Here is a 115,921-nt window from a genome sequence, read left to right as displayed (position 1 = left end):
CTCCTGATTGATATACAGTAAAAGACTGTGGCTGCTGGGACTGTTACGTGAACCTTTCGGCATACATCAACAAGCAGCCTCATCACCAGTTTCAACAATGTTAGAGGAGTTTTCTCCTGCGCATTCAAAGTTGAATGTAGGCATTTTACTTCAGACACTCATGACTTTTGTAATGTCACGCTGGCCTTGCCAGCAAGGATACTTACTGTTTGTGGTTACTGAGCACAGAATAAAACATTGTCACTTAAAGACTTTAAAGCTATATTTGCCAACACAGCCAGCCTGAAGTAATCTGTGTGTTGAAATGTGTCTAAACAGGACTTGAAAAGTCCTGATTTTTGCCTAGCATAAACAGTGAGGTCAAAGCCTTCCCATATTAGCACAGTAACTGCCATAAATTCTCAGAAAATTAATAACGGGAACCACTTATGTACTATAATATCTCATCAATCGCTAAATGAAATAAACATAGATTTAGGTGTAGTGAGAGGTCAAGGCCAGCTTGTGATGGCTGGACATTACTCAGCTGCTGAGCCGTTAATAGACGCAGAGATATGAAAACTGCAGAGGATATGCAGAAGATATGAAAAGACATGTCAAGCCTCAATTAAAGAAGAAGAAGGGGAGGGGGGAAAAGGAATGTGATATATGGCCTTCTTGCGACCCCCTGCAAGTCCTAAATGGGAAACAGTTTAAAGTGAGAGAGAGAGAGCGCATGTACACAAGGATGAGGGCTTTCTGTGGGGTACATCTGACCCATTTCCATCCATTCCGTTGTTAGTGCATTATTTAAATAATAGTTCATTACTCTCCCAAAACTTTGTGCTTCTATGACAGTGAGCTTTGGGCATTTCCATTTATTTATTGTACTTTGAGTTACTGCGTCTCCTAAGTTAAAACTAACAACTGTTAGAAATTGCACTTAGTTAAAAGATGCTATATTCAGTATCCAATATGTTTTTTAAAAAGTTGCCCAAATCCATGCACTAAGTTCACAGCATCACAAATTTTCAGTCAGTCATGCACTTAATTTTACTCTCCAAGGCAGCACGGTTTTTTACTTAAATTTTACTTAAATGAGTGTATGCTATTCTTTCTTACTCAACCCAATCAAGGTGCAAAAGGAAAGAAATCTGTGTGAACCTGCTGTACTGGCCCATTAAGCGGAGTGCTCAGGCAAGGTGACAGTGGCCTAAGGGTAAACCTTGCTTGGGGGTAATACTTACATACTTAATACGTCCTGGGACAAAACATTCATTGTTGCAACCGCTACTTCCCTTTTGTGACTGTGGCCTTGCAGTAATAGTGCTCCTGCTCACTTTCTAATGAAGTAGTCATGTTGTTCAAAAACATGTTACAATAATTGATATAATGGCAATTAATAATGTATTTTCACTCCTGGGCTAAAAAAGAAATGCAGATGTCTTTCCACTTAGACTGATAGAAAGAAAAGTTTTGTTTTCTTAATGGCTGAAAAGGTACTTGCCAGAAGAAAAGTATTTGGCACAGCTCCATCTAAATAAAATGCACATGTATAGCTTAGCACAGATTCTAGGATACACACTGTGCAAAGCACCTTCCTTTTTAGTGTGTGGTAAACAAACTGTATCTGCTAAAAGTCAGTGATACTGAAAGAAGGAAGGCTTACAGCTTTGCAAACTTGTAACAAGTGAGCATCTAAAGAGGAACAGATTCAACAGTCAACAAGGCCAGAAGGGAAAATAGTCTCATCTACGTAGAACTGCATTTCCCAGCTGATAAGGTCTGACAATATGAGAGGTGAGGTGTGGAGGCAACAATAGCGCTACCAGACACAGCTCTGGTTAAAAAGAAAACTAGGGACATGGGGAGGAGTGGAACTATGCTGCCAGGTGGATTTTGCCTAACTCTTCAGATCCAGAGCGCTGTTAGTTTAGGGAAGAAAGTGAATGCTGCAGGTCAGTGCGGGGCTGGAAGGTTGACAAGGTGGGTATCAAGTGAAGGTGGCGATGGGAAGATAAAGATGCACATGGAAAGAGAGCTCTAGAGAAGAAGTAGCAATAAGGCTGGGCGCCATTGTCAGCTGCCAAAACATCACCTATAAATCCTGTGTAGGCCAAGAGCATTTGATTGAGGTAGAACATTTCATATTAGAAAGCATTTTGTTATAATTTATCTGTTTCAAGTGAGTTGAAACCTCCCGTGCTCTCCAAAATAAGAGTTTAGAGTTACAAGAGAGCTAAAGGGATTATTACTTCTCCTCATCAGCCTTGCTTGGTGACTCAAGTACACTCCTACGCAGGTGATGCAGTAGCTGCCTTAAAGCTATGTAGCTGTTCCCTTCGTGTTACCTTCATCTACAGCTGATGTAAGATTATGGCTTGTGTGACCTGGCATGAGTAGTGACGTGCTGAAAGGTGCAAGCCATTGCTTCTACCTGGAGCATGCAGCACTCTGGATATAAAGTGCTGCCAATGAAAAATCATCATTCTTTCTTAAAAAAAAAAAAAAAAAAAATTGTTTTGCAGCTATGGGCTCAGCTACAAAGTATCGGAGGAAGCACTTAAAAGGGACCTATGCTTCTAGGCTTTAGTTTTAGGGACTCTGTGGCTTTAGGGACTCATTTTCTGAGTTTTAGTTATGGGCTATATATTGTTGGATCTGGATCAAGTTATGGGTAACATAAAAACAAAAAACAAAAACCACTTTCAGTATCCCAGCTTCAGGCAGTTATAGTCTTCTTGCATTCCTGCTGCAAGGGGAGGGAGAGGAGACACCTTAAATCATTTCATCAAAGTAATGCAAGAGAATCTCAGGAATGCTGTGAAAATGTTTTGCGAATTGGACTTTTTTCTTGATTTTCAAGTTTATGTTCAAATAAGCTTTACTTAAAAGTTTTAGCTGTTTACATTGAGCAACCCTTACATAGCTTTTAAGAGGATAAATATTACAGAGGAAATAAAAAAGCAAAGCTCCCTGGGAAGAGGGCTTCATCTTTACATGGGTTTAATGGGTTGACCAGAACTGCAGATAATTAATTCCTTGAGTAAAGCAACATGCTTCTATGGCCCAGGATTTTATCTTTGACGACAATGCTGACAAAATGTCTGCCCTTCCCTGCTATTGCTACTGACCCAGAATAATGATAAATGTACTAAGTCTGCCAAAGTCAGGCACACAATTAAACTGAAACAGAGTAATAATCAGCCAGTCTGCTGAAAAAGAGGCAAAAATTTATTTTGTAAACCCTCCCTTTCATAATTTTTCCTTGTCCTATGTTCTGCTTTATCTATATGCTTTAATTTGAAGTGGGAAACTCTGTTAGTGACTTCTCTTCCCCCCTCCCCCACCTCCCAAATATTTAAGATAGTCACAATCTAACATCATATTCCTCACTCCAGCTCTGTGGAAGAGCAGAATGGTTTTACTTTCAGTTTATAAACAGGAGCAGTTTCCCATCAGAGTTTATTTGATCTTGTCCCCTTTTCATAAGTTACTGTGCTTTACTTGCCTTGGTGGTTTGGGAGCTGTCTGTAAAGCAAAGCAATAAAAATGACTTCAGTTAAAGAAAGGTGGTGGGGAGGGGTTGACATTCTTGCTAAGAAATCTTACGACAACTACAAGCTAATATATTTAAGGCTATAAAACATGCAAGGTGCTCAATCTACTCACTACTTTCTTGTGCTGAGGCCAACCAAAGATAGAAGAGTATCACTTTCTCCTTCTCTGTGTCACTGCTGGTGACCCATGGATAAGATGCAAGCAGATTACAAGACTCCTCCTTTCCTGGCTCCTTTCTCCTCCTCCCCTTTGGGTTCATAGGAGAGGTTCTTGTTCTAGAACCATAAGAACAGCTAACCTAGGTGAGAAGGAATGCCCTGCTAGGCTATATCCAATCATAACTAACAGGAAAAACCTTGAGAAGAATGTAAGAGGGCAGACATACACTGACATGTCCCTACCAGAGACAAAGGTGCTATTTTTAAGAGTCCTGGATGGACTTTTTTTTCTGAATAAACCTAATCTTTCTTTTTTCAAGCAAGTTAAAACTTTGGTCTACAAAACATCCTATGGTAAGTAGTTCCCAAGTTGCCCTGTGCTTTCTGTGATTAAGTATTTGATTAAGTTTCTTTTATGTCCTCCTAGTTCTTCCATTACATGCTCACTTTCCTTGTACCACCTACAATTTTAGACCTTTTTCGTATAGTTTAACAAACTGAGTATTTCTACTTCAGTGGTTCCCAGTGGTTCTGGGAAAGCTGGTTCCTACCCTTGAGCAGCCATGCTGACCTTCTCTATCCCATTCTAACTCTACCTAAATCCCTTCTGGAGTGGGGGAGGCCAGAACTGCACAGTTTCTCACTAGTGGTAGCAATCAGAGATCATCACTGCGTACATAAAGTTAGGATTATGTATCATAGGTGCCTCACTATATATATTGGCATTGAACGTCACGTATGCATTGCCCATATCACCAAATATTATGAGGTATTTCTGCAGCCTTTCACAGCGCTATCATCCTGAGGAAATTAAGACGATAAACAGAAGTCATCACCTCATTCACCAGCTTTTTCTGAAGATTATTTGTGCAAAGGCCAGACACAAGTCCTTGGTCCCTGTGGGATTTAATTTCTTTTTGTGAAACTAGACCATTTAGTCCAGCTCTTTGTTTCCTGTCTTTTGACCCATGATCTATCCGCTACGGAAGATTCCCTCTGATCTGATGGCAGCTCAGTTTCCCAGGGAGTTCTCGGTGAGAGACCTTGACAAAAGCCTTTTGGAAATCCAGGCAGCCTACTTCATCGATGGGGGCGATGGGGCTGGGGGTGGGCACCGCAGGGCTGGGGGCCGGCGGGGCGGGGGGGGCGGCGGGGCCGGGGGTGGCCGAGCGGGGGCCGGCGGGGTTGTGGGGGCGGCGGGGCCGGGTGGAGCCGAGCGGGGGCCCGGCGGGGCCGGGGGTGGCCGAGCGGGGGGCCGGCGGGGCTGTGGGGGCGGTGGCCGAGCGGGGGGCCGGCGGGGCGGGGGGGGCGGTGGCCGAGCCGGGGGCCGGCGGGGCCGGGTGGAGCCGCTGCGCGGCCGGGGCTGGCGGCGCCAGGAGAGCTGCCACGGGGCTGTGGGGAGCCGCCGCCGCCCCGGCGCTGAGGAGCCGGCGGGACCCGCGCGGCGCGTCGCGAGCCGCGGCACGTGGCGGGCGGCGCGCGGGCGGCGCTGATTGGCGGCGGCGGCCCTCGCGCGGCGGCCGTTGGGGCGCGAGCGGCGGCGGCCCCCGCCCGTCGCCATGGAGGAGCCGCTGCTGGCCGCCCCCATCAACCCCAACAACTTCCCGGCCAAGCTGTGGCGGCTGGTGAACAGCCCGCGGTTCCGCTCCATCCGCTGGGACGCCCGCGGCGAGGGGCTCCTCATCGACCAGCCGCTCTTCGAGTCCGAGCTGCTGGGCGCGGCGCCGGCCCACGGCGCGGGGCCGGGCGGCGACGGGGCGGCGGCGGGCGGCGCCGCCGAGCTCTTCAAGACCACCAACTTCACCAGCTTCATCCGGCAGCTCAACCTCTACGGCTTCCGCAAGGTGGTGCCGGGGCCGGCGGGCGGGCCCGGGCCGGCGGGCGGCGGGGGCGGCGGCGCCGCGGCCGCCGGGCCCCTGCACCACTTCCACAGCCCCCACTTCCGCCGCGACCGGCCCGACCTCCTCGTGCACCTCAAGCGCCTCACGAGCGCCAACAAGGCGAAGCTGGCGGCCGGCCTGGAGGTGGCCAGCCGCCCGCCCAACCGCTTCCAGCGGCTGCTCAGCACTTCGCTGCACGGGGACCCGCTGCTGCCGCCCTCCGCGCCCGGCAAGGCCGACAAGCCCGGTGAGGCGGGCCGGGGCCGGGGCCGCGGTGGGTTTGGTAAGCGCTGGGTGGTGTGTGGCCCTCCTCTGAGGGAAGAGGGTTACCTGGCTGTGCTGGTGGGCCCTGAATCCAACCTGTGTTGGAAACCGTGTGTTCTTCCTGCGGGTGGGTCTTATCTTGGAGGTAGCTTTAGTCACGTCTACTTTTCAATCTCCATGTCGTGTAAGACTACCCTAAGAACACACTTGTCTCATCCCTGTGGAGCCAGTTCAGCTCTGCCAGTGGAACGTCATTCCTCCTTGCCCATTGGCAAGGATGCTTAAAGAGTTCTCATTAGGTCAGTGTGAACCAATGGGTTATGTTAAGTGACAACTGGAGCATTCTGGAAGGTTTGTGCAAAGGAGAAAAGACCTGGTAGTAAGACTTTTGACAGCTGCCTCCTGAGAAAGAATTGCATGCTAGATAGGTTTTTAAAGAGGATTGGATGAATAGATGGAAGCTAGATGGTTAAATATGGTTAAATATGGTTAAAAGCCTCAGAACATGCTTTATTTCTTTCTAACTCTCCTTGAGAGATTCTTAGTTTTCTGAAACAAGTCTGAGCTCTCAGTAGGTTATTCCATAAGTTCCACGTAAATATGAGAATTGTATTTGATGCTGTATAAAGAAGATGTGAATATCTTGTTTCATGATGCTCTTAGTTTGAGCCAACTGTGGGCTGCTACCAAAAACGTAGTCCTACTCTATATTCCCTTGGTTGCGTGTTCTCATCGTCTTCCTTGCAGCAGGTGTAGCAATTGTGTTGCTTCAGCACAATGATCCGAAGAGAGGACTGAGCTGCCTTTTCATGGTGGGCTCTCTGGCCAAGAGAGTACCACACAGTTTTGGTACTGTTAAAGTCAGTGCAAAAAAAGTGGTAGGAGTGTGCCACCAGGAGAATGGGAGAGGCAGATAGTACTGCTTCTTGCAGTATCAGCCCTTACTTAAGGCTAAGTAAGAACAGATTAAGGCTATCATGAGTTTATTCTTGGCTACTGTTTCATTGCAGAAACTGTGTTCTAATTCATCTGATGTCGTCTGTTATGTGTGTAGGATTACGCCTGTAATACCAAGAAAACAAAATGAAATATTTGATAAGGGCAGGAGCTTATTTATTTCAATGTTGAGGCTAGAAAACGTTTAAGATTTTATTTAAACCTTTTTAAGGCTAAGATGGGTTGTGTGAGATTTCTTCAAAAAAATCTGGTCTGTCTAGCATAATGCAGACCATTGTTACTGTAAATCCTATGAAAAAATCAGCCTTTCAATTTCTTGGCTTTATTTTTATGGATGCAGTTTTAGAGAGCTTTTGCTCCCGGAGTTTGAGGCTCTAGAAAGACCTACAGAATGAACAAAGAAAACATAGGAGTTCTCATACGCAATGAAGTCTGACAACTTAACTGTGCACTGTGTTCTGTACTGGCTGTTTAGGGGCATGCTTTACTCTGCTGTGCATGTGAGGTCATTGACAGTACTCTTGCGAGGCGGCAGTCTGTTCCAAATGCCTTGCGTCATGTAACTCTGTGTTAAATGTCCATGGACAAGTCCTGTGAAGCAATAGGTGCATAATAACTTGGCCTCTTATGGTAACTTGTTCATGAATTAAAACTAAATAATATTAATTTCCATACCCAAAGGTAAAATATAAACAAAGTAATTAGGATACTTCTGTTCATTCTCTGTTTTTATTTATAGTAACAATATTGAACAGGAAATAAACAGACCTGTATATTAAATCTTAATAATATTTGTAGTGCCAAGTGATATTTATTTAGCTAAAATCTTTTATTTAAGGATTTAATATGAACTTGCTGAATAATGACTGATGCACTACCTATTTCCTAAAGTAGTCCTCATCGTAAGAGTGACAGAAGTAAATGTGAGGCTAATTTTTTAAAAAGTTCCTTAGTGTGGGTTTGGGGAACTACAAGTTTGAGAAAGCTTGACTTCCAAGCAAGGCCAATCAATGCAAGTTGTCATGAAAGTTATAATTAGCAGGATGCATAGCTCTATATAATACACTTTGGAAAAGTCATATAAATTCTTTTAGGAATTTGGTGAGCGGAGGCGCTCTGGTCAATGTTTCAAGAATGCCACTAAAACTCTAAAAGAAAGCAAGCTGTCATGGTATAAGAGTGAATATCATTGCATGGAATAACTAACTAAATGAGGAAACTAAGAGAGGAATAAAAAGAATAGCTAGGAAAAAACAAAATGGCAAAATTGTTTGGGATGTTTTAAACTAAAGTAGTTGAAGTGGTTGTAAAAGCTTGAGTGATAAAAATGGCGAGTGGACTTTAGTAGTGATAAAAGCAAAGCTGTCCGTTTGACAGGATATTTTTCTGTAAACATGCACAATAAGGAATTCCAAATGAGTTACTAAAATTATAGCATTCTTGCTCATTCTCCTTCTTGAAAAAGACTTACTGATTCTTGCAGAAATGCCAAATCAGTCTGGGGTAGAATCTGGGTATGAAAATTATCTATCTGAAACTTAACACTTGATAAAGTTATAAAACCCAAAGTCTTATTGAAAAAGTAGGAAATTAACTGTAAGCATTGTTGCTGGCTCTTGCTCTAAATGCATTATTTTTTCTTTTGTAGGTTACCTTTAACACTTGTTCTCTTCATTACTATTATTAGCTTGCTCTGTAACTTAGATAGTAGAAGCTGAGCGATATGTCATTCTGTCTTCTTCCAGGGCTAATTTAGAGTTCTGCCCTTTCATGCTAGGGAGCACAAGGCTAGTACCAAGAACGAAGGTTGGGAGGAAACAGTGGCTTTTATATCCTTGCCTACTGCTCTTTCTGTTGTTCAGAATTAAGGATAAACATTTCCATCTTTGGATTTTTTCTTCTCAAATTAAATGACTTGTCATAAAGCATTTGGGCTAGGATTTCAAAGCTACTTTAAGGATTTTGACATTATCTTTCCCTTAACTGTCTTTGAGCTTTCCACTTTGGAGTTTGGTACAGTCCTGCTTTATGACTTCCTGTTTGTTTTTTTTTTTTATTTGTTTGTTTTTCCATACTGTTTGACTTACCACACAATACTTTCTAAATAACTTTAGTTTGGTTTACTAATTTACTATGCATTGTGACTTACAGCATATTTATAAATACTGATATCTTGCACTGTTTCAGGGCATGAAATGCTACATAGGTAACTTTGTATTAATACTGTACTACTAAGCTACTGTAGCTGTTACTTTGTTTCTGTGGAAGAATGCAGTCTATTTCTGGATGAAGTACATTGGAGTAAAGATAAGCTCCCCATATAATGTTGTGGCTCCTCACGTTAGTGCCTGTGATAGCTCTTTTCATTAATGCTTGTTTTACTTTATTTTGTAACCAATGCAGGACCACTGACTGTAGGACAGTTTCATCGGTCTTATCATCGAGACAATTTATCTCCCTACTCCTATGTGTCAGCCTCACCCCAGAGCCACAGCACTTTGTCATCAAAAAGTTCAGATCGGACTCCCGTCCCTTCCAGAACATGGCAGAACTCTCTTGGGTTGGTTCCAGGGCATATGGAGGCTTCCTCAACATTTTCAGATAAAGGAGTTGCCTTTCCTGTGCTCCAAAGGTTTCCAACAGAGGTCACGTACACGCTCCAGCCCAGTGCCTCTCCTGTGCATGTTCAGCAGGGGTCTCAAACAGCGGCCACTTCCCCTCCAAAATACAGCAGCTACACATCTTCAGTGCAGTACTCACAAGCCTACTATCCAACAGGTAGGAACAATTTTTTGCACTTATCTTTCAAAAAAGGATATTTAAAAGCGATACTTAATTTTTTTCTACAATGGTCTTTAATATATGCATATTTCAAGTGAGAATTAGATAGAGAGTGTAAAGCCTAAATGGAGGAGAGAACTCGACAACAAAAATATTTAGTTTGATATTCCCATCCTCCCTCCAGATTTTGAAGGTGCTACGTCCCCTGCTGATTTTCTAGAAAGCCACACTGATAAGGTTAAAGGGTGAGAAAGAAAACATTTGTCCAAAACTACTTGGTGCTAGCCTACCTTTCACTTTTTTTTTTTTGTTTTTTTCCCTATTAAGGAACATTGAGAGGGACATTGCTAAAGTACTGAGAACTGGTTGAAAATAAGTGTAGAAGTCCTTAGTCTCATGGTTGCCCAAGTTAACTTTTTAAAGTTAAATATCAATCAGGAATGTCCTGTAGAATATTTCCTTCTGCTTGAAAACCTATGCCACTCTTTTTGTATATTCTTAATATTTTTCTTGCTTATCTTCTTTTTGTTGTAATCTTTATGTACAAAAGATGGGAGAGTGACAGAAGTTTTGTCTAAGAAACGAATTTTGTCTACTTTCTAATTTTGTCTAAAAAAATTTCTATTAAAATTTTCAGTGTCACTTCAGACAAGTTATTCCCTCCCTCCCCAGAAAAGCTGTTGAAACAAATTATTGTTCTGTTCTTCTTCCTTGCCTTGAATTGGAAAAATGTTATGTTTTTTTTTTTTTTCCTTCCCTTGAACTTCTGAAACATAGAACATAGTGACTCTTCCCCTGAACAAACTGAAACTCAGTTATTATTCTTACCTTCTGCCTGTTCCTCCCTTGGCAGCTGCACCCTCACTGAGTCAGATGTCCCTGTTTAGAAATCCCAAAAGTGGTGGCTGCTGTCTTTCTGCCAGAAGCAGTACACAGTGAAATCTTCACATGTCTTCTGTGCTCATCTTTTAACAGCTCTGCTGAGAATGTTAGCCCATGTTTCAACCAGTGGTCGCTATAGTCTCCTTAACATGTTTCTTGTCAAGGAAGGATTCTGGAGAGTCGTATATCTCCTGTGGACGCTCAAAATGGTTTAAGAGACGGGTGACTTTTGCCAGATATACCTTGCCTATGCTACCTACAGACATTGCTGAGGTAGCTGGTGGCTGCACTGCAAGTTGCAAACTATTAAGTCTCCTCCCAGGAGCAGAGTACCCTGACAGTAGCTGCTTCAGTTGGGAGATGGTCTCTGCTTCATGTGTCTATCATTTTACAAAGCATAGTTTGGAGGTCGTCTTCATACTGAATTTTCGATATCTTTGAGCTAGTCCCTTAAATTATAGTAAAGGAAGAGAAATGGCCTCTCTAGAGTGTGGTTCATGTAGCTTGTTTTAAACTTTGTCTTAGGATGAGATCATTCATGTCCTGGAAGTGCCTGTTTTGCAGTATTAGCTCTGGAGGAGCTGAGGGTGACTAGCTTAGATTTGGACACGAAAGTGTAGATCTATAAACTGGATGACTCTAATCTCTCCCATTGGGATTATAAGAACTTAAAGAAGAAATCAGCTGTGTTGCTGAAGAATCTTTTCCTCTCCTTTGCAACACTATGGAAAAAGTAGATGCAGAACCTTCAAAAACAAACAAACAAACAAACATGAAAACATATCAAAAGTACAAAAATTAAGGCCTAATTCAAACACAAATAGGAAAAGTTATAGAATCTGAGGCTTTTGGGAGGCCCAAAGAATTCATTAGTACTTCTGAGAAGAAAAGTTTGCCATTTCACTAAAGGATATTATAAATCTTTTCATTTTCAGAGAGCCTTAGGACTGTTTCAGTGTTTTAATTTCTGTTCTTGTATATCTCTTACTCTATGCATTATCCTTTTTTCTGTATATTCTAAGATACAGAAAGCTTATTCTATCATATGTCTGCATGAAAAAGTCTTCTTCCCTTCATCTGGAGAGCACAGAACACTTTATATAAAGATTAGTTTATTTGGAAAGTGATAGTTAATGATAAAACATGTATTTCATAAGTGAGCAGACTGAAGAATATATGTTCAATCTTACAACTGATGTTTTTCATTTCATTTAGAGTGAACATGAGGTTTGTGATATCCCATTAAATTAAATCAGAGTAGAACTTATACATAAAGATAACTCTTTTGATTATTTAACTTGTTTGTTTAACTTCAGTGACAGAAAGATTTTCTTAGTTTTCATTATGGTTCTCACTGGAAGGGCAATAGAGCAGAAGAAGTCAATGTGGATTTTTTTTTTTTTTTGCTTGCACTAGAGTGTAATTGTTTCAAAGATTTGGTCCTATTTGCTTTCAGCTGTATGCAAAACCTTTGATAGTAGTAGGATTGCATCAAAGAACTGTATTGAAGCTTTATTGTCGTGAAGAATCCTAATAATGAAAAAATAGTCAATGAGAGCATGTTGGAAACATCAGTTACTGGTCCCACCTGACATGGCAAGTCTAACTATGCCTTTTGAAGACATCTATAGCTGTGGACTTCGTTTAAATATGATAAGCTATCCTTCACCAGAAATGTTAGGAGTAGCCATTTTATTCCAAATGATACACCCTCTCCTATGATAAATATATTTCTTTGTGTATAAAGCTTAAAATTTGCATATGTGTCAGTCAGAATGGGATTCTTAAAATAAATAAGCAGCTAAGAAATAGTAATTGTTTTAACACTGCATAAATAGCACCATATTTTCCCTTGAGAAAAGCAGACTGAATGTGTTAGTAATGCACTTGTAAAACTAGTAGTAGGATTAATCTTGCTTAAGATTCATCTGAGTGTATAATAGTTACTTGTGTATGTCTGGGCTTGTCATCTACATTACACATATAGTCCATAGAGAGAAACAGACACCTCCCAGAGGTTGAGTCACTCTAGCTTTCTTAGACATATGCCTTTAGAAAACAATTCATCCCTTCCTGATGAGGCTATTTCTTCGTTAACTGTGTAGGGAATGCAGATGACTAGTTTTGACAGCTGCTAGACATTTGAGCCCAATAGTAATGAGATTAATCCCACCTGCATGCCTAAGCTATTTCAAGTGATATTGTCATTCTCACACCTCCTTATTGAAAAGACCTTAGCTATCATCCTCTTTTTCATCAGTCTTTCGTTTGGTACAGGACTAGAGCTTGCATATTTCTTGTATTCAGGTGCATTACTCAGGTCCATTCAGGTTTATTGATCTGAGAGGAGTAGGCACAGTTGTGTTTCATAATTTCCTGGACAGCTTTGGGTACTGTTGACCCAGTCGTCTGATGAGGAATTAGCTTCCTTTAGGCATAACTTTCGAACCTGACATGATAAGTTCTCACTGAAAAAATGGTCTCCAAGTCCCTCCTTGGTATTTTGCATGTAGCACATGCTGTAGTGGAATGGAAGAAGCTGGTTAGTGTCCGTTTCACTCATTTTGGCACAGAGCTGATGATAACGTTCCTTAACATCCGTTACAATCTTAAATACATAGAGACAGTATGTGAAGTTTTGCCATTTCCAACAGATCTTTGGAGAACATTACCAAGCTTGAATAACTGTGGTAAAGGTCTGTTGCTAATCATATTCCTTCTGTATAAATTGTGGGGCTTTCAGCTTTCTTGGGCTTGGGTGAAGCGTGGCAACCCAGAAAAAGCACACAGGCCAATCGGAATTTGTATACATCAAACTGTAAGAGCAGCACTTTTTTTTTTGATGTTTTCAGATTGTGTTTACATCTGAGTTCTAACTTCCAGTTACATTTGGCAAGATACATCTTTGCTGAAATTATGACTGTCTAGCTGTGTCTATGCTAGTGTATTAAACTGTACTCAGGCAAGTTCCTGGTTGCAGGATCTTGGTTGTCCATATCATTAGATGGTCAGCCTGGTTACCACACTCTCCCCTAAAAGTCCTGTGCTTGATTCAGGGGTTGGCATGGGCTGGGGACCATTCCCAGCAGGCTATTTGCATGTGGCTGTTCTATCTTAGAAGAGTAAGAAAGTTAACGCTATGAACAGACTCTGTGCTGGAGAATGAATCTAAATCTTAATTTACTGATATAGCTGTTTCTTCCATATTTCTACTACGTATTCATTATTTGTCTGGGTTTTTGTGTGTAAACTTGTCTCTATCCATATCCACCTCACTCCACCCTTCATGACTTTAAAGACTTCTGTCATGTTCCCCTTAATTGCATTTTCTTCTACATTCAAGAGTCCTAGCCCACTTAGCTGTTCCTTCAAGGAAATATTCTATACCTTAGATCATCCATGTTGCCCTCCTTGTAACCTTTTACAATTCTGTTATACTCTTCTTCCGGGATGTAAAGTCTAAAAAATATGCATGGTAGTCAAGGTGTGGGTGAACCATGGATTTATATAGAGAAATAATGTTCCTCTCTCATCCTCCATTCCTTTTCTACTAGTTCCTAACAATCTGATTGTTTTGTTCATGATTTTGGGGGGGTCTCCCTGGCAGCTGCTGAGTATTAAACTGATGGCTCCCTGGAACTGTTTACTATGATACAAAGATGTAGTTCCTGATTAATGATGGTCAGTTAAGAACCCATCATTTAATGTATGAAATCCAGTTTATTTTTCTTTCATGCAGAGCTTTGTCCACATCAAACTTAATGTGATGGGTGGGGTGCTTTTGTGTGTGTGTGTGTGCGCGCGCGTGTTGGTGATGGTGACAGTGGTTTTTGTTTGTTTTGCTTTAACCTAGTCACTCAATTCCACAAGATTTTTTTCAGGTTTTCATAGCTGCTGCTTTTTTTTTTTTTACCCTGAATAACCTGATGTTATCAGCAAACATCACCTCAATGCTCACTCACCCCCTTTTAAAAGTAATCTATTAAAATGATGAACAACATTAGTCCTAGAACAGACTCATGGGGAGCTCCACTGGTGACCTCAATCAGTTGTGAAAACTGACTCCTTATTTCTATCTTGTGTGTCCTATCTCTAAAACAGATTTTTTTTTTTTTTTTTAATGAACAACCTTCCCTCTTATGGTGTTGCTCAGTTTTCTTAATTTTTTGATGGCAACTTTGTCAAAAGCTTTTTGGAAATCCAAATGTCATATATCAACATCATTACATTAATGCAGTTATTTTATAAGAGCGGATGATGCTTTAGCTGATTATTTCCTCTGTGTATGACTACATTAACTATATCTTGGACAAAAGAGCTTAGAAATTTCTTCTCTCCAATTAACATTGTAGGATGAAAGCATGTGATTGAAGCTGATATATCTATTGAATTTTGATTCAGTTTGAAGACCCGAGGTATTCGAAATGAATTGACACTTTCTTCTTTGATAACACCATCTATCAGTAGATGTGTTCTACACAAATGGCTTGAACATCTCTTGCTTTTGATGTGGCTATTTCCAATACTTTCTTCAGTACTACACTATTCAAAAGTTGTCTGGGTATAGACTGAATCTCCTGTTGTGACTATGGCTGATGAGTAATACTTATCTAAAATTGGTCTCCATCTTATGGTGGATCTGCTTCGTAACTGACTCTTTCTGTTCCTGCCTTCTGTGATACTTCCAAAGATGCAGTTGCTCTTGCTGTTAAATCAGTCACTGCTATAACCTGTGTGGACAAATAAGATTTTGTTGTGAATGCAAACTATTCTGTTTATGCAATATTCTCCATTTCAGAAACATTCAGAATCTGTCATCAGTTTCTGGTCTTCTACACAATTATTTTTATTCTCTTACCTTGGTTTACAAATACAACAGTTTGTTTGATTAATGAGTTGCTGTTGCCACAAGCTCTACTACTGTGACAAGTGTCCTGTCATTTATCTTCTCCTTGTAGCATTTTGTGCTTATGATATGCATGCAATGTCTTGCACTTTCCTAGTATTTCACAAGCACGTCTTCCCATCAGGTCCTTGCTTTTCTTTCATCAGAAAATAACTTTTTTCTAATATGTTTTTGATTTTTCCTTAGAGTCACTGTAGCAGGTTCCAAGAAATTTCTCCTTTGTAGGTCCTTGTGCTCTTGCCTTATTTTTTACAATAGCCCTTCAAAAGCTTTTTTTCATTGCTTTTTTTTCTTATTTTTTTATAACATACGGCAGAGTGTCCAGTGAGTGAAATATTACTGAGCTCGTATATCATTTCAGTTTTTAGCAATATCCAGAATAAGAATGTCTTCCCAGGTCATAAAGTAAACTCCTGGAAGATGTCCAGATTTCATCATGAAGTGGCACATTGGCTTTTTAAGTTATATATATTATACATATATCATACGCTTATTTAGAAGGATGCCCATTAGCTCTTTCTTTGCTGTTTAGCTCCCATGTTTATTGCTCTAAACTGCACAAAAATTATGCAACATCATATAAAAAAGGGCAGTGGGAGTAGATATAAAAATATATATATTTGGCTGTTGTAGCAACTGTCTCAAGTGAAATCTCATGTAGATATCAAACATTGCAAATAAATTTGATCTATGTTTGCCACCTCAAGTTATACCTATTACTGTCTGGTTTATGTGATACCTTTCTGTTGTGAACATTGGATTAACTGTGGTTTCATCAAGGAATAATCTCTCTCTCAGAATGAAGACTAAATTTGAAGATGATCTGTCTTGAAAATAATGCCTTTACTTTTAATATCTTTGCTTGTCATCAAAAATAATACTTGTAGAACACTGCCTCATCTACAAAGTTACTCTTCAGAATAAAATCACTCTTTAATTTCCATGTGTGTATGTGAACTTCTAAGCTCTTTCCATGTGAATCAGCTTCCTATGTTATGTTCTGATGAAAAAGCTGGGTGGCGTTTTAAGGTCCTCTTCTAGCTAAGCTAGTTCAAAAAGGTGATGTTAATACACAAAAAGCTGTGATTATGAAGTTTCTAAGTGTGTGCATACTATTTTAGAATATATACGTGTTACAATACATATTTTTAGATAAAGAAATTGGTCTTCAAATCATTTGGGAAGTAATAATACATTTCTGCAGTTTAATTTACAATATGATTATTGAAATGCTTAATCAAAGAAAGTAGTAGAAATCTGTACACCAGACACAAGGTCTGAAAGTCTGATAACTGTGTGTGGATTCTTTCTAGCTGTACTGCAATGTTGCTCACCAACTACCCACATAGATCCTCTGTCTGGCTGTGCTAGTCCTACAGGCTCAGCCTACACCCACTGCAACTTTTTCCAGGTGAGTGTAGCATACTGAAACCAGGTGAAAGTAGAGGGAACTATATGACTGAGGGCTAGGTTTATGAACTTCTGGGGTGAAGGATATCCAAGTGAAAATTGAGGAACTTGAGTAAGTTAAAAGTAATGTGCTTACAATATCTATTTCCAGGAACTATGGAGTATTAAATAGATAGTTAAGTGATTTTTCGTTTTCAGGTTAGTATCATAGTGGATATCCTCATCAGTGAAGCATTGACAGTGGAGTGTTGACTTCACCAGAATTTATTTTGGTGAATGAGTCTAAGTTTAAATTTTAGAAGTGTCCTTGGCTGGACAAAATGATATTTTGATATTATGCAAATACTGAGAAACAGCTCCCCTTCTTGTCCCAGACAGCTTTTTGCAGTCCTGAGGCTCATCTGATGAATGAGAAAAGCAAAGATGTCTTTTGGAATTGGCTCCACCTCAGAGATGTCCTATCAAAAATAGCTACAGTACTTACTGCAAATACTTTATATAATTCCAGTGGAAATGTACCTGTTTTGGAGGGTCTGGCTTATCAAATATTGAAAGGTTTGAAGTAGAAATGCAAGGGCTTCCTTTTGCATTATGGCATAATGCATGTGCATGTCTCCTCATGGAGGACAAGCAACGCAAGTTATGCTTGTGTGTGTTGAAAAAGGGTTGTCTTGCCCAAGCTTGATTATCCAGTTCTCTGTCTTGCAAATATCAACCTTAGTCTTTTTTTCAAGATCTTTTATGTAGGTTTATCCAGGATGGGCAGGATAATGTGCTGATACAAAGATATAAATAGTCACTGTCCAGTCATCCCCTGGATACAGTAATATGCATTTTTACACAGTTTGTCTTTGTCCTCTCACTTCAATCATGAGATTGTGTTTAAAAAAAAAAAATATATATATATATATATATATGCACACCAGAACATGGGCAGGTGAGCCCATTGGGAGGCTGTGGGTGATGGGAAGTTAGAATCAAGTAGTTTCTGATCTCAGAAGGCTTAGGTCAATGACTGGGATAGCAAATCATTCAAAGGGAGTAGTCAGGGATGCTATCAGGGCTAGAGTGAAAGCAATAGTGCTAGAGTAACTGACCTAATTTAAATACACTGTTCAAAGCATCTAGTGAAAATGAGTAGTTTGAAGAAGCAAGTCCATGGGCAGTGTGCGGAATCAAGATTTAGGCCATTTACCAGTGGCTGATCAGATAATAAAGCTCTAACAAAGGAATTCCCAGTCAAAAGCTGTTGGTACATCTGGACAAGAGACCACTAGGAGGTCTCTGTGTGAACAGCTCTAAGGTAAGCAGTGACGTCCATCAGTTCTACCTGATCAGTAACTGGATGTGTCTGAGCAGGATGATGCAAATAAATAGAATGGATCAATAAGGTTTCTCAGGACTGTTGAGTCTCTTCGTGCAGCATAGATCGTTTCTCCTGGGGCATGGTGACAGGAGCTATACAGATAGTACATAAGCCAAAAGTTTATCTGAAGATCTCACTGAGTTCTGGAGAACAGTCAATTTATCTGTTATGGACTCTAGTGTAGGTACTTCCCCAGGCTTCTGCTGAGGGATATGGCCAGCTACAATACTGACCATCCTGTCCTACTTTTGTGTTGATCGTCAGTCACTGTGCACACAAATCTTCAAAGCGATAAAACTAAAGGAGGAAACCAACCCAGGCTTGGTTGATTTTTATCTAATGATTTTTATCTTTTAAGGTTTATGAAAAATAGAGTTTGCATATTGCGTTGTTTCACTTGTATCTTCCACCAGTTGCTGCAATTCCGTGCAAAATTAGAAACTATGCTCTTGAAGAATGGCTTGCAGCGTATTTTAGGCTGTTTCATCTCACTGTGGCCTGTTAGATACCCCTAGCATAGTCTATACAAAACTGCCAGAGTTAGTTAACAAGTGACTGAACCTATCCAGAAGAGAGGGACCCCTGCCAGCACATTGGCAGTCAGCATGTTGATCATCAGCCCTGTTTCAGTTGGATCAGGACAGTACTTTGTCATTTCAGAAGTAAAAACAAGAAGTGTTGGCCAAGAAAGATAACCTTGTGCCAGTCCTTCCTGAGTCTTTCAGAGAGCATTATTGCAAATTCAGGAGACATTAGGACAGGTTAGTTTCTGGTGGCTGGGAGGCCGGCTGCTGGGCTTGTAGAATACACACCTTAGCTGCTCAGGTGATTCTGAGTGGGACATGGGAAGATAAGGCCAGTAAGAAATGTCTCTCTGCCCACAATCGCTTCCCAAGACAAGCTACAGGGAATTACAGCTGCAAAGGTATATGGGTGGTGATACTCAGACATAGTAACTGCTTAGAGTACACCACTGATGAGGTTTCTAAATCAGTCTTCAGCTTCATAAATTTATATTACACTCTTTCCACTATTGGTTACAAAATCGGGAGTTCAAGTACGGCTTCACATTCTTTTTAACTGATTTCTCCAGAGGAGTAGGGTGTGCATCAATGTGATGAGTCAGTATCCTTGGATGGGAGTAAGAGTCTTTGGAGAGGAAAGTCTGGCTATTTCCTGCAACAGATGTTCTGGCACATTACAACTACTAGTACATTTTTTTTCACTGCTCCTTTATCATAGCCATGAACTCAGGCTCCATATTAGAATTTATTTATTTATTTTTATTAATAGCCTTGCTATTTGATTGCTGTTAGTGTTTTATTAACTGCCAGCATTTTCCCGTAGAACCGAAGTAAGAAGCAACTGGCAATAGAAGTAATAAATATGAGTGAAGAGAGAAGATAGGAAACTTCCCTGCCATTAGAGGAAATCTTATGTTATTTGCTTTTATTTGTAATAAGAATGACCGACAGCCTTATTATTTAAAAATGAAGTTTACCCTGGACGACTACTGAGTGACTGCCCAAGCTCTATAGACAGATACTTTTAATCCTAACGGTCCCTGTAGAGTTGCACTTGTGCTTACCCTTCCTCTGCATGCTCTGTGTGTCCTACAATGAATGAAGTGCCCATCTTCCCTTTCATTGAACCGAATCATTTTTCCTCCTGAGCTTAGATAAGCAGCAACATAGTCTTTTGATTCCTGATTTCTCAGTCTCTGTCACTTTTCTTTCTGTTTCATTGCTGCCTCCCCTCGGGCCCTGTCTGTGATATCCTCTCTAGATAAACTAAAATGATTTGTATCTTTGTAAGGGCACTTTCCCTTACTGGAAAGGCATACCAGATCCTATATTATATTCAATAAGATAATATGCTCAGGCAGTACTATAATAGCTTCAGCCTGAGGTCTGCTAGGAAGAGGTAGGAGAAGCTGCAGGTGGTTTTGCTTGCTTGTTTGTTTGTTTTAAAAAAAATCTATCAGGGATTATCTCTTCCTTCGGTGGTTGACTTTTTAAACCAGATCTTACTTAAAGTCTTAGCAGCATAAGACAGTAAGTAAATAATGTAACAAAAGTGAAAAACTTTTTTTTTAATATTTAAAAAAGCACAATTGGAAAAAATTTTAAATGGAAGTAACTGAATTTAAATCTTTATCCCAAAAAATATTGGGGTGGCTTACTTTTAATGAAGCATTAAAAGAAGAGATTTTTACCTGACCTAAACTAAGTTTCTGCAGTTCAAGTTTTATCTTTTTTTTTTTTCTCCTCCCTAAAAGTTTGTGACAATCTGCAGACCAGCACACTTACATAAAAAGGAATCTAGTACAGAACTTGGCTTCATACACCCTCAAGAAGACATTTCAATATCCTCTCACCTCTCTGTGATACTTTCCTCAGGGACTTCTGATGGTCTTGCTGCTGCTGAGAGACCAAGTCCTTCCATGGCATTTGACCTGATATGACTTTCCTAGTAGGTGATCCTGTGGCTTCCTGTTCTCTAATTTATTCATATGTGAAAGTAGCTTTTTATTAGCCATTACCTCAGCTAGAAGGTCTGGGGACAATCAGGCACTAGTGACTAATTCTTTATACTAGATCTTTTTCCAAATAAGATTGTACTTCAGACACAACTGAGTTTCTGTTCAACATCGTTATATGACTTCTATTTGTCAGAAGGCATTACCCTTCTAGTGTCTTTTAAATCTGACTCATCTCTAGAAGAAGTAACAGCCAGTGCTATTGCTGCTGCAATGTGATTTATCATTTCATTTGGGTAGGATTTTGCTGCTGTTTTTGAAGACTCTTCATTATTTTCTTTCTGCTTTGAAAGATCTTTGATTTATGTGAATACTGCTAAAAAGATTATCGTCAGATTGCTGACTGTGTCCTGACATGTTGTGATATTTCAAAATGAAATATTTTTATAGTGTTCAAACCTGCTCTTTGAGGGCAAAGGAAGCCTCTACAGATTCTTTAAGAAGTGTTTCTGACCTGAAGATCTATGGGTTTTTAACATAGATCTGCGTAGACTTCTAGTCATGCATTTGTTGGACACCGTGCTTTGATGGGAGTGTCCAGGTGGGAGGCCATGATAGATAGGGCAGTACTACAGTATCTGTTTCTGTAGGCATCTGAACTTTCCTTCATTCTGGGACTGGAGCATGCCTGGAAATCACTCATTGTGTGAATGAATGTATGGCAATCACTTGAATTAAAAAAAAAAAGGTGGTATCGGTAAGTAACTGGTGTTTCTCAAGTCGTGTTGTCTGTACGCACATTTACAGCATACATACTTTTTTCTCTTGCTCAGAGACCTTGTGTTTTATGTGCTTATGTTTTAACAGGAATGCTTGAGTTTTAGAAGAATTGAAGGCAGGTACATGTGCTCTATCATTTCCTGTCATCTAAGTGGCATGTGAAGGGGTTGAACCTAATGCACCCCACACATTCTACTAAGACTAGAAGTCTCTGGTTTGGATACTTGGGTATATGTATACCTGCAGTACAAAGGGCATGCAGATAATGCATCTGGAAGAGTATCCATCTACTGATAAGTAATCTTCCTTTCTCTCCAGGATAGACAGTCAATAGAAGAAAGAGGGCTTGCAATAAGTAAGGTGGTTGATGAAAAACAAGACAAAGGAGAAGTAGCCCCCTTTTATTAAACCTGCTGATGTAGCTGAAAATAGCAGACAAACTTTTGAATATATGAGCACTTGAGTTGATGGCCCAGATTCCCTTACAGTCTCTTCAGTACACGTACTGTCATTGTAACATTTTCATATTAAAGTTCACTGTATTTTGTTTCTTCAGAATCCTCCAATGCAGTCATCTTACACAGTTGAATTTCTGCCCTCTAACTGGCCATGTAATACATCTGATGAAAACAAGAAGACAGAAGTAAATCTTGAAGCTGTGTTTCAGATTGTTGATGAAATGCATTCATCACCCAAAGTTGAAATGGTAAAGGTGGAACCTGTGGAGAACCAGTGTTCAACCCCTCAGTCTAACAGAGGTCAACAACTGCTAGTTAATACCGAGAACAGTGATCCACCTTCTTCAACTGAGGCTAGCCAACTGGAGCCTCTTACACCTGTAGGTTCAGACATTACATCATTTGTGATGGGAGCAGATCAAGCGATAACTTGTTCTCTGTCGCAGCCTTCTGATTTTCTTTATGCTATCCATACCACTGAGTCTGTAGACAGTGCTGCTGCTCAAGTAGTGCAAGAATCTGTGACCACACAGGAAGCACATGCAGAACTGAAAGAACAACTGGAGCATCCCCCAAACCAGTCTTCAATAATATTTGTTCAGGAAGGACAGCCATTCAGTGCACAGCAGGTAAGGGATAACGGGCAGTACTGAAGGAAAAGAGCACTAGATATTTTTTGAGATAATTATATTCTGTGGTACTGCTAGCGTCTGGACTGAACTTTTAAGAATTCTTGCATACTTAAGAAACTACAGAGTTCACTAACAGACAGTGAGTGGAGGATTTGTTTGGGAAAGCAAGTTAAAGGGAGAATAAAAAGGAGAAGTATCCTGCATTAATTAGTATGTTAGCCTGTGATGTCCAAGTTGTACCATGCATTGAGATGGGGGAAAAAAATAAATACATCATGCAGATGTATTCATGGTGTTGAAGCAGAAGCTTTCTTAGATCATAACATCCTATGTTTACTCCTCACTTAAGAAGAGTGTTTTGAGAATTGTCACTGAAGGCAAAGGTTTCTGTTTACAACTTAGATAAATGGTCAGATTGTTTGATTAACAGTTCAGTTATTTAAAATTTTAATTGTTTAGTCAATAAATTGTGTCTTCCATGGGAAATAAACACGTAATGATGTAAAGTATTTTCATTTGTTTATACTTTGTGGTGTCTGCCAGGTTTTAACTGTAGTTTGTTTTTCCCGTGCTCTAGTCTACTCTAAAGACAAAGCTGTAAATCTCACATGTGGTTAGATTCTGGAATTGAATTTGTTTTAATATTGTATTTTATTTGGATAATTTTGCATTCTCAGTTTTCCAGTACTAATGCTTCTTCTTTTGGTGGCTAATCAGAAACTCCTCATTTCAGACGAAGGTTCCCTTTCACATACCATCTGGCCAATCCCTGTAGTGACGGGCATTCTAAATGTTACTTTGTTAAGGTAGCAGACGCATGCTCTATTAGTTTTGAAAAGGAACTTAAAGCAAGCACAGATTTCACTAACATGATTAAGGAAATACACAAGTTCAAAAATAGTTGCCTGCAGTATTCATATGGAAGAGCAGCAGAGGGCTCCAAAAAGCAAGGAACAACATAAAAATTTAATGTCTTAACAGTGGGACATGTGAGATCTCCTACCAGAGATGTGCAGCTTGCGTACGTAGTTTTGTGTCGCACAGCTCTGTCAAGTTGTTTCAGTCAAATCTGTCACTTAGTAATACAGGTGTTGGCAACAGTGAACGCAGCTGGAATTATTGTAGTTAAGTTCTCTTAGCTCTTTTGATGACTGAGGGAAAGGTTTGGGCTGTGAGGACACATATCTTAACTCTGTGTATCCTGATTTTGTGCTTTCATGTTTTGCTTAATATGGTGTTTTGTAAGGGCTTGAGTTATAATTTGTCAATCTGCATAAGTGTTTTAAACTCAGAATTAAGTTGGACAAACTATTGCATAAGCCATCTAGGCAGTGTTCAACATTTGTTAATATCCTTTGGAGTGGATAAAAAATAGTTATTACTTAGTTCCCTAAAGTGATTACGAGAAAGTATTGAGTGGTCTTTGGTTTGCTTTCTTTTGTTTTGCTTTTTTTAAGGTGGATCCCAGTGTTAAATGTCCATCCAGTATGTCAGACACACGGGTCTCTTCAGAGCAGACAGGTTTCCTCACTTCAGGAACTGGGCCTGTGAACAAATCTGTAAAAGACACAGTTTCATCTGTACAAGCTAGATGCAGGGAGAGAAGAAGCAATTCACAGAAGGGCAAGTCCCCTGGTAAGAAAATATTCTAAGTTTTTTCTAGAGTTTACCCAGACAGGCTACGTGGAAGCGGATCATTACAGAAAGAGGGAGTAAGAACAGTTTAAGTCATTGTCTGTGGTGTAAGTACTTCAGTATTCCTTCAGTTAAAATACACTTCTACAACTTGTTAGTGTACTTACCGATACACTTGTACAGAAATCTTTACACTACTTACTTTTATGTGGAAGAGGGAATAAATTATATCAGTAAATAAAATCTGAAATTTTGAGGGTCGTGTCAGAAACCTGGATGTTATAGCATTGAGATGAAGTCCGTAGATATGTGTACTGGAGCATGACAGTGGTATGAAGGAAGCATTGAGTAATGAGGTGGCTGTTTAAAGTAGCAAAAAAACCCCATTGTTTTGATGAAGGAAGTGTAGAAGGCCAAATTTTTTTGTCACAGATCATTAAATACATTTTGTCTCACACTGGCAATACCTATGCTGAAATGCATGGAAAATAAAGTAGTAGGACATCTGAGGCCAAACGGTTCACAAATCTAGTAACTAAAGGAAAACTTAAGGGTCTACAGATTAGAGAGACATCACAGGACACTAAGAGCTCTTTGGATTCATTCTAGAGGAAAAGTTGGTGTGGCCTGCAAGTTTTGTAAGCAGCGAATTCCCTCACTGCTGATCGTCAAAGAATGAAAGCCTGAACATAAAGCTTGAATAGCTGTTGCTCACTTCAAAGGGTAGGGTATATGTTGCAGTTAACAATGCTAGCTAATAATTCAGCTTCTATGCCCATCAGTTTCAAACATTTGAGTGAGGAATAAAGGTCCTTCTGTCAGGAAGCTGAGAGAAGTTGGATGCCGTCTTGAAAGATGACAGACTTTTGTTTAAAACACAAAATTGAGGATTCTGGTTCACTTTCTTCCTGTTACCATGGACAGTTAGCAAAATATCTGTTTTCCTATCTACAGCAAAACCTTTGCTTAATATGTCATTGTGAAGTTATGAATGGCAACATTTTGGAAAGCGTTTCTATGGGGCTGTTCCACAGAAATGAAGTACTGCTATGTGTTAGCAATAATTAGCATAGAGTCAATTCTCTGGGAAATGGGATAGTCATCCAGGTCTGCATTTCTACCATTGTGCCTCTTAGGGTCGGTGTACATATGAAGTTTAGAGACAGACGGCACACCTGAGCCAAGTACAGTCAGGCTCAAGTTGGCTCAAAATAAATTCACCATGTGATACAAGCCCCAAAGCTGGCATAGCCATCGTTTCAGCTGTAAGCCTGAAACAAATAGGTTTTAATATAAGCTGACCTCTGTTGCTCTGACTGTGTTTGTCTGTCAGCACCTCCTTTGCTCTATGAGTCTTTGGAAACAACTTCTTCCTTAATCTTTCTGTGCTAGAATGGTACGTGATGACAATTTTCAAATGTTTCTTCCCACGTTATTCTTTAAATGTGATCGAGTCCTGTCCTTTCCCTCTTTTCCTTTGGGCACCCATTTGCAAGTTTTCCAAGCCTGCACTTTGATATACAACCTGCTAGAGAAAAAACTCTTTTGTTTCATCTATTCCAGCAGGCTTCTGACATTATTTACTTTCTTGTTATGTGGTGATGCCAAGTTCTAGCTAGCATACGACAAGAGTCAACGTAATGTGATTTAAAAGGCCATTGCAATGAAGATGGAAGTAAAAGTCACTCCTGTGACTGGAAGCAATTCTAGGCCAAAATCAAGGCCATACAGATAAGCCAAGAACCACAACCTTCATTGTGGAGAAAGCATTATCTTCCTTTGAAGAAACTGGACTGAATTTCATTGCCGTTAGCAACCATCCTGTGGCAAGAGAGACATCTGTTACCCCACCAAAATGCTATCCCTACAATTTCCTTCCAAATCTGCCAGCCCACCTCTGCATCGTCATAAATCAATGAAATTGTTTTCTTCAAATCAAAAAAGACATACTTACCCAACTTGCTTAGCTAAATTCTAGTTTACCTGTCTACGAACATCCTGACAAACAGGATCAGATGAAATGTCTCTCCAGCCCACTGTCCCATCTCCAACAGTATCTTTGGCATTTTTGTAATAGACCTATTGTGGGCTAATAGACCACAATAAACTTTTCTTCCATGAATTTGTCTAGTCAGTTGTGGAAGGCATATATACTTTTAGCATCCATAGTGTTCTATGCAAATTAATGTAATTAGCATAGGTAATTATACAGTGTGTGAAGAACCCTCTTTTTTGTTTTGAAATTGATAATGATAACATTGTTTTTGCTCTTTCTGGAGAAGTGAATTTCTTGTTCAAATGCCCTAATATTAAGACTCCAGCAGTAATTTCAGTCCTCAATTTGACATTTTGATTTTAGGCACCAAAGGCAATCATTTTTGAATTGAGGAAGCTTATTCTAACTGTTTCTTCAGAGCCTTACTCCAGTTTTCAGTTTTTGTTTTAAACATTTTCAAGGTACATTTAATCTCATTTTTCAAGTTTTATTTCTGGTCATACTGACAATTTTTTTTTAAAAGACTTATTTGGAACTTATTTTGATGTTAGTACTGGTGGTAAAATGTCAGTAATAGTGTTATTTTTCTCATATTTAGTGTTAATTTAGCTGGCTTGTTAAAGAGCCTAGTCTTTTTTCAGCTCCCTCGTTAATCAGTTGTGAGTGAGGGTCACTCAGTTCCTGCTCTGAAGTACCTTTTGGAGATGTCTGTCTCCCTGTTTACTAGAGGAGGAGCCTATTTACACAAAGTTCCCCAACATAGTCAGCGAAGGTAGGTGCCTTAAACTTCATAATGTCAAATGAAGCCTTAAGCTGCATTTCAGTACATGCAAATGAAAGTATTCCCTGCATAATGTTGGTATGGCTGTGTTTACAGTAAAGAATTTTTTTTTAAATCTCTTTGCACTGTTTTATATTGAGCTATTACTGTACTGTTCACTGGAGGAGTTGTAATGGAAATAGTACTTCCAGATCCATAGTCTTTTTTCTTTTTTCTTTTTTTTTTTTTTGAACTATTGCAGCATTTACATTCAGTCTCTCAAAGTCATGGCCATTTCTTGAGCGGAGATAGTTGTTCAAGATAGTTGTTTGTCTGTAATTTGATTTTTTTTTTTTTTTCCTTGTAGTAGTGTATCAGAGCAAATACTAAATGACATTTTTTTTAGAAGTTGCTATGTATTTTAGGTGCCTGACCTGAGATACCTTGGAATCTTTTCTGTAGTCGCTAAGCACTTACAATGGTAATTGACTTTAATTTTGGCTGTACTTGGAAATCTAGAATCATACAGAATCAATGGATATGTTTGACTTTGGTTGTTTATGTTGTGTGCGATCATTAAAGTTTTATTAGTCTAATGAAGCCCTTGTTTCTTCATGTCAGAATTTCTACATTAATTGAAACTTTTAAAACAACAGTTCTGGTGTGAAGTTAAGTAATATGCCTTTATCTTATCCTTCCTCTTTCCCGAAAGCATAAAGAAAAATAACTTCAGGCCAATGGATCCTGGATTCAATGGTGAATGATATCCCATCCCAATCCTGTCTATATCCACCCATTCCCTCTTCAAAAATGCTTTTCACAAGAGATTTTTGGAGCTGCAACTAAACGCAACTTGAAGATATGGAAGAAGTATCCAGTGAACTTGGAGCATATGGCTTCTATTCTGAAGAGAATATCTAGCTTGAAAACGAAAATGGCCTGAAAAGTTATCATCAGTAATCAATATGACTGAAGTGTATGACCCACACAGATTCTGTTGTTGCAGTACAAGTTTCTTGTCTGTGCAGGATCACCTTTCTTAATATAAGTGTCGTCTTTAACCATATCTTCACTCCTCATGTGCTGATTGTATGCCCCTCGCAGTTTGTCAGAAGGAGCCCGTTTCCTTTGGCAGCACCAAGAAAAGAAGAAATACTTGCTGGCTCTTCCTCAGAGAGTCAGAGGATGCAACAGAGAATCCAAAACTTAATTCAACACTAAATTCAGCACTAAGGTGTATCATTCTGAATGAGTATAGTCTATGCCATCTGTTCCCTTCCTACTCTTTTCCTTAAGAGATATTGGGTATGGCTCTCCAGTTCTTGGATTGGTTATCACATTGAGGTGTGAAGAATAGTTCACGCCTTTCAGGGATTGCTTTTTTCAGCCTCACAGTGTTTCTTAGGATGTAGATCTGAAGATGCTGAGGAATATTTCTTTCTCCACTACTTTATAGTCAAGATCATCTATAAAATGGGATTTTCGGAATGAATCTGTGTGGCTATGTTGGCAGCATCCACACCTGCAATAGGAGTCCTTTTGGGCTTCACAAATGACTAATAGGAACTCTGTATGTTCTTCACATACCACCCCCCTCAGCTCCTCTGCATCGTTCTGCATGGGTACACTCAGCTAGTGAATATAGCTGTAGTGAAGCTAGTATCCACGTTTTTTGTTTCATCATCTAAAAGAGGAGATGAGAAGGACCATGTTCTGATTAGGGAGATTTTTATTTGCAGTCCTTCTTTTTGGAAGCTGTGATCTTGGAATGGAGCAGATAGAATTTTTTACTTCTAAATTTAAGCATTCTAAGCATACTCACACATTAAGGAAAAACTTCTCTTCCTGAATGGCTGTCTGTATATTTTTTGTGAATAATCTGATCTTTTTCTGCAAATAATCTGGCAATGTTCTCAAATTTTGCAACAGGAACAAGACATAATTTTGAGATGCTACTGGCTCAGATCAACCCTTCATCTTTATCGCTGTGCAAGCTACCCTAGATACTTACCACCCACTCCCTTGCTACTACAGTTGTGTCAGAATGCATCCCCTCTCTTTCACTGCTAGGTGGATAGATTTATAAGTGGAATTGTTGAGGGCACATCTTCATTCAGGTGAGGACTCCCATGCTACCTTTTCATTTGAAGCATTTCCTGCACCTTCCAGACAAGAATCATTTTAGTGTTCATCTAGCGTCTTTAGTAGGTCGCAGTGATCACCTACAAAGGGGACAGGCCCTGGCCATGAACTCTTCAACATCTCCTATGTTTCTGGTTAGAGATTAAAATTCAATTGGATCATGTTTGTGCTGGTAGTGCTGTCAGTTTAGAAGGTAACTTGTTCACAGTCTTGACCTACAAGTTGCTAAATTCCACGTTTTGATCTGGCCATATGTTGGAAGTGTTTTCATTTTGCCATGGATCAAGATTATTTTCAGTAAAGGAGACTGTTGTTTGGCTTGTCTATGCACCATGAGCTTTCTCTAGAGTCTTGGCACCGGTCATTTCAATCTTTGAGGCAATTGTCCCTTTTATGGATAAATGAAAGTGTACGTAGGAAGTAGAATACGCACTCCTGAGGATACTGCTGAGGTTAAAAAGTTAACAGCAATTGGTCTTGCCTGTTGGTACCTGTTGTAGTGAATGCATATATAAATAATGTATCTGGAAGAGTGGGTGCACACACCAACTTCTCTTTAAGGATTTTTTGTTTTTAGATTTAAAACTATGCAAAATTAGAGTAATCACTATTGTTAAACGGTAGGCCACAAACTATGAAATTATGATCTGCCTTCCAGGCCATATTTTATATTAACTGATAGAAGTGCAATTTCTGTGTATGCTGCTAAGTGAGATGTATACAAAGACTAATATTGACTCAGTATTCTGTTTTCTTCCTAGATCTCCATCTGCTGGTAGATGTAGCTTGCAAGCAGGAGCACTTTCCAAAGGAAGAAATAAGAGAGTGAGAAGTGGGTGACAAGTATGTGAAAATGTGCAGAAGCTGCCAGCTGGGTTCTCTTGTCAGACTCTAGGGGCAGTGCTTTGCGCACAACAGGCACTTTGGATCATTTCAGCTGTGTTTTAAAAAAAACTCCATTTTTTTTTACTTTCATTTTAAGTCTGTGGGGAACTAGTCATTCCGTTATTTACACCTCTTTCATTAAATTTTCCACCTGATAAGTAATAAAACATCTAGAGATCACAATATTTAATATAAAGTAATAACTTAGCTGCTCATATTCTTTAGAAATGTGAAGTTTGAGCTTTCTGAAAACAAGAGACCTTAAAAGCTTCCTCAAAACTTTCTTGCCAGGAAGCGGGTTGTTTTCAGTCCTCCATTTGGAATCTTTTCATTTAACATTGTTGGAAGCTACAGTATATTCAGCATAAATGCTGTTTGGTGCTCTCACTGTCTCTTGTTGAAGTCATACTGTGGCCCTTTAATGGGAATTGTGTATAAAACAGAAGCATAGGGAAGTCACAAGATTCTAGGTCTGAATGGGTCAGGGATTTCAGGAGAGCAGCTATAGGAAAAGATGAGCTAATTTTCTAAGTGATTAACCAGGAAATGCTCTTCCTTCCTAAATGCAATGCGCTCTTTCAGCAGCAAGTGTCTCCTTTCTGGTGGGTATCCATTACCTGTGAAAGCTGTGAAATTTTTTACATTAATGGAGAATTCTCCTGTTTTAATAATTTCCTTGTCATTCTAGTGATATCTGTAATGGTAAGTTCTCTCTTGTTTTAATACTTTATTTTAAATAGGTCTTCACAATATATTTTTAACTTATTAAATATAATTGTATTTATATTGACAGTAGATCTAAGGTTTTTAATAGCTATATTTTGTATCTATGTTGACATATTGTTTATAGGATAAAGGATGTACATTCAGTATTTATGTTGTGTTAGAGTAATATGTGGGAAACAGCACTTAAAACATAAATTTCATTGCTTCATGCCTGTTCATACTTATTTTATAATCAGTTAGAGCCAGTCCTGTATAAATGAGCAAAATGCACAAGAAAGAAACAAAGAGATTTTTCTCAGGACCACCTCAGGTATACCCTCTAGGTCTTTCTGTAGTTTACAGCTGTGTTCAGGATATCCTAAGTGAACACCAAGTGGCAGGATAAATTGAAGTGGAACCTTTAAATACTCACCAGCACTCCAAACTAGTCAAATGCAAACTGACAATACTTTCAGGTCATGACTAGTGGAAGCGTTACTAGACTGATTGTCCTCAGATTGTCATTCTGTATCATTTATTACATATGTGCGGTACACATTCAGTTGACCTGAATAATAAAAGGCTAGGTGCTTATGTTCAAGTCCTCATTCTCAAATGAAAATATAAGGAGACCATCTCTAAATGAAGGAGAATAGTCTGGTAACTAAAAGGAAAAGATGTTCAATAATATAGATGCAGCTTTGTGATCTGAGTTTAGTTTTGTGCTCCCCAGCTGATACGGCTTGAAACTGCTGCATAGCACGCTGTGGAAATAGTGGAAGATCTATATGCTGTAGTAATTTGTGCCATTAATAGTAACAGGATTTGAGAGCATCAGGTTAGACTTCTTGGATTCAGGGTGTAAGGAGTTGGAGACCTCAGGAGTTCAGCCTTATCAAACTGAAGTTGCTACCTCTTTGACTCAAATAAAATACAAAGAGAACTTCTTAGCTTACCTTTCTTGTTCCTATTTGCCACCAAAAGATTTGATGCTTTTGGAGATTTAAGGTAGGGGAGTCTTAGATAATGCTGTATCCTTGTAAAGACAAATTACGAAATCCTGGTATTAGAATTTTTAATATGCTAATTTTAAAACAGCCATGGAGCTGGATCTCCTGCCATGCATCACTTGCAAAGTACACATGCACGTAAGCTCTCTTTGTCCTTAACCAACTCTCTGACACAACTATGAGAGAGCAAAGGAGAAAGGGTACTTGCTACTTTTAGGAGATTAGTATAATACTGCACAAGGCCTCACAAGTCTTGGTTAACCCTCTCAGTTGAACGTCTCAGCATTTCAGCACCTTAATATGAATGTAGCTCAGTCAGTAAATAATAAAAAGTGACTTCTGTAACAAGACATGTTTTTAACTGTTTTCTTGTTAATGGGAACACAGTGGAATTTGGTTTACCTCAAAGATGTTCTATTACATCCCTGCTTAGATGACATGGTTGCAGCAATCTGCAATAAATTAAACTTTTAAACTTAAATGGATATTGCATGTATATTTTCTGTGTGTGTTAAATTACAAATGACAGATTATCATAGTTGAAAGTAAATATTTCACACTTCAGTAGTTCCTACTCACGCTTTTATCAAAAAATAATCATTACTACACAGACAAGTTAAAAAAAAAAAAAAAAGTGGACCAGTTTTTCATTTTATGTAGCTTACTGATTTCTATAAAGTTACTCCAGGGATTAGTTTGGCTGTATGTGTAACTAAAAAAGCCATTAATCTGTTCACTTTCTTGAGTGTACTTTTTCATAAGCACCAAGAACGATTAGAGAATGACTTTCAAAACTACTGGATAGATCATATGCTTTCTGTATAGTATGCATTGTTTTTGTATTAATTTCTGAGTATCCTCTTCAAGCACCACTCGATCACATGCCGATTTACAAATTTCCAGTTGCAACCTTACTTTGAGGTTATAGGTCTGACCTATAGTATTATTCACCTCTCAGTGATGTCAGAGGAGAATAACAGTTGAATTCCAGACCTCTGACATCAGCCTGACCTGAAACCTTCTTGCAGTAGCAACTAGAAAAGGGCTACTGAATCTAAATTAGCAAGAGCTGAAGAAAGGCTGCGCGTGAAATGGACGGAGTCCTTCCCAGGGCCGAAGACATAAGGCTGCAATAAATCAGTACATTCTAGTGAGGGAAGTTGCTTTAGATACTGGCTTGGTGCCATTCTGAGTGCCACAGGAAGGTTGGGAAAGGATTTGAGTTCACAGTGATAAACAGCCTCCTTCATTCATTTCTTGATCTGCCTTTGCGTTTTATGTCATTTTATTTTTTATTTTAATCTTTGCTAGGTTGGTCACAGATTTCACTCGGATGTCAGTTTGAAGGTCTAGTAAGTGACCCTGATTTACATGTGATAGCTTAGTAAAATGAAGTTAGTAGGGGCTGTGTTTGCTGAATGCAGTATAGCAGAGAATCAGGAGAGGGAGTCCAGGAGCTCTGCGAACCGGCCGTGGAGGGGGTGGGGTTGTTGCCTCAGCTGCTCCACCCTCACTTTGTGTCAGCAGGTAGAGAGTGCTTGCAAGTCCCAGGGGAGGGAGGCAAAGAGCTGGGAACACAGAAACTACAAACCACAAGCTTCCTTCTCCAGGGATTTATCCAGAAGTGTTTTTCTGGAAGAAAAGCTTTTCTACGACTTCAGCAGAAAACTCTTCAAGTCTGTTCTACGACTGGGGGTCCCTGTTCCTTCTGGATTTCTTTGCCTACTTTATAATGATAAAGCAGCCTGCCTGGGTTCGCTGCTGGATTGCTGCTGATGTTTCAATTTCTTTTCTTTCGTGCTCACTACGTTTAGAGCTGATAATTTTATACGCTGTAACAAGAGGAGAGACTTTTATATTTTAAAGGAATTTTTCAGAAATGTTTTTCGATTCTTTCTAAAGTCTTTAGATTACATGCGGACACTTCGCTTTCAGACGTGCCTGCCCCAGGAGCTTTCTGTCTGCAATAATTTTCTCCCTTTGATCTTGTTGGATTCTCTTTTGAGTTGTGGAACTACACTCGCACCTACCTGCCTAGTGCGTCTATGTGAGAGAGATTTTTTTTTTTTTTTTTAAGAACAGATTGGTTTAAAAAACAAGACCAACATCATCAGACCCACACAGTTCTCTTAAGCTATTGGAAATAGCTTTTGTCTAGGATTTATAGAAACATTTCCATCTGTCTCAGCTCCTGTGGATTCCAGCAGGCACACCGCGTAACAGGTTTGCAGACCTCTTTTTTTTTTTTTTTTTTTAATCACTTTTTCTCTTCATAGCGGAGTGATCAGTGTAACGTTCGATTTAGTTGCAAATTTCCTCTGTATCAATTAGCCCAGTTATGAAGACGCTTCGATATGTTTCAGGTGACCTTTGGGCAGACCATGGAACTTTATATTTTATTTTGTGGGGCCTTCATTTAGGATCTTATTAATATGTGCTTGAAAGTGGTACTACTGGAACTCAAGTGCGTGCAGAAATATTTTGAAAGGAACAAGATGTGCTGTAACTTTTTGCTTGGTATCTGCACCTAAACTTTTAAAGTGTTTTGGAGCCTTTTTTATTTTTCATGGGAACTTAAAAATATGAAGAGAAGCTACTTACCCAACTAATTGTCTTTGAGAACTGCATCTGAAAATGGATTATTAGGAGAAAACTAAAATTGAGCTCCAAATATAAGTGAAGCATTTCTGGCAGAGCAAGGATGTAAGGATTCAAGAATATTTGGAGGAGAACAACACCTTAGCATGCTTTTTTTTCCTTTAATATAAATTCAGGAAATACCTCCTGCATAATTTTCAAGACGGATACCAATGACTGTAGTTAACATTAAAAGTGAAGAGCTTGAGCTCACATTGTGAAAAAGATGACTTGCTGGCAAGAAGGTAAAATTGTCTTTCAAGTACCTTTGAGATGGATGTTTTGAACCTGTTGATCTTCCTAAACGTTGGACAGGAGAGGCAAGGTCATCGCTTCTGTGGAGAAATCTCCCTGTTCCTCATCTCTGCAGAACTGAAGAATTCTTATTGCTACATGGTATTCCTGTATATCTGAACTGATTTCTTGGTTGTGACCTGTTCATTCTCTTTCACTGATCTTTCTGGATTTATCTGCTGGAGGAGGAGGGACATGTAATTTAGGAATTTTTTTTGTTGGTTTGTTTAAAATATGTTTTTGAGCTTCCAGAGGCCTTTGAGCACGTGGCACCGAGGAAGAGAAATAGTGATGGTGAGAAATAGAAACAAAGTTCAGTAAGTAGTGTTGGCAGGAGAAAGCTGGAGGTAACTGGTCCCCTCTCTCCTCTTTCTCCTGGGTCCCAGTAACTGGAATTGCACACTCTTAAACCTAACGAGCTTTGCCTACTGTTGGAACCTGCTGGCAGGGTGAGGACGCATTCCTGAGCGGTATGTGTGGCCGAAGCGCACTGCTGCAGCTGGTAGCATGAGTGCTGGCCCCCAGCTGCAGCTGGCTGTCCTCTGGCCTTGGCTGCTAATGGCTACCCTGCAGGTAGGACTTGGCCATACAGGGCTGGCACTGGTAGCAGCAGTCGAGTCTGAGAGATCAGCAGCACAGAAAGCTATCATTAGGGTGATCCCCTTGAAAGTGGAGCCAATCATATTGGAAGGAGAGTTCGCAAATGTTGCTGAGGTTACTCCAGCTGAAGGAAAACTGCTTCAGGTAAGAGCAGCTTTATTTTATCCATTTCTATTGGTCTGATGTTCTCGGTCCTTCTGTTCTTTTCCCCTTTCCCTTACTGCATCAGCTGCTAATGCAATGGATTTGTTTTTATTTCCCAGTTACAGATTTATAACCTAAGAAACAAAATTTTTTTGTGTATGAGCTGTCCACCTGTTTGTTCCTTTGTGTTACTGCTCTTGGACATTGTTCTAAGATAGAAGTGCTTATGTATATATTATTGGTCGATTCTTCATTCTCTCATGATCTGTAATTGTGCTTGTATTAATGCTGAATTTTGGGTGTAGTCAATTGATCCCATGAAGATTATTGCGTATCTGAATTGGTGTTATAAAGCAGAGTGCATTGAGTCACATTTTGGGACAGCAAACACCTGTCAGAAAGCATGAACATTTTGTATGAAATCCTTAAGGTTTCCTGCGCGCTTCTCCTAATTAGATAGAGTTCTTTTAAAGTTATAATACCCATCCACATTTTGCCCAGTGGGTTTGTTGACCCTGCTAGTTGTATTCTTGTGTATTGGCTGTACCTGGAAATTGAGTTGTTATCTGTATGATAGTTCCTGTAGTGTCACCACCATATATTTTTGTACATGAAATTAATGCCATTTTCTGAGGTTTACTAAAAGTAGAGAGCATATGAACATCTTCTCATAAGATGCAGGTGCTGCTAAGAGACAGGTGTGCTAGTCGGTGAACAGACTGACCCTCTGCATACTGTGTTTTTAAAACTCAGTTTCTCGAGACAAGAACAGTACACTGCTACCTTCACATACTGTCTCATTTCTGTTAGCAATTTACTTGGAGGCGCATGCTCTATTCTTGAGAATCAAATATTACAAAATTCATCAAGACAGACAAAATAGCCTACATTAATATTAAATATTAATTTTTGCATGGTTCTTGCCAGTCGTGACTTTTCAAATGTGATATTTTATAACCTTAATAAAATCAGTAGTTTGTAAATTTAAATTAAAATAATAAATATTGTATGGTCTTATAAGAAAAGAAATACAAGTGAGCTAGCCTTACAATACAATCACCTGCCTAAAGAAGAAAATGGACAATTTGTGAGGCTTATAAAGCCTGCTTGTAAAGCCTTTTGAACTCCTCAGAATGAAAGCACTGTTATAAAATTATATTACCAGGGTGAAAAGTATCTTAGACAAATGTACTCAAGGTCCTGTTTTGTCATGAGGCAATGTCCAGGAAAGTCAATATTTATTCCATGCAAAAACTACAGTGGTGTTGCAACTGAGCACAAAGTATAGAGTATAGACCTTTTAGAAATGAGAAGATGATAACCCCTGTTGTGTGGCGTTTGAACATTTTAACCAAATGCAGTGATTCAAACTGTGATTTTTGTATTATGTGAAGTCACTAAAGCCCACTCTGTAGCATTCAAAATGTCTAATTTGTTTATGCTAAGACATGAATAGTGTTGGATTTACGAACGAGTTTAATTCTTTAAAAATCATCCTCAAAACGAGGAGGTTGGAGAAACACTAATCTTATCTGTTTAATTTATGTAAACAGATACTGTACAGTGCATGTGGTTTTTAGGCCCTGATCCTTCAACTAGATTTGCTCAGGTGATCATTCCTATTCTGTATCCCACAGAATTCAGTCCTATTTTAAAGGGTTCACACAGCTGGATCTGGTTTTAGGATTAGGGTATGAGGTTAGGATTTGGGGGTCAAACTGTATCTTCTGCAACAGGGTGTTTACGTGGTGCCAGGCACAGTGTTCAGAAAAAACTTGTTCAGGTTTGCCTGTGACCTTTGAGTATATATTATGCTGTAGTTTCTACTTATGCTATTTCATATCAAAACTCGTCATGCTATTGAAAAATTATTTGGGGCCAGATCCTGCAGTTGATTCCTGCCTTTGGAAAGATGAAACTTGAGACAATCTATGAAATGCTGCCATAACTGTTAAGGTACAAAATAAGTAAGAAACTAATAGGAGAGAATATTTGTAGTTCACTTCTAAACAGGAAGATATTAATTACACCTAAATTATACTTTATTGGAACCTCCTGGTTTAGATGTAGTTGCCAATGTCCCAATCCAGCAAAAACATTAGGTAATATACTTTAACTTTGATTTCACTGGAACTCTTATTTAAACAAAGCTAAGGCTGTTCACAGATACCTTCATATAGGTACATAGCATGATTATTTTTACAGTTCATGAGTGAAGAAGGGAAGTCTAGTTTTTATACCAGTTTTGGCTTTGTCTACTTGGCTATGTCAGAATTAGTAAGGTGCAATCAGTCATCATGCGCATCACATGAGAACATAAACTGCATAGGTTATCTCAGAAAAGAAAAATGCATGATTGGGCTCTTTTTTCAAAATAGTGTGCTGCTAATTCAGTGATATGATAGGATTGCTTAAATATAAGAGCTGCAGAACTAGTCCCGTATTCAAATAAAAAACTCTTTAACTTATAATTATGTTTATATTGTTTTGATCAATATATCTTTAAAAATATTTTATTGATTTTTGTAAAGAAAATCTGGCATATAAAATATTAAGCCTCACCAGAATACTTCTGGTTTTCATTTCTTCCTATCATATTCTCTAGGATCATCTACAGAAAACAACTTTGATCATAAGTATTACATTCTAAGAACCTAACTTAAAAAATTTTCCTTACCTCCAAAATAATTCAAATGTCAAATTCCTTCTCCCACCCTTCTCCCCTGTGATCAGTTCTTCTGGGAAATCTTGGATTTTAACTTTTGCAGTATGTCCTTAAGGTCACTGAATAGCAGTATATGGCTGAGCTGGTAAATTCTAAACTGCTCAAACTAGGCAGCGTTACCTCTGGCACTCCAGAGGATCAGGACTGCTGTAGTATGATGCAAAAGGAGAGGAATTTCTCAAGTAGGCAGAGCCACTTAAGACTTTATAGGTCAAAAAACCAACACCTTAGACTTCTTACAGAAATGATCTTCAAGCTTGTTCAGTGCACAGATATTACATGCTCTAAGCATTAATTATTGCTCAACAAACAAGAAGTAGCATTGTGTACTGGTTTGCAGTTTCCAAATGGTTGGAAGCTCAGATCTCTGTTGAGCTTGCCGCAGTAGCTTATACTTCAGAAGAAAAATGTCCATGGAAGTCAGAAAGAGGCCCTATGTTAAAAATGGAAAAATCAACCCTTTTAGTCAGGTAGGAGACACTTTGGATCTCACTGCTAATTGGAGATTCAGTAGCAATTAAGGATTCAACATTCCCTCCAAATTGCATTTCCTGTAGCTGTTTGCCAGGTCAGCTCACATGGGTATGACTGCCAATGCAATTTCTGTGACCTCTATTTTTGATATTTCTGTTCTGTTAGCTTATTTTTGATGAATAAATCTTCTTTCCTCCTTCCCCATGCTTCAGGCTCCATTCGCTACTGGAGAGATTTCACTGTGTTGAAGGCAGGATAATACAGATAGTGTCAGAAAGTGTCAGAAAGAAGAGGATAGAGCTGCTTCAGAGACTTGAGAGGAGGTTCAGGTTTTGTCCAATTCACATTGAATTACAATAGTATTCATGTGCAAATCTAATACTGTGGAATAAAAAACTTTTTATCTGAGAAATAGGTCATCACTTAATTAAAGGCTCTTTAGTAAAGTATATAAACAAACATATATCTTTTTAATTTAAGTATATGTAGTTCCAATCTTATATACAGGGGAAAGGATGATACTGTTAGCGTGTATGATGTGAGTGGGATTGTTATTGGAGTATAGTTCTGGTGCCAGTATTTCAGGAATAATATTAAGAGATCTCCCAAACAATGAGATCTAAAGAGAAAAATGTAAATTCAAACTAAATTTATTATAGGGAAGGCAAAGCAACTTTATATGCCAACATAGAGAAAAAACTTCGGATAGTGAAACAGTCTTCTTGTTTAGCAGACAAAAGCATATAATCAGTTTTGCCACATGTATTATTTTATTGCAAGTCTCACAATACTTTGTGTTTGTTTCCTTTTAATCTTAAGCTGTTATATAATTGGGTGATTGTATGAGAAAGTCAACTTTCATTAAACCACTGAGCACATTGTTTTAGCTTATGACTGCAGGAAAGAACTTGACAACACAGAACAAACTCCCTAAAGGCTCAGAAACCAGAAAGCACAAGGACTGCTCTCTCTCCCTTCCCTCCCTCCCCCCTCCTCAAATAAATTATTTAAAAAATATTACTTTAAAAGTCATCCTTCTGATTAGAGTGAGATGTGTTAGAGTCCGAGGAGGATCCTGAGTCATTTTTTAGGTGTTGAATACAATTCAGGAGCTGAAAATCTACTCTAGATGTAGTCAGAAAAGAAGCACGATGCATATTTTTAACAGCAAAAACTCAACATTGAAACAAGTTGCATACTGGTCTAATGAATCCAGCATGATCATCATAGATTGCACATCCTAGAAATTGAGAGTGTTTCCAATGTTGCAATGCATAGTGCTGTTGGAGAATTATAATCACCTACTTAATTGCTTGTAGAGGGTTACAGTCCCAACCCATAAGAAAGTAAATATATTAGTAGTCTTATATACTACTAGCTCCTGGATCAACAAAAGCATGTTGAGTGCATAGTGTTGACAAAGATCAAAGAAGTGGGAAAGTCTAACCAGATGATAATGGGGACTTAAATTACCTGTGAATAAACTGGTCAGATAGCACAATAAGAGTGAGTTCAAAGAAGCAATTTCTGCTTCTTGGAACAGCTAGTACTAAAGTACACACAAAGATATTCTTGACTTAGTGTTAAGTAACATGCAAGGACTACCTCAAAAGCTAGCAATAATTAAGCCACTAGTATTGACTTCAGTATAATAAAATTCAGTGCTTAAGTACCAAAAAGGGGAACTCTGACATTAATTTTTAGGATTGAAAATTGCAGTAAAGGGAATCAGTGAGACGAATGGCTCTTACAGTTAAAGAACAAAAATTAAAAAACATCTTTAGATGTGACATAGATACTGCTCAAGAAAGTAAAAATAGTTTTAGGAAACATACAAAGCAGTGAATCAAAAAGGTAAAGCAATAAAGTATATTGGCAGTGTTCAAGATGTTATCTGAGCCAGACATCTTTCAGAATTTGGAAATATAATACTTAGTGAAAGCACATAAATAAGAATATAAATTATAATGAGTACTTTATAAGAGGAAAAACAGGGAGGCATAGTTGATTTTTTTTATTGTAGTTAATAATCTTTAAAAACTTGCATTGTTGTATTAAATACAAGTCTACCAAAAAATTTATAGTTCTGCTGGCTCACAGATTAGGTAGAGCAATGCAGGATGATATTGTCACTTTGCAAGAATAAGAGGCGGTGAGACACTGTGGGCATATTCACATTAGGTATTGCAGCAATTAAAAATATAGACCCTGACTCCACAGGATGACTGAGGTGGTTAAGCTCCCTATATAGCCGTGAAGGCAAATTAGATAATTAAAAGGTCTAACCAGCTGAATGCAGGTGATTTAGGTGTGTCAGAAAGATGATCCACTAGAATCCACATGCAGAGTAGGGTGTCTCAACTGGAGTTAGCTGCTAGAAAAAGCTGAGCTTAGAGGTGGTTTCTGAATGTCCATCCCTCTCCTGAGTATATGCAAAGCCCGAGTCAGAGCTTTGCGTTTTGTGCCTTTTCCTTTCCTGATACAGAAAACGTGTGGTGGGAACCAGTTCTCTTTTTAAGAAAGAGTCTGAAGGGCTTTAAACCCAAATCTTCTGCTACCTAGGATGTTTCTTGAAGGCTTCCCAGAGCACCATCTGGTATTTAAAGAAGACAATGACTTTCACATCAGCAACAAGGAAAAACGTGGGTTCGCTACTGAGTGAAGCAGAAGCCCTGATGATGAAGGATACAGAGTAGGCAGAGTTGCTGCATGTCTTCTTTGCTTCAGTCTTCACTGCTAAGGCCAGCCCTCAGGAGTCCCTGACCCTGCAGACCAGCGAGAAAGTTTGGAGAAAGGAAGACTTTCCCTTGGTCAAGGAGGATCGGGTTAGAGCTCATTTAGGAAAACTGGACATCCACAAATCCATGGGCCTCGATGGGATGCACTCACGAGTGCTGAGGGAGCTGGCGGATGCCATTGTTGGACCGCTCTCTATCATCTTCAAAGGTCATGGAGATCAGGAGAGGTGCCTGAGGTCTGGAAGCAAGCCAATGTCACTCCAGTCTTGAAACAGGGCAAGAAGGAGGAGCCAGGAAACTCCAGGCCTGTCAGCCTCCCCTCCATCCCTGGAAAGCTGATGGAACAGCTCCTCCTGGGGGTCCTCACTAAGCATGTGGAGGACAAGAAGGTGATCAGGAGTAGGCAGCATGGATTCACCAAAGGGAAATCATGCTTGACCAATCTGATAGCCTTCTCTGCTGGAATGACTGGCTGGGGAGATGAGGGCAGAGCAGTGGATGTTGTCTTACCTTGACTTAAGAAAAGTTTTTGACACTGTCTCCCATCACATCCTCCTAGGTGAACTCAGGAAGTGCGGACCAGATGAGTGGACAGTGAGGTGGATTGAGAACTGGCTGGATGGCCGAGCTCAGAGGGTTGTGATCAGTGGCACAGAGTCTATTTGGAGGCCTGTGGCTAGTGGTGTCCCCCAGGGGTCAGTCCTGGGTCCAGTCTTGTTCAATATATTCCTCAATGACCTGGAGGAAGGGACAGAGTGCACCCTCAGCAAGTTTGCTGATGATACTAAACTGGGGGGAGTGGCTGACACACCAGAAGACTGTGCTGCCATTCAGAGGGACCTGGAGAGGCTGGAGAGGTGGGCGGAGAGGAACCTCCTGAAGTTCAACAAAGGCAAGTGCAGGGTCCTGCGTCTAGGGAGGAATAACCCCCTGCAGCATTACAGGCTGGGGGTTGAGCTGCTGGAAAGCAGCTCTGCTGAGAAGGACCTGGGAGTGCTGGTGGACAACAAGTTGACCATGAGCCAGCAGTGTGGCCTTGTGGCCAAGAAGGCCAATGGTATTCTGGCAGAGATATCCTTGCATTAGGCAGAGCTTTGCCAGCAGGTGGAGGGAGGTGATCCTGCCTCTCTCCTCAGCCCTGGTGAGGCCTCACCTGGAGTACTGTGTCCAGTTCTGGGCTCCCCAGTCCAAGAGAGACATGGCGCTACTGGAGAGTGTCCAGTGAAGGGCCACTAAGATGATGAAGGAATTGGAACGTCTCTCCTATGAGGAAAAGCTGAGGGAGCTGGGCCTGTTCAGCCTGGAGAAGAGAAGACTTCGGGGGGGAAGGGAGGGTGTCAAGAGGATGGGGCCAGACTATTTTCAGTGGTGCCCAGTGCTATGACAAGGGGCAGCAGGCACAAACTGAACCACAGGAAGTTCCGTCTGAATCTGAGAAAAAACTTCTTCACTGTGAGCGTGACAGAGCACTGGAACAGGTTGCCGAGAGAGGTTGTGGAGTCTCCATGCTTGGAGATGTTCAAAAGCAATCTGCACAGGGTCCTGGGCAATGTACTCTAGGTGACCCCGCTTGAGCAGGTGATTGAACTAGATGATCTCCAGAGGCCCCTTCCAACCTCAACCATTCTGTCTCAGCAGAATTACTGGTGACATGGGCAGACCTAAATCCATCCTGAATTTAAAGAATCTCCATACTAAAAAGCGTACGTAGCTCGAGGTCCAAGTAATTACATAGGGAAGATATAATAATAATAAATAAAAACAACAGCAGCAGAGCAAAGATGCATGGTCAGAAGGGTAAATCAACAGGGCTAAATCAACAGTGAGTGACAGTCAACAGAGGACTTTTGGCCATGCACACCATTCCTGGAATGTATCCAAGGTGCAAGTGGACCTTTCCCAAAGATAAATTGGCTGAGTAAGATTACAAGGGAATGGAAACAGGCCTCTCAGTCATTTATGTTGGCTATAGCCAGACTGGTTTTGTGTGATAAACGGTTCTTGTGAACCATTACAGAAATTTATTTTTGTTCTGTACCTCCATAGACCTAAAACTTTGGTAAGCATTTCATACAGATGAAATGTGAAAATGTGAAAGGTAATTCTGAATTCATGCAAATTCATTATTTTTAAATGAAAGTTTTCAAAATTATCTAAGAAATTAAAGCTTGACAAACTTTTTGTGATCAAAGATAGCTCCATTGTATTAGAATTTATTTTGAACAAAAATTTTGCTATGTATTTTTATATATTTTATCTCTTCACTTTTCCATTTTTAGAGCTCTCGTGAGTGCCTAAAAGTTTTCTGTGGACTTTACCAAGAAGCACTTATTTTGGCTGAAAAAAGCCCATTTTAACCCAAAAGAAAGTGATAAATAAGTGCAGTGGGAAATATGCGGAGGAATTTATCTTCAGGTCTTTCTACAGTGTTAGAAAATCTATGTTGCAGGGGTTGCCAAGAATCAAAAAAATGAAATTTTGGTTTATAAACAAAGGAGAATTCTAAGCTGAACCTCAGAGTATGAGGATATACATCACTAAAGCAATGAACATTCAGATTTAATAACAGGTTCTTTCCTCTAGAAACTTAATCTGTAGTAAAGTCCTAATCTCTCTTGGTACGTTTATGAATTTATTTCTAAAGGAGGTTGATATGCAATATCTAAAGACAAGGGTATGTGTCAGTAAAATGCTTAAACATAGGGTTGTTTATCTCAAATTATTTTTCACGTGTATTTATAAGCTGAAGATGAGATGCAAATCCCAAAGCATAGGCTTCTGCTTTTATGACACAAGTACAAAAGCACTATCTGAGCACAGTAAAGGAGTAATGCACGCACTAGTACCAGTGATTTAAGAAACATAGAGGAACTGCTTTTGTCCAAAAACATGAAGATTAATAGCTGTTGTAATTCTCACTTTAACTAGTGTTTTATAATTACTTACGCTGCGACATGCACTCTTCTCAGGGTTACTAGTATAATTCTCATTGACATTTATGAAGGAGACTTGGTGTAACTAAGGGAAAAATGTGGATTGCAGTAATACCACTTTTTCATTGTAGGTTTTTTGTCTGTAGCATACAAACTGCTGTATGTTCAATGATGTTAATTGCATCCAGTCCCTTTAGATTCTAAATATTAATGACTTAGTAGCACGTATTGTGTTCGATATGTATTTTTAAGTTATTGCTTCATTTTCAAATTTTAGATGTTATTTTCTTGTGGTCTCACAGATGGCAAAAAAAAAGCCCACTTTGTGTTACTCTGCATCCTTTACCACGTCACGTACTTCATGCACATACTTCACCTGTCTTCTTTTTGCCAGATTAAATAATCCCACAGATAAACTGAAGGCCACTTCAGTGCAGGACTTACCATGTTCTGGAAAGTACAATATAAATATCAGAACAATATTGTTGAGAAATGTCTTTGTGTTGCCCAACTAATCAATTATATTCAGCTCTCAAACTAATAGTGCCTGTCAGTGATGAAAATAGATGAGTCCTACACTAACATTCCCCTTTTTATGCCATAGTTGAGTACATCAAAAAGCAAATACCAAGAAAATAATAGAAGTGATACTGCTTTTAAACCCAATGTTAATAATGTCACTGCAGAATGCTTTATCTAGTTCTGGTACCCAAACTTTGAGAAGAATATGGGAACATTAGAAAAAGTTCAAAGGAGAGCCACAGTACTGGTCCTGAATGCAAAATATAATTCTTAAGTAGCTCAGCTCTCTCAGCTTTTTTGAAAGTGCAGACTGATGACCGCGCTGTAGTGCAGACTGATGATTGCACTGTTATGTGTATCTCCTTACACATGCGATTGTGTATTTGGGAAGGGTGAGAGCACTCAAGCAGGCAAGGACATAACCAGGTCTATTAGGTGAAAACTCAAGTCAGATATCTGATGTTAAACAACTAGTTATCTCAAATTTTTTAGATAAACCATAGATTCTTGGCTGTGAGGATAATTAGAACAAGTCACTAGGGGAAATTTTGGGCTCACCTCCATTCCTGGTCTTTAAAATGAGATCAGATATAGACAGGAGGAGAGGATATAAAGTAGGTATAAGTAGTCTGGGTGGTCGTGGTGGCCTCTTCTGTCTTTGAATGCTGTGATTTTTATGTATCTGTTTATTTTTCCTTTGTTTCACTGGCATTAGAGAACAGGAAGCGATGTGTTGCCTTCAACTTGTCTGTAACACTTTCAGTCTGCGTTAAGCAATTGTAATCACATCTCATGCTTCAGAGCTTCTGGCAAGATGCCTGCTGCATGGGTCAGGCTAGAGCTCTTCTCCCTCCATGCATGGTTGGACAAGGTTAGTCTTGGGACCTTTTCACCTTTCTTAGGAGCATCGGGCATCAGCTTCATCTAGAATTAAGGCGCTAAGGCACATGGGTCAGTGTTCAAAGGTAGTAGAGAGAATCTTGTTTCTCAGATGCTTAGGTGGCGTGCCTTGCTCCTATGCACAAGATTGAACAGGTCACCAGATTCGAGATAGAATCCCCCTCCACCCCTGTCCCATTCAAATTATCAGACACTCTGAGTTTCCTCTTCCTTTGCAGCTTAAGACATGAATCATCTGCATAGATCATCTGATCATATTAGCATCTCATCACTTCCTTATCCCTAAAGGGGCCAGCTAAGGGCATTTGTGGCCCTTTGATTTCTCTTTTCTTCAGCATCTCAGTAATTTAGTCTCCAGCAGTCAAATGCATTAATCTAATGCATATTACTGCTCAGTGTGGGGATCCTGACAGAAATGTAATGAATTGTCATACATAGAAATTCTGCCTAGATTATTGAATGATGTTCTCTGGCCATAAACTCTATGAATAAATAAATAAAAGGTATTTGTACCGACCTCAGTTGTGTATATTTTAAATTAAATATAAATAAAGCAATTTGAATTTAAATTTACTATTATTTTGCCAAAATGTATATTAATTCCTGTTCAAAAGTACATGAAAAAATAGAATTTAGATTTCCTACTTCTAAAGCCTTTCAGGAACTGTAGTTCCAGGGGATCTTTGTTTAGGTATATTTGTAGTTCTGTAGATACATAGCCACAGACTGGCTATGTATCAGTGTAGAAGGGATATACACACTGCAAAAAGATTTGCAGGCTGAAAAAAGATATGCAGAGTTTGCCACATGGTAGAACAGAAGAGACAACCTGATGACATATTCTGGGTTGTAAATAGAGAGCAGTGGTTCTTTCATTAGTTTAATTTTGTGCAGAATCTTGGATAATATGTTAATATTGCTTTCTGAATGTTTAAATGTACAAAACATCTTTAAGGATATGAAATTCAAATAACAGTGCAGTGTAGCAATTCCTGTAACTTCCTGACTGGCAATTAGAATCAAAAGTTGATGCGTAGCAAGTTGGTCATTAGGTCTCTCTTTAGACCACCATCCAGTGTAGAAATGCAACTTCAGAAACCTTGTGTTGACTATGTTTTAAAGTACTAAGAGAGGAACATATATATTTCTGTTATTGCTGCAGTCTTTTCTCTTCTCCACTTAAGAATTAGAGAGGAGAAAAATGGAATAAAATAGCACTGAATTATACATTACTTAGAAAAATATTTTATATGTTTTTTTACCTAGAGTTCTACATCAGAATAAGTGGAACCTCACGTGAATCCTGAAGAGTTAGAGAAGTCCCCCTTTTCTGCTTGTCATACTATACCTTGTTTATTCCTGTGTTCTGTTACTTTCATATTTGAATGATAATCCTCATTTCCAGCCATACTAGTCACATCCTGAGTTGGTGCCAGGTCATGTCTTCATGCTCCCTCACTGACTGTCTGCCTCTTTTGTGACCGCATTTGCGGTAAAAGGAAGCCTAGGGAACGCCCTTGGGGCACGTCCCTGCTGAGGTCTTCCCTAATAAAGCTAGTCACAGCTTTCTTCTGCTGAAGACACGTGAATGGGACATCTTGGGTCCGCATGAGGTTAAACCGAGTGTTCAACCCAGTTGGTGACACTGATTTTGGCACACCAAGGAAGATCAAAGAGGTGCCAAGGATAGGAAGTGCAGCGTTAGTGGGAAGCTTCAATCACAACCAGTCCTTCAAGGAACTGCTAGTCAGGGAACCAAGAAGGGGAAAAGCAACGCTTACCTTGGCCCTTTGTAGGACCTCATTCAAAGTCTTATTTTTGAAGAACTGCCCTGTAACAGTGACAATAATGTACTTTGCTCCTGCGAGGATATTGAGTCAGAGGCCAAAATGTCTTCCACAATTGTGTTTTAATTCAAAAAATGGAGCTAAATGAACATGAATAAAGGTGTTTAATAATAAAGGTGAGCGCAGCCAGCAGAGGCAGCGAACAGACGCAGCAGTTTGTGCAGCAGTTCGCGCAGAAGGGCACCAGAAGGCAAAGAAGGCACCTCTCCGTTTTGCACAGTGGTGTGTCCTTCCCCGGAGCATGGCCATGACATGCTGCAGAGCACATTCCCCAGTGGCTGCTGGAGGTGCTGCATCGGCTGTGTCTGAGGCTTCAACCCAGACAGACCCTCAGACAGCCGATGCAGCTCTGCAGGTGTCAGGCTGCAGGGAGTGCCTGGGGCCTCTCCGTGAGGCCTGGGCTGACAGTCAGCTCTCCTGCATGAGGTGTGCTGTGGTTGACCAGTTGCATCACCAGATAAAGGAGCTGCGGGAGGAAGTCAGTAGGCTACATAGCATCCGAGAGAATGAGCAGGAAATTGACAGGGTATTCTCGGAGACTGTGCAGCTCCAGCAGTCCCCACCCCCCACTGCAGCGGAGTTGTCGGAGGGCTGTGTACCGTGTGTAAAGGGGCATCATAACGCTGTTGAAGAGGGCTGGAAGCTGGTGACCTCTCGTAGAAGGAGAAAGGCTCTTGCTCCCCCTCAAGATTTGCCTTTGACGAACAAGTTCAGCGCCCTCCAAGCTGAGGAGGAGCTGGGGCATGGCTCCAAGAGAGGCAACTGGCCTGGCAGACCCTGTGCCGTGCAGGAACCCCCGGAAGAAGCGGCGAGTGATTGTTGTGGGTGACTCCCTGCTGCAGGGGACAGAGGCACCTATCTGCCGACCTGACCTCTTGTCCAGAGAGGTTTGCTGCCTGCCAGGGGCTCGAATAAGAGATGTCGTGGAAAGACTGCTAAGGCTTGTCCATGCATCAGACTACTACCCTCTGCTGCTCTTCCATGTGGGTGCTAACGACATGAAAAGCAAACTGCAAACCATAAAACGGGACTTCAGAGCTCTGGGAATGGTGGTGAAGGGTCTGGGAGCCCAGGTCGTTTTCTTCTCAATCTTGCCTGTGAGGGGAAAGGACGGGAGGAGGAGTAGATGGATTTTCCAAGTTAAACAACTGGCTGCGCCACTGGTGTTGGCCACAGGGTTTTGGTTTCTACGACCATGGGAGCCTGGTTGAAGATCAACAGCTGATGTGGAGAGATGGAATCCACCTCACCAAGCGGGGCATGCATGTCTTTGCCAACAGATTGGCCAGCCTGGTAAGGAGGGCTTTAACCTAGGAAAGATGGGGGAAGGGGAGTGGTATAGTGGCAGGGGAGTCAGTAAAACACCGCTCAAGTCAGGATGCCTCCAGTGGGTGCGTGCAGTCGGGGAAGTGTGCATGGGACATGGCTATGGAGGATCCTCTTGCACCCCTCCTGGGAAGCTTATATGCTCGATTGCCTCTCTGAAATGCCTGTACACCAATACACACAGCATGGGGAAAAAGCGGGAAGAATTAGAGATCTGAGTGCAGTCGCAGGACCATGATCTCATTGCAGAGACATGGTGGGATAGTTCACATGACTGGAATGCTGTCATGGATGGCTATGTGCTTTTTAGGAAAGACAGGCCAGGAGGGCGAGGTGGTGGAGTGGCCCTTTATGTGAGGGAGTAACTAGACTGTATGGAGCTCTGCCTCGGGGTGGATGAAGAGCAAGTCGAGAGCCTGTGGGTAAGGATTAAAGGGTGGGCTAACATGGGTGACACTGTTGTGGGGGTTTACTACAGGCCACCTGATCAGGAAGAAGTAGTTGATGAGGCCTTCTACCGACAGCTGGAAGTAGCCTCACGATCACAGGCCCTGCTTCTCATGGGGGACTTCAACCCCCCGACGTCTGCTGGGAAGAGAGCACAGCTAGACACAAACAGTCCAGGAGGTTCCTGGAGAGCATTGGTGATAACTTTTGACCCAGGTGGTGGAGAAGCCAACGAGGAGAGGTGCGCTGCTAGACCTTGTACTAACAAACAAAGAAGGACTGGTTGGAGATGGGAAGGTTGGGGGCGGCCTTGGCTGCAGTGACCATGAGATGGTGGAGGTCAGGATCGTGCGAGGAGGAAGCAGGGCAATGAGTAGGATCACAACCCTGGACTTCAGGAGAGCAAACTCTGGCCTCTTCAGGGACCTACCTGGAGGAATCTCATGGGGTAGGGCCCTAGAAGGAAGAGGGGTCCAAGAAAGCTGGTTAATATTCAAGCGTCACTTCCTCCAGGCTCGAGACGGGTGCATCCCTCTGAGTAAGAAGTCCAGCAAAGCGGGCAGGAGACCTGCACGGATGAGCAGGGAACGCCTGACAAAAACTCCAACACAAGAAGGGAGTGCACAGAATGTGGAAAAGGGACAGGCCACTTGGGAGGAATACAGGGACGTTGCCAGAGTGCGCAGGGATGCGACAAGGAAGGCTAAGGCCCAGTTGGAATGAAATCTGGCAAGGGATGCCAAGGACAACAAGAAGGACTTCTTTAAATACATCACTAGCAAAAGGAAGACTAGGGAAAATGTGGGCCCTCTGCTGAATGGGGTGGGTGCCTGGTAACGAAGGATACAGAGTAGGCAGAGTTGCTGCATGTCTTCTTTGCTTCAGTCTTCACTGCTAAGGCCAGCCCTCAGGAGTCCCCGACCCTGCAGACCAGCGAGAAAGTTTGGAGAAAGGAAGACTTTCTCTTGGTCAAGGAGGATCGGGTTAGAGCTCATTTAGGAAAACTGGACATCCACAAATCCATGGGCCTCGATGGGATGCACTCACGAGTGCTGAGGGAGCTGGCGGATGCCATTGTTGGACCGCTCTCTATCATCTTCAAAGGTCATGGAGATCAGGAGAGGTGCCTGAGGTCTGGAAGCAAGCCAATGTCACTCCAGTCTTGAAACAGGGCAAGAAGGAGGAGCCAGGAAACTCCAGGCCTGTCAGCCTCCCCTCCATCCCTGGAAAGCTGATGGAACAGCTCCTCCTGGGGGTCCTCACTAAGCATGTGGAGGACAAGAAGGTGATCAGGAGTAGGCAGCATGGATTCACCAAAGGGAAATCATGCTTGACCAATCTGATAGCCTTCTCTGCTGGAATGACTGGCTGGGGAGATGAGGGCAGAGCAGTGGATGTTGTCTTACCTTGACTTAAGAAAAGTTTTTGACACTGTCTCCCATCACATCCTCCTAGGTGAACTCAGGAAGTGCGGACCAGATGAGTGGACAGTGAGGTGGATTGAGAACTGGCTGGATGGCCGAGCTCAGAGGGTTGTGATCAGTGGCACAGAGTCTATTTGGAGGCCTGTGGCTAGTGGTGTCCCCCAGGGGTCAGTCCTGGGTCCAGTCTTGTTCAATATATTCCTCAATGACCTGGAGGAAGGGACAGAGTGCACCCTCAGCAAGTTTGCTGATGATACTAAACTGGGGGGAGTGGCTGACACACCAGAAGACTGTGCTGCCATTCAGAGGGACCTGGAGAGGCTGGAGAGGTGGGCGGAGAGGAACCTCCTGAAGTTCAACAAAGGCAAGTGCAGGGTCCTGCGTCTAGGGAGGAACAACCCCCTGCACCAGTACAGGCTGGGGGTTGAGCTGCTGGAAAGCAGCTCTGCTGAGAAGGACCTGGGAGTGCTGGTGGACAACAAGTTGACCATGAGCCAGCAGTGTGGCCTTGTGGCCAAGAAGGCCAATGGTATTCTGGCAGAGATATCCTTGCATTAGGCAGAGCTTTGCCAGCAGGTGGAGGGAGGTGATCCTGCCTCTCTCCTCAGCCCTGGTGAGGCCTCACCTGGAGTACTGTGTCCAGTTCTGGGCTCCCCAGGACAAGAGAGACATGGCACTGCTGGAGAGAGTCCAGCGGAGGGCTACAAAGATGACTAGAGGACTGGAGCACCTCTCCTCTGAAGAAAGACTGCAAGAGCTGGGCCTGTTGAGCCTGGAGAAGAGAAGGCAGAGAGGTGATCTGATCAATGTGTACAAGTATCTGAAGGGAGGGTGTCAAGAGGATGAGGCCAGTCTCTTCTCCATGGTGCCCAGAGACAGGACAAGAGGCAACGGGCACAAACTGAACCACAGGAAGTTCCATCTGAATCTGAGAAAAAACTTCTTCACTGGGAGGGTGACAGAGCATTGGAACAGGTTGCCGAGAGAGGTTGTGGAGTCTCCTTCGCTGGAGATATTCAAAACCCGTCTGGATGTGACCCTGGGCAATATGCTCTAGAGGCCCCTGCTTGAGCAGGGGCGTTGGACTAGATGATCTCCAGAGGTCCCTTCCAACCTAAACCATTCTGTGATTTTGTGTTAAAAAGAAACTAAAAAGGCAACTAAGAGTTATATCCTTGCAGTTTCAAGTGAAAGCTATTTAAAAACACCATACTAGGAATTACAATCAAATGCTCCTCTCAAAAAATAATTGAAAAATGATAAAAGGTAACCAGCATACCTAAACATAAGGGTATGGGAGTATGTAAAAGCATCCTGAAAAGGCAAACATTTTGGTAAAATGAGAAAAATAGGAAGGCTTATACATTAGAATGGGTTATTTGTAAAAACATAATGAAAAGAGTTAGGAAAACAGGAAGAACTTACAAATGATAAAAGGACGAAGAACAGATTCTGTGCCGTCACATCAGAAGCAGAAGGCTTGCCAGAGAATCTCTGGGACCTATATGAAATTAAAAGATACACTCAAGGCAGCTAAACTCATGGCAGAAAAATGAATGCAGTTCTTTTTTTTTTTTTTTGCTTTTGTTTATCTCAAGTTGAAATATCTGTAAAGGAGATGATGAAGCAGATAAGCAAAATTAACATTATCAGTTGCCAGGGTCAGATGGTATTCGCCCAAGAGTTTTGGAGGATGAAATAGTTGAACTGCTAATTATATATGTAAACTCTTGTTTAAAACCACTGGAGGTGGCTGATGTGATGTCGATTTTTCTAAGGCTCCAAGCCACCGAAGGAAGTACAGACCAGTATGCTGCTAAATCTGTATAGAGTAAGCTGGTAGAAACTCATGCAGAGTACAGTTAGTGGATATGAAGGAGTCAGCGAACAAATTGGTTGGGTAGGTTCAGTTGTATGTCCAAAAGGCCTAAGTCCCTCATCGAAGGCTTTTAAGAAGAGTAAGCAGATGTGGAATAAGAAGATACTTCTGGATGAATAATTAGAAATAGGAAGCAGATGATAGGAATAACTGGTAACTTTTCACAGTGGAGGGAGCTAACGACTAGAGTTCTACAAAGATGTGTGCTGGAAACCATGTTGTCCAGTGTGATTATAAACTACACGGAAAATGAGTGCCTGGTAATGTTTTAGAGTTTGCTAAAACATTTAACTAATGTAGAAGTAACTTCACAGGTCAGCTGTGAAGTATTGTGGAAGAACCTTATGGGACTAAGAGACTATAAAGAGATGCACATGGGAAGGCCGTCATTGCATTAAGTTGCTGGGCTCTGAATGGTCTGTTACCACTTAGAAACTCTTATTTTGCAATTATAATAGATAGTTATGTGAAAATGTCTGCTCAGTACTTGGTAACTCTCAAGGAAACAAATAGACCATTAGGAATGAAAAAAAAAAGAGAGAATAAACGAGGGACTATGCCACTTATGCCACTGTAGAAATCTGTGATACATCCACATATTGAATCCTGTGTGAAGTTCTGTTCCCCCATCTTTAAAAAAGATATAGTAGAATTGGAAAAGATTTGGAGGAGAACATGGGAATAAGCAGAAGTGTGAGATGTGTTTCAGACAAGGAACATCTAACTGGACTAGTACTCTTCTGGCTGGAAAAGAGACAATCAAAGGATGATATGAAGAATGTTTATACAGTCATGAACAGCGATTGACTGTTATTATCTTTCAATATAAAACAGTCGGGCATCGCATAAAACTACTAGGAGCCAGGTTCAAAAGGAACAAAAGGAAGTGCTACTTTATACACTATATAATTAACCTCGGGAATTCCTTGCTGTGGGAACTGCTGTGAATGCTAAAAGTTTACAGAGGTTCAAAAAACAACTGGAGCTAATGAATGGGAGAAGACTCCATCAGTGGCTATTAAATAGCAGGTACCACTTTTGCCTCAGGAATTCTATAAAACGCAGCTTGTCAGAAGCTTAGAGCGTATTCTGGGGAAGAGGGAGTACGTGTTTGTCCTGTTCTTATGCTCTTTAGGCATCTATCGTTGGCAACTGTCAAACCAAAGATTGTGGGGTGGACGGACCATTGGTCTGAAACCATATTGCAGTTCTTGTAGTCTCATCTTTTATAGAACAGCTTTTCAGGCACAATGCCCGCTACAGTCAGCACCAGCCCTTGCAGTTTGTCTGGTTCTAAGGAAAGTAGGGCTCTAAGGAAAGACTGTAATAAGTAGATCCTCCGCCATCTGGTACTGACTTTGAGCTCAGTTACTCATTCATTCAGAAGGCACCACAGAGTCCCTTAGAAAGCATTATTGCAAATCTCCTCAACACATAGCTCTCAATTGGTGCTGTTAAGCAGTGTTTGGTGCTCATAGCTCTTCATATCTTCCTGGGTGTGCCATTTTCATCCCTCCCCACCTTCAGCCTGCGCGATGTTGTCTCTGCACTCTGTGCATGATCTGCACTTTGTTGGTAGGATAGTAACCATTACAGTTTGGTCATGTATCTTCCCTGCCAGTGTCTGTTCTTTAATGCAGTAGTACTCACCTAATTAAATATTAAACCAAATCCTGCCATAGGTTTTTATTTTTCAAAGCAAGATCTGCTCCTCAGAATCCCAGAATCCCAGAATGGTTTAGGTTGGAAGGGACCTCTGGAGATCATCTAGTCCAACGCCCCTGCTCAAGCAGGGGCCTCTAGAGCATATTGCCCAGGGTCACATCCAGACGGGTTTTGAATATCTCCAGCGAAGGAGACTCCACAACCTCTCTCGGCAACCTGTTCCAATGCTCTGTCACCCTCCCAGTGAAGAAGTTTTTTCTCAGATTCAGATGGAACTTCCTGTGGTTCAGTTTCTGCCCGTTGCCTCTTGTCCTGTCTCTGGGCACCACAGAGAATGACTAGAATGACTCTGTGCCTGCCAGCCATGCCCTGCATTCATAAAGCCTGAAATACATAACTGATGGAGGAGGAAATCCTGTGTTCCTTGAGAACTAGCAGTAGATTCTACCCCAGTGACAACAGAGGCAGACAGTCCCATATGTGATACGGCCAGGTTGCCTGTATCTCCTGAACACAGGATGAGATGCGGAAGTTTTTGGTCATCAGCCTCCACTATTAATTCTCAGTTTTAAAAGTTTCATAGTCACGTTTGGCCTCTTCATGACGGTCATCCCTCATCAAACTATTACACCCGTTTGGAATAAAGTCTCTGTCTTCCTCTCTGAGAGACATACCAAGATGACCTCAAGGTTTCTTAGGATCTTGTAAAAAAAGTGGAATTCTGTCAGCATGTCACTCTTTCTCAATCCTTGTGAGTATTCTGCACTTTTCAGTGACAAGCATTATCTGTCTTAATTATGCTACACTGGTTTGGCTGCTCCAGTTCTGACAAAATTCAGAGTTATGGGACCAATTTTTAGTGGGATAGATTAGTAATATTTAATTCCCAATGAGATTTCTGAATTTTATTTTAACGACATATTCCCTTCTTCCCTTGCAGCTACTGCAACTGCATGTTGCTAGACAGCAATGTTTCTTTGCCTCAGAAAGACAAATTAGAGAGTGAGATGTCCTTGGCAAGCAAATACATTTTTCATCAGCACACCATATGCAGCTTGCTAAATTGCATGTCTTCCTTGCTCGCTGCATGCTCTCCGTCTGGAATTGGACTGAGTGCTCAGTTGAGTATATTTCTCCTAATATTAACATGAAATTTTTCCCATATCTAAATAACCATCAGGAAGAGCAAGAATGGTCCTGTAAGCAACACAGGATGTGGCTTTTGTGACCCCTGACTTCATTGCTAAAGCCAGTGTACCTTTAGAAGTCTGATCTTCCTAAAGATGCAAATGTCTTTGTGGAAGATTTTCTCCGTGTGCACCAAATCTTTAACTCACAGAGCGTGTGTGCTGCTTTTGTTCTTTAAGAATCCTATCTTTTGCATGGACAGAAACACCCCTATATTGGTGTGCTAGTTTTCTCACTAGTCAGTGCTAGTGAGAAAGAATCAGATGTCTACTGTTTAATTTTGCAGCTTCTTGCTTTTTTCAAGGACCACTGTCACAAGATACTTTTGTGGCAGGAGACTGCTTACGAGCTAGTACCGTTAGCAGTAGTGGATGTATTCATCCCTCCTCATATTCCCAGCAGCTAGTGTATATTGTAGGCAATAGAACCTGTATCTGATACCTAAAGAATGTTTAGGTTTTATACATGCTCTTGGGAGTTGATGTCTCTTTATAAAAGTCATATCTTAATAATGGTCAGATATTTCTGTGGTTGAAATAAGATCTGCTCTACTTTTTAGAGAGATCTTTTTATGGACTTTTTAATGGCATATGTACCTCTCTCTTTGCCTGGGGAGTGAAACATGGTAACTGGAGAACACCAGATACTTGGTCACCAACAAGACCAGTCAATGCATTGAAACAAAAATAGTTTCAAATCCTTGCCAATCATATCAATCACTTATATTTTAAGGTCTTCATGTTCAGATTATGTCAAGCGGTATTCTGATCCTCTCATTTCTGCTGGAAACCATTGATCTGGGGATCCAGTGTGTCCTGTCCTAAAGCAGCTGTCAGGAATTCTGAAAATATCAGTGGTTTAATTCAGGCATTTTAGCTGACAGGCTACAAGTGAGAAATGTGGGATGGTATCTACAGGGACAGCTTGCAGAAGCTTGGGGTTTTGCAAGATTGACTTTTTTACCTCAGACATCAACAAGTACTGGCTCTGTTGCTTGAAGGTCAGCCCTTTTCTGGGATTCCTAGTAAACACATTCTTGATTCTGTGATCTGAGGGATTAATTAATATCTGTCTACTCCTTCTTCCCCTGAAAGCCTACTGCAAGGTAAGGCAAGATGCAGTAGTGGTGATCCTGCATGCTTGAGCCTGGCTGAGACAAGCTGAGAAAATGCTAAAGCTGGAGATGTCAGTGAGATGCCCAGAAGCTTGCTCACCCTCCTAGACTGACTTGTACAGAAGTCAAAACAGTTACTCCATTCCATCCTCTGAACTCCCATCTCATGATTTTGATGTTAGATAAATGTTGTTATTAGAACAAACCTCTCTTTCTTATCTTAATTTCTGTTAACGTAGACCTCTGTTTCAGTGGTTCTGGGTTGTCTACTGGGACTAATAAGCAGTGACATATAAATTACATCAGTTACAGATACCCTTGCAACTGATTCTATCCATCTGAGGGATTTTCAAGTCTTTGACCCTGTGGTCCTAAAATTCTCTCCGGTGCCTTGGTAAAACAGTGTCAACTTCAGTCCCAGCAGGGGATCTTAAGCTGGGTCACACAATCCAGACAATGCAATAATGTGAGCCTGTGGCAGCTTATTTATTACTCTAACCATGTTCTTAAATGTAACTTTTCTGGCAGCAGTAAGTTCTGCCAGAGGGCAAAAAAGATCCACATGGTAAATGTCTAAAATCCTTTGTCTTTATTCCCCTTCTCAAGATAAGGTTTCTCATATGCTTTCCTGAGGTCATATCTGAGTTTCACTGGAGCCAGAAAATAACCCATCTTTTCCCCCCAGCCAACCCCAAACCTTCAGGGACAAAGTGGTATGTCTCTTCAGACATTTGATGTCAAGCAGACAATCTCCTTCCTGTCTACACAGAGCTAAACCCGTCAGGTGGCCTCTGTTCATTTGTGTCATGAACTGGGAGATAAAGACGTACACTGATACCAGTAATTGCATAACATATTGTATCAGGAGATGTTATGATACTGCCTAAGTGTTCGTGCCTGCAGTCATCAGTGAATTCCATCAAAGGTCAAGTTGTACAATGGCCTTTCTAAAGGATGTCTCCATTCTTGACATCTGCAGAGCTCTCATTTGGAGTTCCATCAAACTCTATACCATTGCAGAAGCTTCCAGGAATTACGTTAAATTGAGCAGACTGTGGTTTGCAGACTGTTTTCCTAAAATGCTTGAGACACCACTCCCTCTTTATCTGTGGGGAGAGAGAGACAAGGAATTACTGCTTGGAGTCACTCACCTTTTGAATATGTATGTGGACTGTTATTTAAGGAATAAAAGAAGGCTACTTGCTAGTAATTGGATTTTTTTGAGATGGATAGTAGTGTTGTCTCCACTTCCACTGAATTCTTGTGGACGAGATGAATTGCAGGCCCACACTGAACTCTATATCCTGCTTACTATATGCCCATATTAGGAGTACTAAATACATATATCTCGATAATGTGAATCTCAAAGAAGGCTGCTTAATGACAAAAATCTTTTCTCTTCCACCAAAGTAATATGCCCCTTATGCCATGATGTATGAAGTGAGAAAAAAGGTGAAATGAAAACACTGGTGTTTATAAATGGACGTTTTGATTTGAGTAAATGAGATGAAAGATGATGCTGAAGAGTGTGATGTTTCCGTGAAGGCAAACTTCCTTATATTTATTTAATTCTATTGAATATGTTAAGAATTTTGAGAGATAGTTAATAACTTATAAACTCCACTTAAGCATGAGTATGGACATAGGTTTAAGGAGTTGGGCTGAATAATTGTAGATGTTTAGTGAATGGGGTGAGAGTATTCCTATGCTTCCCTAAAGTTTATGTATGAATTTAAAAGTCCTATAGAATCCATGTGAAATATACGAACTGCCACTTAAGACCTTTTGGGCTTTTGAATTTTTTCTGACACGATTAGGTAAGTATAGATTTGAAGGAAAATTTTGTGTTGAATTGCAGTTTGCCTACATCCTGGTGGAAAGGTCACATTGTTTGTCTGGAGTGTCTAGTAACAGTCTAGTTGTCTGTTGGCCGTACAAACCAGTTGGTAGCTTTGGCATATGTTAAGGATTTAGCATGTACTGCACAGATCTTCAGGGAGAAAAATCAGCATTCATTTTTCATTTTGAAGGTTTCAAAAAGGTAACACATTTACTTCTTCCTGTTCATTTGGGGAAAGGTCAAAGTCTCTTGTAAAAGGATCATTTTGATACTGCAGATTTGCATTTAGAAGACTGCAGTCCTAGCCTTTTTTTGCTTTCTAGTTTCTTTCCAGTTTCTCCATATGCTTTGTAAGTGGGGCAGCAAAACTAAGTATTAAATGCCAATAATAATCCCATCAGTACTGTTTAGAAGTAATATCTCTCCAAAAAATCCTAATTGATTAAGTATCAAGTCTCTGAGCCACAAATCTCCAGATGCTGAAAGAGTTTTCACAGGAATATCACTATATGCATGACGCCATTACTTACCCTTTTCTCTAGGCATCCAGTATTAGCCCTTGTCAGAGACAGGCTATTGAACTAGATGGACCTTTCATCTGATCTGATGTGGCCATTCCCATGATCTGAAGTCTCCTGGCTATAATTTCATCAGAGGATTACATGTGACCTTTCAGCCATACTATCACACTGGCAGTGATATATGGACATTCATGTATGTTCATTCATCCTGATACTGTAGTTTTATCCACTTTAGGTTGTTTCAGAGTCAGTGCTTTAAAAGGTACAAGCCCCTCTCCTTTAAGTATATGAGTTCTCAATTTTTGTATTATATCAGTATATGTGACTTTGTACCTGGGCATACTAAAATGTTAATTGTTCATGCATGCGGAAACATCAGAGCTCACATTAGGCCTTGTCTTTGATATTATTTATGATGATGGAGGACTTTGTGTTATCTACCACAAGTTTACCAGAAAGAAGTTCTGGTAAAACTCTTTAAAGTTGTTGATAAAATGAAGTGGAACAGAGCACAGAACTAATGAAAGGAACTTTACTAATTTTTTGAGGATTATTTTGTATATTTGTGGAAGAATTGCAGGAGTAGTCTAAGTTTCTCCATTTGATTGACTTCTCCACTTAAATAGATAGTTCTTAAATTATGTCATCTGTTTTCCATTTAAATAATTAGACTCCATTGAAATGATTAGAGCAGAATGAACAAAACAGATCTATGTATGTGAATATTCAATCCAGTCCTGATTTGTTCTTTACCTTATGCCTCACCTCTAGATACCTTAAGTGTATATTTGGGCAACCTAAGTTGCCCAAATAAATTTTTGAAGGTTGGCTGTTACGCATATCTGCATTGTTCATTAAGAAAGTGCCTTTCTGCTGTCCTATCGAATTTTCTTTTCTCCTTTCTGTAGAGAAACAAAAAATACTGGTATAGAGCTAACTGAAATACCATGGTTATCAAATGTTTTTGTATAAATTATTCTTTTTGTTATGCTCAGTTGATGCCAAGTCTCGCTGAGTGATGTGTTCACCCAGCTTTGGAGAAGCCTGTGACATTTTGTCTGTGATTGAACTGGGGAAATAGAAAAGTTTTCAAAACTGTTCTCAAAACACACCAGCTTGAAATGTCAGAGTGAAACTAGATTCAGACAGTACACTTTCATAGTGCCTTCCTTCTTTGCTGTGATGAGAACTAGCAGCAACTATACCTAAACTGTAGGAAACTGGCCAGGGCACACCTGACCTCCCTTTTAGTCTGCATGCCTGAGTCTTGTTTTCACGGAAATTAGGACACAAAGGAAAGGAGGAGATCATACCTGAAGTTCACCCTCCAATTGGGATATAGCCAAGACATGACTCTCAGTCGAAGATCTGGGAAATGCTCTTAAGTTCTGCAATTTAGACATAGCCATTGCTTCCCTTTAGATTATCATTCCCAATCTTTAGCACAGCAGTATGCTATGAAATGGTAAGGGTCTTATTTACACATTCCAGCTCTATTGTTTAAGGCTGTTTGCAAATTCTTGCAGATACTGTTAGACTTAATTCTCATTTGTGATGTTTCGATACAATCAATCATGAAGGGTTATAACACAAAAGTGATACAGTTTTTGACATAAAAATGTCATCTACTAGGAAAAATAGCTTATTTGAATCACAGGAGACATTCATGAGCGCTGGAGGAGGGGCAGAATTCTGAAATTCAAAGTAATTTGTCTTTCTTCTTTAAATTTTGATATTCATTTGTGTTTTGCCAGAGCTCAGACTAGCTTCAGGATTTCAACTGTATTTCAGATATCCTTCTAGGAAAAATGTATCTGCCATTTCAACTCAGGCTGCGCCTGTAAGATGATATCTTTTGGTTTTTCTCAGTCCCACTGTTCTGTTTTGTTTTGTTTTCCACCATGTTTTAACAAGATAAGCATCTCTCAGAGCATTGCCCATTCATTTCAGTAATTGCCTTCTCTAGTGACCTATTTCCTCTGCTTCTCTGTTCACTTATTATATGATCTAGGTGTACAACCTACACACAGAAGTGCACAGAGCCCTGACTTAATCTTATTGTCATCAGGCAATTCATTAAAAGCTCCTCAGCCCATCAAATGGAAAAAAGTATTATATTTATATTTGCTGAACTCACCCTCTGAAGACACAACTTACATAAACAGATATGGTTACCTAATGTGCCTGGAAACATGACAGCATCAAGCACTGAGTTGGGAATTGAGTTTGCTCTAGGTTTTCAAAGTTCCTTCACTGAAAACATTTAGCTCGCAGAAAATTCAATCTAGGTTTTATAAGTTCAGTCTGCAACTGTTCTGACTTGCTGGAGAGCAACAGTGAAAAAGAAATAGGTTTGATTATATATAAGATTTAAACCATAAAGAAATTTATGACTAAAACAAAATAATCCAAGTTCCATGTTAAGCAAACTAAGAAAAAGTTTTATCTTTTGAATCCAGATGTAATATGCTGTCTTACAATGTGCTAAGCCAGTATTCAGCTATGTTCTGCATCCATAGAGCTCATTGTAGAGATCCTGCCTGATGAAAAGAATACCTAGATGCAGCTATGAAGCAATCTCATCAAAAAGAGGAGATGGCAACCTTGCAGTAAAATAAGCATTAAATGTAATTTTGCTCATTACCGACTAGAATTCCAGGATCAAATGAGAAACCAAGATTGTAAATTTTGATAAGTGAACAAAAGTCAGGTTGATAATAGCTCTTCTCTTTCTTCCCATTGCCTGGTAAATCATTTCAGTCTTACCTGGCCAGTGTTTATATAGGCCTAGCACTTCAAGTGCCTATACCGTCTGGAGCCGGACAAATTCAGAATGTTGTATTGTATCCTCTTTCTCCAAGGGTGTACAGTATCCTTGCAAACATGATGAACAGAAGGGTTAAAAAGAAGAGTTAAACAGTACTGCAGAGAGCAGAACTAAGCTGCACCACTTATGCACTTCCGCAGAGATTTTAGTGGTAACTACAGTCTTGCTAAATTCTGTGATTGGTTTAATTATTTGGCATCAAAGCCTGCAGCTAGATTTAAAGGAACTATAAAAGCCAGTGTCAAGAATTTCATTCTGGGTGGGTTCTTCTATCTTATTTATTATCGTATGAGGTAGTGTTGAAACTCTTCCATCAGCATACTAAGCAGCATGGATAACTACATTCATACATTGTATATTTTATCATCATCTCCTTAGGGTGAGAGTTTTGGATAGAAAAGCAATGTGCTACATTGACTTTAAAGAATAGTTTTGTTATATTTGTTGGAAAACATAATGTCAACGGTGACTTTACTTGGAAGAGAAAAATAAGAGGTCTGTGATGATACTTATTTCTTTACGAAATCCAGTCCATATTGTTACACTGGCTCCCTCCAAAAAGGTGTCTTTTATACAGATGGATTTTATCACTTTTGTGGAAAGTCGCTGGGGAGAACTAGGACGACTTAGCGTCAATTGATGTGATTAATACAGCGTAGGCATCTATCACAGGGCAAATGAGTTGTGTATTACAAGTGCACAGCTTTTTTTTTACTAATAGGGCTATGTGGTAGATGCTTAAAGTTAGCTGAAATGAATCTTAAATTAAGTTGAAACAAATGTCCAAGTATAGATAGAGCAGTTTTGCTGCAGCTTTCTGAGACTGCCTGCAGCCAAAGGCTTTTTTTCTTAAAGCATAGAGGAGATCTAATCTCCCTGCAGTAGAACAACGAGGACTGAGTCTTTTACACCTCCATGTCAACTTGCATCATGGAATCTAAATTTCCATCTGTGAAAAGTCTTCTTTTATCTACATTAAATCTTGTACTTGACAGCTGTGTTTTGTGCCCCCTTCGTCCCTGCATTATGAAGAGTATTGAACAATTATTCTTTGTTTATGCTCTTTACAAGGTTCACAGTGTTACAGGACTATGTCCTCTTTTGCGTGGAGCATCGTAGTCTCTTCTCATAGACAGATCGTTGTGTATAAGATACATATGATATATGTATCACATACATATATTTTGCGCATCCTTTGTTATCTCTGTATTTTTTCCTATTATTTTTTTTTCTGTGAGATGTGGTGACCCTTACTGAATGTACTGTTAAGCTGTAGGTATACCACAGGTGGTATTTCCTACTTGATTCTCTTTTCCTGTAGTTCCAAACTTTCCATTCCCTTTTTTGGATACTGCAAAGTGTTTGGGTGACATTTTCAGAAAATATTCCACAATGACTCCAGGATCTTTTCAGAGTTTAATGAGTTGTTTTCAAGACTGTCATTCAGTCCTTAGAGTTATTGTTTCCCAGGCACCTCACTTTGTACTCACTGATACTGGATTTCCGCTGTCATTTTATCACGTAGTCATTCAAGGTGCAGTTTCATGTACAGATGATCCTAACTAATTACTCCTTGCTGCCAAAAGGAAGAAAACTTGCTCTGCTCTTTCTTCTCTTGCTATTGCTTTCCCTCACCCCTTACTTTCCTTGGGATAGTGTTCCCTTGCTTGCTCTGGCCCCAGGGCTTATGAGAATATCAAACCTGTTTAACTTATTAAAACTGCAGAAAATGATCCACTTTTTTGCTAGGTTCAGTTTATGATGTTTTAGTACATTAAATCAGCTCAAGGAGAAGACAAACACAGGGTAAACGGTGGAGAACATGGCCAGGAGCAGAGCTGGGGGTGGGAATGGGAGGGGGGATCTATTGGCTTATGGTTACTCATTACACTGAGTACACTGAGTATCCTGAGATCCTTCATGCAACTCTTCACAATCAGCTTTAGATGGGATAATGCCAAAAAATACTGTTTTATCTTCAAAATTTGCCACCTCATTCATTTACCCTTTCCCGAGTAATTGATGAATGTGCCGAAATACTCTGCATGGGCACTTCCTGACTTCCTCTGTAGTGAACCATGATGCAAACAATTCATTTAGTTTTTTTGCAAATTTTTTTGAGTGCATCTTTTGTTCCCTACATTATTTGTTAGCCACAGAAACTCACTAATAGGGCTTCCTGCTTCTGTTGTGTTGAAAAACTTTACTGTTTGTATGTAAGCCCCTAGCATATTTTTCTCTTTTAGCCAGCCTACTTAACCTGCTAGGCTTTTAGTCTTTTCTGTTGTCATCATTTGGATGCATGTTCCAATTTTCAAAGGCTGCCTTTTCCTTCTGATATTCTCTTTCAGTGTTTAACTGTGTTGGGGTTTTGGGGTCCATACAGGACCTTTTGCTTAATGATGTGTATTTACTCAAAACCTCTAATAGGATTTCTTTAAACAGTTTCTATGTCACCTGAAAACCTTTTACCTTTTCATTTGCTTTTTAAAAATGTCTTTCTAACTAGCTTCTTTATTCTTAGAATTTTTTAATGATTTGAGAGTAGTTTTTTTTTATTTTTCCCTCCTACAAGGGGGATATTTGAATATATTATGATAATTATTGCAGAACAAAGCTACAATATTTCTGTCCTGAACAAGACCCTGTGGACTATGCAGAATTGCTTCTACTTTGGACATTTCTCTGAATTGCTGCAGAAAGAACCTGATAAAGATATCTAAAGCTGGGTCATGCTTCCACATGACATTTGCCCTACCTGTATGGTGATAATTGAAATCACCCATTAATACTGTGTTTTTCTGCCTTTGTAACCTTTCTAATTTTCCCTTAGCCTCTCCTGGTCTCTGTCACCATCATGGGTAGCTGTAATACTAATACTTTTTTTTTTTTTTTTTTCTGTACAGGCATTGAATTTCTGTAGATCTTTTGAACTTTTTCATATAGTTGAATACATTTCTTAGTTGACTTATTTTTCCCTTTACTATACAGAGATGTTCCCATATGGGTTCAGTCTGCTGTATCGTCTCTGTATCTCTAGTATTACAGCATCGTCTGGATTAGCCTTCTTACCTTACGTTTCCCAGATGTTAATGAAACTAATATCTAATTTAAAAGTAGGCATTTTGTTTATCCATCTTAATTTTTAGGCTTGCATTTTGTGTTTATAAGATACATATACAATCTAATAGCTATATATTTATTGATATGTGTAGCATTCTTGTATGATGAATATCAGTGTAATATCGTATTTTATCGGTGCAGGAACTGAGACAAAGTTTGGACAGATTCCAGCTATGAATGTGTAAAGCCTAACATGTAAAATTGCATTAGGAATCTAAAAGAGTGGTGTGTTTTTTTGTAGGTGCTGCTTGAAAAGGGGATCCCTGAGTGTTCTGCATTGCCTTTTGAAAATGTAATGAATTGGAAAATATTCATTTAAGTTACTAGCCCAGAGCTAGGCACAGAAGCAGAGCTTGATTCAGGTACAGATGAAGGCACTGGCTGAATGTCTGCAGCACTTAATACTTTTATTAACATTTGCAGAGATTAAGCAGGCAACATGTTTCCTCTTGTTTTGTTATGGTTGAATTTCATATGCAGACAGCATGCCATGAACCTCATTTTCCCTTGCTATCCCTTCACACTAGCAGCAGCTTTCCCGAGCCTCAGGCACCACAAGCTCTGACTCATTTACTTAATATTCCTCTAATGAAACTGCCCAGAGCTCTGGACCCATTCTCCTCAGAAACAATCTTTTCTCCTCCCTATTCTTCCACACCCTACACTTTCTTCTCAACTCCTGTCACATTCCTAATCAGAGTTTTGCTATGCTTCCTTGAACATACCTTTCCTTACTTCCAGTCCTTTTATTTCATGCCCAGCTCCCTCAAATTCCTAGCCATCCTAGGTGTAACAGGTTGTTAGGACCAGCCTACAAGCTAGTGTTCTGAAAGAGAAAGGGCAGTGTACACCAGACAACCATTATAGAGATGCCAGGAGTGTGGGGAACAAGCAAGAGTGTTTTTTCAGCCATGGAGTGAAGGTGGTAGTATGAAGAGAGTGAAAGGAAAGGAAGATGGCTATTGCATTCTCTTCTTAATCTTGGCTTTCTAGCAGGAAGTAGGGTAGCTTGAAGCTGCACTAATTTACAGTGCAACCTTACCAAAAGCCTGCAGGGGCTACAGCAGTGAAGCTGAAATGGATGCAGAGGTGGCATTCTCCCTGATGGACAGGGCAGGAATGGCAGACAAGACTGTCACTGGCCTGCAGGAAAATTCCCCACACAGAAGCTGTGTGTCTTGATGCAATGAAGGATATACTGGAATAAGCAGAGCTGCAACAGATGGTGCTATCACCAGACATAACCGGAGACCGACTGACTCTTTCCCAGATTTGATCAGGGCCACGTTACCAGATGTACAGAATTTGGAGGGAGCAAAGGTAGCTGAAAGCACAGGCTGCAACTCTCCGAAGCATGGCACAGATTCAGTTGCAGTGCTGAGGACAAGAAACAGAGTTTCAGCCCCTTTCTCCCTGCCCCAAATCCACTGACTTTGCTTCCTCCTAGCTCAGAGGCCAATACTGAACGTTGAGTAACAGTATACCTGGGATCCAGAGCACATGGTGCTGCCAAAAGATTGCTCACAAAACCCAACAGTGAAGCTGTGTGATGGGAATAGAGGAGGGAAATGAAGAGACCATATTTAGGGGCAACCCGCAGGTCTCTGTTTTTTCTTGAATCTGGGACACGTCATACAGAAATGGGCATGACCCTGATTTGACTGCTTGGGACTATGTAGCTGCAACAAGTGATGCTATTGGGAAAAGCTCCATTATCTGCCTAGTAAATACATGCTTGTGGTGTCACCATTACTCATAATGCAAGTTAGTAGAAGTCTTCAGGGAGGAATTTATACATATTATTAAAGATTTCTGCATTGCTGTTTGTTCGTTTGTATCGATTGTTTTACTAAAATGTTGATTCAATTTAAAAATACTTTGGTTCTCATTTTTCTGATTGGAAGAATACTGGGATGTGATTTAGAGCATGGTTGTCTGTTCAAATCTGCAAATTGCAGCGTATGTTTTGAAAAACACGTGAATTATACCTCTTTTCCGTAAGGCTGGTAAATATGAAACTGATGAGGTTGGCTTTTCTATAAACTGATAAAATAATCATTGCTGATTATTTTAACAAAATACTTGACCTTATTGAACATGTTATTTTTTACATTTTGGAAAATGGTGGCACTTTATGATCCTCAGAGTTCCTTGTTATAAGCTTTGATTTTGACAGTCACGGATCATCTGGTGACACATGCATAATCACTGTGTTTAACGCTTGCCGTGGCCATGAGAGGCAGAGTGATTTGATGAGTAGGGTACCTCTGCTTCATGAAATTTAATAAGCCAGTGGGAGTCATTTAGCAGGTTTCATGATCAGTCGATCCTCCCGAGCAGCTATGGAAGGATGTATAGGTAGATTTGGCTTGAACAGCTGTGACACAACAAAGCGAAGGATTTCTTTTTGGGTGGATGAGCCAGCTGGTGAAGAGGTGAGCGGGGGCTGGGAGGAAGGCATGTAAAGCCGGGTGAGACAGGTGTGTTGTGAGGTAGTGGGGAGGAGGTTTGTCAAGAGTATGCCTCAGTGCGAAAGGGGATTAAATGCTGGAGTGCTCAAGGTGAGGAGGGTTAGGTCTCTGTAAGGGGGGGGGTGTGAACTGGAGAAATGAAGCCATTTTTTTGTGTTCCATTTAGAAATTGCCTGCTGTTAATAAATCTTGCACATTGCAGGACTCCCGCACTGGCAAGGAAAAGGCTGATGTGTGTTATTGTCGGCCTTGCATACACAAGCTCTCCTAGGCCTGCTGCTTCTGCAGCCTGTACAGACAGGCCTGCTTTTCTCAAAGATGAGGAATCAGATTCTTGCCCTCAGGGGGTTTCCAGCGAGCTTACAGTTCAGAGAAGTCCTTTCTTTCTCCTGCTGTTCACGCCCTGCAAAGAATTTTCTATCAACAAAAGAAATTGTTTTATAATCAACTGATGTTCATCCCCAGTCCTTGGGTATGAAAGGGGTTTTAAAGACCGGGGAAATCTGTGAGGGCCTGGAATGTAGCCTAGAAGTCATTAAAGCAGGGGACCACAGCCAGTGACCCACAGAGCGGATGAATTTCGTGGGGGCACTCTAAAATCAGTAAGGCTATCAGGCTCAGCTCTAAGTGGAAGTAGTTAGAAAAAATGAGAGAAAAGGAACATTCCATAGAAAGAAGGTATTTGTACTCTCATGGCCTGAGAAGACTGTTATTCCTTCCACTTCTGTGACTGGAGTAGATGCCCCGTCACGTGAAGATTGCTGAAATTCAATTGTAGATGGGACTGTACCTCAGAGTCAATAAGACCATGTCAAACTTGGAAGGATCTCCTTTGAATACTATAGGCTATTGTTCCAGGGGAAAGCCTATCTAGTCAAGCCCTATTTGATGGCAATTTTTCCAACCCTGTCATAAATCTACTGTTCGACACAGAGGGTGCAGAAAAGGGGTGTCGTGATAGCCTGGTAAGGTCTCATCAGCATTAAGTTCCAGAGCTGTAAGATAACCTAGGAAAAGAAGAAAGTTTTCTCCCTGAAGAAACCACATGCTGTGGGTTTTGCAGTGCATGATTTTCAGAGCTGCAATATATAAATTTGAGTGACAATAAGATTCTTATTTGTCTCTGTAAGTGGAGATACTAAAGAATTCTTGTGGCACACAGTTGTCTCTGAAATCTTCTCTCCTGTCCTTAGAAGAACCAGGAATGACAGACTTTATTCCTCTCCTCAAGAGTGTAAAACATGCTGTGGTCAGTATACGGGTTCTACGCTCTCCGAAACACAGCTAACACCAGTATCTCATGGAACTGTTATCCATCTAGCACCATTGATGCAAACATTTTATGGCAGCAGATGGAGAGCTTGCCATTTTTAAGACAGAGAAATGCCTTGTAGTCTCATCCTCAGTGACTGAAATATTAGGTGATTCCAAATTCTATTTCTGTGCATATTATAGTCTTGTTTGTAGCCCAGCTCTCATATTCCTACTGTAAAGCAGGCAAATGTTGGTCATTTCTTTGCCCTTTCAGGATGCAAATACACACATGCTTCCAGCCTCTTAAATAAAAAAAATGTTCAAAGTTCAGGAAAGAAAAGGGAGCTCAGACAGCCCAATTATCGCTTTAGGATGAAGACGGGGCAGGGCAGTGAGGAGGGTTGCTGAGGAACACCATGGAAAGGAAATGCCTCCAGATGGAGGAACACCCATCCAGATGGAGGAACACCCATGGAGGAGTGGTTCTTTTGGTTTAAGCTACCCTATTTTAATTTGTACTGTGATGGACTGAGAAGATCAGTTACCACTTCTTATCTGAGGGGCTGGAAACCTCTGGCTGGGCAGACAAGCTATTTTGAGTTATCTGACCATACTTCAGGCTTTTATAACACAGCTGTTGCTTCCCTTTGCAATCCAAACATCCCTGCCTGGGTTTATGACAGTGGAGTCAATATTTTTTAGAGAAAGATGAATGTGCGTGCTCAGGAGTTGGACTTGGTTACCTTACTGGTTTTGTTGGCCTCTACGATCATGTCCAGAAGCTGGTGAGTTTGGAAAGGAATTTTTTGTGCTTATGAAAGTTGCTTTTAAAATGTCAAAGTTGAAATACTTTTCCTTAGCAAAAAATCATCACCAAACCATTCATAACTGGCTGGGCATGCAACCATCTGAGAATCTGGGCTCACTCTATACCATTATGTAGGAGATTTTTAGTACCTTAGAGACAGAACCATCTTGATGTTTTCTTTCCTAGCCAGGAGAGCGTACTGAACAATGTGCAAACACCCTTTGAGCTGTTTGTGTCAGAATTGTCTACTTACTTTATTTTCAGTTGACCACATCCACATAATCTAAGGGATTGCCACATCATGATGCTCTGGAAGTGTCCTTTGGCAGTTGATTTACAACAACTAAATAGCAATGGGGTCAGTGGCCAGCTGGCCACAGAAGCAGGAAATTGAATGACAACAAGAATAAATACTGTTCCATGGAGCTGGAGTGTCTGACAGTGCTAGAAGCTGTGAGGATAGATCAGTGCCCAGAATATTAACCATGGAAATGGTTCTCAAATGGTTGTGCAGCAGTATGCCAGTAGAGATGGCAGTGTAAGCAAACAGCATATGAATTCATACTGCTCCCTCTGCCACACACACGCACACACACACACACACGCATGCCCGACAGAACCATGAGCATTGTATTGCACTGGGGCAATACATAATGAGGTTATGATTTTGGTTTGGGATGGGTGGATTGATTCAGTTTTACAGAAGTGGTGTCGCTGCAGATTTTCAAAGAATGAGAAAGAGCCATTCTTGGACAAATCTCTAGGATAAGCAGCATTTGAGAATTCTCTGAGTGATCTGTTAGAGTATAGGATTGGTAAATGAAAAATATTGTTTAGGGTGTCAGCCTGCCCACACTGTGAGGGGTGCCAATGATTAACAGCGTTGTCATTTCATGTACCAAAAGAATGGCAGGCACGTTAGGGACATAAGGACTTGATCACAGAGTAGGGAAGAAAGCAGAGACCAAGAAGAGTGGGAAGGAGGGGCTGTGGCACTGTTCATGTCTATTAGATTGAATAAGGGAGGTCTTTTCCAGACTATTTTTAAGGTGTTTGTTAGACAAAGATTTGAATGCTTCTCCAGGAAAAGTGCCACCCCCACTACCCTATAGCAGTTTGTCCAAGTTGACCTCAATGGTTTCCTGCCAAAAATACCTGTGAACAATAATGACTTGTTAATGATTTATCCCTGCATTCTCAAGTGCTGCACTGATTCCTAATAGAAATAGAAACCATGGAAGCAGTGCTCTGCAGACTTTCAGGTTTTGGCTACAATGGCTTTTTGTGCTGATACAATTACAGCAAAGCAGATTGCCTGAGGAAACCCAGAGCTTGGTGCACTGGGGAATGTAAATGCACATTATACAATGTAACATTAGAGAGTACTGGTAGGAAAATCAACTGACGGTAGTCATGAATTGTCCCTTCTAGACTTTGCAGACAGTAGTAAGACTGTATTCACTATTTTCACACATAGTTTGGTAACACCAGTTCCCATGAGGCACAGCTATTTGAAGAGTTTACCCTCTGCAAAGGAAGTTGCAGATTCACCTTGCATTGACTGGGTATGGCTCTGGAAGCGGAAGTTGTGAGAACAAGCTCGGTGTTTCTTCACTGGGAGATGGGGATATGTAATTTGCACAAGCCATCGGGGCAGAAATATAGATGCTTGTTGCCTAGAGGGCTGAGTTACAACATTAAAAAACTGTTTTCTATGCTGCCAGTATGGCTATTTAATAAGCACTTGACCAAACATCTTGCCTTGAGAGAGAGCAAGGAATTTTGGGTGAAGATGAAAAGCAGCAGGTATGTATAGAGGTAGGACCTGTGATTGCAACAACCACCCTCCAGTCCACCTCCACCCTTCAAAAGCAGGAGCCTGCGAGGGCAGCATAAATCAACTTAAGGTGTAGATGGCTGATTTAACACACATAGTTTAGTTTTATCCCTGAGGAGCCATATCAGAAGCTCTAGACAAGGTTAGACCCTCCTCTCTAGCATTCTTTCTTTGACACAGACTAGCATTATTGTTAAGAAGAAAGAAGAAGCAGCTCAAAATTGGCAGGTGTGAGGTCAACAGCTCCCTGCATTAGATCTGCTAATCTGTAGTAAACAGAAACGAGGGATAGACTTCTTGTAAGCAGGAGGATTTTTTCCTTTCAAAACTTCTTTTAGTCCTAGCTATTTTTGACTCTAGATGTCTTTGTTACCCTCATACTCAGCCTCATTTTGGATCTTTGCCCCCTTCCTTACCTTTATACAAGACATAGGTTAATGACAAAAGGATCATCCAATTGAGGTGATGTGACACCTCACCTAGTTTCGTCCCCTAAAACAAATGATCCGTGAATGGCTCCATTCTTGTTTTGTGCAGTAAAAACTTTTAGAACTCATTTTGTACTGTTTTAAAATAATGTTTGGTCAAATCTTTGGGTGACCTAGAATAAAGACAGTGGATAGTCTTCTACTTAATCAAATTCTGTCAAGCAGGGAAGTTATGTCATTTTCTATCCCATTTGTCCTTAAAGCCACAGCTCCATCTATGCTACTCTGGACACTACAGCAGAGATGACTGAAAATGGTAATTTCTTCATCTTTTGACCTCCAAAAGGCCTTCACCTTTTGGGCCATTGAGTGCAGGGCCAATATTGCGTCATCCTCGCCCAGAAGAGGGGCGTGGACACATGTCCATTAGTGATGAATGCTGGAGATTTCAGAGGCCCCCAAGAGGCTGAAACTAAGTGGAAGAGTTGTGCTTACCCTCTTTAGGTTCCTTTGGGCCTCCCAGCCAAGCTGTTTAAATGTTCATTACTTCTTCAGTTGCAGGACTCCCCGTGATGCACACTTGGTTACACACAGAAAGGCTGGCAATAGAATAGTCAAAGGTGTACCTTAGAACTAACACCAAATGTTCTTGGGAGTCTCACAGAATCACAGAATCGTGAGGGTTGGAAGGGACCTCTGGAGATCATCTAGTCCAACCTCCCTGCTCAAGCAGGGTCACCTAGAGCATGTTGCCCAGGATCACATCCAGACGGGTTTTGAATATCTCCAGGGAAGGAGACTCCACAACCTCTCTCGGCAACCTGTTCCAGTGCTCTGTCACCCTCCCAGTCAAGAAGTTTTTTCTCAGGTTCAGATGGAACTTCCTGTGGTTCAGTTTCTGCCCATTGCCTCATTGTCTCCTATGAGAATATCTTCAATTAATAAAAAAGCTGTAATTGATTTATTAGAAATCCACTATGGAAATCATTTGCAGAGGATACGGTGGAACAAAGTATAAGCAGGCAAAAAGAGAACACGAAATGTTTGTGAAATCCATCAGGGTATTAATCACAGTGCTCTGGGTACATCCTCCAGCTCAGTAACTCCCTAAGCTTCTGGCTGCTGGTTGCCAGGAAGATGTAAGAAGTGGAAGATTGCTCTCTGAGTATACTCTTCTGATTTGTGAGAGACAGGTTATTGGGTTGCGTCAATTTTGGGTCTGACCCTGTGTCTGACCCTGACCCTGACACTTAAATTCTTGTATCTTCTCAACATCTGAGGACAGTGAAATGAATTTTAGAACAATTTCAGCTTTTCTGTTTAAACTGATGCAATTTCATTGTGTGACCATATGGCCTTAAAAACAGCAAGTGCATGTACATGGGCCCTGAAAGGCTGTAAATGAGCCAGGACACAGACCCAGATACCCTATCTGTCGTGCCTCCTGTAGCGGCTGATGAGCTCAGCATCCCCAAGAGCCCAGAGTTGCATTCTCTGCATTCTTTTAGCTCCTTAGATGTCAGTGATGTCATCGATAGCAGTCGGGGAAATGCAGATCCCAGAGGGCCTGAACTCATGTCTTAGCAAGTAAGCGTAGGAGGAACCAATTTTTATACTATACTGTAGTGTACTAGCAAGCTTTATTGAATCAAATCACAGCACGTATATTTGCATCTACATTTCTGTCCCCTGGCAATACTACAGTATTCAACAAGAGATTTACTTCTGTCCTTCACCAGTCACTCTGTCATTCCTATTGGTACGTCAGAATAATATGTGACTGAAAAGCAAGTCATTTATTCCTGTAGCTATTCAGCAATCCTCACCATTATGCCTAGAACCTGCTGACATTTGTCATGTTTCAGGCACACAATTGGCACCATGTAAAGGCATCAGCACTTGTCAGAAAAAACATCTCTTGGAAACTCCATCTTGTGTGTCATAGACAGGGCCATGTCAGCCTGCGAAGGAAACCCTTGTGTATTGTTTGTGCAAGACAGACATACCTCTTCTTGGGAGCACAGGAGTAAAATTTTAATATATATTTCCATATTTTTATTACCTGGCCTTTTCTACAAAGAGCTTTTAGAGCATGGCGTACAAGCACTACTGCAGTCTCCTAGTAGAAGTTTGAAGCATCAGTCCTTCCTGTTTGCACTGGTGTAGCTTGCCAGTTTTAAACCAGAGCTGGACTGAAGCAGTGGTTTTTAAACAATGGTCTGTGGACAACTGGTGACCTTGAAGCCATGGTAACTCGGTCTGCAGATAGCCTACTGAACTGTATTGAAAAGCATTTTCCAACATAAAGTTTGGTGGCAGGGGGACTGATGGTCCATGAGGAATGCTTGTATCTAAAATGGAGAGAGATTTTTTTTTCTAGTTGTGTTTAGGAAATTGCCTATGAGAGGAGCTTCCAGGAGCAGTGCATGAGCACAGAGGTTAGTTTCTGCTCTCACTGAAGGCAGCATCAAAACTTCTCTACGTTTTAGTGGGTGCAGGACTGGGCAGTAAGATGGAGCAGTCATCTGTAACTGTGGTATTTCCTGCCTTGGAAGCCGTTTGCTGTGAGGCCTCAGTGTTTCTTGAATGTGGCTCTGTGTTATTCAGCTGTAATTAGAACAGCTTGCCAGTTCTTGATTTCATCCCTTCGTTTCTACAGTATTTCCAGACTTTATGCAGAGCTTGCCCCAGAGTACCAGGACTTGTTTTCTAAACTGAATTTAGCCAGACCTTATACCTACACCTGCATTTTTTCAGCTACAAATAACAATGGAAGTGATTTTATCTAATCTCCCACCACCTGGTTTGTTCTTGTCCACACTCTTAGGCATGAGGGTGATGAAAACACATTTGGCAGGAGTAGCTTTAAGCTGTATAACCCAGCATTAACAAAACCACCCAGAGTATGTCAGTGTAAAGAACAAAGTATGGACAGCAGTGGCCTTGCGCAGGCAGAACTCAAGGGAAACCCTGACAGCCAGAGCTTGCTGACTGTACAATATTCTCTCACAATAAATTCTGCAAGACCAAACCAGCGCAGGCAAAGTCCTAGATAATGTCCTGTAGGGAAGAGTCTTGCACTGATCCGTCGAGAGGGAGGGGTGTTAGTGACCCCTTCAGCGTTTCCATTTCTCTATGCTACTCAGGTGGCTGGTCCCCGGGACACCTTGCCAGAGCCGGTACTGTGACTTTCTAGCTTGGGCTTCAAGAGTGAATGCTGAAGGCCCCTCCTCTACGCCGGCATTTCAGTGCTGTGCTTTGGAAGGACTCCAGGCAAGCAGTGAAGGGCTCTTTGATAATATCTGACGGGCGGGTAAGAATTTTGGGCAGCAGCCAAGATACACATTGCCTGTAATCGTTAACTCAGTCTGTAAACAGTTCAAACGGCACTGAAGAGGCCGTCAGTTATTACATTAGAAAAAGCCTTTCATCTCCCCGCTCAGAAGCCAGCCGTACAGTACTGGCCCCTGCTGAGCTGACTGTAGCTGCAGGTCTGTAGGCAGGGCATACAGTGCTTGGTCATACAATGAGCCCTGCGCTGAATGGCTGACCTTCAAACCTTCAGCACTGAAGCAATAACTAAATCATTAGTTTCCTTTTGTTCTGCACCTGGCTGAGGCTGTGGAGCCCAGGGATATGCGGGGGTGGGGAGGGGATGGGATTCGGGAGTCAGACAGTGTTCTCTCCTGTACACAGCTACAGCCGAGACGGCTCAGCAGGGGTGACTTCTGCCCATCACGCCCCTCTTCTGCCTGCAGCTTTTCCCTGTGAGCACAAGTTCATGTACACTCGTGACTAATGCCCATGTTTCACTAGCAGCTCTGTAAGCTCCTGCGTACTATTGCTGTTTCTCCAGAAATGGCCTGAGAATCCTTCAGGTGGCCACACTGGGGTTTCAGGCTCATTTCAGGGTCAATCTAGGGAAAGTCCAATGGTCTCCTTCCAGGAAAGCGTCAGCCTGGTGTGCTTTGGCGGGAGATGTGGGGCATTTCAGAAGAAATTATGGCATAATCTGCCCCAGGCTGAGTTTCTTTCTCAGTCTTTGCTCTTCTAAATCTATTTTCTTTCTAGAAGAGCAAGAATGCTCTTTCTGGCATCAATTTTCAAAGCTCCAACTTTGGTACGCATATCAGCAACTTGGTGGTAGAGGAAGAGCTATTTCAGTCTCTTATGGTGAAATGATCTGGGTTTGTGTGAGTCTTTGCATCCGGCCCATTATTTCAGAGTTACTTTTGGGATCTCAGAGCTCTCTCCTGTAAAAGTGTGTGATATATCAGTGGTGGAAGACTTCATGTCTGTGCCACTGCTGAGTTGGTCCTGAGTGACAATACAGATTTGAGTTTGAGTGCCACTGGGCTGCCACACTGTCTGCACAGCTAGGGCTTTGTCGGTGCTCAGAACTGTTGCTGAGGGGCCAAGACTTCTGGCTCAGGCGCAAGACTTCAGTGGTTTTTGTGGAATAGTTTTATCCCCCAGCTGAAAAGGAGGTCAGTATTGTGCAGAAGGTCATTGTGCAAGAGAACCTTGGAGTATGGAGATGGAGTATGGAGATTGCCAGTGGCATTGTCCTCCAAAATGGGAGCAAGTTGAACCTGCTAAGATAATGTAAGGTAAGCAGGTAGACAAGGATTAGATACAATTCATTTGGTCTTGATAGAGTGTCTGCAGTGTATTTAGAGGCCACAGGAGTGTGAGCTGTTCCTCCCATTGACTTGGGCCAGCTTGCCTTTACCTTAATTTAGCGGCGTGAGTCAGGGCTGATCAGAGAACCTCCATTTGCCTTTGGTATTCCAAAAGGGATGCGTGGACCAGAGAGAGACAGTGTTTAACCAGGCATCATGACAAAACTTTGACAACATTTCCTTGCTCGTCCTTATCATCAGGATGGCAGCCATATTAAAACAAGTAATATTTGATTCCCGTGTTGAACCTTTCCATCCATGGGAAATCAAACTTCAGTAGAGCTGCTGGTAGGACAATGAAGCACGCAGCTAGCATTCTCTCCAACACCGTGACCACCTCTGTGCAATTAGAAAGAAAAAATCCAGACACAGTGGCTCATCTAAGACCTCATCTATTCCTACATAGGATAATCAAATAAATGTCCCTATTGAGGTTCAGCACTTCTCTTTGCTGTTGCTCACCAGCTTTGTAATCAAAGGGATAATGAGATGCAGTTATTGATATATATGGCTGATACACTGGATCAAACCCTCGGGTACTGCTGACCCTTTAGACACACTGAAGAAAATGTACCTTATGAGCACATGTAAGGGAACAAACATAGGAGTATTGCATTAGCAGAATGTAGATCCTTTGTCTGCTCTCCCACCCCTTGCCACTCCTTCAGGGGACTAGGATGCTTGTCTGAGTTATTCGCGCTTTGAGGTAGGACCTGAATCTCTCTAAGAATAATGTGCTTGTTATCGGTGTATGTGTTTGTCTGTGACTCACATGTGGGAAAGGTGTGTTTGCTGTTAAAACAGATCTTGAAACTTTATGCAGGTAAATTAAAAAGCCTATGTCCTGATGGCTAAGCTCCATGTCCAGCTGTCATAGAAGCAGCAATTTTTCCTCAGGCCCCTTGAAACATTCTGACCCTTCAAACACTCTGCCATGCTCTACTTTGCAAACCAGCCGTTTTTATCTTCTTCCTGGTTAATGTCCCCTTCATCTCCCCACCTTGTCCCTCCTCGTTCTCCCACCTCTTTTCAGCAGCACTCCACAACACCTTTCGGCTCCGCTGTAGCTGCATGGCAGCTTCCTAGCTGCATCTCCTATACCAGGCTTTTTGGTAGCATTCCCTCATTCCTGCTGCTATGTCTGCAAATAGAGTGATAGCTACATATTGGGGTGACTTCAGTGTTAGAGGGGCTTCTGTTGAGCTGATGCAGCCGAAGGTTTAAGATAAACTGAAAAGAGTCACTCTTATAATGGAATAAACATGCTCATGACAGAGGGAAGAGGATCTGGTGACTGGAGCTGCCCCACGAGAGCAGTGTAGCTGGTAGGAGCCTTCCTCAGGCTCACTTTGTGCCATGGGAACACAGCATTGCCCTTCATCACAGACTAAGCCTGTTAAGGACTCTCAGTATCTTGGTGACACAGAGCATGTAACTGAGAAAGACAGGGAAGTAGATATCCCTTGTTCCACCTATGTCATGGAGAGGTCCCAAGAGGTTTCACTGGTGTTAGCATTCGCGATTGCGTTTATGTTCTGACAGACTACTTGGAGATGCACAGTTCAATTGCATGTCTGCTTGTCTGGTAAATCTCCCTTGCTTCTTCCTGTGGCAATCCTGTCATAGGTTCCTAGTCTCCATCTTCGACATACCACTGCAGAGAGTCTTGCCCAATGATGTTGATGATGAGGACAGTTCTGGCAGCAAAGATGGGGAGAGGAGTATTAGAGCACTTCCACCTGCCCTTTTGAAACCTGTGAAGGAATATAATTTATTTACATTAGAGCCTCACTGAGAGACTTCCAGCATATATCAGGGCTGAGATAGACCTGACATCCACAAATAAAGAAACATTCTTCTTCTGCTCTAACAAGCTTATACTCTGTGACAATGAAAAGCACGACAACTGGGTGAAGCAAGTAGGTCAATGGGGAGTAGATATCCCAGAATGACAAGCAGGAGTGATGTGATGATGTCTGAGATGCTGAGTCCTCTAAAAAGGCCGCCATTCACTGTGCCTTAGGCTCTTTGCTTATCTCCTAGCTGTTGCCAGGTTCCCTCCTGTTTTGTTATGTAGCTCACTTGCGAGGGAGTCTTTTCAACAAGGCATTTCCAGTTGCTGTAACCTCCTGCACCAACTGCACATGCCAAATACTCCCAGCTTTAGCAGGTGGAAGGCCTTCCATCCTGAACAAATCAACGTGAACTTCTCCAGGCCCTGCACACTTGAGAATAAAAGATTCTTGAAAAGTCTTGTGCTTGTGCTGGAGTAACAGGTGTGAGGCTGCTGGCATGTCTGTGAGAGGGACTTTAGGAAAGCTGGTTCTGGGTCAAAGTCAGAAAACACAGTGCTGTTTCCTGTAATGCAGTAAGACAGAGGCTGGCACTGCTAATCTTCTGAAGGAGCCTGTGGTGCAAAGAAGCTCTCCTGGCTCTCTGGCATTGACCACGAATCTCAGCTTTGTTATATTGTTCAGTTTTTTGCCCAAATAGTTGGGAAGAAAGTCTCCCAGCAGGTAGGTAAGCATGCAGCCAGTGGTGGTGCCCAGTGAGTCTGCAGACACTGGTGCAGCAAACCCTGAGCACAATCCTTTCTTCTCTAATTCCTCTGCACAGCCTTCTATGCCGCCTTGAAATGGGGGACTCTTGCCTGGTGGTTATGGAGGAAGGTGGGCAGATACAGAGGCAGGAAGGATGCAGATTTTGAGAGCAGTCAGGGTCTGTGAGGGACCAATAACATTGATTAACTACAGCGTGGGGTGATAGAGGTGTAATTCTTTACCTAAAAAGGAGAGGACTGAAAACATAATTTAAAAATGGCCTACCTGAGTCAGAACAAAGATCCACCTAGCCTACTATCCTATTTCTGACAGTAGTTAGTATTAAATGCTTGAGTAAAGTGTCCAGGAACAGAGCAAGTAGACGGTGATACTTCTTTCTGTGCAGCCTCCCAGCTTCCAGCAAGCTGTTTCTTTGAGTCCTCCTGAGCCAGAGGTTGTATCTGCATCTTTAACAGCTCTTCATGGTCTTTTGTTCCATGAATTTGTCTAATTGTTTTTTAACCCATACTTCTGGCATGTGCAGCATCCCGTGGGAATGAGTTCCACAGTTTCATTGTGCCTAGAATGAACTACCTTTTATTTTAAAATGTCTACTTGATAATTTCAATTGATGCCCCTAGTTCTTTTGTTTGAGAAACAGTACGTAAACATTCTTGATTTACTTCCTCTGTGCTTTTCATGATGTATGTATCTCTAACGCATCCCATCTCTATTGGGCTTAAGAATCCTGGTATATTTAATCTCTTCTTGTACAGAAGTAGTTCCTTCTGTTTGAGAGGGAGCAATCAAAAAGTATTGTAATATTCAAGATACTGACAAACTGAAGCTTTATCTAGTAGATTTTTCTATTTTTTTATTCTTTTATTACTGATGCCTAATAATCTTCATTTCATCTTTTGACTACAGGTCATTGAGCAAGTGTTTCAATAAAGTTTCCCACAGTGACTCTAAGGTCTTTCCTGAGTGTTAATAGCTAACTTAGAGCTCATCCCTGCATGAAATAGCTAGATATATTTTTTCTTACTTGCATTTTTTAACATCAGATGTTCTTTCATCATTCAGTTGCTCAGTATTTTGAGATCCCTTTGCTGCCAGTTTTAATATTTACCAACTTGAATACTTATGTATTGCTAAAAAACTTTGTCTCCTCAATGCTCCTCCCATTTTCTGAATCATTTATGAGTATTTTGGACAACACAGTTAACTTCTGGGACTGTATCGGTAAGTTCACTCCATTGCAAAAAAACTGACCTACTTTTTTTCTGGACTTACGTAGTTCTTGAGAGGATCTTAGGTAGCATTTCATAATATTCTGTCACCTTTCATAGCTTTGATCTTGTAAAAGAAAAAGGAGATACCAGTGCACAATATTAATTACTCTTATACCCATATTTGCTGACCACTTCAGGAAAGCTCATAGCTTTGTGATGCCTGACTTTTCCTTACCAAAGCCGTGTTAGTTATTCCCCTTTTGTTCATTATGCTGTTTTCTACTGTTTTTTTGGCATGGAAGTCAGGCTTATTGATCTGCTGCTTGGATCTCTCTTCAAATTCCTTTTCAAATTTAGGTCTGTATTTGCTGCCTTCCATTTTTCTGGTATTTAGGCCAGATTAGTGATGAGTTGCACACTGATGTTACCAGTTCACCAGTTTTATCTGTATTTTTTTAGAGCCCTTTGATGAATACCATCTTGTCCTGTTCTCTTCCTTTCTTTTCTATGATGTCTTTTATTGGTTGACTCTAAAATGTTTTTTGCTGACACTTCCGATCAAGTCAATTCTTTTGACTCATCCACCATAAAGAAAGCCTCTGAAGTACTCTAAATTCTCTTGTGGAGAAAACTGAGGCAAATAATTCATTTAGCTTTGCTGTTACGAACTTTTCTCTGAGCAGTCCTTTTTCAGCCATTGTCCCTGAAAACTCTTGTGTGAACAGAAAAAGGAACGATATGTTTAATGGTTACTGGGAAAAGAAAGAGAATAATCCCTTTTCCATGGGCATAGTTGATTCAGTAAGAATTAATAGGCTTAAACTGCGGCAAGACAGATTCAGATTAGGCATTAGAAAATGCAGTGTTAAGGAGAATGAAGCACTGGACTAGATTGCCTGGGGTGGGTAAGGAATCTCCATTTTTGGAGGTCTTGAAAACAGGTTAAGCAAGTGTCTCTAAGGAATGTTTTAGGTCTAGCTGATCCTGCCTTAGGGCAGAAAAATGGGCTAGATGACCTCTCAAGGTCATCTTTTTTTCTACTGTTTTATAAATGGAGCCCCCAAGTGAGAATCTAGCACTTCTCTGTATCTGGCTTTCCCCAGGACATTTCTATGGGCACTGGGGCCCCTGTCTCATTAGCCTCTGCACATTTAGCTCCTGGCTGCTCAATATCAGTTAGTTTCCAGGCCCGATACATGAGTGGGTGCAAGGATGGTGGGAGGGATGGATTGGTGTGAAGATAATGGGTCTAGTGGGAAAACAGTGGCAAAGACTGCTAGGATAAGTTTGGAAAAGAAGTTCAGTTTTTTAGAAGTGGTGTGGAGGGAAAAGGCAGAAAAGAAGGAAATGCCATGAGGTAAGGAAACAGGGAGAGAAAAGCAGCAGCAAGCGTATGGGGATGCAGAGGATCTCTACATCCTGTTGAAGAGATGACAGAAGGGATGTAGTGACAAGGAGGGATTTGAGAAAGCCAGGGGTTTCACAGATCTTGTTGGCAGTATACTACAAGCAGTGCCAGGGGCCAGGGTATGGGCAGAGCTTGTAGGGCTGAATCTGCCAAGACCAGCCCCAAACCCTGTCAGGGTACTAGCTAATCCTAACTCCACCTATGGGATCAGACCAGTACACAGCCAGAGAAGGATCATATTTGGAGAACAGTGTGGCTGAATATCAACGTAACTTCAAATAGAGAAGCCCCAGCTAGAGCAGCACTGCGGGATCCAGCATAACTTCCCAGGAGGTCCCTTTGCTAACTGTGCTCTCAGCCACTGCAAGCACTGGGATAAGAGGAAATATTAGGTCAGGAACTTAGGTGGGGTTTAGACCCTGTTCATAGGACCTCTTTAATTTTGGATATGAACATGCCCTGTGTTCGTTTACTACGTGGCAGTTGATGCTAAAGAGGTCCCTAGCCTCAGAGAGTGCCCTTCCCAGCAGAGTGTGAGATGTCTTGCCTGGAGAAACCCTTTGCTTTTGAAGACTGTGAGCCAGTTTGCAGCCACATATGTACAATTACTGGTTTCAGAGAGAATGAGGAAGCCTGACTCTGCATCCTAGTGGCAAGGGCAAGCAGCTGGAGTGTGAGTCCTTTCTGCACCGAGGAATCTCATAATCATTTGATTTTTCACGTGTTCCCTAGATTATTTTTTGAGACTGCCCTTGTCCCATGAGCGCAATGTGCAGCCATGCTCCCTCACGCAAAACACAAGGAGTAGTGGAAGTGCCAAGAAATCCAGTTGTAGGGTGTGGATGGTAAGAGCCAGCTCTTCCTGCTTTGTTGAAGCTTGATGAGTTACCAGACTAGCACCAAAAGGAAGGAAAAAGTAGAAGAAAGGGGAAGGAAGTGGTCTGGAGCAGCAATGAGTGTGGAGCATGTTGCTTGGGTAGATAACAGTTATGTCCTTAGGTGAAGAAGGATCTCTCCTAGCTGCCACCTGATCTTTTTATCAGACTGCTGAGGAAGGCACCTGGACTCCTAGCCTCAAGATGTTATTAGTGCCTGATGAGGAATTTGTTACAGAGTAACCAAGGAGCCACTGGTCTGAATCAGATCCACCGCCCTGGAAATAGGTGACTGGGGGGCAGCTCCCCCGCATGAGGAAAGGGTCACAGCTTGCAGTCATATTGCTTATTTGTTGTTATCCCAGTGCTGTCTCAGTTTACCTGCTCTGCCTGCCATGCCAGGTGCAGTTGTGCCCCTGGCAGGAATGCACAAAACAAAGGACCCTTGCTTGGCAAGGGAGATCAGGTGTCTCAGAGGGAAAGCGGAAAAGACTACAGAGGCCAGTCATATCAGAAAATCAAAGGGAAGATTTTGAGGTGTTCCTCAGCAGGTCTTCCCTGGCAGCAGCCACCTTGATTTGCCACCGGTCTTCTCTCTGGCCCCTCCAGGGCTGCTGCCAGTGTTTCATGTTTTGTCCCAAAGCTCATTTGGAGCTGCAGCAGCTTATCTTAGTGTGGTGCTCGTTGCTCTTATTTTCAGTGTTTATCATTAACGTTGTGATTAGGTGCAGCAATCCTAGTCACAAAGAGGCTGCTCTGTGCTCAGCGCAAAGAAATATATTCCTTGCCTCCCAGAGTTTACTGCTCTAAGAAAGCTATAGCAACACGAGCCATTCCCAATAAGGGCCACACACAATTCCAAGTAGTGCCAGGATGGGTTGCTTCTTCCCAGTTCCAGAAAGGTGCAGGTAGAGACATCCTCTCCTCCTACTTACCCAGCAAGCCTGGTCAGCAATGGTCTGCTAAGAGCTGCCAGTGCCTCACCACCATTACTGAGAAAGGGACCCACAACCCATTACAGCCCAGCCAATCCTTCCTGCAATTCGGTGCTTATGCCCAGTCCCTCACACAGCCATCTGGCACAGCTGTCTTGTTTCACCACCAAGTGGCAGCACATCTGGTAGGGCCCTCAAAGTCCTTTTGATCCTTCCCTACACTTCTCTACATGGGAAGAAGCTGCCGGCAGCCCATCTCTTGGCTTGTGGTAATGAGACCCTGTGAAGTTGCTTGTTGTTCCTGTTTTGCCTTCCACAGACACAGGTTTTCTTCAGTTTGAAAAGAAAAGTAAATACAGTGTTGCCTTCAGTATGCTACTGGCTCAGTGTTGCTGCCTGGGGGCCGCAGTAGGTTGGGGATGGCTGTGCTGGATAATCAGGTCGGTTGCAATGGCAGGGCCAGTTTCACCACTGTGCTCCAGCTGCTGAGGTTTCTCTGGAGTTCCAGGAACTCCTCTGTAAAGGCTCAATAAAGTAAGCAGGAGAGCTAATCTGGGTTATCTTTGAATTATTAGAAGTATCACGAGTTGTGCTCTTTGCATTTCCTGTTTTGTGTTTTTGTATGATTATTAAAATAATATATTAACCAAAACCCAGAAAACTCCCAGGCAAGCAAACATAATGTAAGAGTAATGGCACTGTGAAGATAAAAAGGTAGAATTGTTCTGTAAAGCCAGCTAGGATCACAGGAAAATGCCACGTTCATCTTTGTGTGGGCAACACCTGCCATTACTTCAGAAAAGCCTTGAGTTTTTTGGGAGCTTTTCCTGAACACTCTCAAGTCATAACACATTTGATTGCTTCCCTGCAAACCATGAGCTCTGAATTTCTAGAATTTATGGTGCCTGCCTCAGTACAATTACACATCTTCAAGTCTATAAATTGAAGTCTAAATTATATACCATTTTGACATTTTTTGCCTTCTCATATTACTGTGGATTAGATGGGAAGAGTGAGATCCCAAGGGAAAGATGAACGAGAGAATGCCATTCAAAGGCACGTGCTACTTAATCAGATGCCGCATTATCCTGTGGATATGTTTTGAAATATAACAGGCTATGCCTTCAGAAAATGCTTGTGGTGCTGTCCCTTACTCCTTGGTGTTTGGGCTCCTGAAGGATAGCTGAGAATCTTTGGTTTGATTTTTTTTTTTAATGTCAATATTTAGCCCTTCTGATTGGAGGCATTAGATTCCTCAAAATCTAAACAATGAATAGACCCCAAAAGTCTGTGGAGTTTTGAAATCTTCACCCATTTTTATGTTACTTTCATGATTTTGTAAGATCTATTCCTGTTCTGTGGTATCTAGCTCCTGATTTTGTAGTGTCTCTGTGTTTGCACATTCAGAGCTGATGCAAATTTCTATTGCTGCAAAGCACAGGCAGAACCTCATAGCGCCAAACATGAAAACGCCTCTGTGACTGAAAGCAGCATCCACTCCACTTTTCTAAGGGGCACAACCATACGATCAAAGGGGCAATCTCTGCAAATTACCCTGCTGGGGGCAAACTGTGAGTCCTGTGGGGTCACCATATTCACACATGGGTAACCGAGAGCAGAAGGCTGCCCTGAGCCAGGAGAGCTTAGTGGGAGGATAAAGGCGCCTTTGATCTTCAGCAGGAAACTCCACCTTTTTTTCAAGCCCAGCTTCAAGGGAATCTTCGCGCTCGCACAGAGCAGTTGTACAGGCAGATATCCAGGGACGGGATCAGCCCGCCTCTGCCCAGAAACAAATGTTGCTGCACCTCTTCTGAACTTTCTTAAATCTTTCTGCTGGTGTGTTGGAAATGACCTCAGAACCACCTAATAAAGAAGGTCTTGTGCAGAACCGGCCAGGCTCAGGGCTCTCTGTAGCTTTGCCACAACTCCTGGGCCACCTCCCCATTGGGTTGTGGGATGGGGCTACAGGAAGGACCCCTCATCTCCAGGGATCCCCCTCGCTCCGCTGGGGTGAACTGGCCGGCAGCCAGGTCTCATGCTGCGGCTGAGCTTGGCAGAGAGGGGCAGGATCCGGCCAAGAGCCCCACCAAGTGGTAGGAGCTCCCTTCTGCAGCTCCGGGGGTTTTGCTGAGCTGTTTGGGTGATAGATACTCATCTCTTGGCCCAGGTAGTTACAGAAACGCTTTTGCATGAAGTCATCCCTGAACTGGAGGCTGCGAGAACAGGTGGGGCTGGGCAGAGCTTTGGCCAGATCTGGCAGGCACAGAGACAGCAGGGCATGGTGTGCAGGCCTTGTCTGCGCTCTGCAGCCAGCCTCCTAGCTACGAGTAGACATCCTAAGCCTTTATTTCTGCCGTCCATCCCTAGCCCCTTCAGCGTGTTGCTGAGGTGCTCATATCTTCCCTGGCCGTGGAGGCTCCGATGGGCAGAGATTTTGGCTGCCAGGGCCCTGGAGGCCCAGTGAGGACATTTTGCATTTCTGAGTGGCTGGAGGTGCCACTTGTCTCCCTTGGCTTTTGATGTGTACAGTGCAGATGGCTGCATCTTAGCTAATCATCCACACTCCTTTGTTGTCGACACAAGAAACGGGCACAGTTCATCTCATCCTGAAGTACCTGACTAAAAATGGCCCAGATGAGTCGTGCTCCCTTGAAGTACCTGTTTTTGCTGATGAGGAGTCTAAGTGACCCACTCATATGTTAAATGGCAACATTGAGGTGTCTGAAGGTAGGTGAAGTGATCCCCATTCTCCTTCCCTCGCCCCCCCCCCACCTGGTGGACTTCTACAGCAAGCAGCTGTCAGAGAGGAGGAAACATCATCTGGCTGTTACCAAGCCTGCCTCATTCCCCAGCTCTTGCCAGCCCCATGCTGGCTAAGGGGGTGAGCTCATGTCAGCTGGCATCTTTTCATACCCTGGACCAGTGCTGGGGTCCGGCAGAAGCCTGAAGACGGGGGCAGTGTTGCCTCGCAGCCCCTGTGTCGACATGGGCATGGATGACCAAGTGAGGATGGAGAACATGGGGTCTCCCTCAGCCTGCTCTTGCAGCAATATATAGGGGTCAGAGCAGGGATCAGCATTTTCCCCTCTGTTTTTGAGTCTGCCAAATCAACAGCCTTTTTGTGCAGCATTGGGATATTGTTGAAAAATCACTTGGGAGGCACGTACTCTTCCTCAAAGCATCTTGTGCTTTGAACTTCCTTGCTTGTTTCCCACATTTCCATGCACTGATGCATTACTAAAAGCTGTTCAGCAACCTTAGTATTTACAGGCTTTTCTTACTGTACCATAACCTCTGTGTACTTCATACACCACAACTTAGTTACAGAACACCTCTTAGAGGAGGAAGCTAGCCAGCTTTTCTAGGAAGAGATGGGAGGTTTTATGCAATGTGACAGGACTCCTAAAAGAGAGCCAAAAACTGAATTCCACCTTCCTACAGCCTCTAGTCATTCAGCACAAAACCATCTTTCCTCTACTGCTAGCCTGAAAAATCAGCAACAGTTACATGCTTTTCAGGTAGGGATCAGAAAAGCCCTCAGCCAATGTTATTGTGACAACCAATGCACAGGCCTGAGGCACTGCACATCACAGCCTGGCAGCAGGGCAGGCTCTGCATCACCTTGAATGGGTTTTACCACTGAAACTTTAACCAAGTGTTTCTAGCAGACGTTAGCCCCACAGCTTGTGTATCCACAATGTGTGCAGATATTGCTAGGGCAGGCCTTCAGTTGCTGCTTTCTGGTCCATGACACCATGCTGAGCTGCTGGCTCTGCTTCTGCAGGGTGTGGTGGTGGGCTCGATGGGCTCTGTGTCCACAGAGCTGAGATCGATTGGTCTGTAGCTCCTGTCCGCTCAAGATAAACAGTGTCTGAAGGCTCTTATATATATCCGTGGTGTGTGGTGCAGAGTGAGCTTGGGCTGTCCTTGCACCTCTGACCAGTGCTCTGGAAAGCAGGAACCCTGGTCTGACTCCTGTTGCTGATGGTGCTTACGTGAAATGTCCCTTTCTTTCCCAGCGCCTTAGTTTTATCTTCTGAAGACGACGGAGCCTGTCTCCAAGGAAAGTGCTCTGCAAAGGTGCATGGCCACACTGGGCTGACCCGCCTGCCTAGATCCTGTCCTGCACTGTGTTCCAGCGTCAGCTGCAAGCTCTGCTCCCTGCTGCGAGCAGTTTGCCTCAAGCTGATGAACATTTTTCCAGGGCTCACTTAGGGTGTATTTACCAAGATTTCTTCCTCTTCCCTCTCATTCCTTGTACTTCTCTACTGTTACCTGCATTCAGTTTCTCACTACTTCCTTTGGCTTCTTGTCCTCTCTAAATTTATCAGAGAGGTGCTGAGTTCAGCAGCTGAGATACAAGAAGCACTGATTCTGAAGTGCAGTGGCACCAGAAGCTTGCTTTTGTTGTTATCCCTTAGCCTTGCCTAGAGCTCGCTGCTTTGAGAGCAAGCTGGCTATGTGTAAAGTGAGTCCTGTGCTCCAGGGCTTCGGAGGACACAGACATGTCTCGCAGCACCAGTGCCTATGCTGTCAGGATGCTCTGTCCCAGAAATCAAGAGCTCTGACTCCATAAGCTGTGTTCTGGCTTTGAATATCTGTGACTGTGACAAAGCCAGACCTGTGTCTAACCCACAGTAGAAACTGTATCTTTCTCTGGGACATTTTTGTGCTGGACCAAAAATCTGACAGTGACTTGCTTTTTACAGCGTTCAAAGCCACAGTGATACTGCTTAATATACTGAGCTGCCAGATAGGGCCATGATGTACTCAATGGGGTAAAGTAGTTGTGATGCCTACTGCTAGGGTCCTGAAGGTGTATCCCTTACCCTGTTCTGAGGAGGTCCATAAAGCACAAAGTTTGCAGTAAGCTTGAACCACCTTTTACAGTGCTGAGCCCCAAGGTCTGAGTGCCCTTTGCTTTTTTCCATGCAGTCCCACCCACTGTCCCTGTGCAACACCAGTGAGGATGAACACACTGAATCAGGATTCATCACCATTGTCAAGCTTGAACAGCCGGATCGAGATCCCAACCCATGCCTGTCGTTGGCTAACAAGGTATGTGCAAAAATGCCCTGAATGGGATGAATCTGGAAAAAGAAACTGTTGTGCAGAAAAGAGTAAAAACGAGAGGAGGTTGCAGGGTAGAAAGGAGCTGTTGGAAGGCAGAGAAAAGGCCATGGGTAGAGAGAGGTCTCCTGGGAGAATCACTGTGCCAGCCAACCTCAATATCCATCCTTTTCTGCTTTTTGGACTGCCTGGCTTTGGTGTGGGGTTTACTCTAATGTGACTGCTCTGGAACAGCTCAGACCTTTCCCCAGCACCATGTAAGCTTTACTGCCAGGCAGCCTTGTGCCCCTCCCTCTGTTCTGCAGCCTCCCATTGCTTGCCGGCCTGTTGAAGAGATGTGTGCTTTTCTGTGCCCCTTGTCCTGCGCTTTGTGTGGACACATGGACACAGAAAACATCTTCTGTCGCCATATCTTTAAAAATAATATTGTAATACTTCACTGGAATTGGCACATCAAGAATCAGTGCTGAGCAATTCAGACAAGTGCAAGCCAGACGATCTAGAATTAGGACACGCGTCTTTAACAGTGAGGGCCACTGTCCACATTACAAAGTGATGGGAGAGCTTAGATGTCAGATCAGATCTCCTGTGAATGAGGTGCCTTAGTCAAACAACAGTTACTATGTCAAAAGCTGAGGTCACTGATACAATTCTCTGGTAATAAGGAAGTCAGGTAAGAACGAGGGTCATTTTAAGCCTTAAAATCTTTGTTTCTCTGAAAAAGTTGAGCAGCGAAGCCTAACATTAGCTTTTTCTTCAGTAGTTCAGTCTGCACCCTTTTATCATTGTCTCTGTATGAAACGTTGTGTTATTTTCCATAAGCACCGTACAAACCTGACAAAAATGTGTTTAGCTCTTTTTTTTGCTTTATTTGGATTGTGTTCAGGTGAGGCAGCCTCTGCTGGTGGTGAAATACTGGACAGGGTCCCCTTTTCTGCCCTCTCTGCCGCTTGGCTCAAGAGGGCAGGTAAACCTTTTTAGCAAGCAGTCCTTCCTGTTCAGCATCTTTTCGAGCTCCTGGTTGAGGGCACAAGGCCTCCCCCCAGTCACAGAGTATCCTGAACACCCTTGGCTTTAGTTGGAGGGAAGGGAACCTCTCAGTGGTACGGAGGGGCAGCCTGTACTAGTGCCTTTACTTTACTGTACATATTGGCATATTCGAGGTGTCCCTGCAGCCCTGAAGCTCACCTTTCTCCCATATTCAGCAGTTTTTTAACAGAGGCTGTGGCAACAAAAGCTAGGAAAGTTTGAACTGCTGAGTAAGCCATCGAAGTTGCACATATCTGAGAGCTGGTGATTACCCTGGATAGGACGCGTAGGCTGTTAAAACTGCACGTTAGCGCAGCCCTCAATGCACACTGGAGGCCGACGCCTCTGACTCCTCTTGCTGTCCAGGACCTCTAGTGATATCAGGAGCGTACATCACACTGTTTCACAGGGTGTGGGAAGCCCAGAGAGTACCTGCAGGGTTTCCCCTTGCATAGCCTAGGTAACTGCAGAACATTCTTGTGCCTGGGGTATCCCACCAATGGCCCTTACACCAGGATGTCAGAGATGCAGCTGATATACAAGATGGCACATGATATCCTACACCTCTCCTGTGACAATCACTGTGGTGGATTTGCCAGCTCAGGGCTGTTTCTCTGCAGTTGCATGGGCTTCCAGATGGCAATGCCCATCCCTTTCTTGACTGGGATGGGAGCCTAAGATTGGTCTACTGCTGCTCTGGAGCTGATGCTTGAAAACTCGTCTTCTAAGAAGCTAAAAGATTTTTTAAACTGTTTTAACAGTTTTCCCCTTAAGCTCTCCTGACTCAATTTCTGATCTGAGTACTAAAAATGCTGTCATGTTACTGAGTTCAAAGAGTGGCTGAGGAAGGTCTGCACAGGGAGGATAAGACCACTGCCGTGGTCATCCTCACTAGCTCCTTCTCTCTTCTCCAGGACCTCTAACCCTCCAAGGAAATAAACCTCTCGATTGATTAGAATACTCATGACTTGACAGGGTGACTGTTCGCCGGCCTTTAGTCATCATAGTTTTGTTACCAGAGCTGAACCCATCTAGTAATGGATTTTGTTTGAGAGCCTTATTCAGCTGTACATGACTGTTGGTCACCATCCTGCTTGTGGGCAGCCTTACTCTAAGAGCTCACAGCCTTCCTCCCCTACAATGGCCTAGTTTAGCCATGAAATACAGGCAGATGCTCCTTCAGCAGGCCACATCCCAGGCCCCTCCTTTTGCCTTGTAACCCTGGCCCCTTAATCCCCCTACAACTGCTGTCTTTCTGTATCAGAGTCCAGCTGCTTCTCCATCCTCCTGCCAAGCTCCTTCCCCCAGGGTGTCACACAGGCCTCTTCCCACATTGCCCTTCTTGACACTTTTCTTGCTCTTTCCCCACTACTCCTCTTCAAGGTCAAGGATGTAGCTGTGGGATGTGACCCAGAACAACTGCGCAGAGGCCGATGGGCTGGGGAGGCCTGGGCACCAGCTGGGAGATGGAGGTCTCTGGGCTAAGAGCTCACCCGTGCTTTCTACCACAAGGGCCCAGTCAACATCCCTGTGCCCTTTTTCCTGCTTGTTGTACTTCAACAAGTGTCCTGCATTTACCGAGCCCCCTCTCTACCTTTAAAAGTCTCCCTGGATCCCTATTTCTGCTAGGTATTGATTTTGTGCAGCCTTCATCTTATTCTCTGCTGGTGCTGTTTTATCCTTGGAGTGAGCCTGGCTCTCTGGGGCAGGAGTTCTTGTTGCCTTGGCGTGTGTTTCCTGTGATAGGGCTCTGCATGTTGAATTGCAGCATTATATCAATGATGATAAGAATAGCCATGTGCAAAGTGTTATCATAATCTCTGCTTTAGCTGTCACTCTGCCAAGCAGTGTACACAGACACTCCTTTCAAGCCCGGCATGAGAATAACTTTATCCAGCCACCTGATGCTCTTTTCTGCTTCTCTTCTCTTAAATTCTAGCACTGGCTCAGCATCCAAAAATAAAATCAGTCAAAAAGATGTCTGATCTGCAAGAGGAGAGGTAGACATGGAAAATACCCCAGGAATTGACTCAGAATGATTTGTTTCCCTTTTTCTTGTAACCTTTGCAATTTTGTGTGTATTTTTTTTTCCCTCTGACCTTGAGTGTACCCCTTATTGCAATGCTGGTTAACAGGCTGCTGAAATCTCCAAAACAGTCTATATTTGCACCAAAAGTGTTTCAGTCCTTGAAGAGGGAAGTCAGCTATGCTGTGTGGCTGAAGAGATCAGTTACATAGAGAGCAAGTACTCAGAAAATGATTGCAGCAAGCAGTTTGTGAATAACTTGATCAAAATTGTATCCTTTGCACTTGGAGAAGGGCAACGACAGTCAGAAAAATATTGTGAAGAATCATTTGCTCAATCTCAGTTATTTGTTTGCCCATCGTTGGTGTCTTTAGCAGGATAAAAATCTTTGTAGAGCTGTTCATCGTTCATCAAAGGCTCCAATGGTGGAATTCACTACCTCAAAGTCCTGTTTGTTCTTCGGTTCTGGCAAATGCTGAGGATCCTTTGACCCTAGGGAGGACTGCAGTCTCTGATCCCTGCCTTGAGCTGGAAGTGACTCCACTTTCCAGCTTCCCCATCTGTTTTACCGAACCCAAGAATGTCAAATCCTTAAGCCCTCTCTCCCAATCCCTTGATCTCTGGTGTTGTCTCAGCCTTCGGTGCCTCCATTCACACCACCATCTCTGTCCCCAAACTCAAGCATCTGCCTCCGGCTCCCAGCTCCTCCCCTCTGAGGTGCGTGAAGGTGATGTGGGCCTCAGAGCGAGGGAGGGAGCTGACCCTGCAGCTTTGCTCTGCTGCTCTTCACTGAGGTGGGAAAGCCCCTTCCCTTCAGTCAGGCCTAGACCCAATGTGTTGCGTTTGATATTGCAGCTGGGAAGCTCTGGCACTGACCTCTGGCCCCTGAGCTGGAGTTTGGCATGGCAATGGATAAACTGCTGCAGCAGCCCTGGCAGATCCCTGTTTGCACAGTCGCTCCGGGACGCACAGATCAAAGCACTCTGCATGAGTAACAGTGGCCCAGCCCTGCACTTTGTTCACCTTCCTGTCTTCCTTTCACAAGAGGCAGCCTTGTCTACCACGAGGGCTTGAAGGGCTTAGTGAGAGGACACAGGTGACCCTGTGAAGTCCTTTAGGCAGTGCGCTTTGACCTGACCAGGATGACATTTATACTCATTTGGAGAGGACTCAAAGCTGTCTCTGTCAGACCGTGGCAAATGTGAAAAGCTGTGAAAAGCACAGCAAGAGTGATCTGACTCATAATCCTAGATCAGACTTGCAGTCCAGGGATCACCTAAGCCTCTCCCTGATGAATGTAGGGGACAGGGATTACACAAAGCAATGTACAGTGCATGTATATGGGAGTCAGGCCTGTAGACAGCCCATGGCTGGTGCAGTCATAATAAGAATGGGGGACCTGCAGAGGATTTTTGCTGTCCTGGGATGGAGGGGTTAAATAGCCATGAGCAGTGCTAATGCAGTTGTAGCTCCCTCCCCAGCAAATCCGACTCTGAAGCGAAGGGGCACACATGGCACAGACATTTAGGGGATTTGCTGTTTAGGTTTATGGGTTGCTGTGAGTAGAAACCCACCAACTAACGCACCTCTGCAACTATAGGGAGAAGCCGTCCAAAAGCCACAGTCTCACTGCAGCTCAGCACAAGCACAGAAATATACATATAAACTATTTTCTCAATCTAAGCAGCAGACACTTCTTTCTCCCATTGAGAGCCTGGCAAATGCCTATCCAAACAGTAGATGCCAATACAGATGTACAATATAAAATGTCCACTCAAGGTTTTGTTCTTTTGGACAGGCAAAGCTGGCGGGGGAGCGTGGAGCCCGTGCTATCCTTTTTGACATTACCGATGATGAAAGTGCTGCTGAGCAGGTACAGACCCTACTGATACTATCAGATAAACTGCAGTCCTTCTGCCCCATCCCAGAATGTGCAAGATCAGGACCCACCAACCACTGACACACAGTGGGAGGTACAGGTGCCGCTGGATTCCAGGAAGTTAATACAGGCTAGCTTTGACTCGTAGCTCTTACCCAGCTCATCCATACACACAAAGAGCACTTTTTTCTCTTGCTAACCTCGTGACCCATCCAGATCTCCAGGCAACACAAGCAAGCTAAGAAGCTTGCAAACAAACAGCACCTTGTTGCTCTTGAAGAATATTACCTGTTCAATTACCTTTCCTGCCAGAAGCTGGATACTTACCCTGGAAAGTCACAGATACCACAGCACATCTCATACTGACAAGCCTGGCGTACACTAGAGGAAGGCTGGTTTCTCAAGGCTTTCAAGCCTTGTCTAGACAAAGTCACAGCCAACCTGGTCTGCTGTTGTGGGACGTTGCTGCAAGTGGGACATTGAACTAGAGACCTCCAGAGGTCCCTTCCACAAACACTACTGTCATCTCTGGAGAGGAATAGCTTTCCCATTTTAATAATCAAGGCATAATGAAAAACATCCAGTATTAGATAAGAGGACAAATAGGGAGAGCTGGGACCTGAGTTAAGCAAAACTCCGGGTTGACTCCTGGTCCCTGGATCCATCCTTGTGGTTCTTTCATCGCTTACGACTTAATTCCTGGTGCTAGAGAAATGCAGCAGCAGGTGACGGTCCATGAGGTGATACGAAGGTTGTTGAGCATATGGGAAGTGGTTAGTGGGGTCAGAAGGCCACCTCTGATTCAGTTCACTCTTGGGGACAGAGCAGTCTTGGCCACTTGCTGAGTTAGCCCATGCCCGGCTGCTTGGACTACATGTCCATGGTGGAAAAATGCACATATGATCAAGAACAAACTGAATGTCATACAGATCAAATGGGGTGGAGGAGGAAGACTCTCTCACGAGTCCCACAGAAAAAGAAGGTGAAGTGTTACTGCAGAGAAGGCAGCATGTAGTAGTGTTACAGGCAGTTGCCACATGGGAGAGGAGAGACTAAACTTTTGCACAGGGGCTTGAAAGAGGAGCACAGGAGACACTGAGCAGTGTCCATTTGTGCTTGAAGAGAAGACACTATCATGGGTTAAGCTATAGGAGGAAATGAAGCAAGCCATTCTGATGAAGAACTGGTGAAGCAGCTGAAACAGAAAAAGAAGCTTCCATGTGATGCAGAACAGTTTTCACAGAGTGATAGTGTCAGTTTGGGAGAGCAGCCTTGGCCTCTAAAGTGTTTGTGTAAAGCACTAGGAGGCACCTGGCATGGCTGGGAGGAAAGTATAGTCCCTGTTTCAGGCTGTTCTGGACCATCTCTCACCATGTTTGTTTCTTTACAGCTGAGAAAGCCCAGGGGTCTGAGTCAGCCTGTGGTTCTGATCAGGGGCCACGATGCTGAGCTTCTCATGGGTGTCGTGAACAAGAACAGAGAGGCCCACGTGAAGATAGAGGTCAAGGAACCACCAGCTTGGGTGAGAGACACACCGTTCCCACTGCCTTCTGTATCCTCTTTCCCAAGCTCCTGTGTCATGGAATAGGACTTCCCCAGGGTGCTGAGCTTTTCTTCCCAGGGATGGAGGCCACAGCTTTTTGCAACATTCAGATAACATGCAGCAAATAAATACTCCAAAGTGCTTCAGCTTATTTACAGTTTTTCTTGTTTAAGCATGAGTGAGGCAAGATTTCCTGTCTCTTCAGGTGAGGCTAACCCTTGATTTTCTCATCTTACAGTACCTTGGACCATAGCATCTAGTGAGCTGAGATGCTGGAAGAGAGAAATTCAATTCCTGCTGAAATCTGCAGAAAAAATTGAACCCTTTTTCTTTTACCTATAACGAGCAAGGAGGTAGAGCTTGGCCAAGAATTATGTATTCAAAGGCTGATGGCCAGGAAGAGATCAGGATTCCCCTGCCTAGCCTCTAGTTCCCAACTCTGCCACACAAGGATAATTTCTTTCCTGTTTTATCCAACAGCCAGATTATGACGTGTGGATTCTTCTCACAGTGGTCAGCACTGTCGTTGTCATCATTTTGATTTTTGTTGTCCGCACAAAGTGCCAGCTGAACAGGACTCAGGTAAGAATCTCATGGAAGAAACGGGTCTGAGCGAACAGAAATGCATCAAGGGCAACCGTGGACCCAGTTTGGGAGAGGCAGCGTGCTTCTTTGCAAACTGGAGACCTGGCCACACGAGGCATGTACATCACAGGGACATGCAGTGCAATTCTGAGATGGGCTGTCATCTCTTGGACAGTGGCCTTGCAGTCCCCATGCCGCCCTACCAGCCTTGCAACAGCCTGCTACAGTCCCCAGCACCATTTCAGAGCTTGTCCCAGGGCCTAAGGCTGTAATGCTGGGGGCAGCAAAGCCAGCTCACAAGCTCTTTGCTGTAGCGATACTATCTGTATTGATAGAGAACAGAAGTTTCAATATTTTTATAGAAACTAACAAATTAAACAAAAGTCTTTCCAGAGTCAAACATTTTTGCAGATTTGAGAATAATCAGTTTTTCCTGTAGGAAGACAAGCTTTGAGGCTCAAAAATTTAGCACTGCTGAATGATTTGGGATGTCCAGCACCAGCTGTCTCCTGCTGGTGGAAAAGTCCCCTCTGGGTATGCCAGGTTACACAGTCACCTCTGGAAATGAATATCACCCCCAAATCTGCAATAATTCCATTTGGAAAATGGAAGAGAAATGAAAAATGTGAAAATATAAGACTGACTTTCTCCTTAAAGCAGTACATCGGGGCGGATGTAAATAAGAACATGTTAACTCCTGTATATCTGTTTAAACATGGCTAGCAAAGCCTCAGAGAAATTTCTGTTCTAGAGGGACAGAGCTCTTAAGTGGACACCTATACCTGAGGTGATCTGATATTTTCTACTGTAACCTTTTGATTTCAGCTTCTTAAAATTTGGGAACCCTTCACTTTTAGGCAAGGATTTGGGACAACTGTTTTGTCAAAGTTCAAAATGTTTGCACTGATTTTGGACCAGCTCATGAACCTTCCATGAATCAGAAAAGAGCCAAGGGATTTCTCAGGGGAAAGGCTCATATCATCAGAGGGTAAAGAAGAACATTTCACTGGCCTTGGTAAAATCAGGATGCATATAGCTACATTACAACTTGCTGAAAATCACCATCTACTTGCATGTTCAGTGGCGCGTGTAGAACATTTGCTCCTCATTCTCTGTCCATTTCAGCTGCATTTCCCCGTGGTCCTTCACCTGCTAGAAGGATAGAGTTACAGGGCTTAGGTAACACTTTGCCTTTTTAGGGACTTCATATGTAGGAGAAAGCTGATTAAAGCCCAATCTAGATTGTTCTGCTCACCAGCAAGGATGCTGTTAGTGCTGTGAATTGTTTGCATTTAAATACTCCTCTGCTTGGAGGCAGGCAGGCGCATGGTACCCCTGTGTTAATAAATAGGGTAGCTAACAGCACATCTGCTTACCCTGCTGAGAGTGGATTTTGGTTTAATGCATGTGTCCATCTCCATAGACAGCAGGCACAAACACATTCTGTTTTCTTTCCAGTCCTGCACTCAGAAACTGTTTTTCTAAATTGTAATGATATCACATAACAGACCTCTGTGAATGAACTCAGGATTCCCCTGGTTTATTTGGCCATCAGTGGATGGTGAGGCTTGAGATCTTATGTTTGACACAGTATATTTGCACTGAGGAAGTATTCAACTACCAGACAAATTGCTTGTTGAGCCAAAGTGGTAACCATTTAAACACTCATTTCTGAACATGTTGTCCTGGTGTTTATATTGGAGCCCCTGTATTTGTATTCTTCTGTTTTTAAACAAGCCTTCATGCAGCCTACCTTAATTAATCAATCACAATTAATTAATTAATTAATTAAGTGCACTTAGCTGGGGACATCAAAGCCTTTAGCAAAGGAAGGGGGCCCAGGAGAGGTTCAGGCATTTGGCATGGATGGGTGTCTGGAGGCACCTGGCATTCATGGAGGATTTCCCCAGGCAGCCCAGGAATTGGTAGTGGTGACAGCAGGGACAGGGTGGGGTTTGGGGATGTGCTGTCCCAGCAGCCAGACCATGCTGCCTTAGTTCTGCATTGCCAGGTGTCGTTCATGATCTGACAGCTGGTGCAGGGCAGCCTTTTCCCTTTGATCCAACTCTCCAGCCAGCAGGTGCCTGGCTTACCCCTGCTGTTTCTTGAAACCTGTCTCCTTCCTTTCTTGCAGGACTCCTTACAGCAGCAGACCATGCAGGCCATTGGGCAACTAGCCACACGCAAGTACCAGGCCAGATTCCGACAGGCATCTCGCTGGGACTCAGCAAGCAGCTGTAGCTCAGCCCCAGTCTGTGCTATTTGCCTGGAGGAGTTCAGCGAGGGTCAGGTAAGCTGTGGGCACGTCTGCCGATTAGCAACAGCTCTGAGCTTTCTGGCCGCTTCATGGGGGGAGCTGCAGTGGCAGCTGGGCAGCCGAGTTGGGTGGGAGGCCCTTGGGAGGTTTCCTTCAGCAGCTCCCAAAGGCTGGGAAAGGACAAGCAGTGAAAGAGGTGAGCCTTGCCCTGAAATTTGGCCAAAAAGCGTTGCCCCTGTTGAAGTCACTTGCTTGCAGGTTCAAATTCCCTACGGATGGGTTTCCTGCTGTCTCTGTAGGTTAAAAATGTCTGTAACGGGCCCATGTTGAAACAACGGGGAAGAAAGGGAATTTGCTTCTCCAAAGTGCTCAGTATGAAATTCTGTATTTTGGAGGGGGCCAGGTACCTCTCTAGCCGTTCACACCACCATGGCTGGACACAGTGACCAGAACCAGAGATGCTAGGCTGCAGAACAGCCTCTTCCATGCAAAACTGGTCTGCCGTTTGCCCACTGTTAGACGTCTTTCCATCCTACTAGGCCTGATTCCTGGAGCATCAGGAGAGCCCCTCTCTGTGTGCCCCTGTCCTGGGACGTGGTTCTCCTCATTCACCCTCATCCTTTTCTCTCCACCTTTCCCTAGGAACTGCGGATCATTTCGTGCTCACATGAGTTTCACCGGGAGTGTGTTGACCCCTGGCTGCAGCAACACCACACTTGTCCACTTTGCATGTTCAACATTCTTGGTAGGGCTCAGACACAGCATTTTCCAGCCAGGGATAGGGGTGTGTGCGCAGGGGTTGTGCCCAGGAGGTCTGCATGGCTTTGGGAGTGATGCAAACAGTCGGTGTGGGAGCAGGAGCATGTCTCAACATGTGTGAGTGTAAGAGGCAGGGTGAATGTATGGGGGTGGGGGGGGGGGTCCCTGTGTGCGTGAGCTTCCACACCTAGAGCGGTGTATGGCAGGATGCTGGGACTGGTGCCAATGGGAGGGGTTACCAGTCATAGAGCAAGAGCAGTGGGACCTGCAGGGAAGGATGCTAGGATCTGAGCCTTGGGGCAGCAGGAAGGGTGCCAGGTTCTTGTTGTGTGGTGCAGGGTCATCAAGATAGTTTGGCAGCAGTGAGGAGTTGTGGGACATGGAGTGGAGTGCAGGCTTGCTGGTGCTGGGGCTACTGCAGCTGGGCTGTAGGATGTGTGCTGGATGCTCCCTTCTTTCTTCCTAGCCAGAGACTCTGTGGACCAGGCCACAGTTCCAGGTTCCAGGCTGACTCCTCGGGATATAGAGCCCGGACGACGGCTCCACCTTTTCCGCCAGCACCCAGGACATGCCCTTTATCACCTCCCACATGCCTATTCCCAGAGGAACCTCAGGAGCTTCCCCCCGGAGCCTGCTCACAGCAACCCCTTCTTCCGCTCTCCAGAGCTCTCCCAGCTGGATTTCAGCACTATTCACTACATGCCTTACAGGCCAGCAAGCTCTCTGCCTGCCTGCAGCCATCCTTCCCCCCTTGCCCCGGGCCAGCAGCTTCACAACCCCTCGGCATGTGGACAGACACTGCCTTCCCACAGGACTTGCTCTCTTCAGCACCAGCCCCCGTGCCTGGGGCTCAAGGCAGCCCTGCCACAGAAGCAGCACCGTGCGCCCCTCCTGCGCCGGGGAGCTGGCCATGGGCACCAGCACAACAGCAGCGGCTCTGGGGAGAGCTATCTCACAGAGCACAGTGGGTACCTGGCAGATGGGCCAGGCAGTGACTCCAGCTCTGGGCCCTGTCACGGTTCCTCCAGTGATTCTATGTTGAACTGCACAGATGTCAGTCTCCAGGGCATCCATGGCAGCTGCTCCACTTTCCGCAGCTCCCTCAGCAGTGACTTTGACCCCTTTGTATACTGTAGCTCAGAGGGACCTGCCACGGACAACGGCCAGGAGCAGCAGCGGCTGACAAAGGAGATGCGGCCCAGGTCTTTGGACCTAATGGTGCCCAAGAGCGCTGCTCCAGCCAAGTCCCAGATACTCAGCCACGTCCACTACCACCACCACCAGCATCATCACTACAGAAGAGACGCAGAGTGCCCACCTGGGCGGGTTGGGCAGGGGCCTAGCCAGCGCAAGCCCCGGTACTCCGGGGCCAAGGTTGGCTTCCACAGTGCTCGAACACAAAAGAGGACTGAGAAAACCCATCACTGTCTGCAGCCTCTTGAAAGTAGCACTGTGTCACCAGAGGCACCTCTGGCAGGACAGCCAGCCTGTCTCCAGCAAGGCCTTGAGCTCTCTGATGCCCCTGCTGCTTCTCCAAACAGGTTGGACTTCAGTGTAGATGCCAACAGACAATCGGGAGCAGCTGGCACATCCCACGTCCCACTGCCCCAGAGGCACAGCTTACACAGCCGTCATCACAGAAGGAAAAGAAAGTGTCTCCTGGAGCCTGATCCCGTTCACCTTCCCGAGGACTCAGACTTGCACAAAGCCTGTAATGCTCACATTCCTTATGGCCACCCTGTTGGCGACAGCTGCTCGCCCGAAGTTCAGCCCCTGATCCCAAATGCTCCCCTGCCCTGTGGCTCAGGCTCTCGGCCCCTTTGGAAGTGTTTAGTCCCGCAGTCCAGCTCAGAGGTGAAAAAGCAGGAGGATGGGTTGTCAGGACAGGAGGGAAACCACATGGTTCCTGTTGATTTCTCAGGGACAGGCACCCCCAGACACAGTCTGAGTTTTCACCTTCACTGCCAATCTCAGCAACGTAGCCAGGGTAAGTCTGTTATTCGCCTCTTCTTTCAGCAAACAGATGAATAAGGGTGGTTTGTTGCAGGCTGCCTGTGAGGATACTCTGGGTACATGTGCACAGGCTTTTGTACCTTCACAGTGGGATTTCCTGCAGAACCACTGATAACAGGTGAACACAGAAGAATTTCAGATACTGTCCTGAGGTGATTGCTTGAATGATCAGCAAGTCTTTTGGTCTGTTAATGAATCAGCTGAAAGCAACAGACACTGCTATCTCATCCTAAAATAATACAAATTGGAGATAAGGTGGATATTTTTAAACGAGAATCACTAGAAACTGGAATATCTCCCAAAGGAAAGGGTAGAACCACATTTCACAGTGTCCTTATATTAATCTGGATTGTCCTACTGCAAGATTCATTATCATTAATGCTTACTGGGCTTTAGTTGTTTTAGTCAGCCCCAACTTACTGAACTTGATAAGGAGCTGAGTGTCCATGGCTTGTGGTAATAGGAGAACAGACTAGATGAGCTTATGGATTTACACATCCCTCATTTCTCATCTGCCTTGGTTGTGTGGGATTTACTTTTTAGGGTCTTTTTGAAAACAGACATAATTAAAATTTGGCCCTTTGCCTCACTGTTGTATGTCAATTCTGCCTCTCCTTGAGGCAGAAAATACATTTGAGACTGGAATTTTTTGAAAGAACCTAACAAGGTTTAGCTCCCAGGTCTTGCTCTCTTAAGACTTTTCTGAAAATACTTACCTGCAAGTCAGCATGTGCAGGGTGCTGGCTCCTAGAGCAGAACCTGGCTCCCTTCCTCGTCCTGCAGCTGACTCATTGCAGGTCCTTGGGCAAATCATTTTGATTTAGGTACCAAATACACATCTAGCTGCCTAATTTCTGTTAAAATGTTGGCCTTAAACTCATGACTCAGTGTGCCCATTGTAACATGGAGATAATAACTTCCTCCCCTGCAAGTCTTTCCAGCCTTTACACCACACCCAAGCTCCTGATCTTGGAGTGCCTGTCTACAAGGTAGCAGGGGGAAGGGAGAGGAAGCTGGGATGTGCACCGGGCACAGCACTCACTGCCTACGGTGCTCTGGACTCTCGGGCTCTCAGGAACAGATTTTTTCCTGGGCACAGAAGTGCCTGACGCTGCAGATAGGTGATATGGGAGTTTCTTCAAAGGGCCCTGAGGGATACTGCCATTTCAAGTGATAGAAGGCAGCAGTAGAGAGATGTCTCTAATTTGCCAGTAGCTTTCTGGTGCTGACGTGCTCTGAGTTGGAAGCAGTATGCAGTGATCGTAAAGAAGACCTCTGCTTGGAGAGGCCCTTGTGATCTGAGTTCACATTTCAAAATAAAACCGAGGGGTTGGTGTGGCTTGGCCACGGCCTTCTCCCAGACCCCCCCCCCCCGGCCAGGTGTCGTGGCACGTGAGCAGGTGTCTGTGGTGTTCCCTGCCAGTCTGCCCCCAAGTCTGGGTGCTAATAGGGAAGGGGCAGCTTCCAGGGACATGATGCCACCCTGAGGGCAAAGAAACCATGAACAAGGGAGAACGTAAGCAGCTCCTAGAGAAGCTTTTGGTGCCTCTCTCCAGCAGTCTCCTCTGCTTCCTGAACAGCCTGTTCCCCCTCTGCTTGGAAATACTTACCATGGACCCAGCTCTCTGTGGCCTGGTCACATCTGACTTCACCTGCTACACGGCTCCCGCTGGAACGCTAAGGTCCTTGCCTTCTTGTTGGCTGGTCTCAGGGCAGCTTGTGCTTCTTCCAGATGTGTCTGTAGGGGAGAACAGTGCAGGCAAGCACATTGCACCTTGGTGATGTCTGCAAACACAGTGCGGGGTTCTGCCACCCACACCCGCCCTGCCTGTGGGCTGCAGTAGTGTTTGAGGGGTTTGGGCTAGGTGCCTTCCTTGACAGTCTGTGATCCAGGTCTGCTCAGAGAGAAGCCCTAACACAGCTGCCGCCACTGGGGGAGAGTGTCCCCTGGCATAGTGGGGTCAGTTTGCACCTCCAGGTACTTCAGTGGCTGGCAACCATGTTCTGGTTCAAGCAAGTCCTGGTGGGAGTGGGAGCAGAAGAGGCCTCTACTCATGCCAGGCCTCCCTGCTCCTTTCTGGTCTACCAAGCCTCTCTTGCATGAGAGGGTGAGCAGTGCCCATCCTGCCTTGATATGCCAAATGGTAGTCGGCCTCTGCAGAGCAGGGCAGAAGTAAGCAAGGCAACAAGGATGGAGCCTTGGGCCATTGTCCCTGCAATGAAAGTGTGGACGCTCTCCAGATGCAGGATGTTGTGGGCTATGAGAGGTCCTGCCATGTGCAGAAACATCCCCGTGAGGGAAATGATCCATTCATCTCAGAAAGAGAGCTTGGGAGTGAGCCATCATATTGACAGTGTGGTGATCCAGTCAGCTGCCCCCAGATGTCAGCCTTAGCGTTTTCTCATTTGGCAGTATAGGTGCAGCCATCTCTCTTTTTTTTTTTTTTTTTTTTTTGTATAAGTCCTGTATGGGGGAGGCAGGAGTTCTGTATCTGCTTACATATTCTTAGCTTCTCATTAAGAGAGAAGGATAAGGGCAAAAGAGCAGAAACAAGAGCAGACAGATTTAGGAACAGAGCTGCCTGGCTTGCGCAACGTTCATCTGTGTGCATGAGTCTCAAAGAAACACGGTATAGTGGCTTTGGCTACTACTGCCCTGCTTCCATTCTAGGACATGTATGATGTCCTGCCAGTTCTTGGTCTTCTCTCTGATATATTCACATTTTAAGCAGTGCCTCTTCCTCTCTCACCAACCATCCAAATTTTCTGAAGTTTTTCAGCCTCTGGTTTATTCTCTTCCTGTCTGTGCCCTTCCCCATCTGCGAACCACCCTGGGAGAGCTCCCGTCTGGGGACTCCCTGCTCGAGGAGGAGCCCAGCTCCCTGAGGAAGCAGGGATCCCCTCAGGGCACTCACTGGCCTAGGCCACATCCTGCTTAGGCTATGGGCTCTGGGAAGACTCCTTGATTCACCGGAGCAGGAGCCTGCGTGCCTAGCAAAGGGCTCTGGATGCTGCTGTGTCCAGGGCATTGCAAGGATGCGTGGTGCGGTGCCTCCATCTCTTTGTAGATTGTGTCCAAAGCCCAGCTCTCCTGTTGTACTTCTGTGCCTTCCTTCTGCTGATGTGCCTGGGAGGGAGGTACTCAGACACCCTTCCAGAGAGACTGCCAGAATGTTCTGCTAAGCACTTACAGTCTTCATTTCCTCTTACCTGCCTTTACCAGGCTATAGAAGAGCTGAGGTGTTTGAAAGCTGCCCAGCTCTATGTCCATTTGACTGCAGTAGCTTCTATGAATGCTTCCAGGGCCAGCTAGCGAGTCAAAACCTCCTTATAAGACAGAGAAAATATACACAGAGGAAGGATTTTGCTTTACGAGGAAATGAGGAAAGCTGAGGACAGTGAGAGCTCATGCAGGGCTTATACAGAAAAGCCATCAAGCTGAAAACATGCTGCTTGATGTAATAGTTCTCATCACATCAGTTCTTTATCTTAGAAAGGGACTGGACATAAATCAATAGAGAACAGGTAAGAAACAGCAAAGATCAATCTCAATAGACAGTCCCATTTATGCAGGATGCACAAAAAATAAGACAAGGAAACCAAGGAGAAATGTATATATGCCTCTAGATAAATGTTGGAAGGCTAAAAAATAGGTGGATGAATTGGAAGGCCTAGCTTTAAAGGAAGTTTGTGTTTTAAAATTTTCAGTAACCCAGCAAAAAAACAAACAAAACACAGGGACTCTGTAATTCCCCAGGTGAAATTATACAGTGGAGTATGTCATGGTAGCATGGGAGGGGCACTATGGATTAAAGAGAGTGTAAAGTCCAGTGACAAGTAACACCAAATCCCCTATTGTGCCTGAGCAGGAAGAGTATAGTATTAGTGTTTGTTATGATAAGCTGTGTTAGCAAAGAAAGACTGCAAAAGAGGAGCCTCCATAAAAATGAGAATCTTCTGATATGAGAATCATATTAAAAGAAGCAGTCAAAAAAATAAGATGCTTTTGGGCACAGGGATCATTTAAAGATACAATACCAGATGCCCAGAATAATACATATCCCCAACCATTAAAAGGCCCCAGAAAAGGCCTATCGAAGCAGCAGAGCAAAGGCCATTAGAAGTAACAAGCCACTCTTAGGTGTGCCTAGATGAAGAAAACAGAAAAGAGTTAGATATAAAGCTAAGGCAGGCTAGGAAAGATTTCTATGAACAACTTGTAAAGAACAGAAAGACTATTAATAAAAATGTTTTCAACTCCATCAGAAGCAAGAAGCCTGCCAGAGCCTGCCTCTGCAGGTCCAAGGAGTAGTGCAGGTCGATAAGGCACGTTCAGGGGACACAGCATAGTAACAGAAGAGTAAAATGAATTTATTGTATTAGAGATCAGCATGGAAGTGCTTGAGGAGATTCTTATACTGGTACATCTCTGTTCGGGGCATGAGTTAGAGGGTCTCTCACAAATCAAAACATCAGTATAAGCATTTCTGAAACATATCAATAAAGTGAATAGTAACAAATTGCCAAGGCTACAGCTTACTCACCTGAGCACTGTGCAGGGGCTCAGATAGAAACCTGCTAAACCACAAACTGTGGACTGCAATCTATTACCCATCCCCGGAGCCAGCAGGAAGAGCTATAGGCAATATCAGCTCAAAATAGCTGAAGCTGCAGAATGATGAGCCTGACTTTCCTGCCAAGCAAATCGTTAAAAATTCAAATACAGGGTCTGACTTGTAGACACATGGCTAAATGTGAAATCCAGAGGAGGAGGTAACACAGCTTTTGTCGAGAAAGAGAGAGAGAGAGAGAGAGAGAGAATGCCTCGCAGGTCTTTTAAGGAAATGAAGCTATCAAAGGATAAAAGGGAAGGATCTCTCATAGGTAATTAACTAGTTAAAAAATAAGAGACAAAATGTGGATCAGTCTTAATGGAGGAAAGTTGCTAGGAAATGGAGGAAAGTGGAATTCTCCAACTATCTGCATTTTTCAGTAAGCTCATAAATAGCCTGGACAAGGAGAGGAGATAACAAAGTTTGCAGAAGACACAAAATCGCTTTTGTCAGCTCTAAAACTGGTTACAAAGCGTTAGGGCAGGATCTCCTGTTACTGACTTATCAGGTACTAAAGTGCCAGATGAAATTCTGTGTAAATGACACAAATTGCCACCCATGAACAGAACTGCTGCTAAATACACAGGCACAGTGATAGGCCTTTCTTACTTAACTCAGAAAATAGTGAGTAGTTCTGTCAAAAAAAGCAATTTATTGTAGTATTAGGAACTACCGGGGAAACAACAGAGGACAAAGCAGAAAGCACCGTCATGCAGCTGCCTGAATCTGTGGTGCATTCACCTCTAGAGTCCCCCACGAAGATCTTGTCACCCCTTCTCAGAGGAGGTTATAGTAGAATTAGGAAAAGTATAGGAAGATATCAAAAACAATCACAATTGTGAAGTTTGTTTGAGCAAAAAGAAAGAATATAGAGACTTGCATGTGGAAAAAAGATGATTAGCAGAGGATATAAAACAGATCTATGAAATCACGGAGAGTAGGGGAGAAGGCGGATAGGAGATATTATTCACTGCTTCTTATAACAAAATAACTCGTGGCATCGAACGGGAGACAAAAGCTTTAAAACACCCAATAAGGTAACACACAGTGCGTAATGAAATTGCGATGCTCATTGCCCAGGGGATGTAGATGCTAAAAGTAAAATGGGTTCAAGATCCCAGATCAAGAGCTATCAAATACAAAGATGCAAATATAATCTCTGGCTCAGGAAGTCCCTAAACCAGGGTTTCCAGAAGCTGACAGGGATCCTGTGGGATGGAGCACCCTCCAGGTGCATGCTTACCTCACCCAGCTGCAAGTTAAAGCTGGTGCTTTGTCCGTGAACCCCTGGAGAAGCTCCACTTTGGCAGGCTGTTCCATGCACTGGCATCACAGGGAGTAATGCTGCCCACAGCCATTGCCAGGCTGCCAGAGATTAGCCCAGAGATGCTTGCTTGACCTTGGAGTTTATGCAGTTTCCTTGAGCACCCCCACTACCTTTTCCGTGGGGAGGTTTGCATAAAGCTATCCCCCAACTTCTTTTGTCTTGGGAGAGTATACCTGGAAGTTACAGCACTGACTGGTTTCACTGAAGAATCCTTAAGCAATACTGAATGGATCCTTTAAAAGAAGTCAGACAAGCGACAGTGAATTATAGCTAGATGGCTTCCTAAACTACCCCATTTTATCCCAGAACAGCCAGATTACTCCCAGCACAAGATGATGAAGTCCCTTGCTTGCTCTCTCTGGGAAATCTCATCTCTTCCAGCCCACTGTCAGCATCCTCCCCCTCTCCCCCCCATCTCCTGCTTGCCTTCTTAACCATTCTCTTTCATGTTGTTTCTTTGATCATTACTGGAGAAGGGAGAAAGGGATTAGAGGGCAGAAAAAGATCACCATTAAAAGATAATATCCAAGGAACAGGGTTTTCGTTGTATCGCCAAGGTGTGCTCCCTCAGGTCCTTTGCCCTGTTCAGTTCTTGATGGCCAGTTCAATAGCTAAGTTCTACCCCCTCTATATCTCCTGATTCACAGCTTGTTCTTAATTAACCTTTCTTTCTGTTTATAAAACAGGTACAGAAAGTTGAGGACACTCAGAGAGGCACAGTTTTCATAACAAATTTTAATAATATGATTTGAGACTCAGGGTTTCTGACTGATCACAGAGTGATCAAAGCTGAAAGTGTCTTTTGTGTAGCGTGTAAGCTAGCGTACAGGAAAAGCAGTTGGCAGTGGATTATTCAATGTACTGGTTATACAAATCACAAAGGTCAGATACTCTGAAATACTATCTTTGTTGTACATATATATGTATAATGCTGTGTCTGGGCATTAATTTTCCCACATCTATTAGCTACGTTTTCAAAGTTGAATCTCATTTAGTTGTTTTCTTCCCATATATTTAATTTGTAGAGGTCCTGTTTCTACAGCTGGTGATTTACTTGTAATGAAGGAGAATTTGCTGTGACTGTTTTTAAAAGTTGTTTTGAATAGCTCTCTGTGAATATTTAGATAGGCATTTATTTCCTTTTGATCTCAAACACATTCAAGGAAAGGGCAATGTGAAAAATAATGCACGTATGCATTTACTGGGATATGCTTACGCTACCTGAGCGCTCTGGGCAGGCTTGAGAGACATCTGGGAAAGGGAACATGGTGTGTGCCTGAACACTCAGTCACACTGCAGAGAAATGGAATATTTGAAGCCGTAACTAAGGGTACGCAGTTTCTAGGCAGCCCTTACGCTGAAATGTTTTAATGTAAACTATTCAGCATTTGCCTGTAAATAATTCACATTTACAGGCTTGTGAAGAGCATGAACTGCAGTCCTTGCTGGCTGGGCATGCAAGATTGGCATCAGTGGCCAATCACCACTCATTGGGTTTGCCTTTTTTTGGAACTCGGAAACAATTTGTGCAGCTTAGCTCATCCCTCTTGAACGTGGTGAAACACGTGTGCAGTCCCTTTCTTGCATGCACGCAACCTTTGCAGACTCCTTTTGTTTTCTGGAGTTTCTTTTGTTGTTGTCCCCTGTGCATGGAAAGCACTGCTGTGGCATTGTGTGAATATGAATCAGTGTTATTTTCAGTTACTAATAATTTCTAAAATGTCTATTCTGATTTTTCTCACATTGCAAATACCAAAAAGCCATCTGGCTGCACCGTGAATCCTAGGATGCGCCATACTCTTAGCCAGTATTTTCTGAAACATCGGAAGAGTAGTTTGGTGTCTCCTATCTGTAGGTTTGATCGTGCATTAACTTAGAGGAATAAACTAGCGGGGAGATGGCCAGGAAAGTCCCTCCAAAAAAGTGGGAGAAACTTAGTGGCTTTCACTGTAGTATCTGTTCCCTGCAGTGTAGAATTAAGACTCTAGCAGCTACAAGATCCTGAAGGGTTCAGTTGGTTGTAGTTTACACTTTCTTTTTCTTTTTCTTTTTTTTTGGATGCAGGATCTGAAGAGGAGGTCCAGGATGTCTACGAACACTCAGTTTAATAAAACACTGGCTCATTTGCTTACTACAGAGAGCTGGAGTGGACAAAGAAGTTCAGAATACCAGCAGTAGCGGAGCTCACATCTTGCTCTCTGCACAGGCAATGTAATAAATACATGGCCCACACCAAGATGCAAGCTGCAAATAAGTAATGTGATACTCCCTTGTGGTGTCCCCACTTGTTTCCATATTGTTATGGTCACACGAACACAAAGCCATGTTTTCCAGGTCTCCCTCTCTTTTGAAGGCACAGACAGCCCATCTTCATCTAGCGGCCTCTGTTTGCATGGGCTAGCTCACTTAAAGACCTGTGTTGGGAGTCATCAGCTGGAGAGCTTATAGAGTGAGTGCAGGCTGCTATTTCAGCATGTTCCTGCCACAGAAGGTTTTGCTAAACACTTCAAAAATGAACAAGCCCTCAAGACCAAAAGCTGCAGAAATGGCTTTCTGTGGCCTGGCAACTCCTGACTTCATTTCCTCACTTAGGTCAAAAGCCAGACTTCTTCATTTAGCTTTTCCACTCTTACTTCAGACGTAGGAACAAGCTATCTCTGCACTCACAGGTCTGCAGTGTGCTTCCTCTGACTTCATTGGAAACCAACAGCACTCACCACTTTTTAATCACTTCACTATCTCTCAGCTGAAGCCATCTTGTCCATTTGCTGTGTTTTGCCAACAGTAGGAGAGATGAAGATACAGGGACAACGCTACCATTTCCAGGCAAGAGCTTGGCGTCAGACTCTCTCCATTGCTCAGAATCCACCCTCTTGCCTGGTAACGTGAACAAGTTTCTCACTCATCCTTTAACTCCTCCATCTGCCCTCAAAACGGGTATTATGGCCAGCCCTGTTATGAGCAACTCAGTTGTTAAGCGTGTTTCAAATCTGAGATAACCCCACCACAGGACTTGTGGAAAATCCTTGAGTTCACATGGCTCCTGCTTCTCCCCTTCCTCCCTCATTGCCCAAAGACACAGCAAAAATTCCCAGCAAAAGCATCCATAGCAAATGCAGAGCAGTGAGCCATCTGTCACTCAGCCCCATCTTCATATTTGTATGAGACACTTTTAAAATGATCCTGCAAATGAATTTCTCAAAATACTTTTCTGCCTTATCTAGCATTTTTTATGATGGAGAGAGAAAGCTTGAGAAATTTCTAGGCTCTGGGTTTATTCACTTTTTTTCCTGCTTGCTTTTTATCTTTGGGGTGTCACTAGTTCTGATTTCCCATGTCTCATAATTTGGGAACATTCAACTGAAATAAAGACTGGGAAATTCAAAGTATATAAAACCCAAACAGCTTTCATACTGCAGGGAATTAGACTGTGGAGGTCATTGCCCAAAAGGCTAATTCACGCCAAAGAATTAGCCAGATCACCGTGTGGAGTGCACATTTACGTGGCTACCAAGACTATGCAGAGTTAATGCTAATGAAATACTTGCAAGGATACTACATTAGAGCTGAAGGTAATTTCTGACAATTTGAAACCCGGTGTGGGGACAGACTATCCTCCATCTGCTCTGTGACAGGCTTTTTATATCAGGCTTTGAAATATCTGTTTCTTCCCCAGTTTGAGAGAGGACATTGGTTAGGTGGTCCCAGGTCAGATTAGTCCTGCTTCTGCCTTCCTTTGTGTTTGATAAAGGCTCTTTACAGAGTAGGTTTGCTGCCCTTAATCTTTAAAAAAGGCATCTTTGTCTCAATTGCCCATCAGTCACTAACATTCATCTGCTGTTATCAAAAGTCAACTGATAACACAGTTTTAAACAAAACATTATTCCCTCCCAATGGTCATTTTCTTGTCTCCTGTGATTGAGCCACTGCAGGACCTTTCAGCCTAGAGAAGAGCTGAATTTCCAACATGAAAGAATCATGCATATCATATTTTAACTCTTGCAGGGTCGTCTTCTCTGTCATACAGAGCAAGCAGAAAACACAAGCCCAGATGTTTTCTCCCTTACAGGAAAGTCACTCTTAAAGTAGAGGAAAAAAACAGGAGCTCAACCTAGATTCCCCCAGTTCAACATCTTGTGCATGTGGCATATGGATAGCCTTAACCAGCTTCCTACAATGCTTCAGGCTTGACCATCCTGGAGGGCTCAAACGACTTTAGAGAGGGGAGGGTTGTGAAGTCAGGGTGCTCTCTGGTCTCTCATGGTTTCACAAGGTGTTGGCATCCAGCCAAGAATCACTGTGTTCCCACTGGTTTCTTTAGGAGTCAAGAAGGCTGAGAGCCTCCAGGGATGCATTTCAGTGCCTCAAAGGAACTAGCAGTTCCTTTGTTTGCAGTCTAAAAGGACTCCTCTCTTTCACTGCTTATACTTAAAAAAAGGAGTATTTGTATTTGCAGCAAGCCCCAAGCTTCTTGGAGTCAGCGGTCAGTAATAAAGAACCCTTTCCACTCCCTACTGCAGTATTACTGGGCTGTGCAGGGCAATGCCCACTTTAAAGTGTTTTCATTTTCTGATTTTATGCTGCTGCTACTTTTCATTCAGAAAATGGACATCCTAGATGCTGAGTCCCCTCCCTGGGGTTTGCTCAGCTGAATGGGAGTTTGCAGGTTTGTCTAGGTGGTTTCGCAGACGGGAAGAGAGGGAGGAGCTGGTTTTTTTTTTTTAAATCCTCTTCAGTAGATGGTCTACAATTCTTGGCCACCTAGAAGGGAAGCGAAGAAGCAGTACCTGAGAAAATGGGAAACGGTCCCTCTTGATTCCTGAACGTTTCACTTCTGCAAGTGGTACTTTTGAGTGGTCAATACCCTTAGGCTCAGTTGCTGAATTTCATCAGTATCCCTGTAAAGCAACAGAGTTCATTTTCCTTCCTTGAATCCAGACAAAGTCCCAGCTGAAAACTGATGGAAGCTAGAGCATCCTGAACTCTCTATCCATAACTGAACCATTGATCCTTCCCCAGAGACCACTTTCTTCCCAGGACCTTCAGTCCCACAGAGATGGGTGACTGTGGGCAGCGTGCCCAGGCTGGCTGGACCTCCTCCATTGATGCTCGGAGCCCTCTGCTCCTTCCTTTTATAAAGTTCAGATCCTTTTGAAATGTGAATATAGTTTTTGTTTGTTTTTGTTTTTTGCTGAGTCTGTCCTGGCTCTTGGGGCTTGGGAATAAATTATGACCCAAAATGAAAGAATAGGTTTTATATATATGCAAAACTGTGTATTTATGTCTGATAGAAACAAAGATGTGTGAATATGCTGATATGCTCAGAAATATATTTATTTACTAATATATTTATCCATGCACCAGGTCTGCTTGCGTGTTTTTTGTCCTGTACAAAGCCATCAGGTTCGCGTTGTTTCCAGTTCCACAGAAAGAAATTATTTCCCAGGGCCTGCTGTGGACCCCCGAGGCTGAGGAGATGCTGAATTCCCCCGGCCCAGCGGCGGCCGCCTCGGGCAGGCCCGCTCGGGCTGACGGGGCAGCCAGCTGGAAGGGGCTGAGGCGCGGAGGAGGCCACCAGCGCTCGGCCGAGAGAGCGTGACGCGCGCAGGCCCAGCTCTCCCCCGGCCGCGCTACGAGCGGCCCGAAGGCTCGGACGCCGCCGGGCCGCGCCCGGGAGCCCCGCGGGGCCGGGGCCGCCCCATCCCCGGCCCCTCCGCGGCGCGGCCTGGGCAGCTGGGAGAGCCGCGGGGAGCCCCCCCGCCCTCCACCCGCCGTGCTGCCCCTCTCCGGCTGCCCCAGGCCGCCGCCTTCTCCCGCCGCGCCCCCGGCGAGGCCCAGCCGGGCAGAGGCGGCCCCGCGCCGCCAAGCGCCGCCCGCCCGCCCGCCCTTGCGAGGCCCGGCCCGGCCCGGCCCGGCGCGGCCCCTGCGCCTGCGCGGCGGCGGCGGCGCGGGCGGCGGCGGCCATGGCGCTGGAGACCGTCCCCAAGGACCTGCGGCACCTCCGCGCCTGCCTCCTCTGCTCCCTCGTCAAGGTGCGCCGCGGGCCCTTCCCCCGGCCCGGCCCGGCACGGCCCGCTGCCCCCCCGGCTCCGGCCCCCCTGCGGCCCGGGCCCTTCCCCTCCCGGGCCCCGCGCTCCCCGCGCCGGCCTCCCCCGCCGCCCCGGGCCTTTTTCGCGTTGCTCGCTCCGGGCCGACCGCCTCTTCCCTCCCCCGGCACAGGCCGCCCCTCGCTCCCTCTCGCCGGCTCGGCCCTCGCTCCCTCCCCTCTCACCCTGGTCGGTCCCGCTGCTTCGGGTGGGCCGGGCCTGGTCGCAGCCCCTAGTTGCCTCCCACCCCCCCCCCCCCCCACGCCAGACCTGTCCCGCGCCTCTCCATGGCCTGCCCCAGGGCCGCCTTGCCTCAGCTCGGATGCCTCTGTCCCCCGCAGACCATCGACCAGTTCGAGTACGATGGGTGCGATAACTGCGATGCCTACCTGCAGATGAAGGGCAACCGCGAGATGGTCTACGACTGCACCAGCTCCTCCTTCGACGGGTGAGCGAAGGCGAGCCCCCGGGCCCTGCCGCCGGCAGCACGTATCCACTGGGCTGCCGGGGGTCTCTGTGGTCCTGATGCTGTGTTGGCACCGCGGTGTCACTTGGCCTGGAAAAGTCCCCTCACCTCCATCTCTCCTGCAGGATCATTGCGATGATGAGCCCTGAGGACAGCTGGGTCTCCAAGTGGCAGCGAATCAGTGAGTTTTTCTCCTGACTGGTTTGGGCTGGAGCTGCCTTTTCTGTAGAAAACCCTTCTCTGAGGTTGTAGAAGCGGTTGTTGGGGCTGCTGAGGGGGTTTCTGGCTGCTATGCTGGATGAGGGGGCATCTGTGCAAGCTGTGGCTGGCAGGGTTGTTTGCCCACCTGGCTGCTGCTGTGCAGAGTAACTCAGTGTATTCTTTCCTCCAGGTAATTTCAAGCCTGGTGTGTACGCAGTGTCCGTGACTGGCCGCCTGCCCCAAGGTAATGTTGTTGGCATGAGTAAGGAGCGACTTCCCCACAGATGACAGCTAAGGGATTATTTTGTGTATTAGGCATTGGGGCTCTAGCCAGTTACTGTCTCTGAGATGACAAACTTTATTATGTATCGCACTGTACCTGTGTGATATAATTAGGATTTTGGGAGTCAGTTGGTTGTTACTGCACACGTTCTAATTGAAGTGAACACTCTTTGCTATGAAGAGAGTATGTGCCATGTGGATGAAGAGATGAGCGAAGTAATTGCTGAGGAGATGTTAAACTGGAAGGATAGTTGCAGGTGTTCTGCAGGCAGGTATTCCACTTGCAATCGTTCAGTGTTCTACCTGTCATTTAGAAGTTAAGATGAAAACACTGCTGAATAAAACCTGTGGATTTCGGAAAGATCATCAGAGTAGTAAACTGTGACAAAAGGGTGACCCCAGAAAGTGGACACGTTTCAAGGTGTTTCAAGAGAAACACAAAGGTTTGTACGTAGAATTAATTCTGCAGAAAAGGGGTGCTGTTATAAAAAGTAATCTTCAGGACTGGAGATCTTGGTGAGCAAATAACCCTTTACCTCATAGTACTGAGGGCTTCAGTTGAGCTGAGGTGGGTTTTGTTCATTTATAAATGGAGTGGAGGGTGTTGAGAGTTGACACTACTACCTCTGTGGCAGCAATGTGTACCTTTCACGTGGCCAACAGCCAAAGCTTCTCACTGCCCTGTACATAAGCCCAGAGCAGAATCCTAACCTCGTGCCCCTTCCTGAGTGCTCCAATCCTATATTCCCAGTGTACAAGGTGTATGTGTGTCTGGAATCCCAGGCCCCTTATTTCTGACCTGAGTTCTACCATCTGTATCAGGAAGGAGCTGGAGCATCATGGTGAGCCTTGAAGTCACGGCCTGCTGGCACTGCTTTGGACATATCTGAAATAACTAGAGCGCAACAGATGACAGCATGTACTAGATACAGCTGCAAATGGAGCGCGCGGGGTGTGCAGGGCAGCAGGCGGGAGGTGCATATGGGAGATGCTGGTGTTGGCCTCGCTCAATTGTGTGGGGCTTCCTCCATCTCGTGGAGAGGTTAGAGAGGACTGAGGAGTGCAGTAATCAGCAAGCTGCACTCATGGCACTTGCAAGCTATCGTTTGACTGTCCCTTGCTGTGTGGCACTGGTGAAAGCCATACTGAACTGCATGGTGCTCTCCTGGTATCACTTTTCTTAAGGGGTTACTAAGAAAGTGGGCCAGGCAGACAAGTCACAGAAGTGACTGAAAGGTTTAAGAAAATAACCTTAAGAGGTTGACCAATTCAGTACTGTCATAATAGTCAAACAACTTCAGGAACAAAATAATGTAAATGAAATCTCTACTCAGCTCATTCCTGAAGCAAAAAGCAGTTGATATTTGGGAGGTGAAGGCAGGTATTTAAACTGGAAGAAGGAACGCTCTTAACAGTGAAATTGATACACTGTTAGAAGAAACTAAGAAGATTGCCCAGCTCTTGATCACTACAGATGAAAGATAGCATCCACAATGGACTTGCAGCCTCCATCAGGGAATGCCTCTGCATAGTAACTAGGTGAAATGAGCTGGTCTTACTGGAGGTGAGAAGACATGATTTAAGATACACAGAGTGATTGGCCCTATTCTAAAGGCTGAGGGAGAACATTTTCCTGTCTTTCAGCTATACTGTGTGAAAGTGTCTGCATTTGGCCACTGTAGATGTGAGATACAGTTCTAGGTGTCTAAATGGATGGATAGAAATACTAGGCTTTTTTAGGGCTCCCTTTCATTCCTGGAGAATGCTGAAATGTGTTTGTCTCCTTGCTGCAGGGATCGTCCGAGAGCTGAAGAGCCGTGGCGTGGCTTACAAGTCCCGAGACACAGCTATAAAAAGTTAAGGGGCTCTTGTGCTGCCTGGAGGATTCCCCAGTGCTCTGCTGGGCCGTCGGAGAGGCAGCTGGAACATGGACTGCTACTCTGAAACTCTTTAGCTTTAGCACATGGGAAAATGAGCATGGACTCAGAGGGCGCTTACTGATTTGGTGGGTCGGCTCCTCACTCGCTCCATACCTCTGGATTCTCCCATACCGCTTTCTGCCCACAAACACCATAGAATTTTTTCTGAGTCTTGATAGGGAGGAGAAGGTAAAATAGGTCTGGGAAAGAGGTGTTTAATGGTGATGCACATAAGCTTTTACTGTCAGTATGGGAAAGAGGAGAGCTGGGGCACAGGTGTGTAAATACTTCAATAAACCATGCAACCTAGTCAGTGTTGTGTCCCTTGTGTATACTCAGTCACCAGTTGCACGCATCACAGGGAATGGGTGGTATGGGGAGGGTTTTTGTATTTGGATCATTACTGCAGTGATAGGGCTGCCCTGCACCTGCCAAGTCTGGTGCAGTTTTGAGCCTACAACCGCCATTGTTTCTCCATATGTTGTGGACCAAATTCTTGTCTCAAGGGGAGTGTCCTGCCTTGGAGGAACTGAGGTGCCTTTGCTGTCAGAACAAGCAGACTAGCATTTGGTGCCTTAAATCTCATTGCTGGATGAAATAGG

The 115,921-nt window shown here is 43.2% G+C and overlaps 3 protein-coding genes and 1 long non-coding RNA gene across 4 annotated transcripts; 3 read left to right on the top strand and 1 right to left on the bottom strand.

Moving 5' to 3' along the window:
• The first annotated feature begins 5,257 nt into the window (after positions 1-5,257).
• Positions 5,258-30,554, top strand: HSF5 (heat shock transcription factor 5). The gene is made up of 6 exons (XM_068910166.1): positions 5,258-5,825; positions 9,203-9,577; positions 16,682-16,779; positions 21,960-22,490; positions 23,951-24,128; positions 29,788-30,554. Exons 1-6 carry the CDS (start codon positions 5,258-5,260, stop codon positions 29,853-29,855), a joined length of 1,818 nt encoding a protein of 605 aa, XP_068766267.1. The 3' UTR covers positions 29,856-30,554.
• A 2,597-nt stretch (positions 30,555-33,151) lies between these two features.
• RNF43 (ring finger protein 43) lies at positions 33,152-111,727 on the top strand. The gene is made up of 9 exons (XM_009678179.2): positions 33,152-35,301; positions 88,200-88,322; positions 93,188-93,262; positions 94,659-94,790; positions 95,292-95,393; positions 97,531-97,686; positions 98,296-98,398; positions 98,879-100,399; positions 108,430-111,727. The coding sequence occupies exons 1-9, from the start codon at positions 35,065-35,067 to the stop codon at positions 108,471-108,473; spliced, it is 2,493 nt and encodes an 830-aa protein (XP_009676474.2). The 5' UTR covers positions 33,152-35,064; the 3' UTR covers positions 108,474-111,727.
• On the bottom strand, positions 96,912-106,745 carry LOC104146228 (uncharacterized). Its single transcript, XR_011134958.1, has 3 exons — positions 106,282-106,745; positions 102,036-102,163; positions 96,912-100,654 (listed from the first exon to the last, which is right to left on the bottom strand). It is a non-coding gene; the product is annotated as an uncharacterized lncRNA (long non-coding RNA).
• Positions 111,728-112,282: 555 nt separating the features above from the next.
• On the top strand, positions 112,283-115,632 carry SUPT4H1 (SPT4 homolog, DSIF elongation factor subunit). The gene is made up of 5 exons (XM_068910462.1): positions 112,283-112,397; positions 112,793-112,899; positions 113,043-113,098; positions 113,309-113,362; positions 115,194-115,632. The coding sequence occupies exons 1-5, from the start codon at positions 112,329-112,331 to the stop codon at positions 115,259-115,261; spliced, it is 354 nt and encodes a 117-aa protein (XP_068766563.1). The 5' UTR covers positions 112,283-112,328; the 3' UTR covers positions 115,262-115,632.
• The last annotated feature ends 289 nt before the right edge of the window (positions 115,633-115,921 follow it).

This window comes from Struthio camelus, chromosome 16, assembly GCF_040807025.1.
Source record: "Struthio camelus isolate bStrCam1 chromosome 16, bStrCam1.hap1, whole genome shotgun sequence".
NCBI classification, from domain to species: domain Eukaryota; kingdom Metazoa; phylum Chordata; class Aves; order Struthioniformes; family Struthionidae; genus Struthio; species Struthio camelus.
The sequence above is the reverse complement of the archived record's forward strand: the minus strand, read 5'-3'. Positions and strand labels throughout refer to the sequence as shown.

Excerpts from the sequence above, each read along its gene's own strand:
- HSF5 (XM_068910166.1), top strand. The coding sequence starts at position 5,258 with ATGGAGGAGCCGCTGCTGGCCGCCCCCATCAACCCCAACAACTTCCCG. Across the intron at positions 5,826-9,202 it reads CGGCAAGGCCGACAAGCCCG|GACCACTGACTGTAGGACAG; the intron begins GTGAGGCGGGCC and ends TAACCAATGCAG. Across the intron at positions 9,578-16,681 it reads ACAAGCCTACTATCCAACAG|CTGTACTGCAATGTTGCTCA; the intron begins GTAGGAACAATT and ends GATTCTTTCTAG.
- RNF43 (XM_009678179.2), top strand. The coding sequence starts at position 35,065 with ATGAGTGCTGGCCCCCAGCTGCAGCTGGCTGTCCTCTGGCCTTGGCTG. Across the intron at positions 98,399-98,878 it reads TTGCATGTTCAACATTCTTG|CCAGAGACTCTGTGGACCAG; the intron begins GTAGGGCTCAGA and ends CTTTCTTCCTAG. Across the intron at positions 100,400-108,429 it reads ATCTCAGCAACGTAGCCAGG|GATCTGAAGAGGAGGTCCAG; the intron begins GTAAGTCTGTTA and ends TTTTGGATGCAG.
- SUPT4H1 (XM_068910462.1), top strand. The coding sequence starts at position 112,329 with ATGGCGCTGGAGACCGTCCCCAAGGACCTGCGGCACCTCCGCGCCTGC. Across the intron at positions 112,900-113,042 it reads ACCAGCTCCTCCTTCGACGG|GATCATTGCGATGATGAGCC; the intron begins GTGAGCGAAGGC and ends TCTCTCCTGCAG. Across the intron at positions 113,363-115,193 it reads GACTGGCCGCCTGCCCCAAG|GGATCGTCCGAGAGCTGAAG; the intron begins GTAATGTTGTTG and ends TCCTTGCTGCAG.